Here is a 144,179-nt window from a genome sequence, read left to right as displayed (position 1 = left end):
TTCACCCTCTGTATATATAATCCTGTTTGTGCACAGTTTCCCTGTCGAAGAAATATATTTATTGAATAAAAAATCTAAATATCAGGTCGGGAGATGAGACTTTGTCAAGTTCCGATGCCCCTCCTTCTCTCTCCCTCAGCAGTGCAGCACATATCCGCACATCAGATACACAGACAGGCAGTCAGCAGCCCATCCCAGCTCCTATACCAGTTGTTTTTCTTGTCTTGTGTGGAGGTGAGAGTTGATGAACAAAAGTCTAAGCTACCAGTGCCTCAACTTAACAGCTTTTTAGCCAAAAGACAAATATAGTTCACTTGTGTCTTGTTAATATGCAGGACTCATGGTCTACTGGCTAATGTAATAAGTTAGCTAAAGTTTAGCTAAGACAATATATCATGACCATACAGGCTAATGTACTGTACTTAATGGAGACACTACAGGTGTCCATCTTTAGGGAGTAGGATGTTTTTTTTGCATCCTCTTCCATGAAAAAAAAAAAGTTACAGGACCTTTAAGTCCTTTTTTACTATTAATCTCCACCTTTGACCAGCCCTGACCAGTAGTTGGTGATATGCACAAAGAATGTGAATTTACAAAAACAAAAGAAGAAGAATGTCAAAGTGAAAGTGGAGATTTAGTAAAAAAAGGATTTAAATATTGATCTGTTTCTCCCCCACACCTATCCTATCGCTTCTGAAGACTTGATTTATCCACTAGAGTCATTTGGATTGCTTTTTTGCTGCCTTTATGCTTTTTGGAGCACCATGTATTCATTGAATTTACCTACAGAACAGATATATACAGAACAGATATATTCTCCTAAAAAATCTTTGTCTTCTGCAAAAGAAAGAAAGTCATACACATCTGGAATGGCATGAGATAAGTGAGAACTTTTCCATTTAAGGGTGAACTATCCTTTTAACATTAACATTTCGATAATATTTTTATCTTTAGTACTTTAGACTGTCTGTAATAGATAGCCTACTGAAAAAAAAAAAAAACAGAGATTGCAGAGTGCTGATTGTACATAAAAGTAGGCTACACAAAAGAGTATACAAATAAAACATTAGCCTATAGGTTATTCTACATAAACAAGACATGCAATTTCTCACAGTACACACCAATTTACAAAAAAAAAAAAAAAAAGAAAGAAAAAGACAGACAGAATTAGAAGGATAAACATTACTCAAGATATTCTACAGGTTTAAAACGGACAATAGGTAACTTAAAACAATAGGTGTACAAATAAAGCACTAAAATATAATCATAAAAGTCTCACTTATACATAAAGGTATACATATTCTGTAAAACTTAATTTCAGGAAGTTGACGCCTTCGAATGAAAAATATGGCAGAAATGTTCCTAGCATTGCTGCTTTTGACGTGAGTCCTGTCATTGCAATTGCACGCCTGTGTCCAGCAGGTGTCCGCATTGTGCGGCGTTTCGAGCGCTTCGATGTTTATTTCTTCGATGTTTCCGAAATCTAAGTTTCTTCCATTACTGGTATTGAAGGGAATATCGCCTTTTCAACATACATCTTTCATTTTAATTACTACACGGCCTTCAATGTTTCTCTAGACACGAGAAGTGTCGCCTACAAAGCGCCAGACAGTGACGTCATAAGGGCTGCGCCTCGCTTTTTCAGGCTGCTGTGCTACGGCTGGGGAAAGGTTTGTATTTTTGAGCGATGATACTTTTGTGATGTATAATTATAACGTTCAAGAGTGTCATAACGCTTTTGCAACCGCATGCCAATAGTACGTTAGTTCTGTGAAACGAATGTATTGCTGTAGTCCTCCATGTGACGTGCTGATTGTCGATCTTTCGTAAATGGCGTTACATTTATGATTGATTTGATGTCTTCTCAGAGTTAAGCGCATTCTAACATGAATAACAGAGTGATTTTGATATTTCTTTCCAATTTAAGCCATTTTAACGTGACGAAGGCACGTTTCCAAACAAGAAAGGAACAACTGAAATCTGTGTTCCATACGACTGTAAAGATGGAAAGTGAAGAATAAAAATACCGTGGAACAAAAAAGGTTGGTTTCCAATTTTTCATTTTACTTAATGGTTGCAGTGAAACAGTCTGGCAGTTCATTACCGAAGCTGGTTGCAATAACATTCAGCAAATCAAAGATCACTTGGAGAGAGAGAGAGAAAAAAATCATTCTTGTGCTCTTTCTTTCTGGCATTAAATTTGGTCTCATTTATTTATTTTTAGTCGTTGCTTTACATAAATTGAGTGTTGACACACACACACACACATATATATATATATATGCTCATTTTAGACCAGATGGAAGCAAAAGACGAAAGTCAAGAACTGACCAAATCGGAGGGGGAAAGCCAAGAACAGAATGAAGTGGAGGATGAAAGTCAAGAACGGAACGAAGTGGAGGAGGAAAAACAAGAACTGAATGAATCGGAGGAGGAACATCAGGACCCCCATAATGTGACAACTGGAGAAAAATCCTTCAGTTGCTCAGAGACTGAAAAGAATTTCTCACAGAAAAGAGCAGAATCCAAAAATTTCCCCTGTCCTCAGTGTGAAAAGAGTTTTGCACGTATAGGACACTTTATGACTCACATGAAAATTCACACAGGAGAGAGGCCTTACATATGCCCTCAATGTGGAAAGAGTTTCACATGTAAAGGAGGTCTTAAAGAACACTTCAGAATTCATACTGGTGAGAGGCCTTTTAATTGCTCTCAGTGTGATAAGAGTTTTACAAATTCAGGAGGCCTAAGAAGGCACGTTAGAACTCACACTGGTGAGAGGCCTTTCACCTGCCCTCAGTGTGAAAAGTGTTTTCCAAATTTAACAGAACTTAAGAGGCACATAAAAAGTCACTCTGTAGACAGACCTTTTTCATGCCCTCAGTGTGGAAAGTGTTTCAAACAAAAATGTGTTCTTAAGGAACATGCAAAAATTCATACTGGAGAGAGGCCTTTTGCATGTATGTTGTGTGGAAAGAGTTTTGCACATCACAGCACCTTAAAATGCCATATGAAAACTCATTCTGGAGAGAAATCTCACGAATGTCCTCAGTGTGGCAGGAGATTTGCAGAGGCAAACAATCTAAAAAATCATGTGCTCGCTCACTCTGGAGAAAGGCCGTTTCACTGTGATCAGTGTGGTAAAAATTTTCTTTTGGCAATACAACTAAGGACACACATGAGGATTCATACAAATGAGAAACCTTACTTGTGTTCTTTTTGTGGAAAGAGTTTTGTATGGTTGAATGGTTTAAAAGACCATCAGAAAACACATATTGATGAGAAAGACTATGAGTGTTCTGAGTGTGGGAAAGCCTTTAAGAGATCTGCTGAATTGAAAGTGCACGAAAGAATCCACACTGGAGAAAAACCTTACAAATGTTTATACTGCGAAAAGAGTTTTGCCCAATCTTCAGGCCTTACAGTGCATGAAAGAGTTCATACTGGAGAGAAGCCATATCGCTGCCCTTTATGTGGGAAGACTTTCAGTCGTTGTGGGAGTCTTGGGAAGCATTTAAAAAAGGCTTGCCGAAAGTTGTCAAAGTGAGCAAAGCGGCCTTCAAATTCATCAGTTCTTGCAAAAGAGCAATTCTGTAAGGTAAGGAAAGGAAATTTAAGGGAGGTTGAAGCATTAGTTCCACTGAAATTCCACAAATGTAATCAGTTATGCAGCCCTGATGAAAATGTTTAAAGAAAATATGTAATTTCAGTAATTTCTTAAAAATAAAATACAATAAAAATCAAGTTAGGATGTGTGCTAGTTTATGGTACATTTAAAGTCATTTACCTGTCCTATAAAGAAAGCAACTAATATGTAGTGTGTAGTGATACTTGTACATTATTGTTACTAGAAATAAAAATGAGCAAAATCATGTGTTGTGTGACTTATTCAATGAACATTTGAATAAATGTGAACCATTGTTTGTCAACGTTGTAGTAATATTTAAGATTCTGTTCCAGGTAGAAGCATTAAAATGTGGCTGTGTAGCTTGAAAGGAAATATGTGCCCTGTTCTTGCATGGATAGGTGGTTTTAATTATTGATTATTTGACAGTCATCTGCCATGTATCACAAAAAAGCTGAACAAATTATTGATTACAGGATTGCTTTTAGTTTGACAAAACTCACAAAATCAAATCAGGCTTAATTAGTGTTAAGTGGTATCAAGACGCTCGTTACCAACTTTCTATCAATTCGGAGTTTGATTCTGAGGTTATGATTATTCACGTGAATGAATAAAACCGAACAGCCAATCACGTGCGAGACAGCGCGAGTCACGTCTCGCGAGAGAGCCAGCGAGATTTACTTCATTGAAGATGTTTATGAAAATCATGATAAATTATAAGAATTTAAACACAGTTAAAAACCAGCACAAGAGGACGTTAAAAAAATCTGATAAATCACATTTACACAACACAATTAATCACTATGAAATCATGAATAATTCGAATGCGGATGCAGAGGATCACTATGTGATGAAAATATAAAAATAGATAATATATCGATATGAATGAAACTTTATATAGGCCCACAACAAGCACATCCAGGCTTGTCATTTTAAAAGTTAAATATCTTGATTTGAAATAATATAAAAAATAAATAAAAAACATTGAAAAGCCTTAGTAGTCATTTAAATTACTAACGTTATTTCTATTTAATATTATTAGAGGAATGCCGAAGAAAGCCTATCCTTTACTGTTAAATTCAGAGTTCACTTAAACTAAGTTTAAATTTATCTAGCTAGCTGCTTAATCCTGCTTTGTGACATAGGCCACTGGATTGTTCGTTCTTCAAAAACCATTACAGGGTTGTCATAGTGGCATTATGTGTAAAACTTTGAATAGATTTCATCCTAGAATTATTTGTACACATTTGCACACAAGTTTTCAGATTTATAAAACTATATGTAGGGCCTAAACCAGAACCTTTGCAGAGTTGGTCAATAAAAAAATGTTGGTCCATAAAATACCATTTAATTTAAAAATGGAGGGAAATATACAAAATGCATCACGTAGGTGGTTGAGGACACAAGTAAATGTGTGCAACTAAGATAATTAAAATAGAAAATCAAGAAAGATGTATATTTAAACTTAATGATTATTACAATTTCATTTGGGAAAGAAAACAGTAGCACTGTAAAATTAATTAACATCAATCCATATTACACGGTTCCCACAGTCATGGAAATACCAGGGAATATTAAAATAGTGAAAAAGTCCTAAAATTCATGGGTATGTTTAGAGTGAACATAATTTTTTCTAGTTTTTCTCAGCCCAAAGAAATATCTCATCTGCTAGCTGGAAAATGTTCTAGCCATAGTGATGTCTGATTTGTGAGCAAATTGTTCTTTTGAGTCAGTTCTTGTCAATGAATAGGTCAGAATAATTCATTAGCAAATCAGTATGAATCAAAATTATTAAAAAAAAATCCGTAACAAGTAAACACAAATGCCTGGAAAGGTAATTATAAGTCATGGAATTTCATTGGTCAAAAATGGTGGGAACCCTAATATTGATTCATAATAAGCATTATTTTAAATGTTATATAATACAGATCATTAGCTCATGTGCTGTATAATGTGATTAAACTTTGATTCATAAATGTTTCATATGTACTGCCTATATTAAAGGGACAGTTCACCAAAAAATTATTCATTTACTGTACTCACCTTCATGAATTCCCAGTATGAATTTCTTTCATCTGCTGAACACAAACAAAGATTTTTCTAAGAATCTTTCAGCTCTGTTGGTCTATACATTGCAAGTGAATGAATGCCAAAATTTTGAAGCTCCAAAAGCATTTAAAGTATTCCATACAACTTTAGTGATTAAATGCATGTCTTCAGAAGTGATATGAAAGGTGTGTGTGAGAAACAGATCAATATTTAAGTCCTTTTTTACTATCAATCTCCACTTTTGCTTTCACTTTCACATTCTTCTTTTGTTTTTGGCAATTCACATTCTTCATGCATATAGCCAACTACTGGGCAGGGAGGAGAATTTATTGTAACAACTTACATTTTGATCTGTTTCTCATCCACATCTATCAAACTGCTTCTGACAATATGGATTGGGGTCTTAAAGGTTACTTTTATTTTGTACATTTTGGAGCTTACCCATTCACCTGTATGGACCTACAGAGAGGAAATATTCTTCTAAAAATCTTAATTTGTGTTCAGCAGATGAAAGATAGTCGTACACATCTGGGATGGCATGAGGGAGAGTAAATGATGAGAGAATTTTTCATTTTTGGGTGAACTAACCCTTTAATGTACATGAGCTACTGATATGTTTTTGCCATTCTTTGTGATGTAAAGTGTGTTTGGTAGTGTATCCTTAAGGGAATTCTTTATAAAGTGTTACCAAATAAGATTTTACAACATTAGATTTAGTAGTTAAATTAGATTTAGCCAACAGTAAATTAAATCGCCTCCTCTTCCTCATCATCGCCATCATCATCATTCAGTTCTGCTGCTCCTGCAGCTCTCTCACTCTCGCTCGCTTGAATATAGTTGGCTTCAATAAACCTATCTTCATTTTCCTCAATGTCATCAGTAGGTGCAGCTGCGTGGGTCCCTGACCTCTCATTTATAGAGAAGACCACTTCAAAGTTTGCAGGATCACACCGACTTGTGTCATCTACATCATTAAGCCTGGAGTGTCTGTAGCTTGTCAGATACTTGTGTATGAGCTTGTACTTGGTGACCACAGCAATATGAATTGAAAGGTAGATAGTTAACATCAGGACAGGTAATAATCTACATTACATTAATGAAGAACATTTTCAGATATATATACAGTATGTAAATATAAAAAAACTGACTATTGGTTGTATTTGCTGTGACAATAGAATGTGTAATGTGTGTTTCTGGGTCAGTAGCTGTCAGTAGTTTATGAAGGAAGGCTTCAGGATTGAACTTCCAAAAATATCTTGCCTCGGTCAGAAAAAAGAAAGGAAAAAAGCTATTTCTGTTACAGTGTACATACAATTGTTTTTAGCTCAAATTGAAATAAATGTCATGTTTTAAAGAAATAGTTCACCCCAAAATAAAAGTTTGATCATAATTTATTCACCTTGATGTCGTTTCAAACCAGTATGACTTTCTTATGCTGAACACAAAAGGCTATTTGTTTGTTTGTTATTTTGAGTGAAATGAAGATCTCAATCCATCCATTCGATAATGACAGTTGATAGTGACGCCCTTTAATAGTTAAAAAAGGACCCAAAAGTATTATAAAAATTATTGACTGCTCTCGTGTGTCATATTACAAGTCTTCAGATGGCATACGATTACGGTTTTGGTGAGAAATAAAATGAAATATTAATATTTTTCAAGTGATTTTTGCATGATGCACTTTTTCACAGTAGCTTGCGTGTTCATGAGAGAACTTGTGTTTTTTTAGGGCAAAACAAAGCAAGTTTTCATGTGAATAAACGGACCAGGATATTCAATAAAACATTGTTTTGCTTTTCACATAAGAAATAAAGTCATACACATTTGGAACGACATGAGGGTGAGTAAATTATGACAGAGAATTTTTTTTTTTTGGATGATCAATTTCTTTAAGTTGCACTCAAGTATCTCATTACATTGCATACTGTAAATAGATTTAACATAGATAAAAGTTGATGGTGATCTACAAAAGAAGTGACAAGTAAAATACAGTATAAGAAAGACAAGATTTAAGGTATTCATACCACCTTTGTGGTCATCCTGAGCCATGCCCTCTGTTTTTCTGATCATCATTAATCCCTCTTCCACTGTCTGTCTGATATACAGGTCATTCAATCTCTTGGAAGGCTAATCGGAGTGCTTGCCTCCACTTCTTCCAGCTTGCACCTACTAAGGTCCAGTGTTTTGAGAGAAGAGAGGCTGTAGAGATGGTCTTTTAACAGTAGGGGGACATAGTTGCCTGATAGATTTAGTGTGATCAAGTGGTTGAAGATTTTCAGCTGCTTGAAGCTGTCAGTGTGGTTAAGATCAAGAAGATTGTCAGAAAGGTCCAACTTTGTTTCATTCATCCATTTTCTGGTACTGTTGACAGCTTTTTTCTACTGCAGTCAATCGTAGCCTGAACAGATAGTTTTATATGAATTATGAAACTGGAAAGAAGCACCAGTTGATAAAAGTACACTATCAAATAATAAGCCCATAATGATTTAAGACTGTTACAAAGTAAAATCTGCTGAACATTATATGAACCTACAAATGGAAGGACTTAAGTTACTTAAGAAGTTAGTTCTGAAACAAATTAATATTTTGTAATTACTCACCCTTATGTTGTTCCAAACCAGTATTTATTTCTTCCATGGGACACAGAAAAAGAGGTTGTACTGGATCTCAATACAATGAAAGTGAATAGCGACTGAGTGCTTAACATCTTTTGTGGTCCATGGATGAAGGAAAGGTTTGTAACAACATGAGGGTAAGTAAACAATAATAGAATTGAAATTTTTGTGTTAACTATCCCTTTAAAATGATTTCATGCTTTCACACTATATATATATATATACAGTGAGGAAAATAAGTATTTGAACACCCTGCTATTTTGCAAGTTCTCCCACTTGGAAATCATGGAGGGGTCTGAAATTGTCATCGTAGGTGCATGTCCACTGTGAGAGACATAATCTAAAAAAAAAAAATCCAGAAATCACAATATATGATTTTTTAACTATTTATTTGTATGATACAGCTGCAAATAAGTATTTGAACACCTGTCTATCAGCTAGAATTCTGACCCTCAAAGACCTGTTAGTCTGCCTTTAAAATGTCCACCTCCACTCCATTTATTATCCTAAATTAGATGCACCTGTTTGAGGTCGTTAGCTGCATAAAGACACCTGTCCACCCCATACAATCAGTAAGAATCCAACTACTAACATGGCCAAGACCAAAGAGCTGTCCAAAGACACTAGAGACAAAATTGTACACCTCCACAAGGCTGGAAAGGGCTACGGGAAATTGCCAAGCAGCTTGGTGAAAAAAGGTCCACTGTTGGAGCAATCATTAGAAAATGGAAGAAGCTAAACATGACTGTCAATCTCCCTCAGACTGGGGCTCCATGCAAGATCTCACCTCGTGGGGTCTCAATGATCCTAAGAAAGGTGAGAAATCAGCCCAGAACTACACAGGAGGAGCTGGTCAATGACCTGAAAAGAGCTGTGACCACCGTTTCCAAGGTTACTGTTGGTAATACACTAAGACGTCATGGTTTGAAATCATGCATGGCACGGAAGGTTCCCCTGCTTAAACCAGCACATGTCAAGGCCCGTCTTAAGTTTGCCAATGACCATTTGGATGATCCAGAGGAGTCATGGGAGAAAGTCATGTGGTCAGATGAGACCAAAATAGAACTTTTTGGTCATAATTCCACTAACCGTGTTTGGAGGAAGAAGAATGATGAGTACCATCCCAAGAACACCATCCCTACTGTGAAGCATGGGGGTGGTAGCATCATGCTTTGGGGGTGTTTTTCTGCACATGGGACAGGGCGACTGCACTGTATTAAGGAGAGGATGACCGGGGCCATGTATTGCGAGATTTTGGGGAACAACCTCCTTCCCTCAGTTAGAGCATTGAAGATGGGTCGAGCCTGGGTCTTCCAACATGACAATGACCCGAAGCACACAGCCAGGATAACCAAGGAGTGGCTCTGTAAGAAGCATATCAAGGTTCTGGCGTGGCCTAGCCAGTCTCCAGACCTAAACCCAATAGAGAATCTTTGGAGGGAGCTCAAACTCCGTGTTTCTCAGCGACAGCCCAGAAACCTGACTGATCTAAAGAAGATTTGTGTGGAGGAGTGGGCCAAAATCCCTCCTGCAGTGTGTGCAAACCTGGTGAAAAACTACAGGAAACGTTTGACCTCTGTAATTGCAAACAAAGGCTACTGTACCAAATATTAACATTGATTTTCTCAGGTGTTCAAATACTTATTTGCAGCTGTATCATACAAATAAATAGTTAAAAAATCATACATTGTGATTTCTGGATTTTTTTTTAGATTATGTCTCTCACAGTGGACATGCACCTACGATGACAATTTCAGACCCCTCCATGATTTCTAAGTGGGAGAACTTGCAAAATAGCAGGGTGTTCAAATACTTATTTTCCTCACTGTATATATATATATATATATATATATATATATATATATATATATATAGATAGATAGATATAATTATTATCATTCAATAATATCCATTAAAGGCAGATTATAAAGAGAGTAGTTGTGGTTTCAAATGAGAAACAAACAAAATAATTTCTCATGAGATAAACATGAAACATCTAACAGACTGGGTAAACTTCTTTCAGCAAAAACAGGAAACAAGTGCCTGCAAACAGGATACTCCTGATGTAGCCACACTTGCTCTGGCTCAGGGAACAAAAGAGGCTAGAGTGTGCATTGTTTTTCCTCACCGTCTCTCTGTTGACAGTACTTGGGCCCACAGTCTGGAGTGTATGGCATGATCCTGAGATCCAAAAACATAGGCACACATACTCCACATGAAGCAGACCCATGCTTGCCCACTTCCTGCAGAAATCATATTGTTTTTAAAAAGCAACCATAATTAAATTTCAATTAAAGGAAAGATAATGATAGCAACCATAAAACAGTCCTTCAATAATGTAAAAGATAAATAAGGTATACTACCACTTCATAACTGTTTTGCAAACTACATATAACTTTTCCTATATTATAGTAAGAAACAGCCATGTTTTAATTGAAAATCAACCTCTGGTCACATTTCCAAGCTTTAGTTTACAAGAAAAATTTAATAATTTTTTTTTAAAACAAATTAAAATGTTTAAATTGTAATTGTTTGTTTAAATATATATTGTAATTTGTCATTTGTCAAAACTTTCCTATTTTATATTACTGTATTGATAATACCAAATATTTGAGAATGTTCTAGATTCAAGATTATACAGTATCACCAAAAATTATCTGGAAATAATTTTAGCAACATGCTGATACACTCAACAAAAGGCTCAGCACACACTCTACTCTAAACCACAACAGCATGTACAAGGCACATTGCAATGAAAACGGTAAATTGCGAAACAGTGCCGTACCATAAGGGATTATGACCATTGACTGTACGTTATCCTGCTTATAACACAGCTACTTTCCAAATAAATAAATGACATAAAATATTGGTTTGATTATTTATTTATTTCTATGTATTACGGACTTCACAGTAGGAGGGAAGGAGGACACAGGTTAGCACTGTCTACCATCTTGAATTTAAAGTGCTGGAGAACCAGATACCACCGGGTGATCCGCGCATTGGTATCCTACATGCAGGGGAGCCAATGGAGTGGGGTGTGATCTGAGTAGATGACGAAGGCCTGCCGCAGCAGGTAGTAACGGAGACACTCACTTGATGGCCAGACACTCCTTTTCCACAGTGCTGTACCACAGCTGATGTACAGCACCGTGGGCCACTCCACCACCTGCAAGAGCACGACCCCCACCCCCCTGTCTGAAGCTTCTGTCTGCAATACAAAAGGGAGAGAGAAATTAGGTGCATGGAAATGTGGCCCACCACAAAGTGTGGCATTAACTTGCTTAAATGTCTATTGGCACTGCTCCGTCCACTGGGGTCTGGAGCTCACTTTTTAGTGAGATCAGTCAGCAATTGTCTCACCTTCTTTTTGGTCTTGGGCCTTGCCCGTGGCCCAAGTGGATCCCCAAATTACCTCCACCTGCCCAATCGCACACATTTTAGGATTTGCTGTGAGCCCCACCCGTCGCAGCGACCTCAGACCACCCTCAGATGCTGCATATGCTGTTGCCAATCATTGCTATAAATGATGATGTCATCCAAATAGGCTGCAGTGTAAGCTGAATGCAGTCTAAGGATTCAGTCCATGAGGCTCTGAAACATGGCTGGAGCCCCAAACAAACTGAACAGAATTGTCACAAATTGGTTTAAACCGAACGATGTGGAGAAGGCCGTTTTTTCATGGGAAATTGGTGTCAAGGGGATCTCCCATTAACCCTTTGTCAAATCCAGTGTCGAGTAAAATCGAGCAGTGCCTAACCAATCGAGCAACTCATCAATATGAGGCATTGTGTAGGCATCAAATTTAGACACCGTGTTGACTTTTCTATAATCCACACAGAACCATACTGTCCCATTGCTCTTAGGAACCAGAAGAACTGGGATGGACCAGTCGCTGTGGGATTCCTCTCTTACTCCCATAGCGAGCATTGCATCCAATTCTTGCCACAATCTGTCGTTCTTGAGCTTGGAGCAAATTCTCCTGTGTTAGTTGCCCCAATGTGTGGAATTTTGCTCTAAGATCAAGAACCTATTGAATTTCATTCTTGCTGGCTGAAGGTCCCTCCTCCCAAGCTGCGTGTATGACATCAAGCATGCCACGCAGGCACCGCCCATACAGCAGCTCGAATGGGGAAAACCCTGTGGAGGCTTGCAAGACCTCTCGTACTGCGAATAACAGGGGATCGAGCCATTTGTCTCAATTTCTAGCATCCTCGAGGATTGGCATGGACTTCGTTGGGCCAATAGAGTGGTCAACACATGGACATCACTTTGTATTGGTCCTAGTGAACTATGCAACACCATATCTGGGAGCAGTGCCTCTGCGCAGCATCTCAGCACATAGTGTTGCGGATGCACTCTTCAAAATAGTCTCCCGGGTGGGGATTCCGAAAGAAATCCTTACTGATCAGGGCACAACCTTTGTCACTGACACTATGCAAGCTTTACAAATGATTGGGCATTAAGTCATTTTGCACCAGCGTTTACCATCCACAAACAGATGACCTGGTGGACCTCGATCAGCGGAAGAGGGCGCTTTTGGGGTGGCTGGTGGGTTAACCAGCCGACATTCACAGCAAGCCGCACACCACCTGCGAACATCACCGCCAATGCCCGCAGAGACTTCAATATTGTTTGTTTTAAAAATGTGTATATATAAAACTTTCCAAACCACGTGTCCTACTGTTGCATGCATCATGAGCAGGATGTTGGATAGGGGACATCAGAGTTATAGCTGACCTTAGCAATGTTATTTATTTAGGATTATTAAAAAAAAAAAACTCTTGTAGAATTGACGCAAAGTGACGACACAACTTTGATAGACCGTTTTTAATGGAAAATATAATTTAATGATTCCTTAATGTACAGTTTCCTATACTTCATTTGATATTTATATTTATTAATTTGTTGCATTGTGACCTCTTTCTGAGGACAGGTTACATGTAAGTTGCATGTGCTTCCAAGAATAGAGCATGCATTTAAAAAAGTTTAATTAAATTATTTTAAAACTCAAGTAATAAATGCCCTGAGTAAACACGTTTCCTATAGATTTAAATTTTTCACTATATTTATTATTATTAATTTCTTGATTTTAATACAAAGAGGGCAAAGAGGTATGTTTTGTCCAGTATATTATTATAAAGCTTTATAATATACTGTACCATGTAAATATCATGGTATATGAATATGGTAATTATACACTGCCATGGTATATATCAAATACCATGGATTTGATCATCACTGTACCATTGGTACCACCACACTACATTTTTCCAGACAAAAAATAATAATAAAAAATACAGTATACATACAGTCAGTGCTGACCAGAAAGGTTAACAGTTGTTTTGCAGTGTTGCAAGATGAATGAGGCACATACCCCCCACAACAGGGTGTTTTATTTTGATTGTGGCAATAGTGAGAGGTATAAGACTTAATAGTGTGAGGTGTCTTCTGTGCAGTGGTGGGGTGAGCGTGCTGCGATGTCTATGTCCGTGAGTCTTGTGCATAGTGAAGCTTTTGCCAGAGTCCGCTCTGCGATCGCCGCTCACTCGTCGCTGGAGCCTGGAATTGATAAGAGAAGAGGATTAGTGACATTCTCTGGAGTCGTCGCTCACCGTCTTCCGCTTCCTCCGGCATTTCAATCCTCTCTAGGTGAGGCCGATCAGCATCTGCGTTCCAGGATTTATTGGATAATGTGCATCAATTCCAGGGTTATGCGGAAACGCACGGGATACACGCCACAGCAGTCTTCCGCCAGAGGGTGGAGGAGTGGCCGAGGGACCAAGCTACTGTGTATCGGAGAACCGGCGAGTAAATTATATATTTTTTTCCTCTCTCTCTCACTGCCGCTCCGCATTGGCCTTTCCCTCTCTTTTTAAATATTCTTGTCTTTGTTTTGGTATTGTCATTGTTACAGTGTATGTACCGTGTTTTTTGTTGTTATTTTTCCCTCCCCTTGTCACCTCCCCTAATTAGGTTGATTAAGCCTGAGAGGGATAAGGGCGACCGGAGACGGCAGTGCAACAGAGAGAGAGTTACAGACACCTGTCTGACACATGTGTGTGTTTGTCTTTTTGGTTATTTAAATATTATTTATATTGTAAAACCAGTTCTTGCCTCCTTTCCCTTTTACCCAGGTAACATACAAAGGTATGTTTGGGTTTTCATGTGTGTTTCAGGTTTTTTATATATTTGTGAGGACCAAATGTCCCCAAAGTTTTTAAATCCTGATAAAACTGAGATTCATAAAGGCACTGAAAAATGTTTTATTTAAAATGTAAAATACCAAATGTTTAAGATTAGGTTAGTCTGCAGCCATTATAAATAGCCCCATTTACAACGTAAGAGCAGTAGAAAACAGTTGAAGAACAATAGAATTGTTTATATTAAAAGAAGTGTTCAAATGTACTGTACATATTACACTGCATTATCTACATTAATTGCTGATCACAGCCACAGTGTGGGTGCAAGGAAAAAAGTGAAAAGGAAGGATAGAGAATCTATCCAGCAGACTATGGGGACAGCTGTGGTGGCTTCACTCTCCTTAACAGGAAAAAACAACCAAAGGTTCACAACAATGGACAGTTTGTCCTAGAGGAGACACAAATGAACTTGTCAAGGCATTCATGTTTGGCACTTATACTGCTGTTAATGCATTTGCATGAGTGCATCTGTCAGCATTCAACAGTTAACACCATACTTTCTCTCTTGTAGTCTTTACCCTTCCCTAAGCATTTCCTTGCATTAGATTCACAATATCTTACCAAGTTGCATCTGAAAACAAATTTTGCTAGCTAGACATTTTCTCAGAGCAATTTTTTTCAGAGCCAACTTTGACTGCTGACAAGGTGTTTTTTAATAGATATACTGTATGAAGTACATATTTGTACGATTTGCACTCATAGGGTCTGGTGGAAACACTGAAATTATAGACAAACTGTGTCCTTAAATATTATTTCAGTGGTGTGGTTTTTAAAGACAACCCTGGGTTCTATTCCCAATTTTGCCACACAGTTTTTCCCATCCTGTTTCCATTTCATTCTCTTATGAACTAAAATGTTTCCTTTAATTCTACTTATAATAATAATAAATCAAACTTAATATAAAGGTTGATTTCCTCAGTGAGTTCGTTACTGTTAAGTTGGAATTTAGAGAAAATGTTTGATCTGGGTCAAATGAACCACAGTTTTATTAAAGTAATATTAATGTAAACATGTTTTTTTTGGATTAAGTGCTGAGAAGATACTTGTGGTTGCATAGAGGCTATTTAACTCACACTTAAATAGCCTCTGCTTGTTAAGTGTGAGTAATGTGTCCACATGCTTTTATGGGGTACCTGTATTCATATACATATATGCATATATAGTTTACATTATTTCTCAAATATGTTGCAGTATTGAAATTCTTTACTGCATGTTGCATTTTTTCTTGGTTAACCTCTGTAAATTTCCCAAGCTGTTTCAATGTTTTTGATGCATGACCCTGACATCTTGTGTCCCAGACCCATTGTTTAGCTGGGGAAGCCCATGCATCTGATCACGGTTTGGCTTTCTGACTATTTTGGAGCTTTGACTCCCTTTAAGTATCTGAAAAACACTAATTTCCTTTGGTAATTGGAGCTGGAAAACCCTCTCCCCTTCATAAGTGAAATGATTTGTCCAAGTTGTACTGTATGTTAATCCGTTATTTTATCAACTGAGTGTTTTGCTTGGCCCCATTTAGTATGTGAACACCCTTAAACTTAAAAACAGAGGCTGTGATCCAACTCAGTGGGGTGAATGTAATCCTAAGAAATGCACAGTTAACACCAGATTTTCAAATCAACTCAATTGTAATTTGCAGTGGCTCTAAAACTATGAAAGCTTAAGTTACAGATAACCAGAAGATATTGAAATTGAAAAAAATGTAAAACATTACAAGAGGTTTGACAAATAAAGATGATATGACAGGAAACTCTTGGTCTTAGAAATATGTTTCAAAATCAAATTCAGTTGCATGTAATACTACAGAGCTTCTATTGTTGGTGAAAGTTTCTCACAATTCTGGGAATGCAACTACATAGACCGCAGGGGACATTTGTAGGTATGTTTGCCACTGCTACTGTGTGAGTACTGTTTTATGCAATTTAGAAATATCTGAGTAAGCTAACATTTCAACATCAATACCCTAGGGATCTCATGATTGATTATCAACCTTTGGGACATCATTAAAAACATGTCCAGAAGTGTTTTTTGTAGTCTGAATTTTGTAGTCACTCTAACAGAAGGAAATCAAGAAAACAATGTGTGAGTCCTTGTCGGGACCCAGTGCAAGCTGGTTCAGAGGCAAGTTTCCATATCTCCAGCTGTTTTCTAGCAGGCTTCATGGGAAGTGCACAGTGGGCTGAGCAAACACTCAGCAGACAAGAAACCGGCGTTTTTTCCTGTTTCTGCATGCTTACTGTTCGATTCCTACCAGTTTCCTGGTCACATATCAGCTCCCGCAGCACTGCTTCCTGTCACAGAGTCTACACTGACTTCTGTCACTAACCAATCTGTCACACTATCGTGCACATTTCTAACTCATATTTAATTGTTTAATGTTATCACCTTATGTCTGTATGGAGTGATTATTAATAATCAATGAATAATTTTTTGGTTGATTGGAGTAATGTAATGGAAAGAATGCAAGCAGTTTTGATATCCACCAGGCATAGGCAGTTTAATTCAGTTTAATGTTATGCCTAGCGTTTATACTCTGCAAAAATACTAATACCGCTTCAAAACATGCAATAACATCTGGGAGGCCTGCACTTGTAATAAGTAGGCCAATGTGATCACATGGGAAATTGACAAGGGCAATATTGTTATTATCTTTTTAACAAGATTGGGCTTGAGCGCATAATACAATATTGAAGGCACTCTGCACACTTTTTTCATTGAGTTTAATCTTTTGAGAGCTGTAAAGTCCCCTTTATTTTCATACTGTTTAATGTGGTTGCATATGCATTGATTTACATTATATATTCAATAAATAATATTGTTATTAACATTCTGCACTGCAAGGAATGAGGAGTGAGTCTACAGCAGAGGGACTTTGACTATTGTCAGTATTATATTGGAATGATTGCTACCTGAAGTGAAATGTTTCATTCATATAACGTTTGCTTGTGTCTTGCACAGTGTGTTATGCGAAGGTGCACATGCACATGACTGCAGTTCCAGCTTTGGCAACTGGGCAGTAAGACTGATCTCACAGGGAAATCAGAAACAGTAGGTTGACATTTCTGTTGCTAAAATCGGTCTGTGTTTACCAAAATTCAAAACACTGCCTTCAGTGTTCAAAGAGGTAAGTGTTGTTAGGCATATTGACATCTGTGAGCAACATTTTCCTGGTGTAATGTCCATAGAGGGGTGCCAAAAATGAGTTGCGAAGTGATTTGTTATCAGCTGTACAGACTGGAATACAGTGAAGAGGAATGCATATTTTATTATATTTTATTTTTAACTGTATCCGCACGAAATGCGGTCATCCCTGATTATGCAAATGCGATTACTTCCTGGTTTCAACACAGGATCCAAACCCAAGCCTCCCACACTGCGAACGCAATGCGCTTCTGTTTATGCCACAAGACAACTGATGCAAAAATGTTTGATAGGAAATGTCGGGAAGAGTTCCGTTACTCTAGGATCGGCCACATTATGCTGACTCACCGACAAGCGGCATCAGACATTTTTGCATTGGATCCAGCATATTTACCCTCCCTTGTGACGTGTCCATCAGATCCCGCATTGAAACAGGAAGAAATCATGTTTGCATATCCAGTGACCAGTGCGATTTTTAGGCTGCACATTTCACTCCATAACATTTTTACTCAACTAGGTTTAGGTTGGGAGGGTACAGTTTTTATAGTTTTTTTTCACTGTATTACAGCCTGTGCTGCTGAAAGCAACTCGCTTCACAACTCACTTTTAATGCCTTTCTATGGACATTTCACCGGGAAAATGGAGCTTACACTTGCAAATATTCTCAACAACACTATTGCCTAAGCCACTGGGGGTAGTTTTTCTCATTTTGGTAAGCCCAGAATGATTTTAGCTAAAGAAAATTCAACCTACTGGTTCCGGTATCACTGTGAGATCAGTTTGGGTGAGATCAGTTTTAGAATGTTAAAGTGTATACTGAATGATTCGATTGTAGCAATATTAGTGTGTGTGTGTGCGTGCGTGCGCATGCGCGTTTACATTTACATATGTTTATTTTGTTTAAACTGAATATCTGTTGCAGAATGATAGACATCCAGGGTCTCTGAAAAAACAACACTACTGGTCGTCAGGCCGGTTATGATTAACACTGCCTCACCTTTGATCGGAACCTTCCATAATGAAATACTGATTAAGGAAACTGGGTCAGACTTAGTCACCTTTCAACCAAACATTTAAAAAAAGCTAACTTTAAATGTTCAAATAATTTTTTATTATATCCATTTACTGATTCATAATTGTAGTGCTGTCTTTGAAATTACACTTTAAGCCAATGCCAGCTGCATCTCAAGAGTCTAAATCATTTAATTATACCTTGTCTGAAATGGCACGTTTATAGAGTTGTAACAGATCTAACAGCAACGGAACAGAAAATCAGTCTGTGTAGTGCCCCCTTGACCCACACTGACCCCTGTGGCCTCTTTGCATTTTATGTTATACATGAACTTGAGGGGCACTGAAAACCTGGCAAGGAGCGGGACACATGGTGAAATGCCCTGCTGTGTGCGGAACATTTATTTCCATTGTACTATGACATGCTGAGCCAACATGGAAATGTGAGGCTAGACTTAAGTTTATTATTCCGAAATAAGGCTTTATACATTGACTTTTCAAATTCATGTCTTTATATAATATTGTAATATGAGCTTTGCATTCAGTGGAAACATTCTTAACTCTTTTTTTTATTTTTTATTTTTGCTCTACTATCATAATTTATGACATTGCAATAGTAGAGTACATTCATTTATTTCAGGGCTAGTCTGCAGACCTCTCAATAGGGGCATCTAGGAGCATTCATCTGCATGTCCTGATTAAATTCTTTATACAGGAAGGTTGTATTCATTAACATTGGTTAATGGGAATGGGAAAAATTGGAATGCTAAACAGTCAATGGATATGGAGTAAGTCCCACCCTAAATGTAAAAGAGCCAATCACCTTTTAGAAACAGACATCACCTGTCAATCAACTCAAGAACACAGGAAGGATTTCGCTTAGGGTTATTGTAAACTATTAAAGGTGAAGTGATTATTTTCTGGCAGATGCCAATCCTGCCCCCATTTGGCACCCTACAATAGACCCCTAGCACCTTTTAAGTGCTTTTGTGTTAGTATTTTGTTAAATTTTTGGTTGGAAAATTTCTTTATCTGCTGTACAGGGTTGTCTGCTGGCCTCACATGCACGTGACCCTCTTCATCATTGGCAAATGGAAGAATGCATTTGCAGGTTTTGTTTCAATGGATTGTAGGTAAATATCCACTTCATCCAGCACTATTTTGTTCTGTCTTCTAAAGTATGCTGTAACTGTATTAGTGATTGAGAAACCACTCCAAACAATTGAGTACATGTGTGGAATGTCAAAATGATTCTGACTGAATTGTGTGCCAGTTGTTTTGCCTGCACATTAGACCAATGCACCGAAAAGAGGGATTTATTCACGAATCAGGCATCACTAGTTCTGATTCAACACAGAAGACACAGCCCCATCCTAGTGAGCCTATCAATGTTCCATACTGATCTCACTGTGAATTCATCAAAAAAGTTGAAAGTTCTTCAGATAAACTTGGTCTGTGCTAACCGAAATTCTAACTACAGCCCCCAGTGGTCAAAGCTGGAAGTGTTACATGTGTGGGCATGTGTGAGCTCTAGTATTCGGGTGACGTGTCCTTTAAGAGATGTCAAAACGAAAAAAAAGTTGTACATGATGAAATCCAGTGAAGTGGAATGTATATTTTATTAACATTACAATCTAACCAAACCCAAAACCTAACCGTCAGTTGAATAAAAATTTATTCTTAGATGGAAAAATGGAACCTCAGATCATACTCATTATTGATTTTGTGAAAGTGATTACTTCCTGGCTTCATTGCAGAATGAGAACTTGTATTTCTAAAGCTGCTGATGCAACGTGCCACAAGATAAGGTAAACAATTTTGATGCAAAAATGTCTAACAGGAGATACCACTTGTCAGTAACTCAGTAACAGCAGAATGGAGATAGTGCCAGGGTACTGGAACATTTGTTAGCAACATGTCGATTTCCTGTGTGATCATGCTGGATGTTCTGGGGATGGCGGCATGTGATCGGATCACACAGGGTGCACACAGGTTCTCCACATGCTGAAATTTGCTTGGTAATATAGATTGGTGCCCTCAAAGAGATGGCACAGTAGGGAGTTGCCTATGTTACCTAATAGCGGCCATGTTTCTTCCCCACTAGTGTAACCAAACCGAAGTGCAAAAATAATCAATATTGTCAGACAAGACAAGTCAAGTCATTTTTATTTGTATAGTGCCTTTCACAACACACATCGTTTCAAAGCAGCTTAACAGAAGTTCAGTCATTAACAGAAGATAAAACTGTATTATCTAGAATGTATTAAGTGTCATCATTGTGTAGTTTAATAAAATACAATTGTAAATTGTGTTTAAAAATAAGTAATTAAATAATAATTGTATTTATAACCCCAGTGAGCAAGCCGAAGGCAACTGTGGCAATGAACATAAAACTCCATAAGATGTTGGTTAATGGAGAAAAATAACCTTGGGAGAATCTAGACACACTGTGGGGGCCAGTTCCTCTCTAGCTAACATCATGAATATAATGCCAATATTACTTGTATAGTGCAATCATGGTTTAAAATGATTAAACTAAGTAAGTGTTGAGGGACCGTGTTTAAAACAAAGATTTTGTATGAACTGTAAGATTAATGACTAATGTCTTTGAAGTCCATCCTGGATTAACTGCAGAAGTTCACATAGATGCAATTGTCCTTGTTAGTTGGCTGATGAAGGGTTCTGTTGGAAATTAATTGATAGTCTTTATGATATGTATTCCATTTCAAGAGTGAAGTCTATCATTAGACTGAGATGAGGCAGGCAGAGATCAGTTAGGTGCATCGCAGTCCAACCTAGCCGGTAATTTCGGTGAGGTCTATCCTAAATCCAAAACAGATTCCAGAAAACTCCCCCTGTCTTCAGTTGGCTGTAACAGATACTCTCACAAGCCAATATTGCTGTGTCGGGCTGGAAAGGCCATTCAACCAAACAGAGTACTGTTTTGATTGCACCACAGAGTCACAGTGTTACACTTGTAGGTAAAATCAACTTACAAATGGCATACATACTGTTATTGACTGTATATTTAGCTGGGATACAAGAAATAATTTTAACATAGGAAAACACACTGTGACGAGGAAAATTATGGGGTCGGGCCGTTAGGAGGGACGCCTGACGCTGAGTTACTGCAATAAGCCGGATGAGGGATTAAGTGGAGCCAAAGATACCAGTTTGAGAGAGAGAGAGAGAGAAGCACGCAGAGTTGTGTGCGTGTGTCATTGTTTGTGTTTTCTAATTAAAAGTCTTCGTAATTGTTCATCCAGTTCCCACCTCCTCCATTCCTATAAGCAAGAGATCTTTTTTTACACTGGTGCCAAAACCTGGAATTTTGGAGGAGAAACACACTGTCCTGGAGACCTCACTGCAGGCTCAAGAACGTGACACCGAGGATACACAATCTGATGTACTGGAGCGGTTGGTCAGTGGGCTACCTATGTGGTCCACCAGAGGGTGGAGGAGCCTGCTGCTGACCACCAGGAGGCGGAGGAAGCCACTGCCATCCACCAGGAGGTGGAGGAGCCCGCTGCTGACATCCAGGAGGTGGCAGCTGTACCTGCTGCTGAACGCCAGGAGGCGGCAACCAAGGTATGGCTGAGCGAGTCCAGGGCCATCGTCCTGCATTGCTGATGGAGGTGTTCCAGCTGGCTGAGGGCAGGGAGGGTGGCATGGTAGGGAACTGGAGTTTTTTCTCTTTCTTTTTCACTTCTCTCTCTATCTCTCTCCTCTCTCTCTCAGGCTCTCCCGCTCTCTTTCCCTCTCCCCTCTCCCTCCCTTCATCCTACTCATATTCCCAGGAGGCGGGGAACACCAGCCGGTGGAAGGACAGGAGGAGGAGTGTGAGTCAATCCGGTTGGTTCCCTGGCCTGAATTGGGCATTAGGGGTATATAGAGGAGGAGGGCGGGGCTGGGCTGTTAGGATGGAAGCCTGGCGCTGTTACCGCAATCAGCAGGGAGAGGGATAAAGAGGAGCCGGAGATGCCAGTTCAAGATAGAGATGCACATGGAGTTGTGAGTTTTCATCAGTGTTTGTGTTGTCTAATTAAAAGTCTTTGTGATTGTACCCGCCGCCTCCTTTCTTATAAGCAAGAAACCTTTTTGTTACACAGTCATCAGTGTTAAATATTCTCTCAGCCAATCCAAGTTCTCAGAGAGTGCAGAAAACAATTGGGTGGTTAAGGACTGGCTAAAAAAGTGTGGTTCATTTGTGCAGGAGTAAAGGGCAGTATGATATGAGAGTGGGCAGGAGTGGAGATGTCTCTGGCTGCACACGTACACTCTTGTGACAAAAGCTGAGGAGCGGAAATTCTCTCTCTCTCTCTCTCTCTCTCTCTCTCCCCCTCTCCTTCCTATCCTTGACCTCAATGTTAGAGATCCTCCTCATATCTGTCATGCTGCATCTGGCTGACTAAGTTAAAACACAAAGACATCTTCTTTTCCCTAAACCACAGTGTTTATTACTCTACGGATACTGTACATGAACAAATAACCCATCCATACCAGATGCATGGAAATATAACATGATAGTTTCATTAGGCAGTGGGAAATGTATGGTAAGTTTGAGCTTTCACCAAACACCATTTCTTCAGTGAGAAGCGATGACAGATTTTCCAGAGGAGGTTTAATGGTTAAATCCATAATTTTCACCCTGTTATCAGAGGGGGATTCCCAGCAATGCCCAGAAGGAGTATAGTGGAGCCCCTACAGTGGCAAGGGTCCCAGAGTAAGCTTCCTCAACGGGGCTGCAGGCCCATAAGACCAGCTACTGTGTCGGCAACTCACACTCTCAAACATCCACAGCAGCGCTCAAGAAGCGAGTCAGTGCATGTGGAGGCCTGCCAGCTCCATTCACAATGGGTGGAAATGGGAATTTAATACAAACATTCTCACACAGCTACAAACCAAGTCTGCTTCTCACAAAGCCACTCCCAAGTCAATAATTCTTAATTATTTTATTTATGGTTTAATTAATCTTATTCAAACATTTAACAACATCCTGGCAACCACTTACCTACCAGACCCTAGCATTGTGGTGCCAAGTTTTGCACAGGCAAACACCAATCACATTTTCTTTTCAAAATTGTAAAAAAACAAAAAACATACTCTAGTACATTTTTAGTTTTTTGGCAAAAAAAGAATGAATCATTATTGAATTCTGTTGTTGGGCAACTCAAGTTTCAGCGGCACTTCAGCATTGTCTCCTGATCTTAATGGGGAAAAGCAGGCAGGACAAAGCCTTTGAGTCTTTGTCTGCCTGCAAGAGAAAATAATCAGAATTCATCATCACTTTCATAATAAATAGGAGGTATGGCAATTACTGCTAGACTACAGCAGTAATTACTAGTTACTAATTACCTTCTAGTCGCCAGTCTGGGGAGGGTTTATTGTGGTTAATCCCTTTCTTGTACAGTAAGTATTTCTCCCAATGCTGGCTCCATGCACCCACAGAATATGTTGATACAGTCTCCACTACTTTCCTGTGTCGTTTCCTCATCCAAACACGTTCTGCTCTATACAAGCCAATGTTAATACACATGTATACGCATACAGACTCCCAGAAAAACATGCACACATACTCTAGCCATTCTAGACAAGACACAACATCAGCATTAAGTAAAATGGTGCACTTTGCACTTATTGTAATATATACATAAAGTATAACACATAAACTGTATATAAACTAATTTATACAAAATGTAAATAAAATAAATAAGAAAAGAAAAAAAGAAAAGGAGAGAAAAAGAAAAGAGAAAATAATTTGAATAAGCCCAAATTTAATTGATCCATTTTGAGCAACTGTATATCTGTGATCTTGCTGTTGGTTTATTACTTATGTTTGCAAAATAAATATTCATTAGTTTGCAAGTAAATGTAATCCTGTATTGAGCATAGTGTAAACATTTGTGGCTCGCTGTCCTGGACAAAAGGGGCTCGAGCCTCGAGACACGACCTGAGTTTGAATACCCCCCAAAAAACGCCAGAAAATGCTTGCTGGGCCATGCGTGAAGTGGGCAGAGGTGCCACAAAAAGATAGAATGAGCAGGGGCCGCTAGTGGAGGCAGCTTCGCACTAGGGTCTGCTCGAGAGATAGGAAACTGGGAGGTGTGAAATAGGGAGAGATGGAGAATGAAAATAGGCTGAAGCACTGAAGACAGTGGCAGGTGCAGCAGCATAAAACTGAGCTCTGAGATAGCTGAGAAGTGATGGAGGGATCGTTACGCAGGAGGATCACCCCAGGTGGGTCGCCCCAGCTGGAGGCATGAATCCTAGCTGCCCAGACAGACCTTAAGTCTCCATCCGGGCTTGGTTGGTTCGATGGAAAGGCCCGGCAGCCACTCAACGAGTGTTGAAGCGTCCCCCTGAAACCAAATGTGAACGTTTGAAACTAGTCAATCAGGGCTTGATGTGCTTTCCTGATGTGCAGATGTAGTTGAAATATGTGTTGGATGACCAGTGTCCTAGTAAGCATATTCAATGCTCAGGTAGACCTTGGTGGGCTGCTGTAGTTGTGGCACCGATGCAGAAGGAATGACTTGAGTATAGTTTGTCTAGGATGCTGGATTTGAGCAGGATGGCTTTGAGGTGTTTTTGGAACCAAGCTGCTTGATTTTTGTCATCAACAAGAGGGGATCTAGAGGGGTTTTAGTTTGGGATCCTCTGTAATGTAAACTGTGGACTAGCGGTTGGAAGGGCTGGATGGGAGTAGGGAGATTGAAATTCAAAATTGGGTGCCCTCTTTTGGATTGGTCTGTTTGCTTTGTTTGATGAAGTATCTGATTTTGTCATTGTTTAAGATGTGGAGGACTGAAATGGTGGGATTGATTCTTGGGTTGAATTTTGTTGTGGTGGTGAAAGTAGGAAGCCAAAGAAGGCAAGGATGTACAAGGATGGTATTTTATGTTTTTGAGGTTTTTAGAAAAATGTAGCCCTGACAGATTGTTTAGGTAACAAGTTAGTAGATTGATTGTAAGAAGTTGTCTGGTATCAGTTCTGGAGGGTTGGGATTTGTGAATGCCCTTGATGAGGAGTGAGATCTGGAGATGGCTAATTGTGGGGGAATTCTTCCATAAATTAATTTGTGGGAGAAATGGATGCCACTTAGTTACCCTTGAATAGTACCAAGGTGGAATTATTTGGTTTTGTTGAGGTGTGAGGCGAAGGAGTATACGGAGAGGAGAGAACAATTGGGAAATGGCATATTGTAATTTATATGGAAATCTTTTAAGCATTTCCAAGCTGTCCGATATGTTTGTAGGGCTCGGGGGGAGACCTGGGGGACGTGGAGAAGCAGTCTGAGTGGGTGATTTCAAGGAATTTCAGTTGGTGGTGTTTTGGCCTGGTATGTGTTCTGCTTTAATTATAGTTAGCTGATGAGGGATTTGGGACGAAGTTCGCTTGCGAAGGCAGCCTCAGGCAGGGAACGGTTCTGGAGTTGGAGAGATTAAAATGGTAGAAGGGAGGGGGATAAAGTGAAGAGGGGAATGGGTCTGGTGTGGTGTTCTCCAGAGGAGACAGCTTCATGTGCGAATCTGCTCTAGTGGCCCATGGATAGGAAGGGGTAGAGGGATGGATGTTGGCAGAGAGAATAGATTACGTGGAAAAGGCATCTGGAACATAAGTGAGGCAATGTCAAGATACGTGCTTGCATGGGCATTTGTTATATGAATGGGCTGAATCCTTGGGCACTGGTCTGCACAGTGTTCAATGAGAGAGAGCATATGATTTGTGTGAGAATGTTAATGTATATGAAGCTGTGAGCAGCAGGATCCGCAGGAATGGGCCTGCACGGCATATAAGGTTTAGTTGCACAACCTGAAAGACGCTGCAGTTGTGGCACCTGGACAGCACATTTGTGCTGCTTTGAGATGTGTAGAGCCAATAGAAAACATGGTAATGTGGTAAATGTAATGTCTGTGGACACCTGAACATAATTTTTTGCTAGATTAAATGTCGGGAACATATGTGAAACAATGTCAGGAAACATGCTTGCATGTGCATCCGAACAATGTCAATTAAAGTTGGTTTGTCATGAAATTAGAAAGCACCTGAAACTAAGTGCCCAGATGAATACCATAGTCTGTTGTTTATTAACTTAAGCGTGTGGTTTGCAGCTTTGTAGATTGTTTTCTAATGTAATGAAAGTCATTTCAGAACTCTGTATTATTGGTGCAGCATGACTCGTCTTGTTTTGCTGAGGAAGTATCAAGTTTGTGCCTGAGAGTTGGATTTAATAGATACTATAAGAGCACCGTTTGCAGTAGTGTGTTGAATAAAACAACTTGTTTATATTGATGACTTATAATAAATTCTACAGAATTTTTTTTATATTGGAGTATAAAGCAAGGTGCCAAGCTGAATCATTTGGCATTGATTTAAACCTGTTACTTTAAACTTGGGGGAGCATTAATTTATGACAGACTGTTGAACACTTTTAAAATCATGCAGCAATAAAATTGCTGTCTGAAGAAGACTGTCTGTAAATTAAAATTATAGATTTATTTTACCTGCATGAAGCATTTATCCTGGCAGGAGGAGGGGAAGTCATGTTATAGTGTAGAGATGAGTGGAAGTTTGTAGCAACACTTGCTTCGTGTTCTCGGTGATGCGCGCGAGGCAAGCTTGAATGATGAGAGGCGAGACGAGATTGCGGAATGATTATGAATGAATTGGGATCCACCTCTTGCGGAGCTGAATTCGGCTTGTGTCTGGTCAGACAGAGGCTGTGTATAACTGCAGTGAGCTCAGTTGGGTCAGTGCAGGTGCTGTGCGGCCGCAAGCTCGTGCTAATATGTCTGTGTTGGTTTGAAAAAAGTTGTAATTAGAGTATCAGATGATTGAAAGAAATTCGCTGTTGCATGATTCCCCCTCTGTTCTGAATGGAAGTAATCACTCCGAAGGGCACTTTGTAGGGAGAACAATCTTGATATTCATGTTAGAAGATGATGAACAGAATCACTGAATGGATCACGCCCTAAATGAGCTGTGCAGCGAGGTAATGAGGTTGACAGGAATCACCTGGGCGAAAGAACCAGATTGAAACGCTGGCGTTGGAATGATGATAGAACTAAATTGTTAATCTTTTGATTCCCTCACATTCAAATGAAGATGTAATAGAACTCAAGTGGCATGAAACCTGAGCAGCACCCGTTCACGGAGGCAGGTTTATGCGTTGAACCGATCCGGGTGGAAAGTTTAGATAAGAGAACATATGAGCAGTCGTAGAGAGCTTTTTAACATGTATACAGAGTCGAAAAAGACAATTTGCGGAAGCAACTTCACGCTATAAACGGCTTCGGCGAATGGAGCATAGAAAGATAGACATATGTAGTAACGGTCAATACTGCAAAAAACAAATGAGTTGCTGTGGCAGCTTCTGTTGAATAACGAGATTGTTTGTTTGGATGGAAGAGCTGTTCTGGTGAAGGCAAATGCTTTGCAGCGAAGTTGCATCCGATGATCCGAGTCACTAGCATGGGCCTGTTCGTGGGCAGTGGGTGGTGCTGAATGCCAGAAAAATGTATGTCACATGGAGGTAAGCAGCTGTTTATATACTCTTACTCTGGCATTGTGATTAGTCAGATTAAATGACTTGCTTCTCCCAAACCTTGTTAATGAAACTCCATTAGTTGTAAATTTAGAAATATTCAGTCTTTGGATGAACCATAATGTTTATTTTTATTAAACATTTAAAATATGATGAGTAATCTAGGTGTTTCTCTTCTGTGACCAAGTGGGCAGGATGCGGGTGAGACCTCCAAAGGTGACCTGCTATTTGTTTGTGTGCAGTGCAGAGTTCACTGATACCGTGTACAAAGGTGACAGTGCACACAAAAGCAAGAGACATCTACCTCAGACAGCACTTCTAAAAACAGCAACACAGGAATGTGCTGCTCTATATCAGCATTTACAAACATACAGCTAAACTCTACAAAAATAACTTTATTATTTGTGTGCAAAAAAAAACGTAGTTTTTATCTTACCTTGTTCTCAAAGTGGAAAACAGGAAAATCTGAACAATGTATTTATGAGTCAGCTGATTGTGTAAAGTTGTCGGGAAACAGAAAGAAAACATGTATGCGCTCATTTAAAAAACCATCCATCTACAAATAATGAAGTGTGCAAGGCAGTGTAAATGGGTCTGTAGATGTGTGATGGTGGAATTTTCCTCTGCAATTAAGCTAGAGATGACTGAACATAGACACAACATACAGGCAGATATTGTTTCTCGTTTCCTGGCTATAACTGATGTAGTTACTGCATGCCCACAGCACCATGCAGTTTAATTCTTCTGTAGGCTAATACCATCAGCATAACTGTAATCTTTGTTCTTTATGATGGTTTGGTGCATTGAGCAATAGGGAATATTAAAAAAACAATGCCTCAATATTATAGCAAATAATAATTTTCATTGGCTGCCTAAAAGCAGGCGAATCTGAATTATTTTACTTCATGTGAGTTTGAGAGACATGAGTTTGATCATACTGTCATGTATCTTTGGGTACACCAACTTCCTAAATAACATATGGATACATCTCGGGTTGCTTAACTGTAACCCCTGTTCCCTGATAAAACGGAACGAGATGCTGCGCTAATTTAGCGCTTTGGGAACAACTTTAGGTGTGACCAGCTGTGAATATGTGTGCAACACGTCAATGAAATTGACCAGAATTTATAGCCTCTGCTGGTGACATCATTGGATGCACCTGTAGCAGGGCTATAAATAGATGCGTCACAGGTACATCGTCAGGTATTTTGTCTGAAGAGCAGTCCTGGGGCATCCCAGTGCGGCAATGAAGAGCAGCATCTCGTTCCGCTTTTATCAGGGAACAGGGGTTACTGTTAAGTAACCCGAGACATTCCCTGTCAAAAAGCTACACTTTGATGCTGCGCTGATTTAGCGCATTGGGAACGAGAATACCCACGCCGTTGCACTGTGGATGTCCGGACCACTTGCGGTTGTGTTGTGTGCTCACAAGAGCGCGAGAGGTCTCAGACCTCTCAGGGTCTTGTGATGTTGACTCAAGGATATAATAGTGGCATGAACATCCAAATTATAAAATCTTATGAATGTGTGCGGAGAGGTGTGCTTGTGATGTTGACTCAAGGACATAAGAGCCCAGAGTGGCATGAACATCGAAACTATAAAATCTTATGAATGTGTGCGTAGAGGACCAGCCTGCCACATCACAAACATGCTGCAGAGGGACACCTCTAAACAAGGCTTTAGAGGAGGCAACCCCTCAGGTAGAGTGAGCCCTGATACCTACTGGTGAAGCTTGTAAGAGCGCCTCGCAGGGCAGGGCAAAAGTGTCCCTCACCCAATGCGACATAGTCTGCTAGGTGGCGACCGTCCCCCTGTTGCGGCCCCCATGGCAAACGAATAGTTACCCTGACTTACGCCACTGGCTAGTGCGGTGGACATAAGTCTGAAGGGCACGGACTGGACAAAGTCCGTGAAGACTTTCCTGCTCCGATGTTGTAAATGGCGGGGAGGAGAAGGCTACGAGAGTGACCAAATGTACAGTCGAGAAAGGAACCTTAAGCAGGTAGTCAGGATGAGGGTGCAAAATTGCTTTTATTCCTGGGGCAAAATCTAAGCAGGCTGGCAAGACAGACAGAGCCTGTAGACCCCCAATTCTTTTTATAGAATTAATTGCCATAAGAAAAACCATCTTGAGAGTCAGAAGCTTATCAGACGCTGACTCTAGAGGTTCGAAGGGGGTCTCAACCAGACCCTCAAGGACTATTGCTAAGTCCCATGAAGGGATCCTGGTCCTAGCAGGAGGTCTCAGTCGCATGGCTCCAGAGGATGTCTCCCCAAGGGCATCCCGTCAATCAAGGTGTGGCAAGCTGATAGAGCGGCCACGTAAACCCTGAGAGTGGCGGGACAATTTTTCCTGCAGAAAATCCAGAACTGAAGCAATCTCGCAATTAACTGGATCTGCATTATGTGCACTGCACCATCTTTCAAAAACACCCCATTTATTGGCATTACTTCTTATAGTAGAGGGAGCCCTAGCACTTAGAATGGTCTCGATAACTTCAGGTGAAAACCCAGTGTCCCACAATTGGTACCCTTCAGGGGCCAAACATGAAGGTTCGGGGATGAAATATTGTCCCCTGCACCTGGGAGAGAAGGTCCCTCCTGTCCGGATTCGCACAAGGCGAGCCGTCGAGGAGAGACATTATCTCTGAGAACCATACCCTGTTCGGCCAATGCAGTACTATCAGTAAGAGGCAAGACCCTTGCTGGCGAACTCTGGCCAAGACTCCCGGGAGCAGAGAAACAGGAGGAAATGCATACAGGCGCAATCTGGGCCATGTATGTGCCATCGCGTCCAGACCCGGGGCTGGGTGACTCAGAGCGAAGTAGAGGGGACATTGCGCTGTTTGTTGGGAGGCGAAGAGGTCCACTTCCACTCTGTAAAATCTTACCCAGATTTGTTCCACTACCTCGGGGTGGAGTTTCCACTCTCACGTCGGTATTTTCTGTCTGGACAGTAAATCTGCTCCCATTCAGGCATCCAGGGATATAAACTGCTCTGATTGACAGGACCTTGCCCTGGGCCCAAAGGAGAATCTGCCGTGCCAGTCTGTTGAGCTGGCGTGAACGTAGACCTCCTTGATGGTTTATGTAAGAGACTACTGCTGTGTTGTCCACCCGCATCAGAACATGGCAGCCTCTCAATACTGGAGGAAGTATTTCAGAGCCAGATATACCACCATCAACTCAAGGCAGTTGATGTGCCAATCGAGCTGATGACCCTCCCATTCTCCTTGAGCTGGACGACCAATTTGGACCGCACCCCAGCCTATAATGGAGGCTTCTGTCGTTAGCAATTTGCGGCGGCAAGACGCACCTAGAGTGGGACCCAAAGTGAGGAACCGGGGTCTGAACCACATAGAAAGTGTAAGAAACACACGGCGCATAACCCTTATCTGCCTTAGGGGACTGGCCCTTGAATGAAATCCCCTGGCTTTGAGCCACAACTGAAACGGTCTCATGTGCAGAAGGCCCAAGGGATCACTGAGGATGCAGATGCCATGAGACCCAGTATTCGTTGATACTGATAAACAGTGCAACCTTGGCCTAGCCTGACTTTGCTCAGGGTGTTCTAAATGGACACGATTCGAGCAGGAGACAATTGTGCCCGCATCATGATTTAATTCCATACAACGCCAAGATAGGTGCTACATCCATGCATTTCGTGAATATGCGGGGTGATAGGGCTAGGCCGATTGAAAGAACCCGATATTGGAAAGCTTCGCCCTGAAAGCGAACCTCAGGAACTTCCTGTGTTGTGGCAGAATTTCTATATGAAAATATGACCTGACTCTTTCTCTGGAAGGGGATCATGTTCTATGGCCCCTTTGACCAAGAGATTTTGCAGTTCTTTCCAGAGTAGACATGCTTGTTCCGGTTTCACGGTAGTGGAGACCTCGCCATTGAAACGCGGAGGACAACAATTCTGTAGCCTTTTTCTACTGTTCTTAGAACCCACATAGAAACACTTGGCAGTAACTTCCACGTTGCCAGGTTCTCTGAGATGGGTATACATTTTGACACTTCCTGTTGAGTGGATGTCGAGTATTCTGCATCCTGGACTAAGGCAGGAAGCAACGGAACACCCAACATTTTGCTGGAAACCTCTAACTCCCGAAACACCAGAGGCGGTGGGAATGGAGAGGTTTCGTGGGGGTATCGGGAAGGTACAGGTGAATGCTTCACGTGCCCCTACCCGAGGGGGCTACACCCACAATGCTGGGCACAAGACCGTCAGGGTTTTTTCTTCTTAGAAATGACTGCCCTGAGTTCTTGCTTAGGGGGCTGCTGAGGGCATCGAGCCGGCCCCCAGTCTCTACGAGGGGGAGCAAGACTCACCATGCTTTGTATTTGAGCCTCCCTTCTAGAAGGACCGGGGCGGGGCTGGGTGGCCGACGGCCCCTCCCCCTGAGTGCGGCGAGTTTCTGCGCACTGCCTAACAATTCTAACTCCTAACAGAGGAAAGTAGAAAGTTCTGACAGTCAAGAAGAACAACACACACTATAGGAGACCGTGCGCGTCTGCGCTGATTATGGATTGCTCGTCAACTGAGCCTTCCTCGGTCAGAAGGAATAGGCAAATCCAATGGTGCAGTTTGAGTATTTATTGAGGAAGAGTCAGGTACATTGAGGTGATGATGGTTCACATGTATTAATATAACCAAATAGGTGTGTTTGTGGGGGTATGTATATGTATGTGTGGTTATCTGAAACAGAAATACAATAAATGTATATTAATAAACATGTAGGCTATGGTTGCATACAGTTGCATAAAGAAATGACCCGCAGTACAACCAAAATCCACTAGGGGGGGCTCTAACACTATAAATGAACTTGCATGAATGCCATAAATCTACAAATAGTGAAAAATGCTAAAACAGGCGAACTATACATTAAATATAATATTTGCGGTTATATGCAAGGCAATAACTAAAGTATATACGTTAGATGGCTACTTTACAAGCGCATATTGAGCGCCGTAGCGCATATGGAGCGCCGTAGCGGCAACAGCAGTATAACAGCCAGTAGTGAATTAACACGAGTATAACAACTTCGCCATATGGGCAACAAACGCGGCATTCATACAAAGCCGTACTTACATCTTAAGGACGCACACAGCACTCATACACACAAGATTCGCGCAGGATAAACAAAGGATGGCAATTCTCTGCACCGTGAATAATGCTCTCATGGCACTGTACCACACCCAAAGTGAAAGCGCCTACCACGAGCGATCAGAACTACCAACGAACATATGCATTATGGGTAACGTAGTCCACGTCATGGCACAGACTTTTAACACACACAGAATAATCTGAAGACAAATGATCTGATGATGCACCTGTGACGCATCTATTTATAGCCCTGCTTCAGGCGCATCCAATGGTGTCACCAGCAGAGGCTATAAATTCTGGTCAATTTCATTGACGTGTTGCACACATATTCACAGCTGGTCACACCTAAAGTTGTTCCCAAAGCGCTAAATCAGCGCAGCATCAAAGTGTAGCTTTTTTACAGGGAATGCATATTCTTAAAGGCCCCAGTACTCTACACCTCTTGATGGTACCTCTGTGTAGGCCAAAGTAAAATAGTACAAACCCATCCATGTCATTGAGCATACAAATCATTACAAACTAAATAAATAATATAACTTATTTTTTAAAATTACAATTAAAATAAATCATATAAAAAAAATTATAATAAAACTTTAAAGCAATGAGCAAAATGAAGCCACATCCATAAGTGTCCCATTGATTTGCATAGGCTTCTGCTGTTGCTGATGCATTTACAAATCAAATAGATTTTCCTATTCAGCCTATATATTAATCATTTTGCATATTGTCAGGCCTATGCCATTCTTGATAATATTAATAAGCTGTTTGATAAAGATACTTATTTTATTTATCTACTTTTTTTTTTACATTTGCAAAAAACTGTACCTCAAAATATGTACGTTTAAATTGCACCACATCTCATACCCATTAAAAATATCCAAACATCCTAAAAACAGTAAAAGTCACTTGTGACAATTATTTTTAAGATAACTTGCTCACTAATATCTCCCCTCTCTCTCTCTCTGCCTCTCTCTCTCTCTCTTATCCCCAATGCCTCTTCCTTCCTTTCCCACCCATAGTATGAGATTCATGCCCTAACCGAGAATTAGTTCTTGTATATTCACTGTGATTGTGGAAATGTGCTATTACGCACGGCAGCATCCAGCCAGAGATCTGGAAGAACCCTCTGGAATGTATTAATTTCTGACGAATCCTTTATTTTGATTTTTTTCTAACGGATTACATGAGAGTAAACATACAAATTAATGTCATGCTGTTTTTAATCTGTCTCGTGTGTCTCATCGATGAATCTGGTAAGTTAAAAATCAACCCTACACCATGTGTCGTTTCTCCTGTTGTGTTCACTTATAATCACTTAATAGGATGATCAGTGTTACCAAAAATTACTATGGTAATTTTCAAGTACAATAGTTACTAGAAATTATTTTTAATGACTGGTGGCTAAAACCAAAATACCACAGTTACACTTTGCAGCAACTACATTGATTGTAGTAACTGGTGTTTTTTAATGGACAATATTTACATGGCAACATTTTGCAATAATGTTATGTTTAGAAAATGTAACGAACTCCATTTCTTGCTTTTTAAATAAAAAGTATGGATATTTTTGTATAGATTTACACCCCTGTTTTAAATTATAATACTGTACATGCTGGCAAAACTAAATCATAAAATGTGCCAGTGTTTATCTGAGTAGTTATTTATAAAATGGTAAATGTGTCTTGTTAATTTCTGATTGATTGACCGACCGACCGACTGATCGATCGATCGATCGATCGATCGATCGATTGATTGATCAGTGGGAGGTTTGTTGAAAGAAGTGGTAGTCTGCCATTGTTCTTTTGGTGTAAGCTAATGCATTAAGGTTAATTCGGATAATGTAATATTTTGGACTTGAATAAAATCAGTTAATTTAGATGTTACCACAGAAAGCAATTTTTTTTATAAAAATTTGTTCTGTGCATCATTCATGGGATTATTAAATCATGGGATTTAATAATAGTTAAGGTGGCATGTGTGCCCTAGGGATGGCTTTGGATCCTCTTTGTTTCCTGGCATTGTCCTCATGCTGAGAAGGGTACATGGAGGGGCAGAAAGCCAGAGGAAATTGTGTCAAAGCAGGAATGTGAATGTAGTAGCTCCATTGTTGTTGATGTTTTGTGAAGTATCTATATTTGAATATGTAGATAAATGTTTGCCTATACTGAAACATGATTCCAGATCTGGTTCATATTTTCAACCTTAAGTGATTTGAAAATAAATATTTATAGCAATCAGGGAGGCTTTTTTGTTGTTGTTGTTGTTGTTGTTGTTGTTGTTGTTGTTGTTGTTGAGACCCACTACTATAAAAGTTTTACATTACAGTTTTTTTTTTCGATTGCTAACACACTATAACTGATTCTATTGGCCCAATTCCCCAACCATTACTTCAACTCTTTTCAGGTCTTTACACATGTTCCAGTTTGTTTACAATTTTCTGCAAAATTCTACATAAAAATGCTCTCATTTTGCACAGGTTTAACCATGTTCTCATTCAAAAAGCACAAACACTTCAAATTATTCACTTAAGGCATTAAAGCCTGAATTTAGTGAACACACGGTACCAGTGTAACACTAGTAGCAAAATTGTTAACACACGAGTGAGCATTTCAGGATAAATAAGTATGGCCACATGTGATTATGTGCTTTGGAAAATGGATTCTAACAATGTTTGAATACATGGAAGGCAGAGAGATGGCAGACAGAGGCAGAAGGGAAGATGAAGGGGCAGAAAAACAGTTGTCCTTGATGATACTTGCTCTACAGTAGGCCTATTCTGGTTGACTGCTCTTGTGTATTGTACAACAATGCTGAGCACCAAGTCTGGCTAAATCTAAGTCTGTTTTACTGTTACTTGTATCCAGGGCCAGCCCGTGGGTTTGTGGGGCCCTAGATAAAATTATGAAAATGGGCCCCATTTTGTGAAAATTGTCATAACTTAAAAACATCCATAGAACCACTGCAAATGTGATGAGCAGAGTTTTCTATATATATATATATTAATTTGTTTTAGAGAAACCACAAAATATAAGCACTATACTGTATATAGCTCTGTAGATGACAAATAACGTGTTCCAATGGCTTTTTATAATGAACATGCATGCATAAAGGAATATGTGTGTTTTGGCTTTGACAAGTCACCATTTTATCGCCTTATTTTTATCACCTTTCAACTTTGTTTCTAGAATATAAAATAAACCAGTGTCTCAATTAAAATGAGGTCATGGAAACTGCAAGTATGATAATTACTGGGTATCATTTTACAGTAAGGTTTGCGTAAGGTATCATTAACAATTTATAATAACATTTTCCAGCATTTATTAATCTTGGCTAATTTCAATTTATAAAAATACTATTGTTTATTGTTTGTTCATGTTATTTCATATTGTATTAACTAATGTTAAAAATGGACTAGTATATGTAGAAATTAACATTAAATAAGATGATTAAGTATTGTTCATTGTTAGTTCAAATTAACTAATGTAGTTAACAAATACAACCACATCCAAGTGTTACCCATTAAAGTTACAATAAATAAGAAAATTCTGTTTTTTAGTTTTAATTGTATAGGACATTGCTGACAATGCTTGAAATTCTGCTGAAAATGCTTGAAATGTTTATTTAGAGCAACAAAATCAATGAAAACAAAAAGTAGCCCAGAATGTGTGCAAAAGTTAATAAAAATTAAACATCAGGGAAAATAAGGTAACTACAGCAATGTATAATGTAGAATTATTTATAAATCAAATAGGGCCTATAGGGACTAAACAAATGTAAAAGCACATACCTCTTAGAGAGCTGACATCTTTACAGATAAGATGGTTTGGTTATTCTCCAAATTAATTGCTCATATTTTCATTCCTTCCTGTCTAATAATACTGTGAAATGAAGCAGCTCTAGTTCCCAGCAATGATTTGCGTTATGAATAAATTATGCAGGTTAGTGTGTAGTGCTTATCTTTACTTCTTGTCGATTTTAGATACATTGCTGTTATTTTATTTGTTGTCACTTTCAGTTATTTATCTTTTTGTGATTATTCAGAGCTCGTTTATATGTAATATGATGTTTTTAGTTTTCACCATCATTGTGATTTGTTTGTTAAATGATCAGGTCCAGATGATCGCAGTTCAGAAGCCATTGGACTGTGGAGATTTTCTAATTAAATGGTATCAGTGTGTTCAATCCATGACTTGTCAGACATGTCGAGGCTCCAAGTGGTTGCCTGTATTGCCTGTAGGATGGGCTGACCCTGCTTATATAATTTACGTAACCTTCAGATAGGAAAAAAGGTGGCTATAGTAACTGCAGTAATTGAAACTTACTGTAATAGACAAGTAGGTAACCTAGAGGGCTTTTATACAACATTAATGCTGTTTGGAGGCCATGTACTGTACTGTATAGTGCATGGACTGTATCACATGTTCATGACACTTGCTCTGATAATTTTTTTAAATGATCTACTTTGTCTAAACCGACAGTATTTGTTTTACTGTAATGTATTGTATTTCTGCAGAACCAATGAGCATCTCACTATGCAGAGTAGTAAGATTTTTGTGGCAACTTTTACTTACAGTTTTAAAGTATATTATGTTCATTAATTTATGCAAATTCCTCTGTACTTTTAAACAACTTGTTAGAATTTAAAAAAATATTTTTGACAGTGATTTTCAACCAGCATCACTTTACATTATTGTAACATAGGCTTATATTTTATATAGTATGGTGTGCTATAGCACAACATATAGACACTGACTGTAACATTCATGGTTAATAGAAGTTTTTGTAGCAATGTTTTGAATTGATCCCACTGATGTGTTGTGAGCAGTGCAATAGTTTGTGTTTGCTTGGATGGTGTGTCATTTGAAGTCAATGTTTAATTTTGACAGAAGATAATGTTTTTAAGTTAAATATTTGATTTTGAAGTGGAAGTTTGAGGTTTGTACAAATTGGTGTGTAGTTTTGAGATTGTGTTTTTATAGTTTCAACAAAATGTTGAATTGTTTTATGAAATGTGTCCTAGTAATCGAGAAAAACTGTAATCTGTGTGGTATGTATCCTCTCCCAGATGCAGTTATGGATCTCACCATGACCTCTAACATGGCTGTCTCTGCTCATAATTTCCGCCTCATCTGCATTTCTGGAGAGCGTGATACCGATGGTATTCAGCTGAACATCACGAAGGACAACAGCATTGTCCGTCGTGTAGATCCACCTCACTTCACTGTGCAGAGGCCACAGGCTAAAGAAGTGGTGGCTTCTGGATTTACGGGCTTTGATCACGATGGGATTTTCTACTGTCACTCAAAAAGAGGCACAGACCAACTTGGTGATGTTACACTCATCAACAATTTCAACAAAGGTATGGCACAGACAAGTTAAAGGAATATACCGGGCTCAATACTAGTTAGGCTCAATTGACAGCATTTTCGGCATAATGTTAATTAATGTATTTTGACTCCTCCCTCCTTTTCTCTAAAAAAAGCAAAAATTGAGGTTACAGTGAGGCACTTACAATGAAAGTGAATGGGGACAAATTCTTAAAGGGTTTAAACAGAAATGTGAAGGTTCTAATTTATAAAAGCACTTACATTAATTCTTTTGTTGTTTAAGTTGTCATTATTATGGTCGTTTTAGGGTTTTAGTGTTTGTTGACATTACATTGTATCGTCATGGCAACGAAGTTGTACAATTGGCTATAACTTTACTCAGAAAAGGTTATTAAGCGATTTTATCATACTAAAACTGTGTTTAGATGCACCATCATGTGGTTATAATTTTAATTATCAAAAATTGCTCCAATTCACCTCCATTGTAAATGCCTGATCACTGTAACACAGAATTTAGCTTTTTTTTTAAAGAAAAAGAGGGGTAAGTCAAAATAAATTTTTGTGCTAATCAATGTTATGCCACAAATACTGTCAACTGAACTTAACTTCAATATATTCCCAATATATTCCAGAATATTCCTTTAAGTCTGTTAAGACTGTTTAAAACAGTTTGGCACACATTTTGCACAAGAAGAATGTAATATCTCTTTAATTTAATACATTTGTTAAGCTAATCAATATTATTTTTCAAGCATAATTATTATTATTGTGTCTTTCAAGTTCACTTTAGACCATTGAGGGTCTCTCTGACGGCTAGTAAAGGAGACACAGTGCATATAACCATGGGCATCCTTGGGACAGAAAGAAGAGACATTGCATGGAAATTCAATGGTAAATATGCAGGAGCTGCATTCAGAAATTAGTCAAGTGCAAGCTAAATAGAATGATGTTGGAATGATTTTTCAGGCAATGATTACTGGATAATTTTGAATAATAACAGTAAGTGTTGTGTTGTCTCCAAATTTAAGACAACATTCAGCAAATTCAAATGCATTTATACCCTTCCTTTCAAAAAGCTTGTCACACTTTGGCCCTAGTTCACATGCAAGTTATACACCAATCAGCCACAACATTAAAACCACTAGCCCAATATTGTGTAGGTCCCCCTCGTGCCACCAAAAAAGTGTCAACATTTCCATCCACAGAACTGCCATTCACTGGATGTTTTTTGTTTTTGGCAGCATTCTGAGTAAATTCTAGAGACAAAATCCCAGGAGATCAGCAGTACTGAATACTGAAATACTCAATCATCTATGCGATTATCTAATCAGCCAATTGTGTGGCAGCAGTGCATAAAACAATTCAGATACGGGTCAGGAGCTTCAGTTAATGTTCACATCAACCATCAGAATGGAGAACAATATGATCTCAGTGATTTGGACCGTGGCTTTATTGTTGGTGCCAGACGGGCTGGTTTGAGTATTTCTGTAACTGCTGATTTAGAATTTCAGTCTCTAGAATTTATTCCGAATGGTGCCAGAAACTAAAAACTTCCAGTGAGCAGCAGTTCTGTGGGTGGAAATACCTTGTTGATGAGAGATGTCAACAAAGAATGGCCAGAATTGTTTGGACTGACAAAGTCTACGGTAACTCAGAAAACCACTCTGTACAATTGTGGTGAGCAGAATAGCATCTCAGAATTCTATTCTGAGATACAGGTTGGTGCTGTTTTGGCGTCACGAGGGGGACCTACACAATATTGGGCAGGTGGTTTTAATGTTTTGGCTGGCCATGACCTTTTAAACAAACAAACAAACTTGATTAAATAAATAGCCTGCACGTAATGTATTATAACTTTTCTCCATATGGTCACAAAGTAAAAGGACAATTATTAGGAAAGATTTTAGAATTGCTCATTTGAGCCTTAATTACAGATATTAAATTAAAATTCTCTTATCATTTACTCACCTCCATGTCATCCCAGATGTGTATGACTATCTTTCCTCTGCTGACCACAAACAAAGATTTTTAGAAGAATATCTCAGCACTGTAGGTTCATACAATGCAAGTGGATGTGATCAACAATTTAAAGTTCCAAAAAGCACAGATAATAGTAAAAGTAATCCATACAACTTCTGTGGTTAAATGAATGTCTTCTTAAGTGATACGGTTGCTCTGGGTGAGAATCTTTTTCACTATAATTGTTTTCTTCCGGTCGCTCTCTAATCTGTGTTCCTGAGAGGACAAAGTACACGCAGCCACTCGCGAGAGAGATATGTAAAGATAATGTACTGTCAGACGGTTGTAATTGCACAGTAAACCCTGATAGGGTGATTTGGACCCGACGTGGTGTCTTGTATCACCCTTGTAGGAATTATGGTAGTATAAATGCACATGGTATGGATTAATATGTCCACATAACTTCACCATAATATGTAAGAATAAATGACAAATGATCAGATAGAAATCTGAATAAAATTCTCCACCATTAAAATGTAATGCAATGGCTCGTTGTATCCGCTCACAATTTCTATTGTAAGGAATTAGCTTTAATAAGGGAATAAGGATTAATTAACTTATTGGAGTAATACTATTCTCATGGCTTATTGAAAATAATATCACTAATATGTTTCAAGCTGAATTTATAGACAATGCCTTGGGAACCATACGATACTTCTTTTAGTCTAACTCGATTTGAAATCTGATTACCCAAAGTATTTTAATAAAACACCAGCACTTTTGGTTCTTTGGCTTTTTGTAGAAAGTTATGGTTGTACGTCGATCTTTTGGACCTCTGATCAGATCGTTGACAGTTTTTTGCAGGACTGACGAGGCCGTTTTGAAGCAAGGCCTCCCACAGGGAGACTGGTCATAAAGCAGAGAGTGAGAAAAGCTTCCTCTGAACTTTGCGTTCTGAGCTTTCCTAGACTCTACATTTTACGGAACTTGAGTGGTGCCAGAGACGGCTAAAAGCCACGAGGGCAAAACAGGAAGCAGGAGGACAAAGAGAGGCAAGGAAGAAAGCAGAAGAAGAACGTTTGTCCGAGGCGAGGGGTTTTGTACTGTTGAGGTTGGCCACACCCCAAAGGTGTCTTGAGCCAATCAAAAGTGTCTTTCCGATAGCATATGAACATCTCTCTGTCCCTCCTTCTGAAGCTGATTGATGATCCTTTGTCTGTGACAACTATCGTTTCCTGCTCAAAAAGTATGTTTTAATCATACATTTTATATATCTCGGATACAACCGAATATATCAAAAATGAATTAACATAAACATTCCTGAAATACAGAAAAAATATATACGCTATTAAACATGATGTACTTGTCATCTATGTTACCATTCTAGTAAAATTACATTAATAAAACTCGATTAAAGATTATATTCATCAATTTGTCAGTTAGAAAAGAGATTACAGGTCATAACATCATTTTCAGAATTATCTAGCAAGGCTAGGTATTGTGTACATTTTGTTACAAAAAGGGAGATTCTGTGCATTTTATAGGGTTAAATCAGCAAAGTACTGTGACTTTGTGTGAAAATGTTCAAGGATTTAGATGAGTTGTCCTACAAAAGAGTTCAAAGGTATCCTTTCAAAGACAGTAAGACAGTTTTCAAGCTCACTTGAGTACAGAGTTTTAGCATGTGACACAGTAAATGTCTAATTTTAAGTGTGTCAAACTGGTGAAGTCGAAGGACAAAGGAGTATCTTAGCTTTCCATGGGGTTTCCATGGTGACGGCTCTTTATCTATCTCTTGGAATGTGTGTGCCAGTTGTGGGGGGGTTTTCTAAAAGTGTGTTCAGACAGATCTGCCCTTTGTTCGTTGACCATTTTATTGGCCAGATGCAGGTTTCTGTTTGACTCCTTAGCACCAGCAGAGTTTTCAATTTATGACTTTGAGGAATTTTCGGTGTGACTGCTGGCCTCTGAGTGTGGAAATTAATAATTAATTTGCCTATAAGATCCTACATCAAGGCTTGATTATTGTAACTCTTTTAGCGGGTTTACCAGCAAATTCTATTAGGACGTTGCTATACATACAGAACTCTGCTGCACGTGTTTTGACTCATACATCCTCACGCCATCACATTACACCCGTGCTCCAGCAACTGCATTGGCTTCCAGTTCAGCCACGTATTGACTATAAAATTCTGATTTTAACCTATAAAGCAGTACATGGGTTGGCTCCAGATTACATCTGTGATTTGGTTACTCCATCCATTCCCGCTCGCTCTCTCCGCTCTGCTGGCTCTCTCTCTCTGTGTCAGCCTCGTTGTAAATTAAAAACCATGGGGGGAAGGGCATTTTCCTATAACGCGCCTAAGTTATGGAACACACTACCCTCATCTATTAGGGATGCTGCTTCTGTGGATTGTTTTAAGAAACTTCTTAAAACACATCTTTTTAGTCAAGTTTTCAATTTATAATTGTATTATTATTATTTTATTTTTTTATGTATTTTTTTGATATTCTATATATGATTTTTATTCACATGTTTGAATATTTTGTTTTGTACATGCTGTAGCGCTTTGAGTCTGAGAAAGGCGCATTACAAATACAATTTATTATTATTATTACACCATGAAAGGGTTTATTTTGCGATAAGCCTATATACAAGCCTATTTTTTCAGGTCAATGATATCGAAGATTTAATTGACTATTTTCCAAATGTTAACATAACTTTCTCAGAGTCAACATTTATATGATGTTACCTTCTTACCCCTTCTGAGCAACTGAGCTGAGACATATTATGCATAGAACAGCAACAAATGTGTCTTTTGTATCTCAATAAATAGATCAGCAATTTACAAGCAAGCATGTTCTGATTTTTTTTAGGTAACTATTATTACATGACACCTATTGCTGATGTTCAGAACAGCACAGCAGTCCTGGATCTGAAGAAAGTTGATGAAACCCATGCAGGGTTTTACAGTGCCAGCTATGTTGGAGATAGTGCTCTCTACAGTGCCTTGATGCGTCTCATCATTCGTGGTAACGTACTGTAATCAGTATTATACCACTATTTTTGGATATGCATGAAACTGGATTTTGTTTTTTATCATGTCCATTCATGATTTCCCTCACCCATGTATTCTCCAGAATGCCCAAAGTGCAAATGGGGATCAGACTGTGACAAGGACTGCCCTGAGTGCTTGAATGGAGGCGTATGCCATGACAAACATGGAGACTGTGTCTGCCCTCCAGGTTTCATGGGAATGCGCTGTGAGACAGGTAGGAGAGGGCATGCAACATTTAGAGTTGCATCCAATCAAATTAATTTCTTTGAAAATTATGTTCTTTTATCATTTACTCGCTCTCATGTTGTTCCAAACCTGACATTCTGTCTTCTGTGAAACACAAAAGGTGAATTTTTAAAGACTATCTTGACCTCTTAAAATATCCTTAATGTCCAATTTTGGTCTTGCAGCCTGCCGTGAAGGAATGTTTGGCCGAAACTGCCAGGAATCCTGTAATTCAGAAAGTGGTTGCCAGGGCTTGATTTTCTGTCTCACGGATCCATATGGCTGTTCCTGTGCCAACGGTTGGCATGGAGAGAACTGTAGTAAAGGTAAGTTTAACATAGGGTCACTTTAAATAATTACTGTTCGTAGTACGTCATCTGTACAGCATATCATTTGGGCCCTGCAGAAAACATCAAATTGTGAAATAAAAGTTTAAATAGGTGCTTCTGGAATCTGCCAGTCAAAATTTGGCAACCATAAATTCGACCAACATAAACATTCCTTACTGCTCTATCCAACTGTTCTCTTGTTTTGGTAGAGTTATACAAACATATCCAAAGCTTTCTATTGCTGATATGTACTGCAGTTTGATGACATAGACCTGTGCAATGCTCTTCTTTTTTTCATAGCCTGCCCTGATGGATTGTACGGGGCGGATTGTCTTCTAAGTTGCAACTGCAAGAACAAAGGGAAATGCAATCGCTTCAGTGGCTGCCAATGTCCTATTGGCTGGAGAGGTCAGAACTGCGAGGAATCAGGTCAGTGTTCAAGATTACTTTGCCATCAGCTCTAAAGACTATGTCATGTTAAAATATACTTAACCTTTAAAAACGCATTTTAAGACACCTGCATTCTGATACATGTGTTTTTCTACATCTAGTTTTTTTTGTGCAAGAACACGTTCAGTCAAAACAGCCCTTTAGTCAACCTGCTTCACCAGAACAGCTGTGGTGGTTCACCAGCACAAAACCAGCATAAACCAGCCAGAACATTCGTGCTGGTCTTTTCAGCTCAGAAGTCTAAGGTTTGATCCTCCATGTTTCTCATGCCACTCTCACCTTATCCCTCTTTCAGATTGTGAACCAGAGATTTTGGACATGGCTAGTAACGTGGAGGGGAACCTGAACTCTAGCAAAAAGATCACATGTTCTGCCACAGGTCACCCTCTGCCCAGCCACATGAGCATTGAGCTACACAAACTGGAAAGCATTGTGCTTACGGTAAAACTGAGATTCATAACTATAGGAAGTTTAAAAGAATACTTCAAACAAACCTGACAATTAAGTCAAATTGGGACTGCAGCAGTCAATCTTCAAAAAGGGTTCAAAAGCGTCATAAAAGTTGTCCATATGTCTCTATTTTTTAAGTATTCTAAAGTCATATGATAGCTTTGTGTGAGGAACAGATTGAAATTTAAGTAATTATTTGGTGAATATCTGCCCTAGCTCTCCTTGATAACATGAGGATGAGTAAATTATAATTTTTTTTACAAACTGTTACTTCAAGAGCATGATAGGAATGTCGATCTTGTTGACAAGTTAGTAGTCTTAATAGGTTAGAAACAACTGTTGTGTCCATGAAACTTTCTAATGTCTTGTTCATTGTTTATTTGTTTATCTGTGTAACAGAAATATGTTTTAACTTGTTCCTCAGGCGTCCCACACTACATTGGACTCAAAGAAAAGCACCGCCCAGTTTGAGATCCCGCGTCTCACTGCCGAGCATAATGGGGTGTGGGAATGTCGAGTCTCCACCAATGTTGGGAAGGACTCTCGCAAGTTTACTTTAACTGTGAGAGGTGAGGAGAGTTTTATTTTTAAATAATTTTAAACTAACATTTCTTCTCACCCTTAAGTTTGCCCTTTATTTCAAACTAGAGCCACCTTACCCAACCACTACTCCTAAACTGCTGATGAAGAGTAGCAAACAACTGGTTGTAAAACCAATGGACACCTATGCGGGTGATGGTCCCATTAGTTCCACTAAGATGCTTTACAAGCCAATGGATACAGGAGACTCCTGGTCCTCCATTATAGGTAAGGGATGCTAACTTTGCAAAAACCTGTTCTATTTTTAGGTATTCCTAATTAGAAATGTGTATATAATGTATATACAGTGTTGAGTAGATTACTTCTGAAATATAATCTGGTACATTCAGGTGGTCTAATCTGATTATTTTGGATTACTTGGTGCTTGTTTATATTTAAGTTTAATAATTACCACTTTACACTCCTTTTATCAAACATTACTAAACATGAAATCAAACAACAATTTTGCAATTCAGTGATTCTTTGAAAGTCAAGAGTGAAATGCATTCATGTAATTCATGTTTTGTATTGATGCACATTTAAAATGTAATAAAATCTAATTATAAGTATTTGATTTCTATAATCTGATTAAATAGTATAGATTGAATGTAGTCCATAACTACCCAACACTCTATATAGTTCAGGCATGAAATTCTGAATGGCACAAGCAGACAGGTTCTTTGAACTTGTTATCTGTTAGCTAGTCAGCTCACTCACATGTGATTGTCAAGCCAATCGGCTCAGCTGAAATGTCTTTTGCATGTAAGCCGTTTTCACTGCAGCATGCTCCGAGTGTTTTCTCTGAAACCCTCCTCCTCCCCAACTGCACTTGTCTGGATCTGCTAGATGTATGCTGTATATATGTCTGATTTCAGACATGTAGTATGTGCTTGAAGCAGCATGTCTTGCTTTTTTAATTGTGTAGCAGCAGCATGTTTACATTCATAATTTAGTATGTCTTTGTATGTACTTGCAGTAGCGAAGCTGATCTATTCCACCAAGACCAATATCCTATCAATATGTCATACCCACATTTTAATTCAAAATATTTCCAAGAGTTGTCATGACTAAAATGTAGATAAGTGCAATCATATTAATAAACGATTATGTATACCAGACATGCCTTGTGTAATCAGTGCTTCTTATACTCTGATCAAGTGTACAGCATAGATCCCATCACACTGATGAACCTAAAGCCATCAACCAAATACCATGTCCGTGTACAGCTCTCTCGACCTGGGGATGGAGGAGAGGGTCCTTTGGGTCCAGAGACAATCATGGAGACTGATTGTCCAGGTGAGAGTCAATCAAACTAGAACACTAAAAGGTGAACTAACTGTAGTTTTATGAGGAGTGTGGTGCTCTGCTGGTTCTTAAGAATGTGAAGATGGAAGTTTAGATGGTGTTAATGTGGATGTTAAAATATGGAGAGTCAGATTGGAAACCGGTCTGCAGGTAAACAGGTATTTCGTTTACCTGCATTTTTTAAATACCTACAGTATTTAACAGTATCTGTATTTAATACGTTTGTCAGACTTGATCTTAGCTTTAACTTTAGATTGGAATATAGGAGTGAGAGCAGTATAGTTTATCATGTCCCAAAAATAAAAATTCTGCCATCATCTGCTCAACTGCATGTTGACTTAGTTGACTTAGGAACACAAAATGAGGCTCAATTTTTGAATCTGACACCCTCAATCACCATTCACTTTCTGTGCATCTTTTCTCATCATGGAAGTGAATAGTGAATGAGGCTGTCAGTCACAGCCTAACGTCTCCTTTTGTGTTCCACTGAGGAAAAAACATTGTCCTTTTGGGTAAACTATCAGTCCCTTTAAGGACTGGCAGATGAGGCGGAAATCGTCTGATTGCGTATTCTGTTTCGCTAGAGCCCACTGCCTGGCCAGAGATTGATTCCAGCTCAGTAGAGGGGCGTAACGCCACCATCAGGTGGTCTCTGATTGGCAGGTCCCGCAAGGCCACTGGCTTTTTAGTGCAGCTCTTCGACTCACATGGAGAAAAGCTATGGGAAGAAACCACCTTGCTTGATGTGCTCTCCACCAAACTCTACAACCTGGAGTACCACAGGGACTACCAAGTGGTCGTCCTGCTGGTAAACTGCGCCAGCCATGGACCCCCTTCAAATGCCCACCGTATCCACATCTATAAGCAGGGTAATAGAAATCTTGCACGTCTCCAAGTAGGCACTCAGAATCAGAAGTGAGTGACTTTGAAATAGGGTATGAATGTTGATACTAGACAGGATGTGGTGGCAAGGAATAATGCATTAATGTTTCACAGTCCAGATTTGTAGAGTTAAACCTTTCAAATTGTTTTATTTTAGTATATCTCTATGTGAATCAAGACAAAATAGGTTGAAATATGACATATCTTCATTTTTAAAGGTGAAGTGTGTTACTTTTGCACCACCCATGTGTTTCCAAAATAGAAATGCAAAAGTAAACATAGTTTTCAAACAGCTTTCAAACCAGAATACACCCTCCATCTTCCATTGGTTGAACAACAAGAAAGCCCTGCCCCAAACTCATGCCAGTATAGTTTATCATGTCCCAAAAATAAAAATTCTGGCATCATCTGCTCAACTGCATGTTGACTTAGTGACTTAAGTTTTTTTTAGGTGGAACACAAAATGAGGCTCAATTTTTGAATCTGACACCCTCAATCACCATTCACTTTCTGTGCAAAATTGTGTTACTTTTGCACCACCCATGTGTTTCCAAAATAGAAATGCAAAAGTAAACATTGTTTTCAAACAGCTTTCAAACCAGAATACACCCTCCATCTTCCATTGGTTGAACAACAAGAAAGCCCTGCCCCAAACTCACGCCATTGGTCGATTTACAGTGTTGCTTCATCTGGCTGCTCTGGACGTTCAATCAAACTTCTAAATGTTTGACAGCCTCACAGAGTCTCAATGAGAAATTTTACTACAGCTTAGCTGGGAGACAAAAAAAATATTTTATAACATCAAAAATATTACAAACATCAGTCTGAAATTGATGTTCCTGAATGCCACTAACAAAGGGTACAACTTCATATGATCTCTGTGCAGGCCCTTCTTCTCCACGTAACGTTCAGGCTGATGCTGTGTCCATCAGTGCAGTCAGGCTTCGTTGGCAGCCCCCTGAAGACCCCAATGGAGGCATTGTCAAATACAGCATTGAATACCAGCCAGTGGGCCAGGGCAGCCTGCACCCTTGGGTGGACACAGATGATGGCAACAAAACAACAAAGGATGTGACATCTCTCAATGGAAGCACCTTGTATCAGTTCAGGGTGAGAGCCTTCTCCAAGGTGCCAGGGGAGTGGAGCAAGTTTGTACGAGCCAGGACCCCAGGAGGTGGTAAGAGACCATAGTGAATTAGTAGAAGAAAGACCTTATGTTAACTTAAATATAAATCTTTTCTAAACCAGCAGTTCTATTTAAACCAGCTTAGATTGTATCAGGATGCTCTCTTTCATATAAAATGTCACTTTTAGTGAATAGATCAGAATCAAGCTATTTTAATTGCCTGCAAAATCTAGGAACTCTTTTAAAAATGTGTTTTATTAAAATCAACCAGGATTTTCCAGCTTTATTCCCACCACTCAGCAAGTTGGGAGGCCGATGGCTGAGGACCATCAGTTACTTTGGGCTGTGGTTGGGTCAGTGTCTGTGACCTGTGTGACCATTCTTCTGGCCCTCCTTGCTCTTTTCTACATCCGTAAGTCCGTACTGAAACGGAGAAGGAAGTTCACCTATCAGTCGGGATCGGTGAGTGGAAACGTTTGATTACATTTCTATAAAATAGACAGACAGACAGACAGATATATAGCTACTATAGATAGATAGATAGATAGATTGATTGATTGATTATATATTTTGCAATTCCTTAAAGAAATGACAAAAATTACTTCACCTTTACTAATTTTATAAGAAATCAAACAACAAAAGTTTAAAATAAATCACTTGCACTCTAAATATCAATGTATACACTCCCAGGGAGAAGAAACTATATTACAGTTCAACTCGGGAACTCTCACACTGACCCGACGGCTGAAGCCCTCCCCGGAGCCCCTCACCTATCCCATACTGGAGTGGGAAGACATTAAGTTTGAGGATGTAATTGGAGAAGGGAACTTTGGTCAGGTCATCAAAGCCATGGTCAAAAAAGATGGCATAAAAATTAGTGCTGCGGTTAAGATGCTCAAGGGTAAGACAACACGCCGTAACTCAACACTATATTTTTAGCCAAGATCTGTTTTAAAATCATTGTGATTTTGTGTGTCTGTTGTGTTCCTGCAGAGTTTGCCTCAGAGAATGACCATCGGGACTTTGCTGGTGAATTAGAGGCGCTCTGTAAATTAGGACAGCATCCCAACATAATAAATCTCATCGGAGCTTGTGAGAACAGAGGTGAGGGCGCCACCTACTGGCATTACCGAACTGAATACTTGGACAATACACAAACTAGTGTTTGACACACTGTAGAGCAGTTTTTCTTTTTCCTTGAAGCCACCCATACTTAATTAGAAGAAAGACTGCGTCTCTTCCTCTATATATATATATATATATATATACACAAATATTTCAGTTATTTTAAGTTGTTTTTGAAGTTGTATATTACTGTATTTATTTATTTATTTAATGCATGTACTTGCAGAAAAAAGGGAAACACATTTCATTATTTGTATTATTTTTAAATCTCAATATGTCACCACTTTTCTGAAGGGTTTGAAATGGCTGACTGCTGACTAAATCTAGAAACACACACACACACTACCGGTCAAAAGTTTTGAAACACTTGACTCGTTTCTCATGATCTTAAAAATCTTTTGATATGAAAGTGTATGTTTAAATGTTGAAATTAGTTTTGTAGACAAAATTATAATTGTGCCACCATATTAATTTATTATAAAGCTAAAATTTTATAATAAAAAAAAAAAGTTTTTGAAATGGATGACTTGGACCGAATAATAAAGAAAAGCAGCCAATAAGTGCCCAACATAGATAGGAACTCCTTCCATACTGTTTAAAAAGCATCCCAGGGTGATACCTCAAGAAGTTGATTGAGAAAATGTCAAGAGTAGGCTACATGTCTGCAAATTGTAGGCAAAGTGTGACTACTTTGAAGATGCTAAAATATAACACAGTTTTGATTTATTTTTGGATTTTGTTTAGTCACAACATAATTCCCATAGTTCCATTTATGAAATACCATAGTTTTGATGACTTTACTATTATTCTAAAATGCGAATAGCGACTGATAAAAATATAATGATGATTACAATATTGTGATTTTTTGGAATGCGCATTCTTTGCCATGTGGCGGGATTTTGCATAACCATGATAGACAAAATACTTTAACACGTCTTGCTGTTAACACATTTCTACTGGTATTTCGTCCACCCTGACACAGAACCCTGCATCCGTTTGATGTTATTATAATGCGTTAACATGTTACGCTGTTTCAATACGTTTTTGCAGTCTTGTAATGTTGCAGTTATTCCGTGAATTTTTAACATCCAAGAAATCGAAACTCACAAGCATTTGGACGTGCGACGTCCACTTTCATACTTCCTTAATGTGTTGCAAGGCAGTGTTTCCCAAACTGGGGTACGTGAGGTGACAATGGGGGTACGCGAATAACATTCTGAGATTTACCATTCTTTCAATTTCATCACAGTCTAAAAATAACATTCAAACCCAGTTAACGTATTTCTCACTGTGTGCCCTCTTGTGTAGAAACACCAAAATGGTTGTGTCATAAATGTCAGAAAAATATGCAATGAAATAACCCGATATTTTGCGGTTAAAATAAAAATGCATCTACTCATGCGTCGTGCGTCATACGTGCTAGGTGACGTAGCTTAGTGATCGCAAGTAAAACACTGCACTGTTTCATCAGACTCGCACATGTCAGTCATCCACGATTTTAGTTTATTTATTTATTTATTATTTTTTATTTTTTTTCGCAGTTTAAAATGTAATTTGTATTTAAGGTTAGATGCATAGGGAGTTTTGATTCTGATGGTATAAGTTCATAAGTTTTGATGAGATGTGTCATTCAGCGCCACCAAATTGATTTCCGCATTCACACGCAGTCATTTTCAATCACATTTGCTTGCACGGTAGAGACCTGTTTTTACATTGTTGCATGATGTTTTTTGTTTTTTCAGCAAATGACCTCAACCTTGCTAACAGTGTCAAATGTCACATTTAAAAGCATCAATGCTCGAATTCGGCCGGTGTTCTGACAATCTCTCCTACCCGTTCAAGATGTGCTACAGGTAGTTTATATTGTCTAACAAAATGTGCTTCTTTCTCAGAATGAGCTACTATTTATATTAAAAACCACCTTAGTAAATGATGTAAAAACATTGGTAGCACATCCTGTCAGCTTGAGATACCCATAAGAATGAATTACCGCCTTAATAAATGATGTAAAAACAGGGTTAGTACATCTTCTCAACTTGAGATACCCATCAGAATGAACTACCGCCTTAATAAATTATGTAAATACAGTGGCAGCACATCCTGTCAGTTTGAGATACCCATCAGAATAAACTACAACCTAATAAATGATGTAAATACAGTGGCAGCACATCCTGTCAGTTTGAGATACCCATCAGAATAAACTACAACCTAATAAATTATGTAAATACAGTGGCAGCACATCCTGTCAGCTTGAGATACCCATCAGAATGAACTACCGCCTTAATAAATTATGTAAATACAGTGGCAGCACATCCTGTCAGCTTGAGATACCCATCAGAATGAACTACCACCTTAATAAATTATGTAAATACAGTGGTAGCACATCCTGTCAGCTTGAGATACCCATCAGAATAAACTACAACCTAATAAATGATGTAAAAACAGGGGTAGCACATCCTGTCTGCTTGAGATACCTATCAGAATAAACTACAACCTAATAAATGATGTAAATACAGTGGCAGCACATCCTGTCAGCTTGAGATACCTATCAGAAAAAACTACAACCTAATAAATGATGTAAAAACAGGGGTAGCACATCATGTCAGCTTGAGATACCCATCAGAATAAACTACCACCTTAATAAATGAGTTTATTTTTTAAAAGTTGGCCTGCAATGCCGCACCTGCAATGATGTGCAATTACAGGCACAGAACCGAACACTATTCTTGCATACCGCGACGTGATGAGGGGGGAGTTTTCAAGTTAAGCAGTTATATCATATTTAGCATTCCCATCTCAATTGGTAAGCCATTTATTCAGTATGTATATGATTAATATAACATGTACAAAACATGTAAAAATATAACATATTTAGTTTAAGGGAGTTGTTTTACAAAGATAATTGTGTTAAACAGACATATTTTCAAAATACCTTGTGTGCATTTTATCTATGCCTTATAGAGGGGGTACGTGAAAGATGTTGAATGTTTGAAGGGGTACGTCGCTGTAAAAAGTTTGGGAACCACTGTTGTAAGGAAATGCATTTATACCCAGTAAAGAGACCAGTATGAACAATGAAGACCAGGAAGTTTCAAACAATAGAGAGTTTACTGAAGACAAAGTTCTTTACATTTCCTGGCAACAGACAGAAAGTGAAAATTAGTTGAGGATCTAACCTAAAACTAAATTAGATTACAGAAACAACAGTAAATATAGGCATATGAATTGACATCGAGTACAGAGATCAGATTAACAGTACAGACAATTCTAGAAATCTTACAAACATGATGTTCTGTTTAAGTACGTGAATGCAATCATTAAAAAAAAAATATCTTAAAACACTAAATCAAGTTGGTAAGCAGAAATGGGTCTGAGATGAGTCTTCTCTTTAGATAAACTGGTGTCCAGTTCCTCTGACTTAATCACATGATTCTCAAAATTACAAAACATCAGGAAATGACATCATTCATTAGACAGAGCACATTTATCTCAAGGTTGGGACACGGGCCTTATCCAGCTTGGAACAAACATGACGATAGAACAATATGTCCAAAAGCAACAACGCAAAGGTAGAAATAGATAAGTGTTAAGTTTAAATACTTAAACTGAATAAGTGATCAATGAAATAGTTACAACTCACATGTATGTATGTTCTGTTGGAGCCAGGCTAAATGAGAAAGCACTGTTAACTGCATTCCTGATATGGGTCAGATCCTCAGTCACACCTCAAAGGTCAAATACACAAATGACCTGTAACATTCATAATTACTGTATAACATAACCAGAGTAAATGCACATGAATAAAAATGCTTTGATTACCTTTTGATTATAACAATTGCTTGTAAATGTATTCAACTCATCTATAGGCTGAAGAGACAGGGGTAAATCCTCCTGTTCGATGTAGTATGCAAATATTTTGTATCCATGGAATACCTTGATGATTTAGTGCAACTTGCACCTTTCATTTCCCATGTGACAAAAGAAACGGAAATAATGTAGAATAGTATAATATAGGGTGACGATTGTCAACCCATTCTTGACTCATTATTTAATCAGACTGTGTCATTGCATGATGTGTTCTGTTTCATAAACAGTCCTGTTTTTTTAAATAGTAGGCACTATACAGTACATACTGAGCAGTATGTAATAAGCAGTCATTTAGAATTTTGGGTGAACTAAACCTTCAATATATTGCTATTAAATAGGTCAGACATGTGACAGGTTCTCTTATCCACAGGTTACCTATACATTGCCATTGAGTATGCACCTTTTGGAAATCTCCTGGATTTCCTCAGAAAGAGTCGTGTGCTGGAGACCGATCCTGCCTTTGCTAAGGAGCATGGAACTGCTTCCACACTCACCTCCCAGCAGCTCTTGCAATTTGCTGCTGATGTAGCAAATGGCATGCATTACCTTAGTGACAAACAGGTACGAAGAGTATTCTCAGATTATGACAAATCGTATTTAAGAGCATGTGTTTTCTTCTGTGGAACTACTGCTATCGGCAGAACTAGCTTAGATATTGGCATAATTACAATTAGATATTGGCACAGTAATTTTATCGTAATTATTGCAAACAATGATGCAGTTAGTTACAGTAGGGAATTTCTTAGCATTGTCCAAATTGCTATAATGGTTTCTTTGCGAACTTGATTTCTTTCTTAGGGGCAAAATTTTAGCAGAGTAAAAGCATCTTCTTTTTTTGTTTTTACTGTTTATAGAGAATTCTAACACTGTCTGGTTCTCTTGTTTTTGTACCATCAGTTCATCCACAGAGATTTGGCAGCCAGAAATGTACTTGTTGGAGAGAACCTAGTTGCAAAAATTGCTGATTTTGGACTCTCGCGTGGAGAGGAGGTGTATGTCAAAAAGACCATGGTAAGAAAAATATATATGGGATTAAAGTTGAGGATAAAGATAAAATAAAGTCAAAATATTTCCATTTTACTCTATAATTGCATGTGCTCTGGCAAATGTGACAGATTCAGCAATAAAATTATGTAAAATTCCAGTATAATTAAAATTGGCCAATGAACTCATTGAACTTTGATGCCTCTTTGTCTCAGGGAAGGCTGCCTGTGCGATGGATGGCCATCGAGTCACTAAACTATAGTGTTTACACCACAAAGAGTGATGTGTAAGTGCAGTCTGTGAATTTGAGTTATTTTGTGGTTGCCAGGATGCCGTTACAGAGATACACAAAGCACTCTATTAATCATCACATTACACACCTTCTTACCTTAATTTAAATGTAAGTGTCTTTCTAAATACTTCAAAACACATCAACACACATCACACTGTGGTTTCGGTCCAAAACAACAAGTCAAACGTCTGCCATTCTCATCATTTTAATATGAAACTGAAGAATAAGGAAGGAACTGATAACATAAACCCGGAAACTCAAAATTAGAGTAGCGTGTTCTGCAAGACCACAGTGCCCCTGTCAAAACAAACTATTTTTACATACTTTAATAGCACTACGCACTGAACATTTTGAAAGCAACATGACCTAAGCTATTAACAAAATGACAAGAAAGTAAATAAATAAACAGAATTTTCTCTATTAGGTCTGCCTGTTTTTTTACACAGTGTGGGTTGATTTCCCACACAGTCTGGAGTTTGCATTATCAGAAGGTCTTGTTAGACTAAGGTTGGAGTTCAAATTAAAGTGAGGGTTAGGTTTATGGGTAGGGGTACGGTAAAGAGTATTTGTGGGACTAAAAATAAACAAAAAAAACGTGCTGCCAATGATGTCTTTATACTATATGTAAGTATTTAAATTGGGGCACAAATATTATCTGCCACTTTTTGCACCAGATTAATCAAATTATCAAGTAGCATTTACCTTATTTATTTGCTAAGTAGTCATAAATTGGACTATGTACAGCCATCAGGATAATGAACAGGCCAACAGGTGACCGCCTAGTTCACCTCTGACTGGAAACGGCCCTGGATGCACATATTGTTTAGTTTAAAATGAATGCAACCAAATTAGAATTGCTCTTTTCCTCCATCAAACCCAATTTTACAGGTTTTGACCTCATAATTATACATCCTTAAGTTGATTATTCTTAAGTTAAATTAGTTCACATATCTGCCTTGGGTTTTCAGATGGTCTTTTGGAGTGCTTCTGTGGGAAATTGTGAGTTTAGGTAAGTTTGTTTGTAATAGTTGTAACAAATTCTTGTCCACTTCTTCTATAAATGACACATTTGTTTCAACCAGTATCTGTTAAGGGATGAATGCTATGAATCTGTTCTACTCAAGGTGGAACCCCATACTGTGGGATGACCTGTGCTGAGCTCTATGAGAAACTTCCTCATGGCTACAGAATGGAGCAGCCTAGGAACTGTGATGATGAAGTGTAAACACAGATATTCATGCCTTCTTACCTCTCTTTACATTCTTTATTGATTGATTGCAGTTGGGTTATGCAATTGTGGTCATTGTTATATAATTCTCCATACAGGTATGAACTGATGAGACAGTGCTGGCGAGACAGACCATATGAGCGACCGCCATTTTCACAAATATCTGTCCAACTAAATAGGATGCAAGAGGCTCGGAAGGTACTGAGAAAAATAGATTTTAACTGTAGTTGCTTGTCAACGCAAAACTTGCTAGCATGATGCTTGGGTGTTGCATTTCTATGCGTTGCGAGGGTGTTTGGATGGTTGCTAGTGTATTCTGGGTGGTTGCTTGGGAATTGCCTAAGTCAAAAGAAGGGGTGAGTTTTATTGATTCGGGCCAGTAAACAACCACACTGTCTCAATGATATTCTTGTTCCTTTTTTTAACATACGCCTGGCAATATTATAGGTCTGATCATTTAGAAAATTAATAACACATCTCTCCTCAACAAGCTGCATAATTTGAGATGTAATTCATGTCCTTACCACAAACGATGCGGGACAAGTTATGTGCCAAATTTGAATAGTTAGAGTTAGGATATTAAGCTCATTCAACCCCAGGTATGTGCAATAATAAGATTTCAGTCATGACAACTCTTGTATTTAATTTGGGGTGTTATCATGTATATTACAAATTGGTAGGTTTGGTCTTGGTGGACTAGATCTGCTTACGCTGCTGCTGCTGCCACTGCTGCAGAGCAAGTGTGAAGACTTGCTAAAGCTAGAACATACACAGATATCCTGTGTTGAGCATATAGACATACATACAATCCAAATTTTAATTATTTTCTTTTATGCAGGCCTATGTCAACACGGCCCTCTTTGAGAACTTCACCTATGCTGGAATAGATGCTACAGCTGAACAGGCCTGACTACAAGCCCCCCCAGACCTAAGCAGGGTTCATAGACTGAGGGAGGCTCATCACAGTAGGGCTTTGCGCTACTGTCACTCCCCTGTGGCCAGATTCCATTGTTCAAAGAGACACTCCACCAAGACCACATGGCTATAAAGAACAGACTGTGAAAGGACACTGGGGCTGTAACTCTTTGGCTAGATTCTGGAAGGAAATCTCAGGACCTGTAGACACATTTTGACCTTGAATTGCACAAAAGCAAATGGAACCTACAATATGAGCTAAATCTGTAGCAGGCTGGGTCTGTGGGGTCTGGAATGTGTATTGAATGCTTTTTCCATCTTTTTCTTGGGAGAATGTTAAATGGACATAAAAAGCAGTTAATTCCATGGACAAATGTGCCAGTATCATTCAATGTAGCACTTGAGAAAAGTACAATGAACAATGTAGTGTTTTCCTTAAGACTCATGCAAGGTCCAATATTAACAGTTGGCAAGAACCAAATGCAAGTAAAACTCACCACTGGCCAGAACTGCAATGTGTGGATTGCATTGAATTGTAAGAATAGTAGTGTAACATTTGTAAGCAAGCGATTCAAATCAAAGACATACCATTTGCTAAAAAAACATCTCTCGCAACTCACACATCTTCTGATAGCTATTACCTTAGTGGAAGTTTTACCTTCAAAAGGTTATCTAGGATAAGTTTTTTTTTTTCTCCTGAAATTTTGAGAAAAAAATAGGCAGAATATTCTCACATGAAGCCATCAAAATGATAATATAAGGAACACTACAAACAAAAAAATTGTCTGATTTTCCAGTAAAAATATCTAAACATCCCTAAAACAACATTTACTTAAGCAAAATGTCATAAGATACTTAATCTTAAAGAAATAGAATAAATCTAACACTAATGTATCTAACAATTTATGGTTTATGCTTATATAAGACAAAAATATATTTTTCAGTTGAAAATTAAATTAATTCTTCTTACCTCACTGGCATAAACCTCACAAAATTTTTATAGATTTCTCAGAAAGCAAAACTTAACATCTTATGTCATTTTGCTTCTCAAGTTAATTTATGATGTTTTAAAGATGTTGAGATATTTTTTACTTGAAAAATAAGATAAAAATACGCAATTTTCACGATGAGAGATGGAGACTGGCTGTGACATAATGAACTGAAACTTTTTGTCATAATGTCAATTAAAAAAAAAAATTGTTAATGTTAAAAATGTTAATAAAATGTATTTATACACCCAGACAACTCTGGTCATCCAACAGGTTACAGTTGACTGTTCCAAGGTCGCGCCTCAAACTGAAAGGTGACCTTGCCTTTTCAATTGCTGCTCCACAGCTCTGGAATAATTTGTCACTGTATATTAAGTCTGTGCCCACGTATGGTTTTAAATCGCTTCTTGAGACTCATTTATTTGTTGCAGCATATAGCCATAAGCAGGTGTAGATGTATTACTTTTTGTGCTCTGTTTGTGTTTTTATACTCTGTGTTTTATCCTTTAATGTGGTTTGTTTTAACCTTGATGTTGTACAGTACTTGCCAACTGTTGTTGTTTTTAAATGTGCTTTATAAATAAATGTGAATGACAAAAAAAAAAATGTTTTGTAAGAAACCTTCATGGCTGATATATGTTATAAATTCTATTACCACTTGCAGGAGTGGCAAAAAGTTAATTTCGGAACTTGGGCTTGGATGATCTCTGTAAACAGCATTTCTGTTTCAGTAGTTCGTATGTTAATGCAATCTTGTATAGAAGAGGTAAAGATATTTGGCTTGCTGTCCATATACTGGAGGGCTAGGAGCTCGAGACTCGACACGAATCCTGATTAGGGGCGGCTGTGTCTCAGTTGGTAGAGCAGGTTGGCCACTAATCGCAGGGTTGGTGGTTCGAATCCTGGCCCACATGACTCCACACACCGAAGTGTCCTTGGGCAAGACACTGAACACCAAGTTGCTCCCAATGGCAGGCTAGCGCCTTGGATGGCAGCTCTGCTGCCATTGGTGTATGAATGTGTGTGTGAATGGGTGAATGAGTCAACAGTGTAAAGCGCTTTGAATACCGATAAGGTTAAAAAGGCACTATATAAGTGCAGACCATTACCCACCCCCCATTTAGTTTACTTATTTAGATAAATGATGAATCTAGAGAACATGTGGAGATGGGGTGGAGGAGGAATGTCAGGAGAATTGTCACAGGAAGCAGGTAAGCAGTGGTTATATACTCCTACTTGTGGGCTGTGATTTGTCAGATTAAAATGAACATACTCCTCCCAAACCTCTGTTAATGAACTGTCAGTAAAGATTGTAAATTCCTTTTATGTGATTTCTAGAAGTAGTGTAATTTATGACATGCTATAACCAATAAAGATTGTTAGAGAATATGTTTGCATTGATAAATAAAGCATCTAAGTGGTGACAGGACTCATCACATCAGCAAATGGAGTGCCCAACTGTAAACGTGATGTGGAACAGAAATTACTCTCTCTCACACACTCTTTCTTTTGCTCTCTTCAAGTAGTGGAGTTGAGGTCAGGCTCCTTCCCTGCTGCAGCTTGCTGATCTGTCAGGGTATTTCCTCCTATTTTGCCACAAGCCCAGGAGCTGTCAGTCAGGGTATCAACTCCGTTTCCTCAATCTCACACACTTGCACTTTAAGAAAAACAGACAGACTCTAATTAATCTACTTACTGTAGATGCCCCATCCCTCTTCTTTCAACCCCATAGTCATGTTTTGGCTTTAAACTTAAATTTTAAATTGAATTAAAGCATTTGTTGCCTGAGTGTTAAATGTAAAAAATATTGATCATTTATCTACTTTACATTTGGTGGCCAATTAAGATATGAGATAATGCATGCATAAAGCCAAAGTGGGATAAATCCATTAATTTGCCTCTTTAATTTTTATTTGCTCATGCATTGAAAGATATAATCCCACAGAAAAAGAAACTTGTCAGAGGCTTGATATCTCATCTCCTCAACTGCTCTATATAAAGATTTTATTTTATATATACAGTGGCGTGCCATATTATTTAGTGGAAGGTTTTTATTAACAAGTAATAAAAATCCGTTAATTGAAGTGCAGTGAAAGAATTCAGTATTGTAACATTTTGAAGCTTTTGAAGTAAAAAAGCTTTGTTGTGGAGTTCAGATGTTCATCATATGTTTGTACTGTGCTTGAGTGTTTGCGTTTAAGAAAGAGGCACTTTTGTCGGTCTGGGTGCCTGCCTCAATCCCCAGTGCAACCACTTCCTATTGCACTGGGCCTCGTCAGATGACCACCTACCAACATCCCGCCCTCTCCAAAAACATTAAGTGCTTTACACAAACATATTTACACACTTCTAAATCATTTTGTGTATAAACCATCAGTGCAAATAATGGATTCAAGGTTTTCCTGGTGGATATTTATTTTCCATCTGATCCGCCAGGTGCATTCATTGCCTCAGATATCAAAGCAAGGTAAGGCACAAGAGTGGGTTTAAATTCTAATTAAATCCTATTTAATGAATTAAAATCATGTCACTTGAAGTTGGAAAGTACATTGAAAAAAATGTTAGCCAAAATGTGCTTCATGTGGTAGCATCTAAGTGTGTTTGATTCAAATAAAAATAAATATATATATATATATATATATATATATATTATTTCACATCTCTGAATACACCTGAATACATTAGGTTATGCCAGCAAAACTATGTTAAGGGTTAGATCAAGATAATTGTTCTTATTTTGGTAACCAGTTTTTAACAGTGCAGTTTTGATGGTTAACCAACTTGTTATTATTTTCTTATTTCATTAATACTCACAAACTGTGCCTCCCATGTCATGAAGCTCTTTTGGGGGAATGCATCTTTCAAAGCATTTTTACTTAAATTGAGCTCAAGTGTAATTCCTCAATTTGGCAGTGCAATATTGCAGATATTGACTTGTGTAAGACAGACTGCTTGTTATGATCCTCATTTGGATAAAAGCATATGATAAATGACTAAATGTCCATGTAAAAGTCAATGCTATGTGTGTGAACAACAGATGATTCTAAAATGTACTATCAGATCTATATTTGTTTTGTAGCTCCATGTAAGGTTTTTTCCCCCTTTTTAGATCTTGCTCTTTTGGCTACAGATGAGAGCCCCAAATGTTTCACCAGGAATCTAGAAACCTTCACTTGTTTTTGGGAAGCACCTGTGGGAAAGTCATATTATTTTATCTACAGATTTCATGAGTAAGAGTGCTATGTATCACTTTCCTCTTCTATATATAGTGTGATGTGTCAATGTATTACTGCAAAGAGATTAGTGAGGTGTCTGTTAGCTTAAATATTTATGTCATATTCATTTACATAATTTCCACTTTGAGAATTTTTTTTTTTAAATATCCATTTATGAGATTAGGCTAAAGGAACCATTGTAATTGGAGAATGACAATTAGAACTGATGAATTGTATCAAATGATTTATTAAAAGAAATGTGACAGTTTTGCAGTATTTTTACTGTTTAAAGTGGGTTACACAACTTTGAATAAAGTTTGCTTGTGGTAGACAACTAGCAAGTTTTATCTAACACAGTCAATGCCAGACTACTAAAACAACACTACAACCAGGTGAAAGTGCTGGTACACAAGCTTACTGTTCAGCTGTAAATTGAATCATGTTTTTTTAAAGTAACACATCCCATACAGTAACACTCCTCCAAAAAAAGTATTTTGACACTTAAGCCTTAAACATAGAAATGCTATTGCATTCCATAACAAAATGTTAAAACCAAGTGGCATTTATTTAAAAGAAAGCTATCGCAAGCATACTTTAACAAAACAACGTTTATTTCGTAATATAAAGCAATATATATATATATATATATATACCGTTTAAAATTAAGAACTTTCTGGTTGAATTAGTGGTGCCTTTTCCTAAAATGTAATGAACAACCCCTCAAATTGAAAAATTGGAAAGAGGACATGTCCCCCTTGATGACTGTGGTGGTTACAGCCTTCCTTGAAACAAACACTTTTTTTATCAAACAGCTCAGAAGAAGAAAACAGGTGTAATGTGACACAACAGACTTTTGAGGAGGAGGAGGAGAAGAAGGTCTTACATATTTGCGCCTTCCCATCCAGTGATGTTTTTCTGTTCATCGAGACAGAGCTCAGGGTGGTAGACATGGACACCAACACCACTGTCTACAGCCGGAATGTCAGTGTGGAGGACCAGCGTAAGTGTTTGTTTACAGTATGAGAAGCATTTATTAACAGCAACAATTTACCATTTCAGCCTGTATAAAAAAAATTTATTAAAATGAAATCTTGCTGCTCATATCTTCCTCCAAGATATACTGTATCCTCCATCAAATATATCCCTTCATCCGACTGGTGAGGTGGGACAAATGTTAGTTGAATGGACTAATGTGGACAAAACAGAGTATGAAATTCTTTACAACTCCAAACACAAAAAAAGCACAATTAAAAGGGTGAGTTTGATGCATACCTTGAAATACTGTACTGTTCAGTATGAGTAGAATGTATATATATAAAACAGCTAATTTACTCAATGCAATGCCCTCGCACAACATTTGGCAGGTGACAGGACCTACCTATAAGCTCACCTCTCTGGCTGCAGGAGAGAACTGTACACTGCAGATGAGAGCTAGACCTGGTGGCAGTGCTTCAAATAGGCTTTGGAGTGAGTGGTCAAGTCCTGTAACAGCTATGGTGCCACAATCTGCAGGTAAGAGCAGAAAGAAATAGTTCCTCCTTATGTGGAACACAAAAGGAGATGTTTTAATGAACATTCCAGTCTGTTTCTTCAATGCAGTGTCAGTAAATAATGACTCACTTTAAAGCTTAGAAAAGACTCAAAAGTGCTACCTGTTCGTCAAACCTTAACAATTATACTTATAGAAGCTGGACAAAGGGACAATAATAGGCACACTCACCTTCTAGTCTCTGCCCAATTTTCAGATGAAATGGACTTGCGTTGCCGCACTCATGATCTGTATGATGTATTATGCAAATGGCGTGAAAAATTATTGGATGGTGGCAGATATAACCTACATTACAGGCAAACAAACAGGTATCATGTGTTTTATTATTATTATTATTATTATTATTATTATTATTATAGTCCTGTGTTACATCTCTCAATGTTATAGAAATGCTAGGCAAGCAGTTTAATTCAGTTCCTACTGTCCTTGTTTGGTTTTTCAGAAGTTTATGGAGCAGTTGGAAGTTGTGTTCCAAAGTCAACGACTCTGTGAATCAGTGTGTCCTGTATGGGGAGGAGTCCACTGTCTTTCAGGTTTATCTCAGCACTGGCAAGGAACCATTCAGTCGAACATTTTACATGAAGACTTTCAGTATGAACAGCAGCAGTGAGTGTAAAAGCCATGTATAATACATAAGGCATCATCCAAATCATTGCTATTTGATCTCTGTGCAATATTCTAAATTTAACATGTTTTTTTGGGCACGGTTCCATGTATCATTATCAATGCTGAGCAAGCGAGTAGCAGCCAGGGGGGACGTGGGGGACCGAGTACAAATAGTGGATTTGTATACAGTATTCTTTGCGTTTTGTTACTTTGGGCTGATTGAGCAACCATCCAGCCAATCACAAGTGAGTTTCATGAGATGAGACAACCCTAATGTAATAGGCCATTAGTCAGACAATTAATTTCCATTCATAGGCCATTCATTTCTACAAAGTTGCTTTCAACAATGCTCATTTATCCATGTTTTTTATCGTCATTGATGTTGACCTAAATTAATAATCTAGAGATGAAAATTATTAATTGGTATATTGGCAGCATTACGTGAAATGCACTGCAGAAAACCAAAACAAAGGACAATCCTTCTTTTAAGCAGTTTGTAAGTTTATATCAGTGCATAAGTCTTCATTAAGTTATGCTTTTTACATTATGTTTGTGAGTTAATAGTTTGATACTTTTTGCCAATTTTAGCAAATTTCTAGATTTGTGATTAATATCACCTCCTGTTTTTTAACTCTATGTTGGTGTGCAGTTGACAAACTGTTAGAAAAAAAGATAGATCTGCTAGAAGATCGATTTTTATGCATGTCTACATAAAAAACTTTCTAGAGATCATTTTCCAACAGAAAGTGTGGGTGCGATTGCAAAGCTTGAAGTCAATGACACTGTTTTGAATTCCTTCCGAATTTGTCATACACCCTACTCCTGGTGAACAAGGTTTGAAATGAACACCCGACAAATGCAGATTTTTCATGCAGAGTATTTTGCTTACGTACCAGCCTCTGTGGAGGGCAACCTGTAAGACTTCTTGGAGTGATATGTTTCAAGAAATTAGACACAAAGACACACGTTCGACGAAACGTGATTATATTTTGAAGAACAGGTGAAAGAAAAGCCGCCAATGCGCATCTGATTTGATATGCGTGCACGGTGAGCTCTGCTATTCACGAGCGCAATGAAAGTGCTACTCCTAGACAGCACATGCATAGAGTTCTGGGCCTATTGATAACTATTGATCTTAGCTGTTAAGAGAATTTTCTACGAGCGACTTTAAGAACGTTCGTTATTTTTTATGTGCACCTAGGGTGTGATATAGCATCCGCCACCCGCAAAATGCAACAAGGCTCAATCCAGATCGAGCTCCTCCTCTAAATGCATTTCAATGCGCGAGTAATTTTGCTCACCTACCCGCAACTGGTGGGTGATCTAAGGAAAAATGTATTTATTTATTTTGACATGTTTTTTATGAACATCTCAATCATCCGAACAAACCGGTTCACTAAAATGATTCAGACTTTCTTTTGAATGCGTTTGATTCCCCTCCATGCATAGTGTGCTTATAATCAAGGGTGCACATGTATGAACATGTCATGAAAATATCCCCATTGTACAATGGTACCTTTCTCAAATCGCTTGAAATTATTCAAATTCTGGGACATTTTGCATTTTATAGCCCTATTATTCTTCAGAGGATTATTATTAGGGTCCAAGCTCTGTAAGTATGGAGGTCTTATTGTTCTTCTAAGGATTATTATTGTTAGGGCCCAAACACTGAAAGTGAGGGGGGGGTGCAGGAAAATGGGCACGTTTTTCTGTAGTACCCCCTTTTTCATCTAAAGTAATTAATCAGGAAGTAAGACACTTTTAACAAATGTTAACACATGGGCGTGACAGGGGAGCTCTGTAGTGCCACCCTTTGAAAAAAGTGGTGGGGTCACCAAACTTGCTACATATATTGTACTCACCGAGCCAGAAAACTTTCACAGTCATTAGCTCCACCCCACAGGAAGTCGGCTATTTTGAATTTTTTGAAATTTGCTGGCCCTGAATTTTGAACTCCTCCTCCTAGGGGATTCATGTGACTGGCCCCAAATATGAGCAACATCATGCCAAGACATTTAAGATGTTAAATTAGAAACAGATTTTAATATTGAACGGTGTTGAATGGGAAACAGGAATTGTCTTATATCTTCTGTGTGCATTGTGCAATTTAGATCAAAATTGAGCTGTATGTTTGGTCTTGGGGGCTGATCACATGGATGTGGCTATTGTGGGTCACTGTCATATCACCATCTACTAGCAGCAGGAAGTCTGGCACTCATAACAGACTTTGAAATAGCCCTCTTATGTTGACCTGAATTGCTTCCAAATTGATTACAATAATGTCAAAAGAATGATGTAAAATTATGAAGGGATTCTTGATATCTTAAATACTGTTGCCATGGCAATGGACTAAATTTTATCATTCCTTTCTTCATATACATGTATGGTTTTGAGGCACTTGGCATGCTTAAAATGTTATGTAATTTGACACACACATCAGAGTTTTTGGCCATTAGGCCTGGGCAAAAGTTAACAAATGGGTGAGGAGAGGGGACTTTATAGCACCACCTTTTGACAAAAGGTCACCAAACTTAGTACACATATTGTTCTCATCAAGCTGGACAAGTTTAAAAAAGCAATCATTAGCTCCACCCAACATTCCTGTTATGTGACTATTTTGAAATAGTCCCCTTACATTTACCCAAATCTCTTAAAAATTGTTAACAATAATGTCAAGACACCACCGATGTAAAATTATGAAGGGATTCTTGATATCTTGAAGTGTTGTCATGGCAACGGATCAAATTCAATGATGATATCTGTATTCTGTATTCGAGTGTATTTTACAAACTCAGCCATTTGTTTAATAACATTTATGACATGAATGTGGCTATGGTGGGTCACGGTCATAGGGCCTCCAGCTGGCAACAATAGATGTTCAAGGTATTCCAAAACCTTCCATAATTACACATTTATTTAATTTACCACACACAATGTTCTTAACCATTAGGTATGAGCAGAAGGTAAGACATGGTGTCTTGTTTACTTGACCAAATGCATATGACCAAAAGGTTTTCCAAAAGGCACCAGGTGGAAATGGAGCCATGGTGCTTGGGCCCGTCTTCGCTGCTTGCAACTATATTATTAATTACTTTTCTAGAAACTGTAATCAAATTATTTTACCAATTACTTAATTGAAAAAGTAATCACATTACTAATTATTTTAATTTTAAGTTACTTTAAAACAATTCAAAGTAATGTCTATATTTCCTCCTTTTTCAGTGATGTCATTCACTCAGCATGTCTCATTAGTGATTCTCCAGCTGACACATGTATTAAGATATTAACAAAATTCATGTTTTTAATGTATTCAACATAAATATTATAATTTTAGAAATAAGTGTCTCCCTAGTAATGTACTTAAGAGTTATTACATTCATTTAATGTCAGTAATTGTAATCTGATTACAAGAATTTAAAATGTAATGTGTTACACAGTTAGATTACAGAAATTACCAATTTGAAAATGATAATCAAATTACACCTAACACTGTTCATGATAATATCATGGCATTGTTTGATATACGTTGAAGTGCCATGTGAATACCATTGTTGTCCATGAATGTGATGTCTGCACAGTGCTTTTTGAAAAGGTTATTATTCAAATAGTGCACATTATACATTAAAAATTGGAATGTTTGTTACTAATTCTTCCTGAATGAGAGTGACAGCCAAAGGCCAGAAGTCTTTTTTTTTCCTCTCACTTTCTTTTTTCATCAGTCCAAACAGAGCCTCCAAGAGGGCTGCAGGAACAGACAGAAGCCAGGAGGCTCTGTTTAAGCTGGGATCCACCTCTTTTGATGATCTCTCAGTATCTAATGTACCAAGTCCAATATCAGCTCCAAGGAGAAAATGAGTGGAAGGTGAGATTAGATAACGTGAAATTAACAATTTAAAAAATACTGATAGATACTGATGGTTGATAGATGATAGTATGGCAGGTATTTATCTGCTTTCTGCTCGGAATCAGTTGTGTGATAAACAATTGCATGTAGCTTTCAAATATTATCCTATGGTAGCTTTTCACAGTACCCAGTTCCAAGAGTAGCACTTGTCTGGATGTGCAACTGGCAGGCCAATACAGCATCCAGGTCAGAGCACAACCTGATGGATCAATCTACAGTGGATACTGGAGTGACTGGTCAAAACCACTCACTGCCCACTTACCTTCAGGCAAAGGTAGACAAACTTTTGGATAGTATGTAATGATCAATGCACAATACAATGCATCTCTAAAGCCCTGGGCAATGTTGAATAATAATTCCTGCTTTAACACAGAATGGATCTTTATTGTCTGCATACCAGTAGCTTTACTGATCATTGCCTTAGCAATCAGATTTTTCTTCTCTAGATACTTCAGGTAATTCAGTCTAAATCACTCTAATGCTCTACACTTCAGAGCTATGCTCTAAAATGTGTACAAAATGTAACTATAAATGAATATAAACCTATGTACCCTACTTTCACTCCATTAGTAAGGTCAAGAAGTCTCTGTGGCCATCAGTCCCAAACCTAAACAAGGTGCTGGAGAGTTTTCTGGCAGATATCAGCAGATCAAACTGGGTAATTCATATGACCTTTGAAAAGCAATATCACATGAGCAAGCATGTTTTCTGTACTGAATACAACAGCACAATTTTAAATGTGATATTGCTTTTATACAACAGTTCTTAAAGGGATAGTTCACCCAAAAAATAAAATTCTCATGATTTACTCACCATAATGCCATCCCAGATGTGTATGACTTTCATCAGCAGAACACAAATTAAGATATTTTAAAGAATATTTCAGCTCAGTAGCTCCTCACAATGTAAGTGTAACAGATACTCAGACCCGATGGTTGTGTTGAACACGGAGGTGTAGTTTGAGTGAATAAAGGGTATGCAGGTAAACCTGAGTGAAGACTGCAGTGCAATGGAGAGGAGAACATGGGAACTTGACGAAGGCACGATGGAGCTAGGAGCTTGAACACACTGGAGCGATGGAGAGGAGAACTTGGGAGATCGTTGCTGGAACGTAGGAGCGAGGAGCTTGGAATGTAGACAAAGTAACGTCTTGAAGTTGACGCAAGTAAGTGAGTCTGTAATCGACATTGAGACCAGACAAAGAGTGACAGGAGAGTAGGGCTTATGAGGTGGAGCTGATGGATGAGGAAACGAGATTCAGGTGCAGGTGATTAGTACTCGGGAGAGAGAGATCGTGGAGTGTAAGTGCTGGGAGTGTCAGGAGGAACTGTGACAGTAAGTGAAAGTTTTCAAAAATTTGAGAGAGCATAAAAGTAATCAACATGACTCCAGTTGTTACATCCATGTGTTCATACATGGTATGGTAGGTGTGGGTGAGAAAAAGATAAATATTTAATATTGTTTTGTCATAAATGCACCTCTCTGCCCATTACGGGGCGATATGCAAGAAGGATTTGAATCCCAAAAACAGAAAAAAGAGATTGAGAAAATGAATGTGAAGTGGAAACTGACTTTAGGAGAATTTATCGTATAAAAAGGACTTACATGCAACTATTGATCTGTTTCTCACACACAAATCGCTTCAGAATATATTGATTGAGTCGTCTGGAGTACTTTTATTTTGCCCTTATGTGCAAGACCGGATTTACCATTGGGCTAGACTGGAGTCCAGCCCATGGGCGCACCCAGTACAGCCTTTACTGAGTCTGTCCTGTGTACATCTACAACTGTCTGGTTTGGTTCAGGCACCAAATCAGACAGAAAGAAACTACAATTCTGAGAGAATTTGTTGGTGCCACCCCTGCCTACCCTCCAATACCTGTATGTCTCCAGAGTGAGGAAACATGCAGGTAGAATCACTCTGGACCCCACACACCCTGCACAAGAACGTTTTTTACCCTTAGGCCATTTACCACATAAATAATTAAACTGTCTTCAGGACTCCCATAGTGCATTAATGTATAAATATGTCATGTACATATGTAAATTTACTCATATTTAATTCAACAGATATACATACCCCTACCTTGCACATATATTACCACTTGCACATTTGCACATGCCATTCTTTGTTATATGTTAAATTTGTATTTATTTTTATTTTTTTTGTATGTCAATATATACTCTTACCTTGTTTTATATTCTGTCTCTCACTGTTTCTCCTATCACCAAGAAAAATTCCTTGTGTATGTGAGCACACTTGGCAATAAAGCTCATTCTGATTTTGATTCAGATAACAACAATATCTAACAAATATCCCAATGCCAATTGTGACAATCATTAACTACTTTCCATCCAAGGGGTTTTTTGTGTCAAAAAGTGTAGCGCATCATAATGTTGATGCGCCATTTTTATCGATAAAAGGCCATATGAATGGAAACAAGCAGAAGTCGGCAAGTTTCGTAAACTTTTTTTATTACGCATTTTCACTTTGTCGATAACAAAACTGCGTGAAAAATGGATGGAAACTTGACGACCGATGATCAACAATATCAGGACATGCCAAAACATTGGTTTTGGGAAGACGCCAAATACAAATACACAGTATTAATCAGTAGCTAAGTCTGTGAAACAAGCATCCGCCACCTGATAAATATGACAAGGATGAACCCAGCACCTTATTCGTAAGATCCTCATCCAAATAAGGGTATTTTATGCACCGGTAAACTTGTTGTTCCACCCGCAACTGTGGTGGGCAACCTGTAAGAAGTCTCGGAGTGATATATGACAAAAAACGCTGTTCGTCACAAACACACGCACTTGAAGAAACACAAGTTATTATATTTTTAAGAACTGATGAAAGAAAAGCCGTCAATGCCCTTGTCTGACTGTTTCAGAGGCGTGCAGTGGGAGCATGACTCGTGAAACATGTTTATGTAAACTCTCTCATTCGTCAAAACAGTTTTCAAGAATAATGTTGTCTATGAGAATTCTGCAAGTGATCTCCGATCATTGTGACTTTTGTGTGCTGTTCACTTTATTTCCACGGAGCAGTTCGCGCTTATGATTTGTGAAGGCAACTCTGCAGGTTCGCTAATAATATTGACGAAAGTCAAGTCATTTTTTTTGTGCATTTCAAAACACATTGTTTCAAAGCAGCTTTACAGGAAATCATGCATTAACAAAAACAAAAAATGAAACAGAAATATCTATAATGTCTTACAGTCAGTACCGCCGCTCCCTACACTCATACTACATGGTCTGCGTAGGGCACCAACTCCCTAGGGGGACAACATCTTAACCTAGGAGGTCCATAAAGTCCACCGACTGCCCTTACTCGCGTGTTATACGTTATTCAAGGACCTGAAAGCAGTTGCGGGAACACAAACGATCGTATCATGTATTGGTCGCATTATTTTGAGAACACAATGGTATTTATTGGGCTCACACCTAGGATATACGGGTATAAAGGCGGAGAAATGCATCTGTTTCATTCAGGAGGAGCCGGAAGTGGTCCGGCCACAACAGTGGCTCGGCTCAGCGACATTGCCGGGAGGACACAACGTCTCGTTCCCTCCATCAGGAAACGGAGGTTACATCCGTAACCTAGACGTTCCCTGTCTGTCGCTCACTTCGACATTGTGTCGAAGAAGCGACACTAGGGGTCCAATTTAAATCACGCCATGTGCTGAGCTGTGTACGTGTACTGGTGACACAGGAGCGGGCAGGTACTTGACGTGCCAAAATGACCAGCTGTATCAGACTGCATGTACCCTTCCCCAATGCTCCATAAAGTCGTCGGAAACCCTTATAGTTATCCTAGACAGGGGAACAAGGCGACGCTTGCCAACATGGGAACGGGCCGAGCCTAGCCGGGCCTCTTTTCTCTCTATGTTTCTCACATAGAGCAAAACGGCTGGGGCCCTTACACGCATCGTGGGAAGGGGGTCTTACCCATTTTACTATTCTTTCAGGGGGAAAAGAACCTGCAGAGACCACACCCACCCAGAGAGGGGGAGGTAAAAGTGGCGAAATACACCACATGGGCTTTTATGTCACATGTGGGAAGTGGCGCGGTGGTAGATCCCGCCTCTTCGGAGGGAGGAGTTGCTACAGACACGGCGACCGGGGGGCAGCGGGAACTGTCCAAGGGAGACGCGGGTCCACTCGTAAGGAGACCGTACTGTGGAAAATACACACAGGTGGATTGTCCACGTAGGAGCCCTAACCTGCGGAGCACCTATTCCAGTACAGGGTAGATTTGAGTTCCCGCAGTGGATTGGGTCGGTGAATTCCTCCACCGAATTGCGGACCCACAGGGCTAGGGAGGCGTCATCCAGGGAGCCGAGTGAGTGGGCTCTCCTGGGACAAAAAGCGCACAGTATTACTGAGGGAAAAGGAGCTAGGTGCAAGCGATTCACCTGGTCAATCCATCAGCGTGTTACGGAGTTCTACCGGCTCGGACCTGAGAAAACACGGGACGAGACTGACTCTACCCTGAGACTGTAGAATCTCGCAAAGGTATTAGGTGTTGCCCAACCCGCTGCTTTGCATATGTCTGCCAGGGAGGTGCCTCTGGCCACTGCCCATGAGGACACAACACCTCGCCTCGCCCAACACTTCGCCTCTGGCAAGAAAGGGACCGGAGGGGTGTGGCTATGAGCGGCGCGCAGACCCCAGGTACCAATCATCCAGCCGCAACGGCTGTGGGGAGGACGGAGGGTTCCAGTCCAACCCCACGCTGGCGGCGGCCCGGGCAAGCATGTCAGACATCTGGGCGTCAGCCTCAGCCTGGGCGTGCTGGCCCGAAGGTGGCAGCCCTGATGAGTCCTCCGCGACAGATGCCGGACCGCTCTCCGATGCAGTGGCGAGCTCATCCAGCTCGGGGGGCTCAAGAGGATAGGCAGGCTGGCTGTGAGGCGAGCCGCTGTTGCCTCGAGCCTGGAAGGAAGTCAACGGGGTTTTGCGGGGACATACCCGGCCCTCTGAAGCGGAGAGCACTCTACTGCATCCAGGAACTACACAGGGGCAGAAGGGTATCTTTATAAAGACGTGTCCTGAAAAGGACGTTCAACGCCGCTGTGTATTGCTCTTTTAGAGAGAATTACTCTTTTAGAGAAAATCACTCTTTATACAACACTCTTTTTTAGTATTGCGCTGTCGAAGTGCCCAGGGGCAAACTGCACTGCACTAGCGTTGCTTCGACACAACGTCGAAGTGAGTTACAGACGGTGAACTGGTGTTTTCTATTTGTTAATGGACAGACTGAGGTAATGAATTTTATTTTATATTTCAGTAATTAGGCCTATTATTATAATTATCTTTACATATAGGCCTAATTGTCTTTAGTTCTTAATTTGTATTAGTTGTAGATGTGAAATGTTAAATTCTCGTGTTCAAGATCTACCTATGGGAAGGGCTTTCTCACCTGACTTCTGCAGAAGCATCCAATTGCACCAAGTCTAGCTTGACAGACAGGAGTGCATGTCCAATGCTGCTGAAAGTCCCACCCTTACCTGAGGGCATAAAAGGACCTGTACGTCCTTGCATCTCAGGCTAACCGCCTGTTATTTGGTGGATTATTACTCAAGATTTTTTCTGTAACATCCCAAACCCTAATCATCTGCTTGCGCCCGGTAACCTGCAGTCACGAGCATGACCTGCTGCTTGCGCAGCACTTATCGCAGCAAGAGAATCCCATGCTTTCTGCGTTGTGTGCATGGGATTCAAACACATTGAAAATTGCAGCCAATGTATGTAAGCTGTTTGTATGTCCTTGCTAAGGAAACTCCTGCACCATAGGCTCTAAGTAGCTGCTACCCATGGCAGCGAACTCAAGCATGACAACTCCATCTCCCTGTGAGTGTAAAGGACAATTGGGGAGTTGTCCATATCTTCCCAAAGGTGGATCTCGAACACAAGATGATGAAAGAGAACGATAGGTTACCTATTCTGTAAACCCAGTTATCTGAAACATCGAGTGGAGAGATCCACCAAGCTTTCCCCGCTTGCTTCACATGAAGTGAATATGCTCACTGAGTAAAGTAGCATGAACAGGTCCTTTTTTTGCCATCAGGTAAGGGTGGGCCTTACAGCGGCAGAGCTGTATTCTGGCAGAGGTCAGATGCATATGCCCTTCCCATTGTTGGATCTCTCCACTCATTGTTTCAGACAACGGGGGTTACAGAATAGGTAACCTATCGTTATGTGAGATTTTTGGATCACTTTGTTATTTTAATTACTTTTTACGTTTCGTTTAAAGTGCAATTTGAATTTAGAAATATATTTTCTTCAAGTTTTTGGAGTTTCAATCAATTCATTTTATTTTTAAAGCAAAATCAATAAAGCACAAATATGTTTGTAGTTTACAAGAGCTGTCTCAGAGATTGCAGAGATATCTCACAGCACTTATTTCATTAATATCTTTCAGGGAGTAGGACAATTTTTTGCATACCTTTCCATAAAAAAATTATAATTGCTTACAGCACCTTTGAGTGCTATTGAGATAACAATTCTGTTGGGAAATATGCCATAGAGATAGCTGCTTATGTGCTACTGGAAAACCAGACTGATTTTTTTATTTATTTTCCTGATTATAATAAAGATGTATGCCATTCCATTTATGCATGTAGACCTACATTTAATAATATAGTTTGTTGCGGGAGATGAAAAACCTAGAGTGGAATTTAAGCAGAGTGATTACAGAATGTTTTTGATGTCACTCACATACTGTATAATGCTTCTGTTCTCTGTGTTTGTAGCTAGAGCCTGAAGCACATTTATGGTGCTCTCTATATCATATATTTTTCTTTCCGAAATGGTAGCACAAGTCCGGCCCTGCTTATGTGGATTTTAGAGCTTCAAAATTTTGGAACCCATTCGCTTACATTGTATCGACCTACAGAGCTGAGATATTCTTCTAAAAATCTTCAATTGTATTCAGCAAAAGCAAGGAACTCATACACATCTGGGATGGCATGAGAGTAAATGATGAGAGAATTTTCATTTGTGGGTGAACTAACCCTTTAAAACATGTTACTATTGACATAAAACACATTAGATAGTGATTTTAACTACTTTTGCTGCGCTAACAAAAATTGCTTCAAATGAAGACAAAGAAGGATCAAGATCAACCATTCAATGTTGCTAATTATTACATGGCTCTTTAGAATACTCAATCCTAATTGGTCAATCACACCATCCAGTGGTCTGATATTTCTGAATAATTTCCTCATATCTGGGGATAAAGTGATTTTTCACTGGACATCTGGTATTGTGAGTTTTTCCTTCTCATATCACTTTGCAATCTTTACAAGTAAAATAGTTGTACTAAATAATTTAAACTCCAATCATTATTTCATGATCATTTATTTATTGATTTACACTCACCTAAAGGATTATTAGGAACACCATACTAATACTGTGTTTGACCCCCTTTCGCCTTCAGAACTGCCTTAATTCTACGTGGCATTGATTCAACAAGGTGCTGAAAGCATTCTTTAGAAATGTTGGCCCATATTGATAGGATAGCATCTTGCAGTTGATGGAGATTTGTGGGATGCACATCCAGGGCACGAAGCTCCCGTTCCACCACATCCCAAAGATGCTCTATTGGGTTGAGATCTGGTGACTGTGGGGGCCATTTTAGTACAGTGAACTCATTGTCATGTTCAAGAAACCAATTTGAAATGATTCGAGCTTTGTGACATGGTGCATTATCCTGCTGGAAGTAGCCATCAGAGGATGGATACATGGTGGCCATAAAGGAATGGACATGGTCAGAAACAATGCTCAGGTAGGCCGTGGCATTTAAACAATGCCCAATTGGCACTAAGGGGCCTAAAGTGTGCCAAGAAAACATCCCCCACACTATTACACCACCACCACCAGCCTGCACAGTGGTAACAAGGCATGATGGATCCATGTTCTCATTCTGTTTACGCCAAATTCTGACTCTACCATCTGAGTGTCTCAACAGAAATCGAGACTCATCAGACCAGGCAACATTTTTCCAGTCTTCAACTGTCCAATTTTGGTGAGCTCTTGCAAATTGTAGCCTCTTTTTCCTATTTGTAGTGGAGATTAGTGGTACCCGGTGGGGTCTTCTGCTGTTGTAGCCCATCCGCCTCAAGGTTGTGCGTGTTGTGGCTTCACAAATGCTTTGCTGCATACCTCGGTTGTAACGAGTAGTTATTTCAGGCAAAGTTGCTCTTCTATCAGCTTGAATCAGTCTGCCCATTCTCCTCTGACCTCTAGCATCAACAAGGCATTTTCGCCCACAGGACTGCCGCATACTGGATGTTTTTCCCTTTTCACACCATTCTTTGTAAACCCTAGAAATGGTTGTGCGTGACAATCCCAGTAACTGAGCAGGTTGTGAAATACTCAGACTGGCCCATCTGGCACCAACAACCATGCCACGCTCAAAATTGCTTAAATCACCTTTCTTTCCCATTCTGACATTCAGTTTGGAGTTCAGGAGATTGTCTTGACCAGGACCACACCCCTAATTGCATTGAAGCAACTGCCATGTGATTGGTTGATTAGATAATTGCATTAATGAGAAATTGAACAGGTGTTCCTAATAATCCTTTAGGTGAGTGTATATGGCAAGTAGTCTTGTAAGAAGTGGGATAATGAGCAGTCAGATTTAACACTAAAATGGTAACACTAACAGAACTCAAACCAGAAGTGGAGTTCAGCTGGTTCTGGAAACTTAGCGGTCTCTTTCTTCTCACATAATATCATAATTTTAACTCAAATCAATATTTAATGTTGTTTAATAATTTATTTAGCATGTAGCCACAATAAGATGGATGATTTAGTCAGCTGGTCATAATCATAAAATAAACCTCTTCAGTGTCATACTTGATTTGCAACATGTTGGAATCCTGATCACCCTGACGGGGTTTATTTTGTGAAAATGATTGCCTGCCTGTAAATTACTCATTACATGATGCACATATGGTCTAAAACACCACAAACACAGACAACTGGATTAATTTAAACAGTAAATAGTCCCAGTGCTATTACCCTGAATAACAACAATCTTGCAATGTCACTTGTACGACAAGATTAGAGGACCAGAACTAACTTCAGAATTCATTAAAATAATTTAATGCTTCAAAACATGCTTTTGCCCTTTTCTCATGTAATTCTTTCAATTTTACTGTTGTTAATTCAGGAGCCAACCTTCATTGTCAAGCAATGCAATGATGATGCTGCCACATCAGTGTTGGAGATCCTGTCTGAAAGTAAGGCTGCAGTTACAGAAAAACCCTGTAAGGTGGCTACCTGTCTCTCTCAAACTGAACGAGGCATCCTGGCTGGTGAAAAGAATGAGGAAGATTTTGGGGAGGGTTTGGAGATTGCTCAAGGTTATGTCATTCTGAACACCAATGACATAATCCCATGCTTCACAGGGAATGACTATGTGTACAAGGATGTTAATTTATCTCACCTAGCCATCAAAAAAATATCCTCTTACCCCGATACCTTTTCTACCACCTTCCCAGAAAGCACCACCAATATTCTCAACCATTCCTATCTCGTTCTGGCAGAACAATCTGAGCTTCAAGAGTATAACTCAGCATGTTGCTATACAAACATACAGCTATAGTCATGAAGTTTTAATTTGTGATAAAGTCTTAAGCTTATTCACATTTAAACAATAAGAGATTTCAAAAGGACATTTGTTAAATGCAATGAATTTAGGAACATCAATAAAAGCAATCAATTTACTTTCATCATATGAATTATATGGGGAGGGGGGGCTGAAAACCTAACCACCCCCAATAATGAAAACAAACAAGCCCCCCAATATTTATTCCATGATCAATGTAAACATGTAAATACTTCACACTGCAAATCCCTAATTTTCAAGCCATATCTTCGCCCTTGCTTATGCACTTCCATATTCTCATGATGGGGACCAAGTAAATACAATTTGTATATTGCCGTATAAAGTAACCAATTTACTATGACCCTACTTCAGCAATTATGCTTGTATATTTGTAATATTTTGTTTGTAAGAATACTTAATCTTTTAATGAACATAACAAAAGAACCGAAATCTCAACTGGAGGCAATCAATTGCTTTATTGTGTGTGTACATAAAATATATATATATATAAAAAAAATGATTTTTGATGAAATTTATAGTACATTGTATGAAAATGTAAATGACAATCATTAAATAATAAACAGGAAATGTATGAGCATCTTGCTATCCCATAATAAAATGTATAAAATGGGTTTACAATAAAGCATTTTCTAGTGTAAATTCTTAAAGTGTGAAGACAGATCACCCTGACTTGAATAAGTACACATTCTGTTAGATGGAATATTCCATTACATACACACCTATACCATGAGTGCATAATGTTATAACTAGTATACAGTGTGATCAAATGCACATTTAAAACTTGATAATTTTAGGATTACAGATGAATAACTTCAAGCAATTAAAAATTAGAATTTATTCAAAACAGATGCTGGACTAAATTTCATATATGGTTCATAAGGTAATGTTTTTGGCCAATCGTGGGGGCCAATAAGCACCTAACAAAATATTTAAAATCAGCTCTCTGAATGTCCAGAAAGTTGTATGCACTCAGCTGGGATCCAAACTGGTTGCCAGTTTGAGCCTGTGATTTTTTTGGGAAATCCCAAACCAATTCAGACCAGCCTGATTTACACCTAATGTAGAGCCATCACAGTACTGTGCAACAAGAGTGTATCAGTCAGCCTTCAGGGCATAAAGTACATCATCCTGACTAACATTGAGGCGGATACGGAGAAGCAGGTCCAGACGGCTGCCTTCTAGAAGAAGCAAACGACAGGAACCCAGTCTCTGACAGACCGCCAGCCCTTCAGACACACTCGCCGGGTGCAAACCCTCAACACGACACAGAGCCTGGTGCTGGACAAACACCTGGGAGTAAGGGAGCATAAAATCAAAGAATTTTAACAAAGAAAAACACTTATCAATTAAAACACAATCTTAAAACAACGAATGTGTGTGGTCATTGTCAATTTTTTAGTTAATCAACAGATTAGTTGATTTTGTACATTACCTGCTGGAAAGTGGCCTCTTCCAGACCCAGTCGGCGAAATTCTGCAATAACAGCCCTCAAGAAGAGCTGCTCCTGAACAGAGGCACTCCTGTAATAACATTGACAAGAACTGAATAAACTTTTTGAAACTGAATGTTGACATACACTTATGTATGTTTTTTTTAAAGGGCAATATTGTGAATACAGTCATGTTGTGGATAATAAAGCATCTCTCCTCCAATCTGCCCTCACATATTACAGCAAGGGGGAAAAAACATGAATGAACATCAGATGTTGAAAGATACAATGGAATTAGCTGAAATTATCATCTGTAATGTAATCGCAGAATCAGGCTTTCAACCACGGGAGCACGTCAACGATATCAACAACTTTCACCTAACAGTACATTTACCTCAGGAAAGTTTTTAAATTGGGATACAATCACTGTCAAAGACGCGACAACAAGGAGTCATGTGACGCCATGCGAGGTTTGGATGTGTGAAAGGCGAGCTCTGCGCACTTTGCTGGTTTTAATACTTTCTATGTCATAAACAGAATATAGAAGCCTTTATTTTGGTCTCACATTATACATACATTTTTGCATATATACAGTGAAATACTTTTTTCACATATCCCAGCTATGCTGGGGTCAGAGTGCAGGGTCAGCCATGATCCGGCACCCCTGGAACAGATAGGGTAAAGGGCCTTGCTCAATGTTCCAACAGTGGCATATTGGTGGTGCTAGGGCTTGAACCCCTGACCTTCTGGTCAGTAACCCAGAGCCTCAACCGCTGAGCCACAACTGGTGAGTTTCGATACACCCTGACTCCTTGGGCTCTGGAGACATTAAAAGACAGTTATGTGCTCAAGTTGAAGCCCTCCTCGAGGCCTCGAGCCCAGGACTGAATTTGGACGGTGCGGTGGAAAAGATTCCGCGTCAACTGACGAGCATGACGGCAATGCTGACGATGGTCGTTGCCGACTTGGAGGATCTTACTGCAATACATCGATTGATCACTGCCACAGAGATGAAATTCACTGAGTTGGTTACAAGAGTGTTGGATGTTGAGAAACAGACAGATTAAATGGTGTCATCGGAGGAATTAGCTGGTAATCCGCTAGTGACCAAGGTGGATTTGGAACGCATTTGGGAAAAGTCAGAAGACCTTGAGAATCGTAACCGGCAAAACAACGTCTGAATTGTTGGAATTACTAAGCAAGTATTTACTGTATTTCCGCCTAGCAACTGGAGTTTGTTTTGTGTAGTAGCACTCCTTCTGGACAGTTTGTGATTGAATCTGCACGTTCTTTGTGCTTGTGCCTCCTATTGGCTGGAGTTTGTTTTGTGGAGTATTTTTTGCAGGACATTGGAAGGATTAGGTTATCTGCTGCACTCATGTCACAGCCGGCTCATTGAACATTAATTTGACTGAGGAAAATGAATGGCTTTTTTTTTGTGTGTGTGCGCTGGTTCCGCTAGAGGCTGGAGTTTGTTTTGTGGAGGAACACACCTTTACAGTTATGCAGATGAATCTATACATTCTTCATGTTCTACCTATTGGCTGGAATGTTTTTTTGGATTTTCTTCTGTTATGCAATTCTGTCTCACAAAATCTGTATAGAAACACCAGACTTGAGCAAACCGACTGCAAATTTGTCACGAGGGCTCTCATTGGCATGCATGGACAGATTGAGTTTAGAGGGATGGACGCCAGTTGGCACTGTCTTGCGTGGGGTTAATTCGCACGTTTTGTTTTTTTCCTGTTTGTTTGGTTCTCGGGGAAGTTTGGAGTTTGATTATTGCTCCAATGTTGGAATGTGGTCTTTATCATTTTGTTTTTTGATACAACGAAATGAGTGGATTGTCCCTCTCCATGTGGAATGTAAATGGGTTGTGGCACCCCAAGAGGGTTATTTATTTTCTTAAACGATAGTGTTTCAAGTAAAGTAATTTTTATTTGTATAGCGCCTTTCACAACACACATCGTTTCAAGGCAGCTTTACAGAAAATCATGCATTATCAGTAAATTAAACTGTAATATCTATAACATTGATGCTTCTCAGGATGTGTAAAAATCTTGGTCTTACAGATATTTGAAGACTTCTGAACACATCTGGTAGGGACTATAAATTATTTTCATTAGTCCATAAGATTTATTCTAGAATAGTTCATTTTTTTTGATACCCAAGTGCCTCATTGCATCTGTTGATTCCTCAATTGGAACCATCTTCGTCGCAGAGCTGAAGCACCGAATGTCATCTGATGGCCTCCGAGAATTGACCCGATTGAAATACAGACAAAATACTAGTTTGTTGTGGAAGGTTGAGTTTTGCTATTCATGGCAAGACATTCATACTTTGAGTCTGGGGACAAAGCAGGGAAGCTTCTGGCTAGATATATACAGCAGAGAGTGTCTTTTTATACCATTCCCTCAGTGAAATCTGCTGGTGGTAAAATTTTTACCTCAGCTGTTGATATTAATAATGCTATCTTGATCTCTATAGTTCCACGTCTTCGTCTACTAATGAAGATATTAAACATTTTGTAACCTTTAGAACTTCCTAAACTGACAACGGAGCAAAACATTTTTTAGTTTCAGTTAACCTTGGAGAAGCTTGCCGAGGTAATTAAGGCCTTGCCTACAGGCAAGGCTCCAAGGCCAGATGGCTTTGACACAGTTTTTGTTTTTTAAATCTTATGCTACAGAACTGGCTCCACTTTTGTTAAAAGTTTATATGGAATCATTTATTTATTTATTTGTTTTAAACTATTTTATTGATTCCATATAAAAATATTAAAAAAAAAAAAAACAATATTTGGAATCCCATATTTTTTACAAACCTTCCTCCCAAACATTAACCCTCCCACCCAACACAAACAGATAACCCAGTGGTCAAATGTAATTGACAAAGACACACAAACAGACAATACAACAGTAGAAAATATTTAGAAATACATAATGAAAAGTGTATATTCAAAAACAAAAAAGGCTATAACACAGACATTTACAACAACACATCTCCCTCCACTGCCCCACACCGAGAGCCCACAAAAGGCTAAATAGCCACCCCACATTCTGATGAACATATCCATGTTGCCTAGCCTTCTATATGACAACTCTTCCCAAGCTGCTACCCTGCTCCTCGTACCACTCACGAAATGAGGGGGCTCCAGCTGACTTCCATGCTCTAAAGATAACCTGTCTGCCAATCATAACACCGACCAGGATCCAATTCATCATGTACTTATCCCTTAGATCAATGACCGACCCATCACCTGAAATGCAGAGTCTGGGGCAAAATGAGATTTCAGTACCTAATATGTTGGCCATAAAACTCTGGACCCTCAGCCACAATTCTTGTATCTTAACAAATCACCAAAAAACATGAGCTATGTCTCCATCTTCTGATTGGCAACGCTAGCAGGTGGGTGTGTCTTTAAGACCCAGCCTATACAATCGAGGGGGCCCAATAGAATCTATGTAAAATCTTAAATTGCATAAGGTGCACCCTTGCATCTCTACATGTAGACTTGATGTTTTTTTTTAGAATCTTAGCCCACACTACCTCCTCCAATACCAATGTGGCAGCGGGGGCGTGGTCAAGCGCCCGTCCGGGAGAGAAAAGCGGTAAGGGCGCTCACACCTGAGCTAAATTATGTCTAACACCTGTCTCTAATTGCAGTAGCTTGAGGGGAGCGGCATAAAAAGCAGCAGCAACAGAGCCCAGGGGGGAGCCCGACATGAAGGCCAAGAAACTAGTGTGTTGTAGTAGTGTGTGAATTAGTGTGTGAATTAAAAACAACCTTACCTGAATCCTGTTGCTGTTTCCGTCCCTTCCTCAGTGGAAACTCGTTACACTGGTGCCGAAACCCGGGACTGGCAGGAACAGTGGTCCAAAGCTATGGAACAGAGTCGCCCCATAGAGTCCTCCCAGCTGGCGGAAGTCCTCCAGTCCCTCGCTACGCTCCATCAGGGCCACCAACAGTCTCTGCTTGAGCTCCGACAGGACCAGGATCGTCGGTTCTTTGAGATCATGCGGGCTCAAGCAGAGGACCGGCTTGCCATCCGGAGCCTCCTCAGCCAGGAGGCTGCTTCAGACGCAGCCGCGACCCCGGACACCCGCGCCACACTGCCCCCACCCGCGCTACAGAAGATGGGGCCGGCAGATGATCCAGAGGCGTTCCTGGACCTCTTCGAGCGCACGGCGGAAATTTGGGGTTGGCCACACGACCAGTGGGCAGCCCGCCTCGTCCCTCTCTTGTCCGGGGAAGCCCAACTCGCGGCACAACAACTTCCGGCAACAAGCCTCCTGGCTTATACCGACTTAAGAGCCATCCTGCAACGGGTTGGTCGGACCCCGGAAGAAAGTCGCCCGCTCTTCCGGGCCATGAAACTGGATAAATCCGACCGCCCGTTTGCGTTCGCCCAACGGCTCAGTGATGCCTGTCGGAGGTGGCTGCTTGCGGGGGAAAGCGACGTCGAGGAGCTCGTCGATCAAGTGGTACTGGAGCTGTTTGTCCAGCGCTTGCCCCGGAAAACGGCGGAGTGGGTCCAGTGCCACCGCCCGGCGTCGCTGGAGGAAGCCGTACGTCTCGTGGAGGACCACATGGCGGCGATTCCAAGGGCGGATGAGCCCTCTCTCTCTCTCTCCCCTTCCCCTGTGTCTTCACCTGTTTTTCTCCCCTCCCCTCTTCCCTCTCGCTCTACCCTCTCCCCAGGGTCCGTTCCTGTCCCCCGCAGGCGCGGAGGATTCATGAGACCAACTTCCCAGCCGTGGGAGAACCCGCCTACCCCTTCCCCGTCCTTCAGCCGCTCTCCTCCTCAGGTGGGGGCGCCCGCCAGCACGGGTGCGGCCGTGGCGCCTGGGCCGGTCTGCTGGAGGTGCGGAGACCTGGACCACTTCCGGGATCAGTGTCCGCTGATGGAAATAGGGACGGTGGTGCGGGTCTCCGACTTCCCGCAGGCTGCCCCCGATCGGGCTGGAGCGTACCGTATTCGGTAAGGATCCAGGGGGTACATACCAAGCATTGTTGGATACCGGCTGTAACCAGACCACCATCCACCAACGCTTGGTTCAACCCGGGCTTTGGGATTAGCTAAACTGGTGAGGGTGAGGTGTGTGCATGGGGATGTTCACAAGTATCCCATGGTGACTTTGGCGATTAAATTCAAGGGAAAAACCATAGTGTGGAGGCAGCGGTTAGTTCCGCCTCGCCCATCCGCTAATCTTGGGTACTGATTGGCCGAATTTCAAAGATATTTTAGAGGGTATTTGTGCGGATGGGTCCTGCATTAAGAGGTGTGCGGTGTGCGATGCTTTGGCAGGAGGCGGAGCCGGGCCGTCCTCGGCTGCTCGGAATGACGAGGGAAGGGGCGAGGTGGCGCCCCTCCTCTCAGGGAATTCCCTGAGGGGACTTCCCTCTGGAGCAGTCGCGGGACGAAACCCTTAAACATGCTCTTGGCCAAGTGAGAGTAATTGATGGTCAACAGCTCCGGCCGGGCATCGCCATTGCATACCCATATTTTTCACTTATTAAAGATCGGTTGTACAGAGTGACGCAGGACGCTCAAACAAAGGAGGAAGTGACACAATTATTGATTCCACGGAGCCACCGGGAAATGGTTTTCCAGGCGGCTCACTATAATCCTATGGCCGGGCACCTAGGGGAAAGAAAGACACTTCTCCGTCTAATAGCCCGTTTCTATTGGCCGGGCATTGGCGGCGTGCCGTGAATGTCAGTTGGTAAACCCACCGGCCACCCCAAAAGCGCCTTTGCACCCCCTTCCATTGATAGAGGTCCCCTTCGAAAGAATTGGAATGGACCTCGTCGGGCCATTAGAACGGACAGCACGCGGACATCGCTTTGTGTTAGTCCTAGTGGATTACGCAACGCGATATCCGGAAGCAGTGCCCCTGAGCAACATCTCCGCACGTAGTGTTGCAGGGGCACTCTTCAAAATAATCTCCCGGGTGGGGATTCCGAAAGAAATCCTCACCGATCAGGGCACAACGTTTATGTCACGTACACTTCGCGAGCTTTACGAACTATTGGGCATTAAGTCGATTTGCACTAGCGTTTACCATCCGCAGACTGATGGCCTAGTGGAGCGATTTAATAAAACACTAAAAAATATGATTCGTAAGTTCGCATACCGAAGACGCTTAGGAATTGGGATAGGTGGCTCGACCCCCTGTTATTCGCAGTACGGGAGGTCCCACAAGCCTCCACGGGGTTCTCACCGTTCGAGCTGCTGTATGGGCGACGCTCACGCGGGGTCCTCGACGTCATCCGCAAAGCTTGGGAGGAGGGACCTTCTAATAGTAAAAATGAAATTCAATACGTTCTTGATCTTAGAGCAAAACTCCACACACTGGGGAAATTAACACGGGAGAATTTGCTCCAGGCTCAAGAACGCCAACGCCGGCTGTATGACAGGGGTGCCCAGCTACGGGAATTCACACCGGGAGATAAAGTGCTTGTATTACTCCCAACATCGAGCTCGAAATTACTCGCCAAGTGGCAAGGACCCTTTGAGGTCACATGACGAGTAGGGGATCTCGATTATGAGGTTAAACGTACCGATAGAGGGGGCGCGCGTCAAATATATCACCTCAACCTCCTGAAATTGTGGAGAGAAGAGGCGGCCTCTGTGACGTTGGCAACGGTAGTTCCGGAGAGGGCGGAGCTCGGACCGGAGGTAAACAAAGCCCGCAATCTCAACACCCCGGTTCCTTGTGGAGACCACCTCTCACCGCGCCAACTCGCAGAGGTTTCCAAATTACAAAAGGAGTTTGCAGACGTGTTTTCTCCTCTACCGGGCCGCACAAACATCATACATCACCATATCGAGACCGAGCCGGGCGTGGTGGTACGTTGCCACCCCTATCGCTTGCCCGAACATAAAAAGAAAGTAGTTCGAGAAGAATTGGACGCGATGCTTGAGATGGGAGTAATAGAAGAATCCCACAGCGATTGGTCCAGCCCGGTCGTCCTTGTTCCCAAGAGCGATGGGTCTGTACGTTTCTGTGTGGATTATAGGAAAGTCAACGCGGTGTCTAAATTTGACGCGTACCCAATGCCCCGTGTTGATGAACTGCTCGATCGGTTTGGTAAGGCTCGATTTTATTCGACCTTGGATCTAACGAAGGGTTATTGGCAGATCCCCTTGACACCAATTTCCCGTGAAAAACGGCCTTCACCACGCCGTTCGGATTACACCAATTTGTGACGCTTCCTTTCGGTTTGTTCGGGCACCAGCCACGTTTCAGCGCCTCATGGATAGGATCCTCAGACCGCACACTGCTTATGCCGCTGCCTATCTAGACGATATCATCATTTATAGCAATGATTGGCAGCGCACATGCAACATCTGAGGGCCGTCCTGAGATCGCTGCGGCGGGCGGGCTCACGGCAAACCCAAAAAAGTGCGCGGTTGGGCGTGTGGAGGTACGGTATCTGGGGTTCCACTTGGGTCATGGCCAGGTGCGTCCCCAAATTGACAAGACCGCGGCGATTGCAACTTGCCCTAGACCCAAGACCAAAAAGGGGGTGAGGCAGTTCCTGGGGCTGGCTGGCTATTACAGAAGATTTGTGCCTAATTATTCAGATGTCACCAGCCCGCTGACTGACCTCACTAAAAAGGGGGCTCCAGATCCAGTCCAATGGTCGGAGCAGTTCCAACAGGCATTTATACAGATTAAAGCTGCACTTTGTGGGGGGCCCGCTTTTGCATGCACCTGACTTCTCTCTCCCTTTTGTTTTGCAGACAGACAATTCAGACAGAGGGCTGGGGGCTGTACTCTCGCAGGTGGTGGAGGGAGAGGATCGCCCGGTGCTGTACATTAGCCGGAAGCTCTCCTTGAGGGAGACTAAGTACAGCACCGTAGAGAAGGAGTGTCTGGCCATCAAGTGGGCGGTCCTCACCCTCCGATACTACCTGCTGGGGCGGGCCTTCACCCTCTGCTCGGATCACGCCCCACTGCAGTGGCTCCACCGCATGAAAGATACTAACGCCCGGATCACCCGTTGGTATCTGGCCCTCCAGCCTTTTAAGTTCAAGGTGGTCCACAGACCGAGGGTGCAGATGGCTGCCGCTGACTTCCTCTCCAGAAATGGGGAGTGGTAGGCAGGTCGGATGACGCCCGGCCTGAGTCGGGCGGTGGGGGTATGTGGCAGCGGGGCGTGGTCAAGTGCCCGTCCGGGAGAGAAAAGCGGTAAGGGCGCTCACACCTGAGCTAAATTATGTCTAACACCTGTCTCTAATTGCAGTAGCTTGAGGGGAGAGGCATAAAAAGCAGCAGCAACAGAGCCCAGGGGGGAGCCCGACACGAAGGCCAAGAAGCTAGTGTGTTGTAGTAGTGTGTGAATTAGTGTGTGAATTAAAAAAACAACCTTACCTGAATCCTGTTGCTGTTTCCGTCCCTTCCTCAGTGGAAACTCGTTACAACCAAGTTTAGATATTTGTTCCATAATCTCTTGAGCGAAGTTAAAGCTCCATCCTCCAAACTCTGAATTAGCAAGGAGTAATACACTGATGCCTCATGACCTTTTCAAAAAGTAGTAATCACCTCTCCCAGAGTATCTGCCAATTTAGGGGGGTGTATACCACCCCGAAAATAGTACAGAGCAGGTGACACAGCTGTAAATACCTAAAGAACTGAGATCTGGGAATACTAATATGTAGAACCATATTTTCAAAAGATCTTAACGCTCTTATATAGGACACAGAGTGTAATACCCCCCCTCACAATCCACTCTGACCAGCACAAAGGGGACTTATTAATACATAATTTTGGATTCTGCCATATGATATAGGCAACATTTAAAAAAAATTCTGAATTAAACCATCTGGAAACTTTTGTCCATACCGAGTGCAAATGTGAGATAACAGGGTGTAACTTAACTTCTTGGATTAGTTTGATAGAAAGGCTTTACTATGGTGAGATAGGGGCAAGAATTTCCTGTTTTACACAGAACCAGGGAGGGGCTCTCTCAGGTTGAAGTGACCAATGAGCCAAATGTCAGACCGAATGCATAATAATAAAACAAAAATCTTGGTTAAGCCTAGCCCACCTTTGTCAATCGGTCCCAGTAATTTATTGAAATGTAATCTGGGACAATTACGATTCCAAATGAAGGACTTTGCTATGCTATCAAATAGCTTGAAATAAAAGAGGGGGGCATCTACAGGGAGAGATTGTAGCAGGTAGTTGAATTTTGATAAAAGGAACTCTCCCAGTCATGGATAAATGTAATGAAGCTCATCCGACCACATCGCTCAAAAACAGTTTTATTAAGGGGTCAAAATTAACTACTAAATCACACAAATTTGCTGGGAATAAAATGCCCAAATACTTAAAGCCCTTTTTGGGCCAATGAAAGCAGATACTGGGCAGTACGCGGTCAGAGCCAAAGCTTCCGATTTAGACCAATTGACTCCATATCCTGAAAACGTAGAAAAGGAATGAATAATTCTGTGGATATAAGGCATAGATCTAGTTGGGATGGAGACGAATAATAAAATATCATCTGCGTTAAGCAAAAGCTTATGTGCCACACCTCCCAAAATCATCTTCCTTTCTTATAGCAGTTGCTAATGGTTCCAGGGCAAGACAGAACAATAATGGGGAAAGAAATAATCTGAAATTAATCCATTAGTTTTTACCGCCGCTACCGGGTGTCTATAAAGTAATTAATCCAACTAATAAAAGTTTTCCCGAACCTATATAGTTCCAAAATCTTAAGATCTTCCCATTCTACCATATCAAATGCCTTTTCAGCATCAAGTGAGATGGCAGCGACCGGAGTCTGACCATTCGCCGCTGACCACATGATATTAATGAAATGCCTGATATCAGAAGAGCTACGGCCCTGAATAAACCCCATCTGATCAATATGTATAAGAGATATCTCTGCCTTCCTCATGCTCAGGAATTCCCAACTTTACTTAATCGGTTAGCCAGAATGTTTGACAACGTTTTTAAATCTAGCTGGATCAGGGAAATTGGACGGTAACTCTTACACTCGCTTGGATCTTTGTCCTTTTTAAAAAATCCGACTGATCTGGGCTTGTGTCATGGTAGGCAGAAGCTTTCCATTCTTTAATGATTCCGTATATATTTCTAACTAAAGTAGAGCGAGTTCTGTAGCATAAGATAAAAAATATCTGTGGCAAAACAGCCTGGCCTTGCCTGTAGTCAGGGCCTTAATTACCTCGTCAAGCTCCTCCAAGGTTATCTCAGAATCAAGAGAATTATTTTGCCAAGTCGTCAGTTTAGGGAGATCTAATGGTTCTACAAAGTTTCTAAAATCTTCATCAATATACGAAGACATGGAACTATAAAGATAAAGATAGAATTCTTTAAAAGCATTATTAATATTAAAAGGCAAATATTTCACCATCAGCAGATTTCACTGAGGGAATGGTAGAAAAGGACTCCGTTTTATATATCTTGGAAAAGCTTCCTTGCTTTGTCCCCTGACTCAAAATATTATTGCCATAAAGAGCCAAAACTCAAAATAGTATTATATCTCTCATTTCAATCGGGTAAATTCTGAGGCCATCAGATGACATTAGCTCTTCAGTTCTGTCTCCGTACTTTTAACATTCTCTTCCAACTCCCGAGTTCTCGTGCTTTGGATTTTTTGATGAATGAGGCATACTGTATGATCCGACCCCTAAGAACTGCCTTAAGTGCCTCCCAAGCCACACCCACAGAGGATACTGAGGACCAGTTGGTCTCCATATAAACATTGATTTCAGCCTTTAACATCTGTTCGAAATCAGGATTTTGCAAAAAGGATACATTAAAGCCCCAACTATAGAATTTATTTTTCTCTGTATGTGGCAACACCTCTAAACTCACCAGGGCGTGATCTGAGACTAAAATGTTTCTAATTTGGCAATCCACAACAGATGAAACGAGGGACTTCTATATCAGGAAAAAATATATTCTAGAATAAATCTTATGGACTGATGAAAAAATATATATTGTCCCTACCAGATGCGTTGAAAACTCTCAAAATGTCTGTAAGACCAAGATTTTTACACATCCTGTGAAGCGTCAAAGTTGCTCTAGGGGGCTTACACATGCTTCACTATGATCAACGACTGAGTCAATATTGATTGATAATCGAATCAAATAGATTAAAGTCTCCTCACAATATTATGTCATGAGGGGTGCCAGCGGGTTGCAGCATCCCTTCAAGATCTATAAAAAAGCCCCAATCATCAATGTTAGGTTTGTATATATTAGTCAAAATCAACCTTTGCCCCTGAATTTCTGCTAAAAAAATAATGACTTCCAAATGTATTTTTGGTCTGTTTGAGTCATTTGAATTGTAGATGTTTACTTAATGTAATGACTCCACTCTGCTCATACTTGTTCCAGCACAAAAAAAAAAAATACACGTCCACCCCATTTCCTCCCAAATATTTCAGCTTCCTGCAGGGAAAGACGCATTTCTTGAAGAAACACTATTTCTTAAAAATAAATAACCTTTCTTTTTATGGGGTGCCCCAAATCGTTCACATTCCACGTGGAGAAAGACAATCCACTCATATTAACATTTGGACATATTTGGTCAAAAATAAAATTATTAAGACCACATTCCCCATTAGTGCAAAACAAACTCCAGCCGTTAGGCAGAACCAGCACAAAAAGAAACAAAAAATGCCCCAATTTCCTCGGACGGACAAAGGCATGTTCAGTGAGTCAGTCCACTTGAGGCACATGAGACACCATGGCCGTGTCTCGTTTGGAAGGCTGCGCCCTTCAGAGGTCGCATTTGTCAGCCACATACGTCATAGAGGCCATCTTGTTTCATAAAAGTGAGTAGGACACTTCGAATGCAGCCTTCGAATGAGACCTTTCACGGGAATGCATGAGGTGTATCCTTCGTGGGCACTCAAAACCCACAATTCTTTGCTTCAACGGAAATGTCTAAAAAAAACAAAAGGCACCAATTTGCCTGTAAATATGTTCAAACACAAGTAATGTTAATTCCCAAGTTGAAGTACCTCAGTAGATGGGTGCAGAGTATATAATCTGTATAATTATATTAAAATATTATTAAAATAAAGACTAAGGCCTTGTTCAGACTGCCACTAAAAATCGGATTTTTTGCATATCCAGATTGTATCAAGATGAGTTTTTGATCGGCAGGACAGCAAAAAAAAAAAAACACATGAAATCAGATTTTTCCCGAATCGGATTCAAACAACATCGGGAGGTGGTTTCAAATTCAGATGCGTCTCAGTCCGGACACTCTGGCTGCTCAATTTGGATTTTAAATGGTCTTTGCTTCACTCTTAACGTGACACACAATGATGACGTTAAAAATTGGTGACTTCAGCATGGAACATCACAATATTTACCAATCTCGCTGAGTTTTTCTTGTGCGACGGAGTTCTGTACCACGACTGGACAGGGCACTTATTTGGAGAGAGAGATGATTCTCCTCCATTTTTCTGCATTGAAAGCATATGCCTACATTGTTACCAAAGCAACCCATGCAGATAGGTTGGTTATGTCTGAATGTGCAAATCTGATTTGATCACTTGAAATTAATAGTGCGGACAGTCTGCCTGAAAAGATCTCATTTGTGAAAAAATCTGATTTGCCTGCAGTCTGAACGTAGCCTAAAAGTACACCTGTAAAATCAATTTTCTTTGCTCTTTACATAATTATAAGTCCCCTAAAATGTACCTCATACATTGCCTTCTAAAAGGACTTTGTTCCCTTCTCACTCAAAGCGCTCACGCTTGTCAAAGAGTGACGTGCAGTCATAGCAACCATGTTACATTACGTTTGTCCAGCGAAAGGCAGTCTCGTTTAAAAAAAGCTTGTTTAAAGGAGGATGCTCGGTATACTACAGCTTTCAAAGGACGCGTCCTACCTAGCATGCAGCCTTCAAAATGAGACACAGCTCCATAGACCATTGATTCTGAAAGACAATGCTTGATGAGGGCAGGTAAATATTTTGCATCCATCTCAATTTGGCCGGAAACATCAGAGCTAAAGTGATCTTCCGTTGGTGTCAGTGTTTCTTGCATTCCTTGAATTGATCACGTTTCTCTCGTCAAATCCGCAAAATCTGGGAACAAGAAAAAGTTTCGATTCTTTGAAGAAAGCTTTCCTTTGCTCCTAGCCTTGCGTAACAATATCTTTATTGGATGATCTCATAGATTTGGCCAGAATTGATCGGGGCCTATCTCCCTCAGCAGATCTGCGAGCTCGCACGATTTCCAGCTTGTGGCCTGTTATGTCAAGCAGACTCGGGAAGCGCTCGTCTAGGAATTTTACCATATCTCTGCCTTCCTCATGCTCAGGAACTCCAACAATTCAGATGTTATTTTGTCTACTACAGTTCTCCAAATCTTCCAGTTTTTCAAAAACTTGTTCCAAATCTATCTTGGTCACATGAATTAGCAGATAATTCCCTCTCCGATGACTCCATATAATTGATCAGTCTCTCGACGTCCGACAATCTTGTAACCAACTCAGAGAATTTTATTTCAATCACAGTAATCGATCAACGTATTACAGCAAGATCAACTTTCATCAACATTAGAGACATGTTGGACAGTTGATGCTGGATTTCTCCCGCCGCACCATCCAAACAGAGTCCCTGGTCCGCAGGCCTGTAAGAGGTTTCAGCTTGAGCACATAAGTGTCTTTTAATATCTCCAGAGCCCGAGGATTTTGACTTCTTTGCCATGTTGACTCTCACTGAAAATCACCGGTGAGTGAAAAATAATCAAAAACTAACAAAGTGCGCAGAGCTCGTCGTTTACACATCCGCTCCTCACATGGTGTCACGTGACTCCCTGAAAGTGTTATTATTACTATATATATTTTTTGCGTGCCTTTCTATAATATGTACAACCACTGGGATGTTGTTGGGAACCAGGGTGGGGTAATAGTGGGGGTTAATGGTTGATTCGGTGTGTATATATATATATATATATATATATATATATATATATATATATATATATATATATATATATATATATAATGTTTTGTTTTTCTATGTCCAATATGTGAATCAATAAAAATTGTTAATCTGAAAAAAAAAAAAAAAAGAGACGACAACAATGTGAGGGCAACTCATTGGATGCAGCTCATTTAGGAGTAATTTACCACTCTTGTTCGAGTGAATGCACAAACTCCAATAGCTTTGAGGTGTTGGGGTGTGTGTGTGCGCTTTATGCCTAACTGTAAATATACTGATATGTTTTAAGTATGCTTTATGAGCCTGCACTGATGTTATATATTGAACTAATTAATTATAAACAAATACACTTTTTTTACCTAATGGCTGTGATATAAGAAGAGGAGAACATCTCATCCAAAGACTCCATCACATGACTCATTCCAACCAATCCACTGCTGTTCTGCTTACTAGCAGAGTGCTCACAAATCTCAGTGGCCCGTCTGCAGATATCAAGACAACGTCGAGCGTCACCAGAAAGTGCTGCAACCTAGAAGACCACAAACACAAACTCGCTGACACTGGGACACATTTATGTCGACCATCAGCATAATTAAAAGCCACTGCTGACATTCTGCTGTTTGGTGCGAACATGTACATAAGATAACACAAACGTAAGCTTAAGATAACACTGTTTCTTTCACAACTGAATGTTCCTACCTTCCTTGACACCAGCTGGAGAGCATCCTCTTCAAATGCCTTCACTCTATTTAACCTTGATGTGATAATCTGTTGTAACTGTTTAAAGGTATATGGCTGGAAGGACATTCTTGTAAGTCCCTGCAAGTGGATAAACAACACACATTTACTGTGTTTTCATGATTTGTATTGGCAAGAATCTTTCTAATCATATTTAATGCAATCTTATCCCTGTAAAATTATCTTACCAGTCGACTGGCCACTCGGTTAATCATGATTCTCTCAGGCAAGTCCATAGTATTAGCAATAGTCAGGACCACCAGACGTGCATTGCGTCTTGTAGGCCAATCAAACAAGTTATACATCACATTCTGTTTCCGGGTCCATAAGAGATCAAGCTGAAGAAACACACAGGGGATTATAACATACAGTGCTGGATAGATTACATCAGAATTGTAATCTGGTACTGATTACAAATTACATGAGTAAAATTTTTATCAGAAATGTAATCTCTTGGATTACCTGTTTTAGGTATCCTTATCGGATTACTTTGATAACTTCAAACCTAACTCTTGTTTATTCTTTATCACATGCATTGAAGTAGGATAGTTTTATACCATTTTGACAAAAATGCAAAGAAAATATTCCGTTCTTTACAAATAACAAAAACAATAGGGGAAAAAAAGGCTTGACTTACCAAATGTATATCAACTTTAGGATAATTTAGAATAAAAAATGTTTTTTAAAAAACTAAAAAACAAAAATGATTCTTGATGAGGCACCAAACATGACCTGCATATGAAAGTCAGGAAATGTGTATACTCGGGCATTCATGACTTAGATTTTAAAATAATTTCATTAGACTTTTTAAATGCATGCTCTACATTTGGAAGCACATGTAATTTAACCTGTCCTCAGCAAGAGTTCAGTGTTAAACTGCCAAAGTGTTTCGTAAATGCAACAAATTCATAAATAGAAATATCAAATTACATGTAGGGATCTGATTACAAACAATAAATAAAGTAAACTTTAAATTATATTTTGCATAAAAATCTAAAGTTGTGTCGTCACTTTGCATCAACTCATTTGAATAAATCAGACAATGTCATGGTCAGCTATAACGGAGGACCCCTTTCCCACTTCCTGTTCATGGTGGATGCAACAGTAGGACACGTCATCTGGTAAGTTTTTATATATTTTTATAAATATTTTTAACAAACAATGTTAAAGTCTCATGGTCACAGCTTCAACATGTCAAAACAGTCATCCCATTGTGATCATTTCTGTTAAGAATTGAGGAATCGTTTTGGCATTTGAGTTTAGGTTATAGAGGCAGCTTTAACGGAGGAAAAACTAAATGTCTCCAGTGTACAACACATGGTTAAGATTAGGGCTGCACGATTTGGGGAAAATGTCATATTGCGATTGAGGCTAATATTGCAATAGCGATACAATAAACAAATGGTAACAGGAGTCAACTTGCTTGGTTATCAAGGAAAATGCACAAATAGATTCCTGATAATGCTGAAATGTGTATTTCTCAACTCAATCATACAAACTAGCAACAACTATAAATGCACAGTGTTTTCAAATTGAAATATTTTTACAAAATGAAATAATAACATCTTTGCATTAATGCAAACTTGTTGTTTTCTCAATATTACACCTAAATAAAATGGAACAATAAGAACATACAAATTTTCTTGAAAATAAGATTGTCCAAACAAACAGGGACATGTAAGCAGGATGTAACATGTACTTTCTATAAACTATTTAAAAAAGGAAACTGGATATAAAAGTGTGGTTCACTCAAACCACTAAAATGGTTTCAAAACCACTAAAATGTTGTTGTTTTTTTTAAATGACCAACCGGTATTTCCAAATCCTCTTTCTAAAAAGTTCTACTTATCGCTGGTATCTCTTGTCCAGTGTGTTGATCATTTTCTGAAATCCCACTTTGCTAACGGTGCATCATGTCTCTTTATATCTCTGTGAAGACTTGTCATATGGCGTGACACTCGCAAACACATCTGTAATTGTGCTTTGTTTCGTTTGGCTTACTGGGCTTTTACGTCAATGAAAACTGTTGACATTTATAGTCATATTATAGTAACATTTAGTCATATTGATATTTTAGCCACTGAACACTGTAAACATTTTAGCCATAAGAGTATTATTGATAAGCATTTGCCAATCTTGTCTATCCAAAACATACATACACATATACACACACACACACACACAAACACACATTATATATATATATATATATATATATACATACATACATATATACACACAAACATACATACATACATACACATTTTATTGTTGTTGTCATTTTAGTGTTATTTTTCACATAAGCTTGATCTTATCATGATGATCTCATCAATGATGCTACACGTTGCAAGCTGCAGACAGCGGGGGTGAGAGACGAGCGTCTCAGTGTTAGTGTGCATCACCCGGCAGAACTTTAAATCTCTCCCGGTCTCTGCTCCCGCTCAGATTGTGTCTTCCGCGACTGGTTGAAGCAGCACTGACTGCACCGAGAATGACAGTTTTGGAGTTTGTGTTTATATAAATGGCACGCTCCCGTATTATATGAACTTTAATTAAGGATTAAATAAAGATATATCGCCAAGCTATGATCGGTGTTATTTTTTCTGGCCACCAGTTCAGTGTTGGTCTGCTCGGCATCCATTTTCACCTGATTTCCACACTGCACACCGGAAACTCACATGACATGACCACACGTGTCACTCCCTAAACTGAGACTGACTGGTCATCTTTATTAGCGATGTAGAAAATGGGCAAACAGCTCTCAGAGAGAATGGGCTAAAAACAAATTAAGGATTAAAAAGGAATTAGAGGGATCATTACATTAAATATGAATAAATATGAAAAGTGTTCTCCTGTTATCTGATATGTAATATAAATTTATAATCTATAAAAACGTATCTAATAAAGTTTTTTAAAATGTAATGAAATCCAAGTACAAGTACTTTTTTTGATTATTGGTTTATAATCTGATTATGTAATCCATATTACATGTAATCTGTTACTTTCCAGCACTAATTAACAGGTTAGTCTTGAATATACATAGACATTTTAAAATGATTAAAATTAAGACTAAGTAAAAAAAGCTGTAAAGTAACATTGTTGATTATACAGTATATCCAGTTTGAATACAGATGATGGGACCTGCTGAAAAATACAGTCGAAGCTGGTATTTGGTCCATTGTTGGTCCAGGGAAGTCTACTAGATCAACCAGCTTTACCAAGGTCAGTTAATGACCATAAAAGGAACAGCCTGGACCAGATAAAACCTGTGTAAAACCAGCTACCACCATAGGATTATTTAACATACAGTAGATGTTGTTGGTGTATGTGTATATTAACATTGCAGGGAACAAATGTCTCACCTCATCTACTAAAAGTACAGTGGTCTCCTTTTTTGGAGCTGGGGCACTGAAGCGCTTCTCCAGTAGGGCGGCAGCATGGTCTGGTGTTGCCTTTTGATCGGTCAGTTTCTACCAGGCAAGATTTGACACAATTGACGATATAATACACAGGAATATATCATAAATCAGGATGGAACTGCACATGCATAGCAGGAGGCATGCAGACCTGCAATATCTGTACGTAGGCCTGGTGTGGGTCTGTCATTTTCATGCCGTTGATCTCAATAAAGCGGAACTGAGGAATCTCATCTTGTTCAGCGGCATGCTGAAGGGAGCGAATCACCTCATGTACTGTGGCAGTTTTGCCAGTGCCAGGAACACCGGAGATATACATACACCTGTAGATTAAGGACCAAACAAGAAAAAAGTGAACTATTGTAGATATCAATTTGTTAAACCTGAATGACAGAGTCAGTCTTACCCTCCAGTGCCATCAATAACCTTGCTCTCCACAAAGTTGTAGATGTCCTGGAATTCTTGTTCTCGACATGGCAATGACTCAGGGACTGAAGAAACATGTAACCTGTTGCAAAAAAAACACAAGACAAGGAGATTAAGACTTTATCGTCTCTCAAATTATGTGTTATATTTCTTTAATGCCTAGTTAACAGTATTCATGTACTCAATATAAAAGCGCTGTGCCACTTAAAACTGAGGTCACATGCACATATTTTTGAGCCAACAGCATTCTGCATACCAACCTACCAAATAGTTTTTTATTAGTCTCTTTGATAAGTTGCACCATTATTAAAAGGTCAAATACAGGGTGCTTCTCATTTCCTAAATTGTGCATCCTTGTTTCCTCTCTCCTCTGTCCTTAAGCCTGTGACATGGAAACAGATCAAAGTCTGCCATTAAGGATGATGTATCAATTCGCTTAATGCACCTCAAGGAGGCAAGGATCGAGAACAGAGGATGCTTACCAAGGACACATCCTTTCCTCGTTTCCTAAGAGGGTGGAACAAGGAAAGGAAATGAGGATCCACAATTTCAGAAATGAGAAGGACCCAAAATGTTTGTCTAAAATGCTGAGGCAGATATCACCCATTCACACTTGGTCAGTCCAATCGAATCGCACCTTTAAAGAGATGGTCCACCCAAAAATGAAAATTCTCTCATAATTTATTTACCCTCATGCCATCCCAGATGTGCCTTTCTTCTGCTGAACAGAAGAATATCTCAGCTCTGTTGGTCCATACAATACAAATGGTGGCCAGAACTTTGAAGGTCCAAAAGGCACATGAAGGCAGCATAAAGTAATCCATAAGACTCCAGTGGTTAAATCCATATATTCAGAAGCAATATGATAGGTGTGGATGATAAATGGATCAATATTGAAGTGTTTTTTTTTTTTTTTTCCCATAAACCACCACCTTTGACCAGCTACAACCAGTAGGTGGCACTATGCACGAAGAATGCAAATAGTAAAAAAATAAAAGACGGAGGAAGTGAAAGTGGAGATTTAGAAAAAAATTAAAACTTAAAAGCATCTCAAATAATGAAAAAGCACAGTGATCACTGGCTGTAAAGTTCATATGCAATTTTGTTGGGTTTAATAATGTAGGATCTTATGGGCAGAAGAATTATACATTTCCATGCTGAACGACTTAAATCCAGGATGTCCACTGATATTTACTTCAAAGTTATTAAAACCAAGACCCAGAGGCCCGCAGTCATACTAGAAAATCCTCAAAGTCAAAGTAAAGACTCATCTCTGCTGGCACCAACTGAGTCTGAGCTAAAACCCGTATCTGGCTAATGTTAACTGCCTTGAAAACAAAGAGTTCTGTGGATGCACCAAGATTCCTCCTCTCCATGTTGTAAATCAGGAATGCCCTGAATGTTAATGATCATCACATGATCTAAAGGCCATTTTCAGAAGAAACCCCCATGGTTGACATGGAAAGACACTCATTTGTCCTTCGATTTAACCAGTTTGACACTTAAAAATTAGACATTTCCTGTGTCACATACTAAAACTCTCTGAGACGAGAGAATTTGAAAACTGTCTCTTTTTAGCAGGACACAAAACTAATGCTCTGCTCATAACTTCAAATGTACAAACAAACTTTTCTTAGTTTTTTAACAATGCATATAGTGCGTGAACAATGCACAGTCTATTTTTTATAATACAATTTTATCTTACACAAATTATTGTAGCCTGATGTAACCTTTAACATATGTGTAGTGATTTGTAATCACTAATAACTGACAAATTGTTGACTACAATCTTTAATCTTGTCTTATTCATGTAATTTTACTAGAATGGTAACCATTCATGATAAAGCACATCATGTTTACTATCGTTGAGATTCTTTCAGCATTTCAGGAATGTTTATGATAATTAACTTTTGATATATTCAGTTTCAGCCATGATTAAACATTGCTCGATTCTGAGTGGGAAACAGAAACCTTTAAAGGGTAACTAAACCCTAAACCAACTTTTTTTAGTTAATGATCTGTAAGAATGGGGCTTTATTAGTACTGGTCATTGATTAAAGTAATTTTTTTGACATTTGTGTATAAAGTGTTTTAATTCTACAATATATGGTGTAAAAACGTCTGAGTGCTGCCCTCTTCAGGTTGAACGGTGGTTACTGCAGTTGAATTTTCCTATTGGCTGTTTGCGGTAGTTCGTGACGTAAGCGGTGAGAGCTGACGTAAGCAGGTTCCAGCTCAACACGCCCTTGGTACGAGCTAGACACTGACCCCATTCTCCCTTGCGCGACTGCTTCGCTAGCATCGTCGGATGCCGATCGCGATGCGGGAGTTAAAACCGCAGTTTGAGCCAGCGGCTCGAATTGATATGGCTCCGGCCCTGTGTCCACAGACAATTCACCCTCCTCCACTTCAGGTGAAGGTGGGGAGAAAAGTCCTCGAATTCAAAAGACCGCTCCGTGGCAAAGCTACTTGCGTCACTCCAGTCACTCTCCATTTTAGAGTCTGACAGCAGCTGTCAATAAATCCGTCACCACGGGTCTCAGGTGCACGCCCCCCCCGCGGTTCGTCCCCTCTATCCCCGCTGGGGTCTGCCCACTTTTCCAGCATTTTTCAAATATTGCTAGTGGGTGGAGTCAGACTCTGAGCAGGGGTTTAGTTACCCTTTAAAACAACAGACTCAATCAACACAAAAGGAGGGATAGAAAGATAATCACATGGTATCTGAAAAGATACTTCTTTTGGCTGAAGACAACTTTGGGGTGTGGCCAACCTCAACAGTACAAAGCCTCCCCTCCTAGGACAAACTACGCTATTCTCTTTATGGTCACATCTCGTCCAGTCTTACTCTCGTGGCTCTTAGCCTTCTTCGGCACCCCTCTGCCTAGGTTTGCATAATGTAGAGTTCAGGAAAGCTTGGAACGAAAAGTTCAGAGGAGTCTTTTCTCCCTCTCTACTGCACAACTCACACGTGACGGGAGTCGCAAGTCTTCCTTGTGGAAGGCCTTGCTTCAAAGCCCTACCTCATTCCACAAACTATCCACAATCTTAACAGAAGTCCAAATCATCGACGGAACAACCAGAACTTTCAACAAAGAGCCAAAGAACCAAAGCAACGCAAGGAAATGCATGTACATCTCCAAACTTTTGCTTAAAGTGCTGGTGTCTATTTAATATAATTTGAGTAACCTGATTGCAAATAGAGTTAGACTAAATGAAGCATCAATGATTCTCAAGGCAATGTCTATAGACGCAATGAAGTTACATTTTCTCTGTACAGATCATTTCCATTCACCTTCTGTTACAGCTCACTTACCAACCTGTCGTTTGTTTGTCTATGTGTTAGTTCGTTTGTTTTAGATTAGCAAAACATTTTTGCTTGTATTCAAAGCTAATTTGACTGGTATATTTTGATATATGGTAAAAAAATCATATCACTTGTTTTTTTTTAAAAGATTTACACTCTGAAGCTCGAACCATATCTAAACATATTTGTAATATTATTTTTAATAAGCCATGAGAATAGTATTACTCCAAAGAATTACAGATGTGTCAAATATCAACTATCAACTCAGTGTGGCAGAGTGATCAGAAGTACACCTTAATTAATTAAATAAGTGAATTAATCATAATTTCCTTAAGCTAATTCCTTACATATGAATTGTGAGCGGATACAACAAGCCTGTTGCATTACATTTTTAATGGAGAATTTTATTCAGATTTCTAATCTGATCATTTGTCCTACATATTAATAATGGATAAATGCGGTATATTTAAATCTGCCCATTACATCTAATGTTCTATTATACGATTCTTGCATATTAATGGTTGTGTACACGGGCAGTTTAATACAAATTTGCTACAATAAATTAATTGTTGCTGAAACACTATTCCAATACGCAAACTAATTGTTTATCTCCCTTAAAGCATCTTATGAGCCAGGTTTGCCACTAGTGCCCCCACAAAACAGGTTCATGATGCCCTTGTTATCATTTATGAAACAGAAAGGTCATCTACAGAAGAAGTTATTATAGTTAACCAATTCTGAATAGCAGCAAAGGGCTGAAAAGACCACCTTAGACAGGCACGTATGTCCAGGCTAGCCCATGCCAGTTTATGTGGCTTAGTACTGATCTAGCTGGTGTTTTTACAACCCAAGTATATTTTGTCACATCATTTGCATCCTCTTTCTCTATGGAAAACTGTGAGTCTTGCACCCAGCTCTATTATCAGGACAGCCATGCAGTTTATCAGAAATGCTTAGTTGGTGAAGCTGGTTGACCAGCATGGTCTTTCTGGAGAAGCTAGTTGCCCAATCTATGATGCTGCTTCAACTAGATAAACAGTCTGGTGGGAATTGCATTTGTGTTCTTACTTACCGTGCCCGTGCTTCTTCCAGAACATTCCCTGGTTTCCTGGCTGGCGCACTCCTGCTAGGAATGCTGGGAGTGACATGACGTGGTGTACGTGGGGTGGTTGGAAGAATCTGAAATTAAATTAAATAAAACGGTGTTAAATCAATTGCCACATGCAACGTTCAGGATTCCCACAACTTTTCCATTCCTTTGCGATTACTGAATTATCAAAAACCGCAGAAAGTACTGATTTCTAGAGAATTGTACAATATTTGAAAGCCGAGCATACCTAGAAAACTCTATATTCACTATAAAAATATAAACACATTCATAACATTTCTGGGCATTTCAGTGATTTTGTCAGGGATAGAAATCAGTGTTTAACTTTTCCTGCAATTTCCAGGTTTTCAATTACTTTCCGTGGCTTTTTATGTGAAACAAAACTTGGGTTCTGTGATGGCACATTAATTGCTTGCAGGAGGACCATGCATAGCGAGTGACAACTTCATGGTACCTTCTTGCTGGGTGTTTTGCGTGGGGTTCTGGAAGAGGCCCGGGTTTTCTCTGAAGTGCGTGGTGTTTGAGAACCTCTGCGCCTCTTCACTATGAGCTCATCTTCACTGTCCATCTTTGCCTCTGCATCCTCATCGCTGCTGCTCTGAAGGTCAATATTAGCAGGTATGAAGCAGTCATCATTATCATCTCCATCCTCACCATCTGACTGCAGGTCACACTTGTTGCCCTGCAAATTCCTTTGTAATGAAGACAATACAACATATCTTTTTAGAAACTTTAAGTAATTAAGAAACTGTGTTCGTAACCTGTTTTACTTCCGTAATGTGACGTATTTGCGAGCGACAATATATTCAACAAGAAAAAACAGTAGGACTGGACCTGACTTTATCCATTGGGAATTGTAATCGTGAAAAGTAGCCTTTGCGACAACTGGTTGAAGGGGAGGGGATTGACAAATAAGAGGGCTTGATGATGTCAGCCAGAAAAAGAAAAAAAAATTGCATTTTACTGAAAAATAATGTTTATTTTTGTTGCTGTTTTTTGGAATAGCATACCATGCACCCCTTTATAGTTAACAAGATAAGAACAATAATGTGTATTAAAGGGATAGTTCACCCAAAAAATGAAAATTCTCTCATCATTTACTCACCCTGCTGCCATCTATGATGTGTATGACTTCCTTGCTTCAGCAGAACACAAATGAAGATTTTTAGAAATGTATCTCAGCTGTAGGTCCATTCAATTCAAGTGAAAGTTCCTATATGATAGGTGTGGGTGGAAAAGAGTTTGTCCCTTTTTACTCCAAATCTTTCAGATGTAAAAGTAAATGTGGAGATTTAGAACAAAAAAGGATTTAATTTGGCTCTGTTTCTCTACCACACCTATTATATCACTTCTGAAGATATGGATTTCACACCTGGATTAATTCTACATTTCCTTTATGTGATTGTTGGAGCTAAAAAGGTCTGATCACCATTCACTTGCATTATTTGGAGCAGAAGAAATAAAAGTCATACACATCTGGGATGGCATTAGTAAATTATAAGTGAATTTTAATTTTTGCATTCATTTTGCACTCAAATATATTTCTTTGATATGGTTAATTTTTTATTGATAACTAAAAACAAACCAAACTTACAGCTGCTTTCTGATGCGTGAGGATACAAGCTGAGCAGATTTCCTCTTAGAACGAGGATTAACAGTAGCACTCTGGACGGGTGAATTTTCATGCTCCTCTTCAGCTCTAACAGTTCGAGCAAATGAAAATGAAACAAAACAGAGTAAGATTAAAAAATAAATAAAAAACACAATGTGGTTAAACCAGTCTGATACGGATTACTTGGCACAATCTGCTACGCTCACACCATTATTAGTACATTTCAGATCTAAAAGCTAAAAATGGCTAGTGGTCACTACATAGAAATGCACAATTTAAAAAAATGTATTGAGATTACAATTACAGCTATCGCATTTATATAATCAATTGTATAATCACGTATAACTGCATTCCATTTAGGTGTACTCCCATTGTGCCAAAATGTTCCATTTACAACATATATTTTCTGAACTGTTATGTGCATGAATTCAAAGGAAAATCTGACATGTTTAAATGAGTCTAAAGGCATATAAGAAATGCTCACTATCCAAATAATACGGTGTGCAATTTATTCAAAATGTGAATAACACTGCTTTTCATGCTTATAATATATTAAAGCAATTCAGGAACAGCTATAAAGTAGTTTTGATGCATAGCCTCAAAATGACATGAATAATCGCATGTACAATATCAGAGGAAATAAATCAGGATCGTGCAGCACTACCATTATATCACACAACTGGCCTGAATAAATGCACCTATAGATTAGAAAATGGGCCAAAAATGTTAAATGGTGACATCATTTAAATGCCAGAGTAAGAGTTTAACTCCAGTGCAGATTGTGCTAACACAAGCTTCACAGTGCATAACTGCACATGGAATCTTCATCACTACAAGGGAACAATGCAAAGGTGACATTACAAGCCTGAACTGTTGAATATTTAAAAATTAAATGGTTGTTTAAATATTCCATATTATTCATGTTTTGTAACGTGTTTACAAGTTAGTGAAGATCTCAGTTGCCTGGCTTTAATTACACACAATTGTGTAATTTTCAGGAGTGCTTTTTGCATCTCATAATGCCTGTAAGCTATGGTATACTGGTAAAATTATCTATGGCTTCAGTGCTGTTTTTTTGTCAGCTTTGTATCTGAACTGGCTATGCATGAGAACTACCAATTCATCTGAACATCATTTTAATTGGTTATATTCTGCCTCCTGCAGGCAAAACATTGAAAATTCAAAAGGCAAGGTGAAAAGGAACCAAAGGCAACAATAAGATGTTTATTAGTCTCTTAACTCCTGTTTTTGTGTTTTGAGATTTAAAGGTGCTGTAAATGATTTTAGCCATTCTGGAACTTAACCAGACCAGCCGCTGAATTAGCCATGACCCCTCTTTCCAAAACATTGCCCTCCAAAGACATGTGTGCACACACACAGACATATTAGAGGCCATTGTGTTAGACCAGATGGAGGGCGATGGGTCCCCCTGAGCAATTTGCCATCTGACCCCGAGTCAGCCTAGGTCCGTTACAGAGACAGGTGTGATATTTCATGGCACCTATTCCAGTGATATTTTACAGGTAATAGGGAAGTTATATGCATGCCATTTCATCACAGCACCTTTACCGCACTCTACATTGCAAGTAAATTTCACACTATACAACCAAAAATGTTTTGTTATTAGCCACTGGCAAATAGATATGAACATTTCACTCGCCAGTGATAAAGTTGTGTCAAAGCACAGAGGCCCTTTTACTGAAAAAAAAAGCTGGATTCAGCCTCGTCTTTCCCTGCATGCTGTCTCATGTGCGCACAGGAAAAAGCACTTGTGTCTCATTCAGTTGAACTCTGAGCATCTCATGGAACCGCACCACATTCGTCACTAGAGCAGCTCTCGAGAGCGTGAAGATGAAACAGAATCTTAAGTCTTCCTTCATGAGAAATAAGGGCTTATGAGTTAATCAGAGAGCCTTAAAATAATGTGTGAAAGTAAAGAATTTAAGGCATAAATATTTTACTATTGCAAATATAATAGCTATACATGTTGGCTGGGTTACAAATGAAGCAAAAGAAAACAAAACATTGAAAAAGTCCAATGGATCACAAGAAAATCAGACAAATACGATACATTTTAGTTATTTAGACATATTTCTAGAATTAAAATTTAATTTTAATTATTTGAAATTTTATACATTTGACTGTCATCATACGTTTTTGAAGCCTGAAAAGAAAATCGTATACCCTTATTTTATTATATGACCCAAGCGAAATTTGTATAAATGACTTTGTTGTGTGCATGAAGCACACATAGTGAGTTTGTATGGTAAATATTTTGTCATATTCATGAAACACCTAAAACAGACAATTAATCATCATAGCCCTAAAACAGGCAATTCATTGTCATCATCGCAATTATTTGTTTTGACAATTAAATATCAACCTAATAATAAATTATTAGGTTCCTACCTTGTGAATTGTTAAAAATGTGTACGAAATTTCAAAGAGTGACAACAGCTTGTATCATTATTAAAAATGTGATTTCATGATATCATATAAATTGATAGAATTTAAAATTTGTACATTTTTAAAAAGCAAAAATGTGATTAAAATCATAAAGCAATATATATATATAAATAAAATAAAATATATACTATATTGCGTGAACATATATGAAGAGGACCCCTTTTTCAGTTTAGTTACATTACGCTTACATGTGGTCAAATGTCTGGTGAGTAAATACAATTATTTACTTGACAATGACGATTCTTTCTCCAACATGATCGTAGAGGTTTGATTTAGTAAAAGTATTGCTGTTAAAAATTTATTTCACATTGCAAAGTTGTTGAATGCAATGCTCTGCGAATTTATATACGACCCTGACTATCAATACTTCCACACACTAATACATCATTAGAAGTACTGCAGCAGTAAATGAGTGGCCACAGTAAAGAGAAATAGGAATAAGATTATAGAGAATTCCAATACTTACAGAGCAGCCAGTGCTGGCTCTCTGAGTGCAGAGGAATCATTCCTCCTGGATGGAGTTCTCGGCCTGTTTAGAGAGCAGACCATTTACATTAGTAGGTCACATTAGTACAAGTTATTTCAGAGTTCTTTCAGTTGCATATCAAAAACATAAACAAATGTAGAAAGTGAAGTAGGAGCCACCAGTGCTATAAATGAAAGGAGCATTAGCTGTGTGCTTAAACAGTGCATTGTTTTCAAATAGAAGTGTGTAATGAACAATAGCCACGTAGTGTTTGTGTTAGATAAAGAAAAGCAAAAATCCTGAAAAATGTGTCTATGTATTCTCTGTGTCTGATCTACAAGAGTACTCACTTCAGGCCTCTTAAACCTGTTCTCCTGGGGGTTGCCTCTCTTTTCCGGGGCGTTCTGCCTGTACTTATTAGTGGCTCTGGATCTTCATCAGCAAAGGCACTAGAACGGCAGTGGGACTCATAACTAAACTCTACTTAATGTTACCATATATGCAATATGATTTCAACTGACTCTGAAAGGAAAAGTTCACCCAAAAATTTAATTTCATCATTTACTCACCCTTATGGCATCCTACATGTGTATGACATTCTTTCATTAGCTGAACTCAAATGAAACATTTTAGAGCTCTAAAAATCACTTAAGTCAGCATAAAATTAATTCATGAGTCTCCAGTGGTTAAATAAATATCTTTAGAAGCATTGTGATGAGTGTGGGTGAGAAACAGTTCAATATTTAAGTCCTTTTGTCTATAAATTCTCCTCCATGCTCACTTAATCGTCACTTTAACATTCTTCTACTTGTGTTTTTGGTGATTCACATTATTCATGAATATTGCTTACTGGGCAGGGAGAAGAATTTCTAGCAAAAAAAGGACTTAAATATTGATCTGTATCTCACCCACACCCATCATATCTGTTCTGAAGATATTGATTAAAACACTGGAGTCGTATGGATTATTTTATGATGCTTTTTGGAGCATTACAATTTTGGCACTGATTTTAATGCTCCTGTGAGGACCTACAGAGCTGAAATATTCTTCTAAAAATCATAATTTGTGTTCTGCAGAAGAAAGAAGGTCATACACATCTGGGATGGCATGAGGGTGAGTAAATGAGAGAATTTTTGGGTGAACTATCCCTTTAACCATTCACGGCACTACAATAAAGGTAAAGCATGTAACATACTACTAGCAGTACAAAAGGACATTTCAGGTGCCCAAAACACTCTTACCACCCCTTCATTACATTTACCAGTGTTCTGAAAAACTTGAAGTCCCACCAAAACTAACTCTTTTGGGTGAGTCAACGCTTAATAAAACAAAAAAGCTATGTTTTGAAAGTGTCACAGAGCCACTGTGTTTAAATGCTTCAGTGAAACCAACCTACAAATATCTTAGTTGTCTCTGCATATTATAATGGAATAAGAGAAAGTATTTTAACGTAATACATTTACATTTTGAAGTATAGGTCCCTGCAGAACAAAAATGGGCGTTTCCTAATCAGTGGGCATTTCCATTTTTTTTTTTTTTTACTATCCAATGAAAGTGGGGAATCTCTATGTAGTAGGCAAATCCAATGATTGTATATAATAAAAAAATGAAAATAAAAAAAAAGGCCAATCCCAGTTTAAAAATTTGTTCTACAGACACCAGTTCTGAAACTTTACCTTCATAGTGATTTTCAAACAGTCGGCATGGCCATGAAGTGTTAACATAATTAACCCAGACCTCATAAATCAACAGATACATATGTAAAGAGATGTACCTGGATGCACTGTCTTTATCCAGTTTATCAGGGCTGTGTAAGGACAGAGAAGTATTAGCCTCCTCATCATTAAGATTAAGTGGAGTCAGTCTAATTGAAATGCGGCCAGGTGGAGACGTGTTTAACCGAGAAGTCAGCGATGTCTCATTGTGTTCATCAAGAATCTGTCCCAGAACATCATCACGAGTCATGTTTTTACCTGGACCTGGCAAATTAGAACAGAGACATCAATATATCAGTTCTTTGGAGAAATCTTTAAAAGCATAATATATGCAATGTCTACTATTAATGTTGATGGATGGAATTTTCAGTTAAACATGGGACTCACTGCACAAATCCAGCTTCTTGCGAACATTTGGTCCAGAGGCAACTCTGCTTCTCCTCTTTGCACTAAGAGCTTTAGCTGCTGATAGTTTGGAGGCCGAATGGAGAGATTCTGCCTCAGCGGAGGTCATTTTGCCGGTGCTCATGCTGCCGCGGGTGATGGTGCTTGAAATGGCCCGCTTCATTACCGTAGGGTCTGGGGTTGGAAGAATCCTAGCCTGAGACCACCGTGAGGATGGTGGTGGGGATTTGGGGCTCTGAGGGGGTTGCATCAGCTCAGGATCCAACACTCTGAAGGCTTTGGTGTCCCATAAGAGTTTGGCAAATAGTATGTCTTTGCTCTTGCCCTCTGGAAAAGGAGCTTCAGCTGGGACATAATCAATCTAAAAGCAAATATATAAATAACACATTAAATATAAAATGTATTTATTAGAAAAAATGGCCAGCTCATTCACAAAATCTACAGTATTATTACAGCACCTCACATGGCCATTTCGCACAAAGATGACGTATGAAGAATATTTGATTGGACAGAAAAATATTTCCGCCCATTTGAATTACAGCTTTATCTTAGTGTGATGCACATTCACGGTGTATAAAAATTAGACGTCCATTTATATAACAGATTCTACAAGCCATATAGCTGTGCGTACCTGTACTGCGGCAAGAATAGTCTCTGCATCCACTTCATTATCACAAGAGCGGTCCTCGTAATAAAAAATCTCCTGAGGATGGGGGTCTCTGCCCAACAGTTTTCGCTTGTTTGGTGGTACTTCACACAAACGCACAAACCACTGCACTACCGCGGTCTTTTTCTTTCCTGTATCTGGAAACAAATGTATCAGACATTTGTGTAAGAATGCATGCAAGTACTCATATTCTGAATGAAGACATTGTAAAATGTAATATAGGAAATATTTACCATCATAGTAGAGTTTGAGAAGTTGTGCCACAAAGGGATTGTCATCATCATCCCCTTCGATCAGAATGTACTGGCCTAACGACACGGATGCATTCTCCGTCCTTCCCTCAACAGAAATTGTCATGGATCTGAATGAAGATTAATCAGATCAGTCTTGCTGTTACATTCAGGGTTACAACAATTTTTTTGATCAATGAAATCCCATAATTTAAAAAGAGTACTGGCTAAAGGTTTTTAAAAACCATTTAATACAGACTGCACTCACAAATGGCAACTGAGCATTGCTAGTGCTATAGATATTCCATCACTATTGAAATTTCCATGTCTTTTCCAGTTCTGGAAATCAAAAATTTTTAATTCCCTAATATTTCCATGTTTTTGCATTTCGCTTTGATATTTGACCTCAAGGGCTAGGGTGCGTATTCACGTTGGGTTAACCTCCTCTTGAACACCGTAAAGTGGTTCTCGCTCTCGGTGGGGTGCATGGTGAGTTGTCCGTGGATGCCGCGGAGAACAGTGTGAGACACAGTCACTAGGTCTCCGCGGTAACATGCTCAACAAACCATGTGATAAGATGTGTGGATTGATGGTCTCAGATGCAGAGGCAACTGAGATTCATCCTCCCCCACCCGGATTGAGGCGAGTCAATATGCCACCACGAAGAAGGCTTAAAGCACACTTGGAACTGGGCATGCCAAATTGGGAAGAAAAGAGGAAGAAAAAAAGCTAAAAGGGATCCTCTCTTTTTTCCCTGTAATTTGACAACAGATACCTACTACCCAGGGTTGGGAGGGTTACTTTTGATATGTATTCCACTACAGACTACAGAATACATGCTGTAAAATGTCATTTTTAATGTATTCCGTTTGATTACTCAAGTTCAGTGGCGTATTCTAAATACTTTGGATTACTTCTTCAGTACTGGTACTTTTTTTTACTTGTTTTGAGTATAAAAACAGTACAGCAAGACAAAATACACATGTAAAAATATATTCTCTCAAAAAGCTAAATATCTTATTCAGTGTTGTTTCTAAAACCTGGTAACATGTGCATATAAAATGGCTAGAAATAGCATTTTAGCTTAGCGTAAAGCTGACATTTTACACAAGGTTTATTTCTATTCCTTCTGCTCCAAACTTATTTCAAACGTACTTCTCTGTCTGCTCGTATGAATGTAAAACTTCATAAGAAAGTGTTTCACCGCTGTTCAAATGCAATTTGGATTGCATCATTTATTTGTATAAATGTTTTTCATCTGAAAGGACTAAATATTAAAAGAAACAAATGACCAAAAAATGCATATACTAAAATACTTTTTGAACGTAACTGTACTCCAATAACCAATTATTTAAATTGTAACTAAAGTGGAATACAGTTACTTATATTTTGCATTTTAAATACGTAATCCCGTTACATGTATTCCGTTACTCCACAACCCTGCTACTACTGACATTTTTACATTTAACATTTTATTCTTTCGCCAAATAATAAAAAAAAAAGAAAAAGAAAACACACCACCTAAACCTTTTTTACTTTAAGGCGCTGATAAAAAATATTAGAATAGCTTTCAACTTGAAAACATGTTATTTGTACACTTACTCGTAGTATTGCCTTTTCAGTTTCCTGTCTTCATCGATCGGTCTTCCGTTCCACTTGTATGTTCTTCTCATTCTCAGTCTTGTGATGTACCGGCTCATGATGCTGTTCAGATGGATAAAATATCTGCACAGCACAACGCCAGTAATGACAACACCATTGGGGGATAAAGTAACAATGATGTTTACATGGTTTACAAAACAATATATTCAATATCTAAAAACTAATTTTAGTAATAAAAACTTATTTAAAATAATTCCTCATGCAGTCAACTTTAAATCTCCAACACCTCTCGGTCTTACTCACCAACTGATGTTTGAAAAGTTATCAAATGTCTTTAATAAACGCGTGAACATTTAACAATTAAATTATCACGTTATCGTAACCGTCTCTATTAGAAAGTCAAAAATAAAATGCGTATTAAGTTAAACACATCTTAAAACACAGCAGACAGAGAGCATAATCGTGCACCCCACACGGCTATTTCGCGCGCAGATGACGTATGAAGAATATTTGATTGGACAAAAACATATTCCCGCCCATTAGAATTTACGGATGTGACGCATAGATTTCCCGGAAGTAACTCTTCTTTCTGTATTTCTCTGCGGTTCTGTCGTTCATTTATATTTTTTAAGTCATGGCCAATAGAACTGTAAAAGATGCTAACAGCATACATGGAACAAATCCTCAGTATCTTGTGGAGAAGATTATACGGACCCGTATTTATGAGTCCAAGTACTGGAAAGAGGAATGTTTTGGACTTACAGGTGTGTGTGTGTGTGTGCGCGCGCGCGCGCTAGACTACAAATTCTATTTATTTTTCTTGCGGTTATTTACCGTCGACTGAAAATAGCAATGCTTATTTACCATATGTCCAGAATTAAAATGGAAGCAAGCCCCCCTCCTGTATCATTATATTTGGAAGTTGGCGAGTTTTCCTTAATTGTTTACTGTTAGCAACATAAGCAACATATCTTGAGGATGAGAGAAGGAGCCTTGGTATCAGGGTCAGAAATTAAGGAGAACTTGGGCAAACAATGCCCCCAGAATTCAAAATGTGGGGGCAAATATGCCATTGCAACGAATATGTATTGTTTATATGTATATACATTACATATACAGGAAATGTAACATCTAATAGTGTTCTTATTTTGCAAGTATAGTTATATATACTATGGCATAAAAAATTTGTTGCTGTTGATTTAATTGTTGGTGTATGAGGTAACAATTAATTAATTAAGAGACAATTTGTTTTAAATGGTTAGAAAAAAATATGCCATCATAAAGGTAAAAAATGTCTTCTGACACTGACTGGTTCATTACATTACCTTACACTGATCAGCCACAACATTAAAGCCACCTGCCTAATATTGTATAGGTCCCCCTCATGATGCCAAAAGAGCGCCAACCCGAATCTCAGAATAGCATTCTGACATGCTATTCTTCTCACCAAAATTGTACAGAGCAGTTATCTGAGTTACCACAGACTTTGTCAGTTCGAAACAGTCTGGCCATTCTCTGTTGACCTCTCATCAACAAGGTGTTTCTGTTCACAGAACTGCCACTCACTTGATGTTATTTGTTTTTGGCCCATTCAGAGAAAATTCTAGAGACTGTTGTGCATGAAAACCCCAGGAGATCAACAGTTACAGAAATACTCAAACCTGCCCGTCTGGCACCAACAGTCATCCATGCGATTATCTAATCAGCCAATCGCGTGGCTGCAGTGCATAAAATCAAGCAGATACGTGTCAGGAGCTTCAGTTAATGTTCACGTCAACCATCAGAATAGGGGAAAAAAATGTATCTCAATTATTTGGACCATGGCATGATTGTTGGTGCCAGACAGGCTGAGTATTTCTGTAACTGCTGATCTCCTGGGATTTTCACACACAACAGTCTCTAGAATTTACTGTTTATGGTGCCAAAAACATCCAGTGAGCTGAGTGTTCATGAGAGAGGTAAACAGAGAATGGCCAGACTGGTTCGAACTGACAAAGTCTACGGTAACTCAGATAACCCCTCTGTAAAATTGTGGTGAGAAGAATAGCATCTCAGAATTCTGAGATACTGTTTGGTGCAGTTTTGGCAGCACACATTATATTAGGCAGGTGGTTTTAATGTTGTGGCTGATTGGTGTATATATCACTCTATTTATGCATTCTTGCATAATTGGTTTGTCTTGGTCCCCTCTGTCTTATGTAGCTGAGCTTGTTGTGGACAAAGCGATGGAGCTGAAGTTTGTTGGTGGAGTATATGGAGGAAACATAAAGCCAACTCCATTCTTATGCCTTACCCTGAAGATGCTGCAGATCCAGCCGGAAAAGGACATCATTGTAGAATTCATTAAAAATGAAGATTTCAAGTTCGTGTTCAATTTATGTGTTTGCTGTTTGTCATTTTGCCTTTCACATTTTGCCTTTCACACTTAACTTTTGCAATTAATTAATTGTTTTTGTTTAGGTATGTCCGTTTGCTGGGAGCAATGTATATGCGCCTGACTGGAACATCTGTGGACTGTTACAAGTATTTAGAACCTTTATATAATGACTACAGAAAAATCAAAAGCCAGAATAGGAATGGAGGTAAGCACTTTGTTTGATGCACAGAGCTAAATATTCAGTGGTTGTCTGACATTGGATGTTTTCTCCTTGCACAAAGGACTTTTGCAAATAATGATTTACCTTTTTACCTAGAGTTTGAGTTGATGCATGTGGATGAGTTCATAGATGAGCTCCTTCATGCAGAACGTATGTGTGACATCATTCTCCCTAGACTTCAGGTTGGTTAGTCTTTGACTTTTCTTTGGAGAACTGTGAATTTCAGAGGAAGAGTATTGAGTCAAGTAGAGTCAATATGACAGAAAATAATGAGCAAATGTGTTTGTCTTTCATCATCATCACAGAAGAGGCAGGTTCTGGAGGAAGCCGAGCTTCTGGATACACGTATTAGTGCCCTGGAGGAAGACTTGGATGAGGTGGAAACCAGTGAAGAGGAGGATGAGGAAGAAGACAAGGTCAAGTTGAACTCCCAATGTGTAACAATTCATCCAAAGAAAATCCATTGTGGTGGATGACATGATGTCAAATATTCCTGTAAATGTATTTGATATGCCTCCATTCGGCAACTGCAGCCAGAGAGAGCGCAGACACCAGAGCCACATAGACGAAGTTACAGAGATGTTGACCGGCCTCGCAGATCTCCATCTCCACGCTACAGACGCAGCCGCTCACCCAGAAGGTCAGTGACAGCTCCACTCATCCTCCTCACCCCGTTTCCTCCCATAATTTGCACCGTGATAATATCATAGATTGTCAGACTGATATATAAGGATAAAAAATATTTTTGCCTCAATTCAGACGGAGCAGATCACCTAAAAGACGAAGGTATGTGCAATCTGTTATTAACAATTGAAATATTTGCAGTGAAGTTTTAGACATATCAATCAATGATTAGGTACTTTAATATGGTGTTATTTGTCTGATTACTCTCTGTTCATTCAGCCCATCCCCCAGACGCGAGCGAGATCGGGACCGTCACCGCAGCAAAAGTCCTCGGAGACACCGCAGCAGATCAAGGGATAGAAGGCACCGCTCCAAATCTCCAGGTACAGCCAAATAAATATAATTCGAAATCATTGTAAATATAAATATACAGAATATATATATATAATTACACAACCCCAATTCCCAAAATGTTGGGACAGTATGAAAAATGCTAATAAAACAAAAAGGAGTGATTTGCAAATTATATTCACTTTGCTATAATGAAAACACTATAACTACACATAATATATTTTTGTGAATTTCATTGTTTTTTGTTTTACGTTTTACAGTCTTTTCAAATCTGATGATTGCAACACACTCCCAAAAAAGTTTAGATGGAGCAATTTAAGACTAATAACAATTTGACAAGTTGAAATAAGGCGATGTGAAACAGGAGATGTTAAACACGTGAGGTAATTGTGTCTTAATACTGTATACTGTATAAGGAGCCTCCAAAAACAGCCTAGTCTTTCAAGATCAAGGATCATTCAAGACTAGTCAATTTGCCAAGAGATACTTCAGCAAATAATCCAGCACTTTGATAACAATGCTCCCCAAAGACAAATTGGAAGGATTTGGGGCATTTTACCCTCTACTGTGCACAATATAGTTAAAAGATTCAAGGAATGTGGTCAAATCTCAGTACATAAAGTGCAAAACGAAAACCACTTCTGAATGTATGTGATATCTGATCCCTCAGATTTCACTGTCTTAAAAACAGCATTCATTATGGATATCATGAACATGGGCTTGGGATAACTTTGGTAAACCTTTGTTAGTCAACACCATTCGCTGCTGTATCCACAGATGCAAGTTAAGAATTTACTATGCAAAGCAGAATCCCTACATCAACACTGTCCAGAAGTGCTACCGACTTCCCTGGGCTCAGTTTCATCTTAGATGGAAAGTAGAACAGTGGAATCGTGTTTTTTGGTCTGATGAGTCCACATTTCAAATAGTTTTTGCCAAAGAGGAAAAACCATCCAAGCTGTTATCAAAAGTCAGTGTCCATATGGGCCAGGTGTGTTCCAGTGCCCATGGAATGGGTAACTTACACATCTGTGAGAACACCATGAATGCAGACAGATATGTACAAATTTTGGGGCAACATATACTGCCATCCAGCACCATCTTTTCCTGGGACGTCCCTGCATTTTCCAGCAGGACAACTTAAAACCACATATTGCCCTGATTTCAAGTGCATGGCTGTGTAAGCAGAAAGTGTAGGTGCTAGACTGGCCTGCCTGCAGTCCTGACCATCTCCAATTGAGAATGTGTGGGCCATTATGAAGCGCACAATACGGCAACGAAGACCCCGTACAATTGTGCAGCTGGAGACCAACATAATGGATGAATAGGGGAAATTTTCACTTTCTAAACTTAACAAACTTGTGTCTTCAGTGCCCAAATGCTGAATAAGTTTTATTCGAAGAAATTTTAATGTTTCACAGTGGTAAACTTTCTACTGTCCCAAATTAATTGGAGTGTGCTGCAATCATCTGATTTGAAATTACAGTTCATTTAAAAAAGTAAAACATCATATAAAGCGGAATTGTAGTGTTTTCAATTTAGCAAAGGTTGAAGTTAATTTACAAATCACTAGTTTCTGTTTTATTAACATTTTTCATGCTGTCCCAACTTTTTCAAAATTGGGGTTGTGTGCATGTATTTACATTACATTACATTCATTATTTTCTCACAATTTTCACAAAAGAGTTTTTGCCTATTTTGAACATTTAAAATGTCTGTACATGTGTTCCGCTTGCCTATTGATGCTTTTTGAGTAAATGGTGAAACTGACAGTAAATCAATTTTGTCATATTTTCTTTCAGGTCACCACAGAAGTCATCGGCATCGTAGTCATTCCAAGTCCCCAGAAAGGTAAGGCTTGGATATATAAACTGAATTTAGAAATGATTGGCTTTAATTTTTTTCCCCTGTCTTTGTTTCATGCTGTATTTTTCTTTTTTGTTTAGTCGGTCAAAGAAGAGTCATAAGAGAAGTCGAAGAGGAAATGAGTGATCTCTATTTTTGCTTGTTTTTTTATAGATTTAAAAACAAGCCAGTTTATGTTATAAAAAGCTTGATGTCATTGTGTAAATCACCTAGCCCATTTATTCCTCAGAAGTTTTGGGTGTTGTTTTATACTTGTAATCAAGATTTACAACCTGAAGAGTTTTGTTTTTGTCTGTTTGTATGTATATTCCTTAATTAGCTAGACTAATAAGAACTTGATGTGTTGTAGTTTTACCGGGGGTAGCATTTCATCCGTTATAAAGACAACAAATGATTCCAACTGTCAACTAATATTTATTTTACATGAATTAACATAATTGTGTGCATTATTTGAGTTTCTGACTTCAGAGAAAATCGGCATGATTACTAAGTTGAACTGGAACAGCTCAAGCCAATAGAAAGCTGAACCTAACAACCACAAACATACTTTTGTTGTACTTAGGGGGCCTTTATTTTGGATAACTGAAACTTGTAATTGTAGAGCTTTAGAAGGAAAAATAAATCGTATGGAACATTTGCTCAAGAGACTTCTTGACCTCATGTATTACTGTAATTACATGCTTATTTAAAGATGAATTGTGCCATTTCTGCACTACCGAACCAAATTGCAAAAATAAACAGTTTTTAAAACAGCTTTCTGAATATGTCTTCCATTAATCGAACAAACAGATAGTCCCACCCCTCAACTCACACTATTGATTGAGTCAGTGTTGTTCTATTGTAACCACAGAGACAGTGTTTACAGTTCTTGAAAATTAACACAAGCATGACCCTGCATATTCATCTGAGATAGGAGAAAGTATTTTCACACTGAAAAAGTTGCACAGTTCAGCTTCATGTGTCAGCTGGTAAAATTAAATGTGGGTGATCAGCAATATAAAAATTATGCTTTTCATGTTGTCTTTTGAAATTTGTTTTAAAAAGACAAAAAACTATTGAAATTCTGGATTACTAAGGACTTTATAGATACAGTAGCACCTAAATGAGTTGTAGATCAATTCATATTATTTATTTATTTTGTTCGATTACTGTCCAAAATCAAATGGGGTGTTGGAAATGTGTTTCTAAAAGAGCCCTGCTCTCCAGCTCTTACAGCTATGTGGACAAGCATTGTTTTTTGTTTTTTTTATTATTACTTTTTTGTTTTTGTCAAGAGTAATATCAAATCTACACATTATAATGAAACAGAATAGAGAGGCAGGCCCTGTTCTACGGGGGTGCTTCGAACCTTGGAACACCCTCAATTGCAGACCAGGGCCAACTACTGCCCGTGGTTGATATATCATGAACGTCTTTTATCAGATCTTTCATTTATCTGGCTTTGGGACCTATTGCGCATCAACAAGTTTTTAATATGATCAGGGTTGCCAGATAATAGATGCAATACTCCAATCAGAGATTTATACTTTTACGTCGCTTTACGTCATACTTAATTTATGCAATCTGGCAATGCAGTGCATGCGAGTGTGCGCGCTTTGTCTCCACTTCGGAAAAAAAACCTTAAAGTGCTCAATAGTGCAATATTCTGCTCAAAGAAAAGTGTGTTGCAGTCACTCCATGTCCATTCGTGCTGTTTATTGCCAAGTCTGCGAGCAAACCTTTTCAGTGTTGATCTTTGGTAAAATCCCAATAGATCATCATCGCACGTGAGCAAAACCAAACGAGAGAGAAATATGTTTGTTGTTTGTGTTATTTGTGAAATGTCCCTCACACCTGTATGTGAATGTTACTCTGGCAGTAATCATTTCTCAGTGTCATGCAGCCTGTTTTATACAGATGTGTGCTGAATGGGATGCCAAACAAACCATTGACGTGACTCACATCATGAGCGTGTAAACAGGTTGATAATGTTCTGAGAATAAAACAAATGTATGCTTTTCGGCCAATATAAAAACAAGCTTTTAGAATCTATAATATCCAAATATTTTATTTTACTATTAAAGCTTGACTCCTGATGTAGAGTGTTAAATTGAATACTAAATTGCCACTGCATTGAAGAATGGTAAAATAAACAATAATTATCAGTCTTAATTCAGTTTACTACTAGAAATGTAGCAGCAAAACTTCAAGCTATGGCAGAATGGTCCCATCAGTCAGTACACACTTAAGAAAATGATGCATCATTAATTGAGTGCGTGAGTCCACTATGACTTCTGGGCTTAAAAGATACGACTATGCAGAACTTTTATCTTCTCCCTTTTGTGTTCTACTTATTGGCTGATGTGGCCCCTGTATCAAAATAACTGCACACCTCTGCTCAGTTGAATATGAGCACAAGTCTAATACTGTAAATTGTCAAGCAGATTTCCTTGAATCCCATTAAACACAAAAATCCCAGCAGTTTGTGAACACACAATTGCTGCATCAACACGTATAAACGTGTACGATGGTGCAAATCAGCATGTCCTAATTTGCACGTGCAGAATTTTTCTGTCATTTTCAGCAACAGATCATGTGAGGGAAAAAAAATGAAGCAATAAATGTTTTCTACATTCAAAAAAATATATATATTTACGTTTTTTAGTAGCATTTAATAAAAAGTGTACAATACATCTCCACTTTATACACCCCCTCTACAAAAGTATTGGCAGTGTGTAAAGTGATCAATGGAAAGGAGGCGGCGAGAACCGGCTTTTCAATATAAATAATAGTTTTAATGATAAACTTAAAAGAAGACATAAACACACACATGTCCATAAACAATCTCTCTCTCCCGCACGATCCCCTGTAGTCGACCTTTATCCCGGAGGCATAATTAGCCTAATACGGGACCGGGTGTGTAGGATCATGACCCGGCCCCACCCTCCGCCCTGCCAAATTCCTCCCTCGTTCTCTCAGGCTGGGGATCACCATCTACCTGGACGAGGGAGGGGACACTGTAACAGTGTAGTACCCCCCAAAAACACTGTAAAATTGAAAAGGGGGAAAAGGCCAACACAGAGCGACAGTGAGAGAGGAGAGAGAGATGAAAAAAAAAAACCTCTTACTCGCCAGTTCTCCGATACGCCGCAGCTTGTTCCTCGGCCACTCCTCCACCCTCTATCGGACGACAGCCGCGCCTCTCCGGGCGGATCAGAGGCAGTCCTCCAGCCCCTCAGAGTTCTCGGGGAACAGAAGGGGTCTCCCCCACCCCTGGCAGCGGTTCTCTCGCTCCAGGCGGTCGGCAGTGAGCCCTTCCCCGCTCGCGGTCGGCGGTCTTAAACCCCACCGTGTTTCAGCGGCCGGTAGGCGACTCCTGCGCCCCTGGCAGCGGCCCTGACCGCTCCAGGCGGTTGGCTAGGAGCCCCTTCTCCCCATCGTCCCCTTTCAGGCGGCTGGGCTCCTCGTCCCCCGGCAGATGGCTGCAGCTGCTCCGTTGGGGTGGACGGTAGTGGCGAGAACTCTACTACGGCGTATCCCTCCTCCTTCCCGGGCCTCGGTACCAGTGTAAAGTGATCAATGGAAAGGAGGAGGCGAGAACCGGCTTTTCAATATAAATAATAGTTTTAATGATAAACTTAAAAGACAACATAAACACACACACATGACGGACATGTCCGTAAACGATCTCTCTCTCCCGCACGATCCCCTGCAGTCGACCTTTATCCCAGAGGCAAAATTAGCGTAATACGGGACCGGGTGTATAGGATCACGACCCGGCCCCGCCCTGCCACACAGTGACATCAGTTTTGTGTTTTGCAATAAAGTTGGCTGCTTCAGTATTTCTAGATTATTTTTTCACAAGTTTCTATGGTATACTGAAAAACAATAAGCATTTTATAAGTTTTAAAGGCTTTTATTGGCAACATTCAATAAATGCAAAGAGTCAATATTTACAGTGTTGACCCTTGTTCTTCAAAACCTCTGCAATTTGCGCTGGCATGCTGGATATCAGCTTCTGGGCCAAATCCTGACTTGGTGATCCATTCTTGCCTTATTAATGCTCAGAGTTGATCACAATTTGTGGGCTTCTGCTTGTCCACTCGCCTTTTGAGGATTGACCACAGGTTCTCTATGGGATTAAGATCTGGGGAATTGCCTGGCCACGTATCCAAAATTTTAATGTAATGATCTCCAAGCCACTTCATTATCACTCTTGCCTTGTGACATGGATCTCAATCATGCTGGAAAATCCACGGATCACCAAATTGCTCCTGGATCTTTGGGAGAATTTGTTCTTGCAGGATGTCTTGATACAATTCTTTATTCATGGCAATGTTTTTTTTGGGCATAATTGGATGAAAAGCAATCCACACATGAATGGTCTCGGGCTGCTTCGCTGTTGGCACGACACTGGACTCTTGGTAGTGTTCACCTTTTCTTCTCCGGACTATCGATTTTCCAGATTTCCCAAACAGTCGGAAGGAGGCTTTGCACCAGTCTTCTGCTGTCCAATCCTTGTACTTCCTGCAGAATTTCAGTCTGTCCTTGATGTTTTTCCTGGAGAGAAGTGGCTTCTTTGCTGCCCTTCTTGACACCAGGCCATTTTCCAAAAGTCTTCACCTACTGTGCTTGCAGATGCACTCACACCAACCTGCTGCCAATATTGAGCAAGCTCTGCACTAGTGGTGACATGATTCCGTAGCAGACTCCTCAGGAGGAGACGGTCCTGGCACTTGCTGGACACTCTGGGACATCCTGAAGCCTTCTTCACTGCGTCAGAAATCTCTCCTTGAAGTTCTTGATGATCCGGTAAATGGTTCTTTCAGGTGAAATATTCTTTGCAGTAATTTCCTTGCATGTACGTCCATTTTGATGCAAAGCGATGATGACTGGATGTCTTTCTTTAGCGGTAGCCATTGCTAACAAGAACATAATGATTGGAAGCACTCCTTCATTCCATTTATAGCAATCAGTCTGCTCTTATAATCCAATCAGAATGATGGTGATTTCACCTGACTAGTACTCATTCACACTTTCCCAGGTGCTGCTGATATGATTAGTGAAATTATGTTAGCTGGTCATTTTGTGCCAGGACCAAAAAAACTGTGAAATGTGTTTTTTTTTTTTGTGTGTGTGTGTGTGTTTTTTGTGATAAAGTTTATTTTTTTGACCAATGAAGCTTTTTGCAATTATATAAAATGCATCTGATCACTCTGCACAATAATCTAGAAACAATGTGAATCAACACCACAACAACTGAAGCAGAACATTTTGCGAAACACTACATTTATATCATTGCCAATACTTTTGGCCACGGCTGTATTTTCAGAAGCGCCCTTAGTGATTTTGATCTGGAACAGGGCCAGTAGAGAGGTAAGGCGAGATCTCTGAGGTCTGGTTCAAAGAAAGATTTATCCATAATCACAAATGTATCCTCGACACATCACCTAGAATAAATTTGCCTTTCTATAAGGACATCGTTTTAACGAGAGAGAAAAAGAACACAACAGCTTGAGGACTTTTAGTTTGTTAAGAAGGCTTTTATTGTGATATTTGACGAGAGCGAACAGGAAGTCATTTTTAAAACGTCAGCGAATTTATAATCAGTAAGGATAGTACTGTACTGAAGACATTTTACACCCTTTTTCTACACAGTAAGTAGCTCAACAAATACAATTATAAACAGTGATCCTGACCAAGCAAAAATCCTTGCTATCATGCGTCACATGACACACTAGTTGAACTGCATAGATAGGGAGAAAATACAGAGCATGCATATTCAACAGGCTCTGCGTCTTGTTATTCATTATCATAAACTGTGTTGTCGAAGACTGGTACGTTATACAATGTGAATTGTATGCGCTATTTACTGTGCTAACTAGACAATGTTGAGCAAAAAATTATTTATGTCTTACTGGCATATATTAATGGGTGTGCCAGTTGTGCATTTCATCCAGACTCATTATAATTATGAACTCATTATATAATTTGTTGTCTCAACAGTAGAGTGTTTTTACGATATTGACATCCTGTTGGCCTATCTGTAGTAGTCAGCTGACAAGTCAGAATGTTACACTTCTTACTGTTACTCAGTCTGAGTACTGGGCAGCTTGTGGAAACCTTGCAGGTTTCACAACATTTCTAGGAGTGTCTAGCAACTGGTTAACAAGTTCTTGCAGGAGCACAGATTGAATCTGCTTTGTCTAAACTTTATGCAAACTTTGGATTTGCCAGGAATACTGTTCGAATAGTGGTATTTGTTTCTTGTCTCTGAAGGCACACAGGATGAGTATGAATGACTTTGCTGTTCTCAGCACTGGACGAAAGATGCCCCTTGTGGGACTTGGGACATGGAAGAGTGAACCTGGAAAGGTGAGTATATTTATTGGACCAGCTCGACTGGAATGAGATAATGGGGCGATATTATCGGAGCATACAGTTCTTCAGGACTATTTAATGTTATTCAATAATATAGCAATAATAATAATAAAAACATTTGAATCACTTACTATTTTTGCTTTATGGTGTTTTATGTCTGCCATATGATTAACTTCAGGATTACCTCTAATAAGTGTTAACAAATCCAGGTAAAACAGGCAGTTATTTGGGCATTGCAATCTGGCTATCGGCACATTGACTGTGCTCCCATTTACACAAACGAGCCAGAGATCGGTGAAGCTTTCCAAGAAATGCTGGGGCCTGACAAAGTAAGTCAAGCAAATGGAATATTTATTTGGAATACGCACACCTGTCCACTACAGCCTCTGTCCTCTTTCAGGCTGTCAGGCGAGAGGATGTATTTGTGACCTCCAAACTGTGGAACACTAAACACCACCCAGATGATGTGGAGCCATCTCTGTTAAGAACCTTGAAAGATCTAAACCTGGAGTACCTGGACCTCTACCTCATCCATTGGCCATATGCCTTCCAGTGAGCTCTCATCGCTTTACAAGTCTTTTATAGTCCATGACCTTCTTATCAAGTGCATGGTTTATTGGCAATAAAAACATGTGACACTGCTCATACTTTCCTTGAGGAATGAAGTCAAATATCTTTTTAAAGGAATAGTTCAACCAAACGATAAAATTCTCTCATCATTTTGTCACCCTCACGCCATCCCAGATGTGTATGACTTTCTTTCTTCTGCAGAACACAAATTACATTTTTTTTGTATTTTTTATAATATCTCATCCCTGTAGGTCCATACAATGCAAGTGAATGGTGATCAGAACTTTGAAGCTCCTAAAAACACATAAAGGCAGCATAAATGTAATCCATACGAATCCAGTGGTTAAATCCATGCCTTTAGAAGTGATGTGATAGTTGTGGGTGAGAAACAGATAAATATTTAAGTCCTTTTTGCTACAAATCTCCACCTTTGACCAGCCCTGAATAGTATATGGCGATATGCATGAAGAATGCAATTTGCCAAAAAACAAAACAAGAATGTGGAAATGAAATTAATAGTAAAAAAAGACTTAAATATTGACCAGTTTCTCACCCACACCTATCATATCACTTCTGAAGATATAGATTTAATTACTGGATTTGAATGGTTTACTTTTATGCCGCCTTTATGTGCTTTTTGGAGCTTCCGAGTTCTGTTCCCCATTCACTTGCATTGTATGGACCAACAGAGATGAGATATTCTTCAAATATCTTTGTTCGTGTTCTGCTGAAGAAAGATAGTCAAACACATCTGGAATGGTATGGTGGTGAGTAAATGATGGGACAATTACATTTTTGGGTGAACTATCCCTTAAAACACCTTCTGCCTTTTCTCAGATTACAGTCCAGTCTTTTATTATCTCTTTATTTCAGACGAGGTGATAACTCTTTTCCTAGAAAGGAGGATGGAACCATACTGTATGACAACATAGACTACAAGCAGACATGGGCTGCTATGGAAAAGCTTGTGGGGAAGGGCCTTGTCAGAGCTATTGGTCTCTCTAACTTCAACAGCAGACAGATTGATGACGTCTTATCAATTGCAAACGTCAAACCTACTGTTTTGCAGGTCAGAATCTTTTTGTTTTGTTTATATTTTTAGTGTCACAATTACTATTGTTCATTTTTAGGGTTCAGAATTTTTTTAAACCACCAGTAAGTAACCAACCTAGCAATGTGGCGTCTGGTTTTGCACGGGCAAGCAACACTCAAAATGTATTTCATTGCTGTCATTCATTTTTTTGTGATATCCCTTCAGTTTTTAGAGTACAACTAATGTTTTGCAGGTGGAGTGTCATCCATACCTTGCACAGGTTAAGCTGCTAGCTCACTGCCGGGATAGGGGTTTGGTGATGACTGCCTACAGTCCACTAGGATCTCCTGATCGAACCTGGAAGCATCCAGAGGAGCCTGTACTGTTGGAGGAGCCAGCCATTGCTGCACTAGCTAAGAAGTACAACAAGACTCCTGCACAAATTATCATTAGGTAAATTCTTGTTGTGGCACTAGATGTGTATGGTATTTCTTTACTGATTGATACATTGAATTGATTTGCTGGTATTTTTCACAGATGGCAAACTCAGCGAGGAGTAGTGACTATCCCAAAGAGCATTACAGAGTCTCGGATTAAAGAGAATATTGAGGTTTCTGCATGTTGATTTGTCTTTCAATTTCATTCACTTCATATAGTGTTTATGACAATGTATTGTAGCAAGGCAGTGTATTTACTGTCCTCATTTACAGGTGTTTGATTTCACTCTTGAACCTGAGGAACTTAGTGAAGTGACAGCATTAAAAAGAGGCTGGCGTTACATTGTGCCATCAATAACTGTAAGTTTACACCATCGACCATAGCACAAAAATGTATATAACAAAGAAGTTACCTTAAAAGTAACTAAAGAAGTTGAAGCTGCTTTCTGAGTTCTAGTAGCATTTTTATGCATTTAGAGTGTGCCAAATGTGTTCCGAATTAAATGTTATCAGCACTTTAAATGCATTCCACATAATAGTTAGTAATCTAGCTAACATAGTAGTAGTAGCAGTAATGTTTTGTTTATTTGCTTTTTGCATTATTTTATATAAGCCAGTTGTTGTATGTTTACTTTTCATAGGTTGATGGTAAGTCTGTACCCAGGGATGCAGGACATCCTCACTACCCTTTTAATGACCCCTATTAATTCATAATTGTGCAAAATGATGTGCCTTGAAAGATGTTGATTCACACATCTGTATAATTACAAATACAATAAAAACATTTTATTACAGATTAAAACATGGTCTTTTGTTTTTGTCTTGCATGTGTCTGCTATTACATCCCTCCGATATAAATAAAAGTTTACAGTGTATTCTATAAAACACATTTTCTATATTCAGATTAGTGCTCTAGTTATACATTTTCTTTGGCAGATTCTTACCATTTTACATCTGTTCCCCCCAGCTTTCAACAGTTGGTTATATATTTACTTTTATCATTAGGCTGATGTTGCTGTGATAAAAGCACAGGTTGCATGAACTCTAAATATTATGTGGAAACAACACCAAATCAATTGACCAAATCAATATTTTAGCATTGCACACAGAATTCTGAGTACACATTATACATAGGCTGCAGTATTGTATAGGATTGACTACTCTGTATTGTGTTCACAACTATGTATCACTTGGACCAAAATATGTGAAGTATTTCAGATCCCAGATATGTATGACTTTCTTCTGCAGAATATTTCAGCTCTGTATGTCCATACAATGCAAGTGAATGGGTGCCAAAATGTTGATGCTCCAAAAAGCAAATAAAGGCATCATAAAAGTATTCTATACGACTCCAGTGATTTAATCCATATTTTCAGAAGTAATATGATAGGTGTAGGAGAGAAACATCAATATTATGTCCTTTTTTGCTTGAAATTCGTCTCCCTGCCCATTAGGGGGGGGCGATATGCGTTAATAATGTAAATCGCCAAAATCACAATGAAAAGAATGTAAAATGATCTGTTTCTCACCCACACCTACAATATCAAATCTGAATATATTGATTTAACCAGTGGAGTCTTAAGAATTATGAGTTTTGGAGCGTCAAAATTTTGGCACCCATTCACTTGTATTTTATGGACCTACAGAGCTGAAATATTCTTCTAAAAAATCTTCATTTGAGTTCAGCAGATGAAAGAAAGTCATACACATCTGGGATGGCATGAAGGTGAGTAAATGATGAGAGAATTTAAATTTTTGTGTGAACTATTCCTTTAAACATGTAAACGAGTAAAAATGTTTTCTCTTCAACTTAAAAGTGCGCATTATCTCCTCATTAAAAAAGTTTAACTCCTGAAGACATGAATTGCAATTTATGTATAAAATCATGAGAACTCACATTAACATGAAGACTCCAGTCATATCAATAAACTTATAAGAGCTGTTTTATTCTACGTGGAAAGGGTTAGAGGGTCATGTTAGAATCACATGATCAGCCCAATACTTCTCGCTTAATCTCAGTAACCGTCCTGTTATTTGAAACTTTCACTCATTGATTAAAGTAATCATGGCTGACTGTGAATACTAAATTTCTACAGTTGCATCTGAAACTGAAAACTACTGATTTTAAATTATGCTCCATCCAAGCCGCTAGGCGTCAATGTAAATCTAATGGCTTTGTACTTTTAGTGAAGCTCAGTGCACTGTCCATTTGTTTCTTCTTTTTTTTTTTTATTGACAAGAAAAAACATACAAAACTCTCGTAGGGGAGAAATAAGAAATATACATCAATATGAACAATACAATTATTGTCGGTGTAAATGAAAGAAAAGCGTCCCCTACACAATACTGAACAACAAAAAGCAAACAACAAGGGGGTATTAGTTAAAAAAAAACAACAACAACAAAAAAACAAGTCAAGAGCAAAAGTGTAGAGGAAAAAAATTAAAATATAAAAATAAAAAACATCCTTTAGGCGTAGCATACAAGGGGATATTTATCAAAACAACAATTGTCTGGATATATCACTACACATCTTTCTTGCAATTTTACTAGACTGTACACTTTTCAGTGAGGAAAAATATAATTTAAAATCATTCTTAAACCATGAAAAAGAAGGCTTTGAATATCTTCACTTACTACAATGAATATGATATTTACCCATGAGAACAATCATTTTAACCAAATCAGATAGGGATGAATCTACATTATCCATATAAAAGAGAATGTGTGATAAGTCACACGTCGGGATGTCATCAATCTTAAATGACAGCCAATTATGTAAATCAGACCAGAAGCTTTTGGCCATAGGACATAAAAAGAACAAGTGTTCGAGAGTCTCATCAGCTGCCTCACAAAAAAACACAGGGATCTACTTCAAATGTGTACCTTTTTTTAAGAATGTCAGCTATTGGATATATTTTATAAATTATTTTAAAGTGAGTCTCTTTGACTTTTGGGGAGATGGGCCATTTGCTGAATTTGAAATGTGGTTTATCTATGGACAAGGCATTCATATTTGGAACTTGTACACACAAGCTCTATTATAATCCAAAAACATTCTAGATTTCAAAAAATCATTAATACATTTGTTATTACATTTAATGTCATATAAATTACATTAATTAATTACTAGATTTGGTAAGGTTGGTGAAAATCTTGTTCTCGCATACATCAGTGTGTTTTGGATTAACTGTAATAATGGCAACAATAATGGCTTTACACATCTTATTATATTCTCTATAAGTGCAGTTAAGATTATACTTGAGCAAACTGGCAATATGTTCCAAGAAGTTACCATTATCATCTAATATATCATTCACAAACACAATACCCTTCTCATGCCAATCACTTTTAAACAATGATTTCCTATTAATTGAAATTACCCTGTTATTCCATAGGGTGGATCCATGTGGAGAAAAGTTGTGGGTAAATATCATTTTACAGTATTGGAGAAGTTGTTTGTGGAAATTTTATAATTTAATAGGAATCTTAGTTACCTCAAAATCACATTTTAAAAGAAATTCAAGCCCACCTATTTTATTAAATAGAGATCTAGGTGAATCCACATAGAGTAAGGTTGTGCTAAGTATGATTTCAACCATTTAATCTTAAATGCCCCAAACATTGATTCAAAGTCCAAGGCATTGATACCACCCTTAGCATACTCTTTAACTGGCTGTGATTTCCTAATATAATGCGTTTTATTTTTCCAAAGGAACTGGAAAATAATTGAGTTGTTTTTTTTTAAACATTATTAGCAGAGACATATAGGGAGTGACATAGATATATTACTTTGGAAATACCTTCTGTTTTAGATAGCGTAACTCTGCCACAAATGGTGAGGTCTCTGCTTAGCCAGCGACTAAGTGATTTTTTCATATCTATTAAACGGTTAGAAAAATTTATATCTTCCCTTCTGATAGCATTTTTAGATAAAACTATTCCTAGATACTTCACTTCAAATTTAACCTTGATTGAAGCTATACTGGATTCATTAGATGAATGAACAGGAAGTAACTCACATTTTTTTAATATTAAGGGTTAATCCTGATGATTTAGAAAAAATTTAAATCGTACTAAGGGCAACATCCACCATAAATGTATTCTTTAAAAAAATTACTGTGTCATCAGAAAATTTACTAATTTTAAATTCCTTATTGAAGATTGAGATACCATTCAAAATTGGGTTGTTAATTATGAGCATGATAAGTGACTGGGTGGCTAAAATAAACAATTTAGGAGAAATCGGGCATCCTTGTCTAAGACCATGTAGTACATCAAATCTAGGGGTTAAACCAGGATTTAGGGACACAGAACTATATGTCAGTATAAAACATCTTAATTACGCTGTCCATTTTTACTGGCGCAGTGATTGCCAAGGGAAGAGTTTTATATATTCATGAGGAAAGTTGATTGGACGGATCAGTAATTTTCATAAAGAAATCACTACCTGGTTGGTCGGAGAAACTATAATCTAACCCAGAGCCATACAGAGAGAGAGTTGCGACAACTCCATTGACCCCAATGGAACGTTTTTTTTTTTTTTTTTTTTACAGCAATGGCGGCTCGTGGAGCCTCTCAATAGTTCCCGGAAGTAGCAACAAACACATGCCGCACCGTAGAGATGAAGCAGAACAAACTCTCTAAAATCGGTGGCTTGAATTTTCTGTTATTATGCAATTATAATATTAGCAAAATCCCAATCAAACTGTCCAATTTTCATAAACACATGCTTTTGGCTTGGTCTCTCTTATTTAAACATAACTTCTCACCTCATCGTTATTACATTTGGAATAATAAAGACATTCTCTACAAAAACAAGTCTTTATTTTTTGAAAACTGGTACAGGAATAATATTGTACTTGTTGGCCAACTCTATGACACAAGTGGCGGACTGTACAGTTATTCAGATTTCTTGCGGAAATTTAAAATTCTTGTTTCAGTCAAAGAATATGCAATTGTCTTTGATGCAATTCCTTCTGGTATCAGAATGCTGATGGGAGGCATTGATTTCCCATGGCTACTGATTCACAATATGGATTTATCTGATACTGCTGTGGGGAGTTTATGCTTTTCTGCGGTGCACCAGATGAAAAATAAAACTATTAGGACTTTATACCAGAGGGATATTGTTACTATTCCTTATATAATCCCATATTGGAACAGGATAATAGAGAATGTCCCTTGGAAAAACGTTTGGTCTTTGCCTTTCAAATATATGCTTACTAATAAAGTGAGAGAAGTTACGTTTAAATTAATTCACAGATTCTACCCAGTAAAGTGTGTGCTTAAGTGGTAAGATATTGAATCTGAATGCTCTTTCTGTAAAAGGTCAGATGAAGATATTTGCCATTTATTTTGGAAATGTTCGTACACAGAAAAATTCTGGTCAGATGTCCTTGAATTTATCCAAACCTTTTTCGTTACGGATTTCTCATTTTGCTTTAAAGATGTTTTCTTTGGTGTGTTCGACCTCAAGACGGACAAGGAAGGAAAGTATTTCATTATTAATCTTTTATTTCTACTCGCTAAATATCACATCCATAAATGTAAGTTCAGGGGCTCTAAACCCTTCTTTCCTTTGTTTGAGAGTGAAGTCAATGAATACTTGGACTCAATAAGATATTCAAAGAACTGTAAAGCTCTGAAGACTGTGCAGATATATTCAAATCTTGTGACATCACGTGACTGAATGAAATTGGAACTTATAACTGTAAGTGATGCTATGAATTGGACTGCTTGTTGATTAGCTCATGGACTTTGCAGACCTCCTGGATATGATTTATTTATGTATGTACTTTATTTATTTTTGTATAGTTTATTTATGTATGTACTTTATTTATTTATGTATAGTTTATTTATGTATGTATTTGTATGTGTTTGTAACTGCAATTGCTGTCAAGAAATAAAAAAAAAAAAAAAAAAATGAAGCACAACAAACCGTTTGCGACGCACTATGCAATGACAACATGAAAGAAAGGACACATACAAAATGCTTGGCATGCTATTTAATTTATTAGAAATGTATTCATGAATTTCTGTAAATAGTTATTGCATTTATTTGAATAAAAATACAAATAAAAGTAATACCGTAATATATTATTACAATTTAAAATAACTGTTTAAATGTAATTTACTCCTGTGATGCCAAGCTGAATTTTCAGCCTCATTACTTTTGAACGGCAGTTTATATACAAGTATGCTTAAGTTGTTTTAAAGCTGAATATATTGTGTATATGAATAAGTATTGTAAGAATTATACATTAGATATATAATATTTATAATACATAAATAATTATATTACTATATATAGAATTGTAAGAATTGTAAACAATAAGCTTAATTTCACTAAATTTTACATTTACGTAACTGCTGCTAATAGTTAATAGTTCATTGACCCATTGTGCTGTGCGAGCTGGAAATCACCGGTCACCAGCCTCTCTCTGTACTATCTGAAAAGTCATAAATATGACATTAGTTACCATGAGATTAGTGAAAACAATGAACATGAGGTAACATAAAAAGGCAACAGAAACCCTAGCCTGAAATAAGTTGAGGCAAATAACGGTAAGCGAACACTAATCCTCAAATATTAGCTGATTTGATCTTTAAAAAAACAACATACTCATGATACATACATATATCGGTGTGTTACATAAATATATAAAATAAATGCATTTATTAACTACAAATTACCAGAAATCGCAGTTCTGTCACTCTACTCTAACAGTTTAAAATGCCCGCCAAAGCACTTCCTGGAACTATCTGAAGTCTACGTGAATCACGTGACGATCAAGCATTTAGAACTTCCGTTGTCGCAACTCTCTCTCTATATGGCTCTGATCTAACCCTACCCCTATCCAATCAGGTAGCGCTTTCCTCATAAATATGAAGACTTCTATCCCTGTCATCACGTCCAAGAATATGGTTACTTGCCCTTTAAATGTATTCTCCCGCGTTTTGTAATAGGGTCGTAGTTCAACGGAAGTACGGGTCGTATCCGTATTTAAAGGCGCCAACAAAGCCTAATTCAGGAGCAGCTTTATAAACCTGACATCTTTTTGTGTGCTGCGGCATACAGCAGTCAATACAGAATTACTTTATTTGCCAACACTAAAATGCCAGAGGAAACAGCAGCTGCTTCAACTACTGAAAGGTACAATTGTTTTTTCAAGTTTATTACCGTCGCAACCCTGAGGAAGTAAACTGATAAGTTATTAAAACTGAACATAAGATGTTTTGGCTGAATACATTTGATAACAAAGGTTCCGTTGCAGCTTGTAAAGAAAATGTCTCGCGCTCGGTTCATCTCTGTTCTCCCGCTCACCGACATCACCACTACTACATGCGACGATATGGCATCACCGTTGATGCCTGGCGCAGAGTTATGTTTGGCTGCGTTCAATTGGCGGGAGAACGTTTAATATGAACGCATAGTTGTTTCTATCTTATAAATGAGAATTCCTGCTTCGCAGACGCAGTCAGGAATGGCGTGTCAATGAGCTTGGCGGTGAATTGAAATAGCTGCAACTGTCTGGCGCGCTGATGTCGGGCTAAATTAGAAGTTCAAAAAGGTGGCACAAGTAACCAAAATAACACCAATCGTCTTGCTACTGCCTGTCACATATATTTTTTTAATATTAACTGCGTTACGTTTGTCTTATCCAGTCACGCGCAGCATAAAATTGTGTCAATATTTTTTAAACCCACATTTGTCTCCGTAGTATGGAGGAGAAACCTTGCTCGTCAAGTGCCCCAGACAGGTGTGTATCTAGACCTTTACTGTATTTAACTGGCCAAGTTTAACTTTATTTTCACGTCCCTTTTTTTTTTTTTTTTTTTTTAATGGTAAAGTCTTTACATCTTTCAGTTCCAATGTAATTGAGGAAGCAAAGAAGCTGATTGGCACAGGCAACCGGCACTTGGTGATGGGTGATGTTGTGTCTGCAGTCAGTGTGTTCCAGGAGGCTTGTGCCACGTTGTGAGTAATGGAAGAAAATTTAGTCATGTGAATTATGACAGTTTAATGTGTCATTCAGTTTCAGGATACCTCCTGTAAAAAGTGATTGTGCTAGTTAATTATTCTTATGCAAATCATTTTCGATTTGACTTAATTCATATTCAGTTATTTGATGTATATTAGTTGTACATTCCCGATTTTTATTTTTCCTTAAGAGCTGAAAAGTATGGAGACACTGCTGATGAGTGTGGGGAAGCTTTTTTCTTGTGTGGGAAGGCCCTTCTGGAGCTTGCCAGGTATCAGGATTAAGGTTTGAATGCTCTTAAGAGAAATTGTTATAGCTTTCTTGAATCAGAATTAAAAAAAATTTACTCTTAGGATGGAGAATACAGTGCTTGGTAATGCTTTGGAGGGAGTCCCAGAAGAGTCCTCTGAAGAGGGAGATAAACCGAACGATTCCCAGATTGAGAGTGCAGACAACTTGGATGGTTTGTATTTTGAGGTTTTGTGCATATGTTGGCAATGTGTTTCTCTTCCATGAGATTTGGCATCACACCTGCAACTGAATATTTCACACAAACCACCAAATTAACTTACAATCAGTCACTGCACTGTGAGTAGCTGTGTAGTGGCTGAAAGTATTTATGAAAAAGGCAAATATTTTATTTTGTTAGCCCAGTTAGAGGGGACTCTTGCTGTAACCCACACATTTCCTCCCCCCTATTTCCATTGCAATGCAGAGAAAACCAGAGATGAGCTTCGGGTGCAGGTTTATGATGCTATGTCAGCGGACAAAGCCAGTTCAGAGGTAGAGAAAGTGTGGGAAGGTGAGCAGGAAGTTGAAGACCAGGACAAGAAGGTTAATGCACCAAAGGAAGATAATTCAGTATTGCCTAAAACTGAGGAGAAACCTGCTGAAAATGGGAACACATCTGATGAAAATGTGGAGAAACCAGCTGAAAATGAGAACAAACCTGCAGAAAAAGGAACTCCTGCTGTAAGTGAGGTCAAGAAGTCGAACAGTGTAGCTGAAGGAGCTTCCGAGAAGAATGTCATCGTGTCGGATGGATTAACTGACAAGGCTGAGAAAGATAAGAGCACGGATGAGCAAAATGAGACTGATGAACCTATGGAAGAGGGTGGAGGTATTGGACTGCTGTCGGTCTGGGGAGCACGATAGATTAAATATTGCATTTGGGTCAAATTATACTCACCTGGTGAACGCATTTCTACATGCAAGCTGATTCGTGGGGTCCACACACAGCGCTTTTTATTTTAAGCAACAATGTCACTGTGGTGTCTGTTTGCATGTTGGGTGAATATCGGTTAACTTGAGAAATGTCTTTGCAGTTTCTGATGATGATGATGATGATGAAGCTGAGGATGATTCAAAGGATAAGGTTTGTAATGTGACCTTGGTGCTTTTTTTTAAAAAAAAAGCACCAAGGTCAAAAAACTTGCAAGTGTAGTCTGTATTAAATCATTTGTATCTCCTTTGTACAATTTTCAAGCATTTTTCTTTAGTAAAACCGTGATCTGACAAAATGGGAGTTGCAAAATATTTTTTATATTCTTTAAATCCATATCATCCAATAATAATTCCTATTGGCGCATCCCTGGTGTTCCTATATTTGTAATTGTTTGCTTTTATAGGAGAGTGAGGAGGAAGTTGGAAACCTGCAGTTGGCCTGGGAGATGCTGGAGGTTGCCAAGGTTATTTATAAAAGGTATGGCCATTCTCTGTACCTTAAGTGCTTTAGAATGTGGATGAGAGAATTTATTTGTTTATTTTGGTTGTAGAAAAGATGACAAGGAAGATCAGCTAATGGCTGCACAGATCTACCTGAAACTTGGAGAAGTTGGTGCTGAATCAGGTGTGTATGTGAAATGTCTGCCAAGAATTTAATTTTCTTTTTTTTAAAGCGTTTTTCACCAAATACTTATTTATTTTTCCTCTCCCTCATGTTCCAAACCTGAAACCGTAGGGCTGAAACTACAGGTGAAACTCGAAAAATTAGAATATCGTGGAAAAGTTCATTAATTTCAGTAATTCAACTTAAAAGGTGAAACTAATATATTATATAGACTCATTACAAGCAAAGTAAGATATTTCAAGCCTTTATTTGATATAATTTTGATGATTATGGCTTACAGCTTATGAAAACCCCAAATTCAGAATCTCAGAAAATTAGAATATTACATGAAATCAATAAAAAAAAAAAAGGATTTTAAATACAGAAGTGTCGGCCCTCTGAAAAGTATAATCATGCATATGTACTCAGTACTTGGTTTTGGCCCCTTTTGCATTAATTACTGCCTCAATGTGGCATGGATGCTATCAGCCTGTGGCACTGCTGAGGTGTTATGGAAGACCTTAGATTCTCTATGGGGTTCAGGTCAGGTGAGTTTGCTGGCCAATCAAGCACAGTAATACCATGGTCATTGAACCAGGTTTTGGTACTTTTGGCAGTGTGGGCAGGTGCCAAGTCCTGCTGGAAAATGAAGTCAGCATCTCCATAAAGCTTGTCTGCTGAAGGAAGCATGAAGTGCTCTAAAATGTCCCGGTAGACGGCTGCGTTGACTCTGGACTTAATAAAGCACAGTGGACCAACACCAGCCGATGACATGGCTCCCCAAACCAACACAGACTGTGGAAACTTCACACTGGACTTCAAGCATCTTGGATTGTGTGCCTCTCCATTCTTCCTCCAGACTCTGGGACCTTGGTTTCCAAATGAGATGCAAAATTTGCTCTCATCAGAAAAGAGGACTTTGGACCACTGAGCAACAGACCAGTTCTTTTTTTCTTTAGCCCAGGTAAGACGTTTGACATTTGAAGCCCATGTCCAGGACCCGTCTGTGTGTGGTGGCTCTTGATGCAGTAACTCCAGCCTCAGTCCACTCCTTGTGAAGCTCCCCCACACATTTGAATGGCCTTTTCCTGACAATCCTCTCCAGGCTACGGTCATCCCTGCTGCTTGTGCACCTTTTTCTTCCACACTTTTCCCTTCCACTTAACTTTCTATTAATGTGCTTTGATACAGCACTTTGAGAACATCCAACTTCTTTTGCAATTACCTTTGAGGCTTTCCCTCCTTGTGGAGGGTGTCAATGATGGGTTTTCTGCACAACTGTCAGGTCAGCAGTCTTCCCCATGATTGTGAATTCAACTGAACCAGACTGAGAGACCATTTAAAGGCTCAGGAACCCTTTGCAGGTGTTTAGCTGATTAGAGTGTGACACTTTGAGCCTACAATACTGAACCTTTTCACAATATTCTAATTTTTCGAGTTTCACCTGTATGTCTACATTGTCGACATTTGTCATGGTCGTTTGATCTCATTTATCGTAACATCACATTAAAGTGATGTGTGAACTAAAAATGATGCACGAGCAGCACTGTAGTTCGCGCCTGACTGAGGAGAGTAAGAATTACATCGCTCTCCGTCCAGATGCACTCTAAATTTTCCAAACCGCTTCAGGTGATTTAGATCGCAAGCATGGGGGGAATTATAAGGGGGTAAATACAGAAGCACTCGTTGTGGAATAATTTGATTCTTACGCATTACATCTTTAATGCATTATAGCTTAAGTTCAAATAATATGGAAGCAGTTTATGTAAGCGATTGAAGCTGATGCACATTGTCACTGGGACGCTCATTCCTTGAGCACTCGCGTTTAATGCAGCTAGATTATAACGTGACTGCGCACAACTTATTGAATCATAATACAGTATGTGTCACAAATTTTTCTTTGTGAACAGAATTTACAATATGCAGCTTTATTAATAGGTGAGGTGTGTGGGTGTTTTTTTTGAGACCTTTACCTGAAGCAGCATAAGATTTTTAGAGAATGGATCTTGAATAAAATTATATTTTGTCTTTATTTCACTCGCAGAAGCATAAAGTGAGAATGCACTTGTATACAAAATACACTTTCATTTAAGATTCATTCGCTTAAAGCAAGTCTAAATATCTTATACGTTGCATCTGAAGTAAATGTATCTTAAGGATATTTTTTTTTTTTTTTTTTAATGGGAAAAACCTGTCCAGAACCTTTTAGGTTGTTTGCAGTGAATTTCATTATTGAATTGAAGTGTTTTCCCTTTTAATTCAGTGAATGTTATTTTTAAAAGATTAGTTTTGTCCTATTTGTTGGTAAGCACATTTTATACAACCTTTAAATTGGGCACAAGCTGAATCTGTTAAGAGCTAATGATTGATCGTTGCAATAGTCGAGTCATTAGATTAACAATTATTTTGATCAAATCAACAGTTGCAGGCCTAGTGTTCTAATGAGGGGGGGGGGGGGGTCGTATGGATCATTGACTGGTTGAGGATTTCCTTAAGCACTATAATGTCTGACACCACAAGCTGATGAGAAATTGGATGCTCCTTAGAATTACTAATTGATTACACTGGTCTTTTGTAGGTAACTACAGTCAGGCTTTAGAGGACTTCAATGAGTGCTTAGCCCTGCAGCTGAAGCACCTTCCCTCTTCTAGTCGTCTTTTGGCTGAGACCCATTACCAGTTGGGCACAACTTACGGTTACACAGCCCAGTATAGCCAAGCCATCGAGCACTTCTCCAACTCTATCAAAGTCATCGAGAGCCGTCTCGGTAGGAAAACTAGCACAATGGACCTTTTGCCTGTGTCACAGGCTTGAACGTAATGCATACTCATTGAAACTCTTTTGAACCTCAAGCATTCCTTGGAACTAGCTGTATTGGCTGAATTAATGGGGAAATGGGCTTATTTGTTAACTAAACCGCATTAACACCAAACTTCCAGAAGATTGCGACTTTCATTCTGATCATTACCTCTGCCACTAGTTGTTTGTGTGGTTGTTAAACGGATTGGTGTCATGAACACCTTGACTTGGAAATATCCACATCTGTTTCCCTCAGCTATGCTTCAGGAGGTGATAGACAAGGCTGAGGGTGAAGAGGCAGCACAGGAGGAGAAGAGCGAACTAGAAGAGTTGAAACGGTTACTACCAGAAATTACTGAGAAGATCGAAGATTCTAAGGAGAGCCAGAGGACAGCAGCTACAGCATCTGAGGCCATCCATCAGACCATTGTAACTTGCTTTATCCACTTTGACAATGCGTATAGTTGTTTTAACAGAAATCGAAGCTACAGTGGTAATGTGGTATAGTTGAAGTGATCCCTTTTGTTTTACAGGCAGGAGCCTCTACTTCATCTGCTTTCCCATCTGAAAGTGCTGGGCCATCTTCAAATGGAGCTAGTCAGGTTAGTCAATGCTTTGTGTAATCTCTAATCTTAAAACCATTGAGCTTTAAGAAACTTCAATCTCTTGCCAATAGTATTGTTCACTACTTATTCCTCTGGTTTTATTTCAGATTGTGGTGAGGCCAGCTGATGGTGCTGCATCCTCAAAATCTGCATCTGACATTTCTCACCTTGTCCGCAAGAAGGTCAGTATCCAGGCACTTGAATATGAAATCACCTTTGTAGCAGAGGTGGAAAAACTAGCATGCTTTCTCTATTTTGCAATGTTAAACATTCAACCCTTGCGGTGCATGAGTGAAAGCCTGCCCCTGTACCTTATAGGATGTCTGCATTGCTACATGCTCTTAGCTGATGTGAATTCATGTGGGTTCATATGCTCAATTTTCAAGCTAGTGTAGATTTAAGTTTTTGGTGCTTCTGTGCTGATTGTGCCTCCCATGAGTGTCTTTGGTTTATTATAGTTGTGGCATGGTGTTGTGAAGTGGCCATGTGTGCTTGATTTAGTTGCTTGGAGTGTAGGTTTTGAGATAAAAATAAAGTTCGTGTTGTGTCCTGCTTTGTTCTTGCACAGAGGAAACCAGATGAGGAGAGTCCAAAAATGGACAGTGATGCTAAAAAGACTAAACAGGAGACCTCAGTTAATCGCAGCGGTGACTCTGCCCACAACGGCAATGGAGTCCAGCAGAAAATGGAACAGGAGGCGAGTTGATGGGCTTGATAGACTGTTTTAACTAATAGGGTCAGCGGAAAGTCTTCAGGGTTCAGAAAAGCTAGATGCATCTTTACTAACATTACTGCACATTTTCTGACAAGGCCTTTAACTTCAGGATTGTCTGACTGAGCTTGAGTTTGGAGTATCTATTGTGTTTGTATGAATTTAACATTTTTGCCTAGCATCTACAGTATCTGGTACCCAACCTTGCTCCTATCCAAGCAGTTTGATTTCTTGATTCCCCCCCCGCCCCCCCATCTTGTAAAGTGTTTAGGGATTCATATCCAGTAATGGCAAGTTTTGGGAACCCTGTTTTAACATTTTTTTTATTTATAATTTCAGCCAGCAAATTCTTCCTCTGTGGAAACCTCTACATGATTGGCCTCTCTTGACTGACCACTTACCTTCCAACCAGCAGAGCATGCATGCCTCAAAGCATTTTTGTTTTGTAAATAAAACCAGTTTTCTTTGTCCAATTTTTGTATAATTGTATCTTTCAATAAAGAATATTTGCATAAGTGAACAACTGTGGGTTTTATTATAATATATAACTTAAAGTTCTGGGTTCAATGTAAGTTGCACCTTTATCACCAGTATCTGTGGCATGCTGTCAATTTACCACATCCCTCAGTTTGTAAACACGAATTATTTTTTCATTAGATGTCTATGGAGAAAATAATTCTGTTGGGTGTAAAGGACATGGAGGTTTTTTTTTTTTTTTTGACAGGATGGTTCACCCAAATTAATTCTCCATTCTTTTACTTTCCCTCATGCCGTCCCGTATGTGTATGTGTGTGTGTGTGTGTGTGTGTGTGTGTGTGTGTGTGTGTGTGTGTGTGTGTGTGTGTGTGTGTGTGTGTGTGTGTGTGTGTGTGTGTGTGTGTGTGTGTGTGTGTGTGTGTGTGTGTGTGTGTGTGTGTGTGTGTGTGTGTGTGTGTGTGTGTGTGTGTGTGTGTGTATTTTAGGTGGATTTGTGCCACCTACTGGTTGGGGCTGGTTAAAGGCCATTTATAGAAAAAGTACTTTCTGTAAATGGAGCGGTCTCTCACCCATACCTTTTTTTTATTTTTATATACAGTAGTTCCAGAAGATATGGATTTAACCCCTTTTTTTTTTTTTTTTGTCCAACTTCTAGTTACCATTCAATTGCATTGTACTCTATGGACCAACAGAGCGGAGATATTCTATAAATCTTAATATGAAAAGTCATACACATCTGGCATGAGGGCAAGTAAATGAGAATTTTCATGTTTTTGTATCTTTAATACTTTGTGTAGCATTAGAGCTCAATCTGCGCATTCTATCACGTGGCTCGTTGTGCATTGCGTTGGAGACTCGCAGCATGTGGAGGCTCATTCTACTCCACGATCCACTAATCGCGACCATGAGATTACCACATGTGACACTACCCTCCCTAGCAACCGGGCCAATTTGGTTGCTTAGGAGACCTACTGGATTCACTCAGCACGCCATGGATTCAAACTCTCGACTCCAGGGGTGGTAGTCAGTGTAAATACTTGCCGAGCTACCCAGGCCCCCCTGGTTTTTTGAGGTTTTAATATACTGTATAAATTTAAGGCCAAATTATTTGGCCAGTAATTTCAAATTAGTTGTGAGACTGGTAGTATTTACCTTAAAGCATTAAATTGCTTCCACAAATGGAAAAAAAACCTTGATCAATGGGTGAAAAAAAAAATATTTACAAAAGGACAATGATTGTATTTATTTTAAAGACATACATAAAATTCTACACAGAGATGTGGATGTATTTAAAGGAGTAAATAAGTCTGTCATCCCTTGAATTGCAATTTAAGTTAGTTTGCAAAACATGCACAATTATAAGAGGAATGCATTGGTTAACTTAGAGGTTCACCTACCATTGTCCTCTAATTTGACACCTCCAAAATAGGATGGTCCACATGATGTGACCGGGGGGTGATGAGTATAATGGATTGGATGAGGGTTGTAATGTTGTGTGATATGGTTTGTGTGTTTGAGACCACCTGAAAAATACATTTGAGGCTCTAAGCTCAACAAAAACAAGTATGCCTCCCATGAGTAAAAATAAATAAATATATATATATATATCTTTAGACTTGATCTTTTTTGTAGTTGAATTGGCTGGTATGCTTGGGATCAATCTTTGCAAGGGTCTGTACATCTCCATCACAAGAATTTACTAACCAAAGACAAAGTTCCATGTTACCCAGCTGAGAAGAAACATTTCATTTGATAATGTGAATTTGAAGATTCCAAATGTCTAGCAACATACACAAAGCAACTCGAAGCTTTCCAGCTCATAGTACTTGATGAACATACCTCAGGAACAGAATTAATCTGAGATGGACTCAAGGATGCCTGAACAGGGAGAGAGCATAATGGAACCCTCCAGTGACCACTGAATACTTGGTTGTACTGGTCAAAGTGTTCAAGCATTGCCCAGCCTTGAGACATAAATCCCTCAATTTCATGGTTGTATGAATCCAGACATTCAGAAGCCTGGAACCCCACAACCAAAGAGAGGTATGGAGATTGCTATATTCTGTATGAAGCACAAGTTCAAATATAATTCATAAGAAAGAAGTTACCAAATATTTCTGACAGAACATTTTGTGCTTTCATGTCAGAACTAAACTACCTTGGCACAGGCTGTTTAACAGCCAGTATGGCATAGTTGCCAGGACTCCTGGTTGATGGGTAGCACAGTGCCCCTCTTGGTTGGCATTGCACAGGTGGCATGGAAGTGGTCTGTCCCAACTTCTGCCCTTTGCTATAAAAACCTGCCATCAAACACACTGATCTCAGTGTAGCTTCTATACCCATCACCAGGTCATAGAAGATCACAGCCCTGTATACACAGTGATTCAGACAATAGCTAGATATTACTGTGTTGTGCACAGTAATAGGCATTAAATGTAAAAGAAAAAAGTAAATTCAAGACACTGAGAATGAGAAGACAAGAGGTGAGAATTTGTCTTACACTGGATCATAAGGTGCAGGACCAAATGCACCATACAAAACATATGTAATTCTTTGTCAGTCTATCGACTCACCAGTGCCAGAGCAGGGTGTAAGGATCAGAGAGGGCCCAGGATGAAGAGGTGGAGGCGGTAGCCTTCTTTCTCTCCCCCTTTCTATTTCTCTCCTTAGAAAGGCTATCTCAGCCAGGAGATTAACCATGTGATGTATGTGGTCCTTCTGGATATCATGAAGCCCAGAGCCAATGATTACAAAGAACAGAATCCACTTGAGGAGCTAGAAAGTAAATGCCAGTGTTTATCATGGCCCACAAGACGGAACAACATCATTATCAAGCTTTTTCCACCAAGTTGGTCAATCCTACAATTACGTCTTTGCAAGTCAAATGTATTTATCATGCGATTCTCAAGATGTTGGATTTGAGAAGAATATATGAAGATACGGTGTTCCCCTTTGTGTTTCTCCCTGGCCAGCTGGATTCTGAAGATTTCCTCTTGAAGTCTCTGGTTCTCCTGCTCCACAGCAAGAATCTCAGGGTTTTGCACCCTTTTAGGAGACTTCATCCCTGGGACAGAAGTGAGAAATGACTCTGGGGCTTGAAATAATAGGCATATCGCTATATAAAATATTACATATGTTGTGTTTTAGATACTAGTTCCCAGCACTGGATTATGATGTGCTGGTGGCCCTACAAGGCTTCTTAACACGTTAACCAGCAAGACTCCCATGCTGAACCAAACCAGCACTAACTCGAATAAACCAAATTGGACCAGCATGAAAATTCATGCTGGTCTAATCTGATCATTTCAGTAGGAATAAAAGTACAACACCTATACTACCCACTTCTTTCTTTCTGCTTCAAGGTCATGCGTATGGACCAGAACCTTAATTCTAGTTTGCTGTAGATTATGGTGGGCAACTCACATTGTGACAGTGCCAGAGCTAAAATGCAGTCTTTGGTGGGGCATTGGGGGGCAACCTTAATAATTTTGCACCAGTCCAGGGGCAGAGTGCACCTTGACTATTTCGCTGTCAGTCAGGGCGGGGGCATCAGAAGTTTCTGGGGAGGCTTGAGGCAAATCTAGGGGGCCATGCCTAGGACCCAATTTTGAGAAGGATTTGTGACCGGGACATGGTGGCTGAAGGTCAAGTTCACCCTTGAGAGTATCTTGATGCATCCAAATAATAAAGCTTCTTTTTTTAATCTGTCTTTATTTGCTGTAACCCTTCCTTCATTGTTACCAGCACAAAATCATTATATAACTATTATAAAGATTTTAGATTGGCTAAATAGCTTTTTGACCATTAACCAAAAGCTATGAAGTCAGTCTACATCTCCACAGCTCAGCAAAACTCCCAGTTTATTGCATCCATGAGGCCATTGAGTGTTCAGCTTGTGATAGTAAAGACCAACCATATCTGGGCAGAGAGGGGGCCATCCACAGAGATGATGTCAACATGTTGTGGTGCTTGCTTAAGCAAATATTGGTATTGTTCATACAAAGGTTTTTAAGATCCATTTGTGCAATGTGGCCATAAAAGAAAACTCAAATTGTGTGGCTTATTAAAGGAATATCCCAGATTCTAAGCAAGTTAAACTCAATCGACAGCATAAGGTTTATTACCACAAAAAAAAAAATACAAAAAAAATCAGGCACTTACTGTACAATGTAAATGAATGGGGCCAATTTCTGAACATTACAATACTCACTTTTTCAAAACAATAGACACTAGACATAAACAGTATGCTTGTAAACATGATTTTAGTGTGATAAAATCACTTATTGACCTTTTCTGTGTAAAGTTATAGCCAATTGTACAACTTTGTTACCATGATGTAATGTCAACAAACCCTAAAGCCATAAAATTACTGTAAAAATGTCAATTTAAACACCTTTACAGCTCAAATAATACACAAGTTTTAACAGAAGTATTAATTTAAGTGCTTTTATAAAATGATAAGCTTCACATTTCTGCCTTTAAACCCTCCAAAAATTAGCCACATTCACTTATATTGTAAGTCTCACTGTACACTCTATTTTTATTCTATTTTTGGAGGGACGAGTCAAAATAAAGTTTTGTGGTAATCAACATTATGCCACAAATGCTGTCAAATAAACTTAGCAATTGTATTGAACCCGGAATATTCCTTTAAGGCTTGCTATTACTTTTCTGAGCATTCAGACATTATTTCTTTGTTTATTTTTGCATGATGGACAATATAACGAATCGAATAAATTTACATTGAAGGAACCAGGAGGGATGCAAGTTATATTTTGAGACTAGAATTTCAGAGACTTGGCTCTTTTCACTTGAGCCAGTAATTTAAACCTATTAACTCCAAAGAACACCACAGCAACCACTCAGAACTCTTTGTAGTTTTCCTTTGTAGCCTATATGAATCAAATCCTAATGGCAACCCTATGGAAGATGACATCTTATTTGGCTGTGACACAACACCCACTGCTCAAGACCCAACTTATATACAAATATAATTGTTTATGTTACCTTGCATCATTCGTCCTCGAGTGTGAATTAATGTGCTATTGGTAGGTAACGAGAGTTACAAAATCCCACAGACATCATTGTAATGTCTGAACCTGT

At 39.1% G+C, this 144,179-nt stretch overlaps 7 protein-coding genes and 1 pseudogene across 12 annotated transcripts; 6 read left to right on the top strand and 2 right to left on the bottom strand.

Annotated features, from left to right (window-relative positions):
- Nucleotides 1-1,444: 1,444 nt before the first annotated feature.
- LOC127654197 (gastrula zinc finger protein XlCGF57.1-like) lies at nt 1,445-3,859 on the top strand. Its single transcript, XM_052141271.1, has 3 exons — nt 1,445-1,670; nt 1,928-2,042; nt 2,295-3,859. Exon 3 carries the CDS (start codon nt 2,300-2,302, stop codon nt 3,545-3,547), a length of 1,248 nt encoding a protein of 415 aa, XP_051997231.1. The 5' UTR covers nt 1,445-1,670; nt 1,928-2,042; nt 2,295-2,299; the 3' UTR covers nt 3,548-3,859.
- A 30,516-nt stretch (nt 3,860-34,375) lies between these two features.
- LOC127654282 (tyrosine-protein kinase receptor Tie-1-like) lies at nt 34,376-58,981 on the top strand. The gene is made up of 23 exons (XM_052141410.1): nt 34,376-34,551; nt 38,364-38,657; nt 39,406-39,516; nt 43,462-43,617; nt 43,726-43,857; nt 44,054-44,194; nt 44,498-44,626; nt 44,943-45,088; nt 45,522-45,666; nt 45,746-45,904; nt 46,835-46,972; nt 47,566-47,850; nt 48,750-49,040; nt 49,261-49,451; nt 49,680-49,890; nt 49,983-50,093; nt 54,352-54,542; nt 54,879-54,992; nt 55,181-55,251; nt 56,226-56,266; nt 56,382-56,478; nt 56,584-56,683; nt 57,324-58,981. Exons 1-23 carry the CDS (start codon nt 34,482-34,484, stop codon nt 57,393-57,395), a joined length of 3,396 nt encoding a protein of 1,131 aa, XP_051997370.1. The 5' UTR covers nt 34,376-34,481; the 3' UTR covers nt 57,396-58,981.
- A 1,766-nt stretch (nt 58,982-60,747) lies between these two features.
- LOC127653980 (thrombopoietin receptor-like) lies at nt 60,748-77,906 on the top strand. The gene is made up of 12 exons (XM_052140875.1): nt 60,748-60,856; nt 61,499-61,619; nt 62,417-62,604; nt 62,720-62,859; nt 62,969-63,116; nt 63,350-63,461; nt 63,596-63,759; nt 67,479-67,621; nt 67,778-67,937; nt 68,037-68,118; nt 68,234-68,321; nt 76,848-77,906. The coding sequence occupies exons 1-12, from the start codon at nt 60,775-60,777 to the stop codon at nt 77,280-77,282; spliced, it is 1,863 nt and encodes a 620-aa protein (XP_051996835.1). The 5' UTR covers nt 60,748-60,774; the 3' UTR covers nt 77,283-77,906.
- A 192-nt stretch (nt 77,907-78,098) lies between these two features.
- Nucleotides 78,099-111,294, bottom strand: orc1 (origin recognition complex, subunit 1). Its single transcript, XM_052140869.1, has 19 exons — nt 111,136-111,294; nt 110,833-110,955; nt 109,234-109,361; nt 108,965-109,137; nt 108,316-108,694; nt 107,988-108,192; nt 106,564-106,662; nt 106,214-106,276; nt 103,264-103,368; nt 102,124-102,361; nt 101,634-101,740; nt 97,238-97,339; nt 96,983-97,154; nt 96,778-96,885; nt 93,604-93,753; nt 93,377-93,496; nt 93,037-93,206; nt 78,739-78,826; nt 78,099-78,596 (listed from the first exon to the last, which is right to left on the bottom strand). Exons 2-19 carry the CDS (start codon nt 110,928-110,930, stop codon nt 78,402-78,404), a joined length of 2,700 nt encoding a protein of 899 aa, XP_051996829.1. The 5' UTR covers nt 110,931-110,955; nt 111,136-111,294; the 3' UTR covers nt 78,099-78,401.
- Nucleotides 111,295-111,413: 119 nt separating this feature from the next.
- Nucleotides 111,414-117,018, top strand: prpf38a (pre-mRNA processing factor 38A). The gene is made up of 10 exons (XM_052140888.1): nt 111,414-111,596; nt 113,035-113,194; nt 113,293-113,414; nt 113,526-113,611; nt 113,735-113,845; nt 113,963-114,069; nt 114,189-114,215; nt 114,333-114,436; nt 116,207-116,255; nt 116,351-117,018. The coding sequence occupies exons 1-10, from the start codon at nt 111,467-111,469 to the stop codon at nt 116,394-116,396; spliced, it is 942 nt and encodes a 313-aa protein (XP_051996848.1). The 5' UTR covers nt 111,414-111,466; the 3' UTR covers nt 116,397-117,018.
- A 4,794-nt stretch (nt 117,019-121,812) lies between these two features.
- On the top strand, nt 121,813-125,462 carry akr1a1b (aldo-keto reductase family 1, member A1b (aldehyde reductase)). Of its 2 annotated transcripts, none has more exons than XM_052140887.1 (9): nt 121,813-121,906; nt 122,529-122,624; nt 122,840-122,959; nt 123,031-123,182; nt 124,074-124,269; nt 124,487-124,686; nt 124,771-124,843; nt 124,944-125,030; nt 125,312-125,462. In XM_052140887.1, exons 2-9 carry the CDS (start codon nt 122,538-122,540, stop codon nt 125,375-125,377), a joined length of 981 nt encoding a protein of 326 aa, XP_051996847.1. In that variant the 5' UTR covers nt 121,813-121,906; nt 122,529-122,537; the 3' UTR covers nt 125,378-125,462. The 2 variants fall into 2 exon arrangements, with proteins under 2 accessions (XP_051996847.1, XP_051996846.1); XM_052140886.1 differs by lacking the exon at nt 121,813-121,906 and adding an exon at nt 121,990-122,086.
- Nucleotides 125,463-131,529: 6,067 nt separating this feature from the next.
- On the top strand, nt 131,530-139,113 carry nasp (nuclear autoantigenic sperm protein (histone-binding)). Of its 5 annotated transcripts, none has more exons than XM_052140876.1 (15): nt 131,532-131,826; nt 132,395-132,433; nt 132,541-132,651; nt 132,846-132,926; nt 133,009-133,118; nt 133,371-133,775; nt 133,981-134,030; nt 134,284-134,357; nt 134,431-134,504; nt 137,062-137,250; nt 137,539-137,711; nt 137,816-137,884; nt 137,995-138,069; nt 138,456-138,584; nt 138,939-139,113. In XM_052140876.1, exons 1-15 carry the CDS (start codon nt 131,789-131,791, stop codon nt 138,972-138,974), a joined length of 1,653 nt encoding a protein of 550 aa, XP_051996836.1. In that variant the 5' UTR covers nt 131,532-131,788; the 3' UTR covers nt 138,975-139,113. The 5 variants fall into 5 exon arrangements, with proteins under 5 accessions (XP_051996838.1, XP_051996837.1, XP_051996836.1 ...); XM_052140879.1 differs by having other exon boundaries at nt 131,533-131,826; nt 132,525-132,651; XM_052140878.1 differs by lacking the exon at nt 138,456-138,584 and having other exon boundaries at nt 131,530-131,826.
- Nucleotides 139,114-140,686: 1,573 nt separating this feature from the next.
- On the bottom strand, nt 140,687-142,138 carry LOC127653751 (coiled-coil domain-containing protein 17-like; annotated as a pseudogene).
- Between the last annotated feature and the right edge of the window lie 2,041 nt (nt 142,139-144,179).

The sequence above is a fragment of the Xyrauchen texanus genome, chromosome 13 (genome assembly GCF_025860055.1).
Source record: "Xyrauchen texanus isolate HMW12.3.18 chromosome 13, RBS_HiC_50CHRs, whole genome shotgun sequence".
NCBI lineage: Eukaryota > Metazoa > Chordata > Actinopteri > Cypriniformes > Catostomidae > Xyrauchen > Xyrauchen texanus.
Note: the sequence above shows the minus strand (reverse complement) of the source record. Positions and strands in the feature narration are given on the sequence as shown.

What these genes read in the sequence shown, in the direction of transcription:
- LOC127654197 (XM_052141271.1), top strand. Translation starts at nt 2,300, where the DNA reads ATGGAAGCAAAAGACGAAAGTCAAGAACTGACCAAATCGGAGGGGGAA.
- LOC127654282 (XM_052141410.1), top strand. Translation starts at nt 34,482, where the DNA reads ATGAGAGTAAACATACAAATTAATGTCATGCTGTTTTTAATCTGTCTC. An exon ending in GTGGGAAATTGTGAGTTTAG is followed by an intron (nt 56,267 to 56,381) that starts GTAAGTTTGTTT and finishes GTTCTACTCAAG; the next exon opens with GTGGAACCCCATACTGTGGG. An exon ending in AGGAACTGTGATGATGAAGT is followed by an intron (nt 56,479 to 56,583) that starts GTAAACACAGAT and finishes TTCTCCATACAG; the next exon opens with GTATGAACTGATGAGACAGT.
- LOC127653980 (XM_052140875.1), top strand. Translation starts at nt 60,775, where the DNA reads ATGGATTCAAGGTTTTCCTGGTGGATATTTATTTTCCATCTGATCCGC. An exon ending in GCCTCAGATATCAAAGCAAG is followed by an intron (nt 60,857 to 61,498) that starts GTAAGGCACAAG and finishes CCCCCTTTTTAG; the next exon opens with ATCTTGCTCTTTTGGCTACA. An exon ending in TGTCAGTGTGGAGGACCAGC is followed by an intron (nt 62,605 to 62,719) that starts GTAAGTGTTTGT and finishes TCTTCCTCCAAG; the next exon opens with ATATACTGTATCCTCCATCA.
- orc1 (XM_052140869.1), bottom strand. Translation starts at nt 110,930, where the DNA reads ATGAGCCGGTACATCACAAGACTGAGAATGAGAAGAACATACAAGTGG. An exon ending in CAAGAAGCTGGATTTGTGCA is followed by an intron (nt 108,193 to 108,315) that starts GTGAGTCCCATG and finishes CTAATTTGCCAG; the next exon opens with GTCCAGGTAAAAACATGACT. An exon ending in TCCAGCTGGTGTCAAGGAAG is followed by an intron (nt 93,207 to 93,376) that starts GTAGGAACATTC and finishes GTGGTCTTCTAG; the next exon opens with GTTGCAGCACTTTCTGGTGA.
- prpf38a (XM_052140888.1), top strand. Translation starts at nt 111,467, where the DNA reads ATGGCCAATAGAACTGTAAAAGATGCTAACAGCATACATGGAACAAAT. An exon ending in ATTAAAAATGAAGATTTCAA is followed by an intron (nt 113,195 to 113,292) that starts GTTCGTGTTCAA and finishes GTTTTTGTTTAG; the next exon opens with GTATGTCCGTTTGCTGGGAG. An exon ending in CGCAGCCGCTCACCCAGAAG is followed by an intron (nt 114,070 to 114,188) that starts GTCAGTGACAGC and finishes GCCTCAATTCAG; the next exon opens with ACGGAGCAGATCACCTAAAA.
- akr1a1b (XM_052140886.1), top strand. Translation starts at nt 122,024, where the DNA reads ATGCATATTCAACAGGCTCTGCGTCTTGTTATTCATTATCATAAACTG. An exon ending in CATTGGCCATATGCCTTCCA is followed by an intron (nt 123,183 to 124,073) that starts GTGAGCTCTCAT and finishes TCTTTATTTCAG; the next exon opens with ACGAGGTGATAACTCTTTTC. An exon ending in CCTGCACAAATTATCATTAG is followed by an intron (nt 124,687 to 124,770) that starts GTAAATTCTTGT and finishes TATTTTTCACAG; the next exon opens with ATGGCAAACTCAGCGAGGAG.
- nasp (XM_052140876.1), top strand. Translation starts at nt 131,789, where the DNA reads ATGCCAGAGGAAACAGCAGCTGCTTCAACTACTGAAAG. An exon ending in CAGGAGGCTTGTGCCACGTT is followed by an intron (nt 132,652 to 132,845) that starts GTGAGTAATGGA and finishes TTTTTCCTTAAG; the next exon opens with AGCTGAAAAGTATGGAGACA. An exon ending in GCCAAGGTTATTTATAAAAG is followed by an intron (nt 134,358 to 134,430) that starts GTATGGCCATTC and finishes TTTTGGTTGTAG; the next exon opens with AAAAGATGACAAGGAAGATC.